The 144,179-nt window shown below is 38.1% G+C and overlaps 2 protein-coding genes and 3 pseudogenes across 2 annotated transcripts; 2 read left to right on the top strand and 3 right to left on the bottom strand.

Annotated features, from left to right (window-relative positions):
• Positions 1 to 25,303: 25,303 nt before the first annotated feature.
• Positions 25,304 to 27,473, bottom strand: LOC147544114 (uncharacterized). Its single transcript, XM_086636158.1, has 2 exons — positions 26,688 to 27,473; positions 25,304 to 26,471 (listed from the first exon to the last, which is right to left on the bottom strand). The coding sequence occupies exons 1-2, from the start codon at positions 27,463 to 27,465 to the stop codon at positions 25,423 to 25,425; spliced, it is 1,827 nt and encodes a 608-aa protein (XP_086492284.1). The 5' UTR covers positions 27,466 to 27,473; the 3' UTR covers positions 25,304 to 25,422.
• Positions 27,474 to 31,581: 4,108 nt separating this feature from the next.
• LOC147544113 (secreted RxLR effector protein 161 pseudogene) lies at positions 31,582 to 32,563 on the bottom strand (annotated as a pseudogene).
• A 47,761-nt stretch (positions 32,564 to 80,324) lies between these two features.
• Positions 80,325 to 88,596, bottom strand: LOC147544112 (uncharacterized; annotated as a pseudogene).
• A 13,277-nt stretch (positions 88,597 to 101,873) lies between these two features.
• LOC147544111 (uncharacterized) lies at positions 101,874 to 103,959 on the top strand (annotated as a pseudogene).
• Positions 103,960 to 107,292: 3,333 nt separating this feature from the next.
• LOC147544110 (uncharacterized) lies at positions 107,293 to 110,828 on the top strand. The gene is made up of 6 exons (XM_086635627.1): positions 107,293 to 107,530; positions 107,621 to 107,916; positions 107,959 to 108,841; positions 109,465 to 109,579; positions 109,766 to 110,146; positions 110,213 to 110,828. Exons 1-6 carry the CDS (start codon positions 107,293 to 107,295, stop codon positions 110,826 to 110,828), a joined length of 2,529 nt encoding a protein of 842 aa, XP_086491753.1.
• The last annotated feature ends 33,351 nt before the right edge of the window (positions 110,829 to 144,179 follow it).

Genomic DNA, 144,179 nt, shown 5'->3' with positions numbered 1-144,179 from the left:
CAGCCCGACTGCCCAATAAACTGAGAGACCCGTGCACCTAAATGTAGGTGAGAATCATATCTATTACTCGGGGCTGAAAGAGTCCAGAAATGTTGATCTTTGATAAGATTATCTATGTCCCCTTATCTCTTTGTGTTAGTTATGGAGGTCTTTAATGTTCTCTTGACCTCTGAGGCTAAAGAAGGCAGGTTTTCACTTCACCCTAGATGCAAGGATCCTTTAATCACCCATTTGAGTTTTGCTGATGACTTGATGGTTTTCATGAAAGGCAATTTGGATTCTGCTAGGTCTTTATCTAGAGTTTTGGACCTCTTTGCTGCCTGCACTGGTTTGAGAGTGAATAGGGCCAAGAGCTCTATCTTTACTGCTGGCCTTAGTGATGCCCAGGTTCATGGGATTAAAGAGTGCCTTGGTTTTGTGTGTGCTTCCCTTCCTGTTAGGTATTTGGGAGTACCCCTTATCTCCTCCAGACTTAGTTGTATTGATTGCCAACCCCTCATTGATAAGGTTTTGAGTAGGATTCATTCTTGGAAGATGAGATTCTTGTCTTATGCTGGTAGATTGACCCTTATTAGAGCGACTCAATGGAATGGTTATATTCTGGTTTAGTGTCTTTATGCTACCCATGAGGGTGATTCATGAATTGGATAGGATCTTTATGAGGTTTCTTTGGGATGGGCCTGATATGTCTGCTAAGGGTGCCCCTATTAGTTGGGTGGTCATTTGCCATCCCTATAGTGAGGGAGGCCTTAATTTGAGAGACTTAGCCACTCTTAATACTGCTTGTACTCTTAGGCACATCTGGGAAATCTTTATCAATAAGAAAACTCTTTGGGTCCAGTGGGTCAAGGTGTACCTAATAAAATCCAAGTGTTTTTGGCTGCTTGATGTGCATTGTGATGCTTTTTGGTGTTGGCGCAGAATTTTGCAGAATAGACAGTATGGTTTGCAATTCTGTTTGGTATTGCTTGGAAATGGTAATGCTACCTGGTTTTGGAAGGACCCTTGGCATCCTTTGGGTGTTCTTGTGCCCTTCTTCTCTGAGCAGCTCAGGTATGATAGTAAGTTTCATTTGGACGCTATGGTGGGTGACTGTTTGATAGCTGGTGAGTGGGAGTTGTCCCATTTGCAGTCCATCTATTTGGGTCCTATTACTAGTTCCTTGCAGGATGTGGCTGTAGCTGAGGGGTATGATGATACCAGAATCTGGTTAGCTAATGATAAGGGTGTTTTCTCTTTGAAAAGTACTTATGAATCTTTTGAGGGGGACTTTATCTTCTGTAGCATGGTTTTCTCTTGTTTGGTTTAGCCATAATATTCCCAGGCATAGTTTCATCTCTTGGGTGGTCCTGCATAGAGCTATCAAGACTAAATTAAAGCTTTATAAATGGGGTCTTCATATTGATGTCACTTGCTGCCTCTGTTCTAGTGGGGAGGAGGATCATGTGCATCTCTTTTTTCAGTGTGCATACTCTAGAGGTATTTGGAGGAAGCTGCTGCAATTGTTGGCTCTTAAACAGACTCCTTGCTCTTCTTGGGCTGATATGATTGATTGGTGTATTAGTTAAATTGACCTTCAATGCCTTCATATACCATATATGGTGTGAAAGGAATAAGAGAACCTTCTCTGGGCAGAATGTGAGTAAGGAGGTACTGTTGAGGAAAATCATTGAGGAGGTTCAGATGAAAATGGTGGGTCTGTCTTGTAGCACCTCTAATAGCCCTAGGTTGGATCATATTGCAAAAAATTGGAATCTTCAGCTGTTTGAGTCTCCTCCCAAGCTCATTCCTTGCATCTGGGTTGGGCCACCTCCTGATTCTATATTAATCAATTCTGATGGCTCTTATAGTGCAGATAAGGCTGGTTTTGGTTTTGTGTTGCGAGACTCTGATGGACAGGTTATCATTGTTGTTCAAGGGGGAGCTTTACCTGTGAGTGTCTTTCACCATGAGTTACAGAGTATTGAGGCAGGTCCGATGACTACTTTGTCACATGGGTTGCTCAATGTGAAGGTGGCTACTGACTCTAAATTTGCTTGTGACATTTTGTCTTTTCCTGATGGTGTTCCTCCTTGGAGATCATTGGCTGTGTGGAGACATATTAAAAGCATTATGTCTCAATTTTATAGTTGCAGCCTGGAGCATGTATTTAGAGAAGTGAACCAGCTTGCAGACCTGCTGTCCAAGGCTAAGCAGTCTGTTGGGATCGACTTCCTTACTGCTAGCACTCTTAGTAAGGAAATGCAATGTGTTGCTCGTGATGACAGGTTGGGCCTTATCAAAATAAGGCAGAGATGATGAAGGTTTTTTTGCTTGTGGTTTTTTCCTTCTTGTACTTGTCTTTATGGTTGTAATTTTCTTATGGGACCATATGTTTTTGTTGGGTTGTTGGGGCTTGTATGGGCTGGGTTTTGATTAGTTGATGTCTGTGTAGCCTCTCCTTTTTTGGTTTCAAGTTTTCCTTAAACCTGCTGATCTATGCAAAAAAAAACTTCTGATGTAGACCCATCACTAGACTGATTCGATGTTTTTATGGCTTTGAATCTTAAACCAACTAAGTCTGAACCTTCGTCTCCTAAGTTCTGTTGCTTCTCTTTGTGAACCAGTTCTCTCTCTTCTTCCATCTCATCTTCACTGCTCGGTTGTAGTCCATGAAACCCGATAATAGTGTCAACTTTAGGTAGACGGATACTCCACCACCCATTCACATACTACTCCCGAGAATGAAGACTTAGAAAGTATAGAAAAAGAATGTGAAACAAAGTGAGAATGAAGAAAAAGTTGTTTGTTGAGAATACTAGTGTTCTTGTTTTGTTGTGAAAAAGGTAAAAAAAAAATGAAAAAAAAAATTTGAAAAGAAAAAAAGATTGAGTTTATTTGTTATTTTGTTTGTGTTGTGAATAATAAAGTGTTCAAAGCAAAAGCTAAGTTCAGAAGTTGTTTGAGCGTTCGTCTTATTGAGGATGTCGACATTCTCGGGTTGTCATCACTTCCATTTCATTACTTGTATCCGTTGACCTTTAGGAAACATTGTTAGAGGGTATAGTGGGTGAGAAGGGTGAGTGAACTTCCCCATTCCATTTTAGTGGTTATTTTCATTCTGTAGAGATCATTTCATTTTAAAACTTGTTATCCTCATTTGTTTTGTATGTGTTGAGTTTCACTTTATTCCATGCTCACACATTAGAGTGAACCAGTATTATATATTCTTGAGTGATTTCATGTTTTTGAGTGTATAACCGTGAGGCTAAAGTCGAGGCAAAATGTACTAAGATAGGAATCGAGGTTTTGTAACTTTGGACTTAGATGATGCTCATTATTATTGGACGCTTACATTTTCGGATGAGACTACCAGTGAGGAGACTTTTAGCATTTATATGCGTTTATCGATTTTGGTTCGCTTGTTTAGCATGCTTGAGTGTGTCATTGGTTGTCATTATCTTATTTACATCGATGTTGAACTCTTTTATCTCTTTAAAACTTGAATTTTGTGGGTATATTTACTGGAAACCCTCACGAGACGACACTCGTCCACTAGGGGTAACCTAGGGGTTTAACGGCTTGTTGCATACGCTAAATGCAACCGGGATTCCTCCGAAAGTGAGTTAGGATTTTACTTTAGTGTTTTGTTTTGTTTATTTGCTCGAGGTCTAGCAAATTCTAAGTTTGGGGATGTTTGATGTGGCGTTAAAATGCCACATTTAGATCACTTAACTTAAATGAGTTAGTTCATTTCGTGTTTTATTTCTAATAATTTATGAGTTTTTCTTGTCAGGTGGCTTATATGAAGATTGACGTTTGATTCGGAATAAAACGAAGTATTTATCACATTTTCGTTTCATGTGGAAGAGACCGGAAGGAAAGAGCACCAGAGGTATTTTGGTAATTTTGTGAAACTCAGAGGTTAAATGGCAAATGGAATCAATGACGAGTAGCGAAGACACAAGTCAAATCGGAGTTCAGATGGAGAAGTTGTGAAGGAACGAAGTCGTGGGACATTTTAGTCTTTTCTGGAGATTAGATGTGTACATAGACATGGTGAAGGCACCCCCTTGTCAAAGCCCAAAACCCAAAGCCCAAGAGTCTAAGGACCAAGTAGAAATTCTGTGAGCACCTCCTCAGGGTCAAAGTCAAAGTCTATGGAGGTGGTCAAGTCAAGGGTTTTAATTTTAGTAAAGGAAGGATAAAAAGAAAAAAAGGCTGAGAGAAGGTCATCTTCTACATTAGGTTTCTAAGGTTTGAAGCTAGAGAGAGGGAAGAGAAGAGAAGCCGCCGACCATAGCTTGGCCGGCCGGGAAAACAACAAGTTCTAGGGTTCTGATTAGCTCGGGTTCTCCATCAGAGGCAACAAGAACAGCAGCTCCACTCGCCATTCTTGGCTGCAACAAAGAACAGCTCGGGTGAAGGAACAAATTGTTAGGGATCAGCTCGGGACAGCCATTGACGGCACGGGACGAAACTCTAGCAGCTCGGACAGAGAAGCAGCAAGACACCATCTCGGGTTTGAGGAGAACTTTCATTGGAGCAGCTCCGGTTGCTTGAAGACAGCCGAGAAGGAACAATCGGCAACAGCAACAGCAACTCGGGTCTAGGGGTTTTCAAGAACAGGAGGCAGCTCGGGATTTCACAATAGCAGCTCGGGTTGAAGCTCCTTCATTGTAGCTCGGGACAGGACCTAATAGCAGCTCGGGACAAGAGTTTTCTTAGCCGGAACTCATCACTTCTTGGCCGGAAGAAGACAACTCTGTTACTAAAGGGAACCCTGGTTTGACTGAGGGGACACCTAATCTGCATTATTAAGGGGAAATCTGGATATTGCTAGGGGAGATCAGCAACACTTAATGAACCATTTATTCCGACGATCCTAGCCTTGCACCTTATCGGAATAGGGAGATTTTCACCTTAACTCATGTCTTTCTTTATTTTCTTCTCGTTTATTACGTGCTCCACCATGTCTAGCTAGCTTTTGTAGTCGGATACTCGTGATACATGTTTTGATGTGACAAGAGTTTTATTGCTTTTAATGATAAAATCTTCCGGATTTTTAGACCGTTCATGGACTGGAATCCGAGTTAAACCAAGAGTTCGTTGACCAATCCAAGTAAATGGGTGAAGTTAACTAACTTTTCATGCTTATAGATCATTAGTACTAGTCACTATCGATTTTGTGGATCGAAGTATCCCCCTCACTTTATTCTTGCTCGACCCTTTTTCCCGACTCTCTCTCACCTCCCCTGTATATAATTTATTTTACTTTTCGTTATTTCCTATAAATCACTCCAAAAACCAAATTATCATCTTTTATTTTAGTCTGAGTTCAGTGACACCTAAACCGGTGGGCTAGACTTTCTCGATATTCGTATTACCTTCCTATCTTCGTGGATCGATCCCGGTCTTACCGGGTTATTACTTGACGCCCGTATACTTGTGGGTTGAGACCTTTTAGGCCCATCATCTATACAGTTTTGTTTACAATTTGAGGGGTTGGAATTGAGGTAAAACCCCAAAAACATCATATGGAATGGATTTTCAGGACATATGAAACATATTGGATGAAAAAAATTACAACTCGTGCAAAAAAATTTGTTACACAGTATGGTGCAGTTTCATTACAGTTTCGTTTACAATTTGAGGGGTCGAAATTGAGGTAAAACCCCAAAACCATCATATGGAATGGATTGTTAGGACATATGAAATATATCTGATAGAAAAATCACAACTCGTGTGATGGCCCTAAAAGGTTACCCTAAAAGGTCTCCACCCGCAAGTATACGGGCGTCAAGTAATAGTTCCGGTAAGACCGGTTCGTTCCTCAGAGACTAAGTCAAACTAAATTCTAACCTTAAAACTATTGAGATTTAAAAATGGTTCGATGGAGGTAAAATAAAAATAAAATATAAAACTCAAAAATAAATAAAGAAATAAGTCGGTATTCAGAAAAAGGGAACCTAGGGTTTTCGAATCCGTCTTCCTAACAATTCTAACGACAATTTAATTTTGATCTAATTAGAGAGTTCTTTATATAACTCAGGTTTTAGTCCATGAACGGTCTAAAAACCCGGAAGATTTTATCGTTAAAATAGTAAAAACTTTAATAAATTTATCGAGAAAATAATTATTATGACTTCATTTAAAACCCTAGATAGAAAAGATTTAGCTACTCATGCTAGAAACGATAAATATTTGAATTAGTATAAGAAAAAGAAGAAAGAAACTTAACTTTTCTGCGATTTTCCCACTAAACAGAGCCTAAGGAAGTGATTTCCTTCTGATTTTCAGAGAATTCTGCCAAACGCACCCCTAGGGAAAACGATTTTCTCGTCTTCCCGGAAATATTTTCCTCTCTGAGAAAATTATTTTCTCACCTTCATCAACTTTCTTTCACTCTCTAACCTCCTGTTTCTCTTTATCTCTTACTTTAATCTCTCTCTCTATGTTATCTCTTTCTCTCTCACTAAACAGGAAACAAAAAGAAAGAGAGATCAAAAACAAAATGGAGTAGATAGTCAAAACCGAGTCTCTGTTCTGTTTCTCTCTCTCCCTCTCTACAATTTCTCTCTTCTTAATCCCTTTGTAATCTCTCTATCTCTCACGAATAAAGAGAGTACAATAAAAAATAAAGAAAAGAAAAACAGAAATAATCAAAACCTCTCTCTCTCTCTACTGTTCTATCTCTCTCTAAAACCGAGAGTCAGCTAAACTTCTCTCTCTGTTCTATCTCCCTAAAACCGTGATCCCTCTTCTCTGTGAATTTTTTCTGTTTTATAGACCCAGCCAAAACAAATCGAATCAAACCGACTCAGAAAATCTCTCTCCTTCCCTCTCTCCTTTCTGTTACGATTTTGACTTTAACTAACATTCTCTCTCCACTATCTTCATTCGGTTATAAGATAACTTTCATCTCTCTCTCGGGTCCCTCTTGATTTCTATTACTTGGTCAACCTTCTTCTTCAATCCTTCTCTCTCGGTTTCCCTCTCTGTTTTCTAAGAGAGAGAAATCCATAAGAAGAGATAAGAGAAGGAAGATATTTGCTTGCTGTGAATCTGACGTGGTGGTTACAGTGGGGTTGGTTCGGTGTAGCGCAGATGAGAAAAGAACAGTGCAACACACGCCTTGATGACCCCACGTGGCGCTGATTAGCTATGGAGCGCTAAATCTTAACGGGAGCACCGAACTATCTTGCGTTGTAGTACACGGGATCAGACCCTGTAGTTGGTCCCGACATAACCATTGTGCCCACCACTAAACCGAGAATTATACCTCTCCAATGGTTTATGGCCACGTGTCTTTGAAGGTCCCAAGTTGACCTGATTTCACCGAACCTTTGACCTCGAATATTTTGCAAAACCGGATTCCGATTCGACTTCCGTCTTCGCCGTTGGATTCGTCTTGGGCTCTACTCCTCATCCGAATACAGACGTGGACAAGTCACCAGACTCAACAAATGACCAAAATGCCCCTCGTGCGTCTTTCTCCCGATTTCGTCTGTTTTTCACACTAAACTCCGTAAAAGACACCTGAGAAAGAAAACGAAGCAGTTTATCAGAGTAACGGCTCGATATGGACTAACTAGCTCCAATTAAGAGATTGAAATGAGGCATTTTCATGACTCATCAAACATCCCCAAATTTGATTTTGCTAGTCCTCGAGCAAAACAGAAAAATAAAACTAAACCCATTTCACCACTTTCGTAGGGACCCACGATTGCACTTAGCACGTGCAAGAAGCCGTTAAACCTCTAGGTTACCCAAGAGGACGAGTTTTGTCTCGTGAGGGTTTGCAGTGAATATACCCACAAAATTCAAAAAACAAAAATGCAAAAGGATCTAAATATGATGTGGACTAAAAATGTTCATCCGGTAGATTTTCGGAAGTTAATAGAAATGAAATCCAAATCAATCGAACCATACAAACGCTAAAAATCATTTCACTAGTAATCAAGACTCGAAGTGCACGTGACCAGCCAATATAAGTATCAGTTCGGTTCTGAAAAGACAAGACCTCGATTACTTTCTCAATACATTTCGCCTCAACTACTGCCTCACGGTCATACACTCAAAAATCAAAGTCACTCAAGAATGGTTCACTTTATGTGTTAGTATGAATATGAAGGAAAACTCAACAAATGAAAAAGACGGACTAAAATTCTGTGGACGACTGATCTCAAAGAAGGAAACAACCACTAATATGGAATGGGGAAGCTAACCAACTCTTCTCACCTGATCTACTATCTAACTAACAATGCTTCCTAGAGGTAGATAGACACTAATGAGGATCTGACTAGAACTCCTGAGAACTGGACGTCTTCAAATCTTCAAGAACTACTTCAAGGGGTAAACACTCAACCAAAACTACATAAACACTTTTTTCTTTCACTTTCATTTTTTTTTTACTACTGAAGAATCACTACGAAGAACCTATAGGAAAGCAGACACAATCAGGCTGACTCCACCAAGCAACCTAAACAAAATCTAGACAATAGACAGGTTTGTCAGATTCACCCTATAAATCTAGACAGCTCCTACTTCGTAACAAAGCTTGAACTATAATGTTTATGAGGGTTACTCCGTCCAAGTACTATGATCAAACAACTCCTGGAGAAGACCAACGATGAACGTTGTGATAGCCGTCCAACCTGGTAAAGTTTCCTCTTCTCGAGGCGACCTTATAAAGAGTTGAATGACCTTTCCCTTTAGGAATGCCCAAATAAATATTAAGTCTCTGAATCGTTTCAAAGATCCTATGAGTTCGAGATCTTAGGGGCTAATGTCTAAATCAGATTTTAGCTTTTTAAGTGAGGTTTAGGATCGTGAATATTGTTACCTATGTGGGCAAGAGAACGGTGATGAAATCCGTCTCCTATCTTGTAACTGGGTTAGTGCCCTTACTAGAATGATTACACTAAACAGTTCGGTCACAGCAATTAAGCACACGGATTCACACAAATACCCACTGACAGGAGATTCGTGGGTGTTCAAGAAATTTACCTCCCGTTCAAGACGGGCGATGACCTTTGTAGATGACCCGCGAGTGTTCCAACCCGAGGCTTCGTTTTGTTTTCGGTTACAATTTAATTAAGCCCTCCAATTTAGGGTCAAAACTTAAAAAAAAAAAAAAAAAAAAAAAAAAAAAAAAGTAGAAAGTCTAAAAGTCTCTCTCTCTCACCAAAAAATAAAAAATAACAAAAAATGTAAATTCTTCTTCTTGAGCTCCTCTCCTTGTTGCGCCTTCTCCTTTGCTCCTTAGTGTTTTTTCTACACCAAAAACGGAAAAACAAGTAAAAGTGTACAAAAATATAAACTTACCAAAAATAGAAATAAAATTAGATCAAATTTAAACTAAGTCCCCGGCAGCGGCGCCAAAAACTTGATGGCCCTAAAAGGTTACCCTAAAAGGTCTCCACCTGCAAGTATACGGGCGTCAAGTAATAGTTCCGGTAAGACCGGTTCGTTCCTCATAGACTAAGTCAAACTAAATTCTAACCTTAAAACTATTGAGATTTAAAAATGGTTCGATGGAGGTAAAATAAAAATAAAATATAAAACTCAAAAATAAATAAAGAAATAAGTCGGTATTCAGAAAAAGGGAACCTAGGGTTTTCGAATCCGTCTTCCTAACAATTCTAACGACAATTTAATTTTGATCTAATTAGAGAGTTCTTTATATAACTCAGGTTTTAGTCCATGAACGGTCTAAAAACCCGGAAGATTTTATCGTTAAAATAGTAAAAACTTTAATAAACTTATCGAGAAAATAATTATTATGACTTCATCTAAAACCCTAGATAGAAAAGATTTAGCTACTCATGCTAGAAACGATAAATATTTGAATTAGTATAAGAAAAAGAAGAAAGAAACTTAACTTTTCGGCGATTTGCCCACCAAACAGAGCCTAAGGAAGTGATTTCCTTCTGATTTTCAGAGAATTCTGCCAAACGCACCCCTAGGGAAAACGATTTTCTCGTCTTCCCGGAAATATTTTCCTCTCTGAGAAAATTATTTTCTCACCTTCTTCAACTTTCTTTCTCTCTCTAACTTCCTGTTTCTCTCTTTATCTCTTACTTTAATCTCTCTCTCTCTCTCTATGTTATCTCTTTCTCTCTCACTAAACAGGAAACAAAAAGAAAGGAAGATAAAAAACAAAATGGAGTAGATAGTCAAAACCGAGTCTCTGTTTTGTTTCTCTCTCTCTCTCTCTACAATATCTCTCTTCTTAATCCCTCTGTAATCTCTCTATATCTCACGAATAAAGAGAGTACAATCAAAAATAAAGAAAAGAAAAACAGAAATAATCAAAACCTCTCTCTCTCTCTCTACTGTTTTATCTTTCTCTAAAATCGAGAGTCGCTAAACTTCTCTCTCTGTTCTATCTCCCTAAAACCGTGATCCCTCTTCTCTGTGAATTCCTTCTGTTCTATAGACCCAGCCAAAACAAATCGAATCAAACCGACTCAGAAAATCTCTCTCCTTCCCTCTCTCCTTTCTGTTACGATTTTGACTTTAACTAACATTCTCTCTCTACTATCTTCATTCGGTTATAAGATAACTTTCATCTTTCTCTCGGGTCCCTCTTGATTTCTATTACTTGGTCAACCTTCTTCTTCAATCCTTCTCTATCGGTTTCCCTCTCTGTTTTCTAAGAGAGAGAAATCCATAAGAAGAGATAAGAGAAGGAAGATATTTGCTTGCTGTGAATCTGACGTGGAGGTTACAGTGGGGTTGATTCGGTGTAGCGCACATGAGAAAAGAACAGGGCAACACACGCCTTGATGACCCCACGTGGCGCTGATTAGCTATGGAGCGCTAAATCCTAACGGGAGCACCGAACTATCTTGCGTTGCAGTACACGGGATCAGACCCTGTAGTTGGTCCCGACATAACCATTGCGCCCACCACTAAACCGAGAATTATACCTCTCCAATGGTTTATGGCCACGTGTCTTTGAAGGTCCTAAGTTGACCTGATTTGACCGAACCTTTGACCTCGAATATTTTGCACAACCGGATTCCGATTCGACTTCCGTCTTCGCCGTTGGATTCGTCTTGGGCTCTACTCCTCATCCGAATACAGACGTGGACAAGTCACCAGACTCAACAAATGACCAAAATGCCCCTCGTGCGTCTTTCTCCCGATTTCGTCTGTTTTTCACACTAAACTCCGTAAAAGACTGAAATGAGGCATTTTCATGACTCATCATCGTAACGGCTCGATATGGACTAACTATCTCCAATTAAGAGATTGAAATGAGGCATTTTCATGACTCATCATCGTGCGAAAAAATTTGTTACCCAATTTGATGCAGTTTCATATTGCTATAGTTTTGTTTACAATTTGAGGTGTCGATACAGTTTTATTTACTATTTGAGGGGTTCTTATTTCCTCCTCCTTATACCATAAATACTACCATAAAGTTTTACAAATATCTTGAAAAGAAATTAACAACCAATTATTTGTTAACTGCATGTAGGTACCATTAGTTGGGTTTGAAATACTTATATATATTTTTTTTATTACAAATTAATTATTTGTTATTTTTTTCTATATTTTTCAAGTATTTGCAAAGCTGAATGCAATTTTATGGGGCAAGAAGAAAAAAATAAGACGCACTACTACATTTGATAACAATAACATTTAACCAGAATGAGTCTGAAAAAGAGGATATGGGATGACCATGATATTGGTTGCCCTAACAAAATAGAATTTACCATATGCTCTTGGGACCAGCCTCAGCCTCTACTAGTCATGTCTATCAAACTTAGTTGTATTCTTATTTCCTCATCCTTAACCCATAAATACTACAAAAAAGTTTTACAAATATCTTGACAAGAAAAGAAAATAATATAGTACATATCAGTGTTGTTTGAAATATTTACTTCTATATTCATGATTAGAAAGAAATTAATCATTTGTTATTTCCGTCTATATTTTCAAGTACCTATAAAACATAATGCAACTTTAGGAGACAATCTATGCAAATAAAAAAAAAAAAACTTTTGGAGACAAAGAGAAAGGAATGCAAAACACTACTAAGATAAGATCAACATCAAAGAAAAAGAATGAGTACAAAAAAGGTGATGATATATAGTGTATATCATCATGATACCCTGCTAATTTTCTTTTTTTATTTTGTTTTGTTTTGTCGAAAACCCCCACTAAATAAGGTATTACCATATTCTCTTGTTATGTTTATCAAACTTAGTTGTGTACTCGTCTCCTGCCCCCTTAAACCATAAAATATTACAACGTTCTCTAATTGAGAACAAAACAGTAACATTGATTAACACAATTTCAACAAAAAAAAACATTGATTAACACAAAACCATAAAAAAAAGTCATACTTTAACAGTTCCGATAACCAGTCAACAACCTTTGGTTGGAGTGGTTACCAAGTTGGTTTCCACCCTGTAGGTCAAGGGTTCGAGACACGGAGTCATACCCCTTAAAGTATGCTGACATTTACAAAAAAAATAAATATAAATACCCGAGATTGATTGATCCAATAATGGAGGGATGGTATGGTGACCTAGAGGGAATACCCGAGACCTAAGAGATAAATAGAAATTTCTCATTGAAACAATAAGTCAAGCTTACATGTATGTATTTATAGACATAGAGTAGGGTCGGTAAATCTAAAACTACTTGGTTGTATCCCAAAGTCATAATACTTTCTAAATTTATCCAAGTGAATCTAAACTAAAAAATTCTAAGTAATAAAAAACAGAAAGTGAATCTAGTTTTAAAATTAGAAACCCTAATTTAATTGGCATCCTTATTACTGGTTAATATTTAGTGATGATAAAAAAACTCAAAGTGGATCTAGTTTTAAAATTAGAAAGTCCAAATTAGGTCGGATGGTATGTATCCTTACTAATAATGATTAGTATTTAGTAATGATAAAAAAAATGGAAAGTTAATCTAATTTTTAAAATTAGAAAGTCTAATTTATTTGAAATGGTATCCTTATTAATGGTTAATATTTCGTACTGATAAAATAGAAAGAAAATTAGATTAATTTCCAAGTGCTTGTATTTAATAGCTACCTATCTATTATTCCTTGAAGTTTAAAATGCACGTTCATTGGGCACCAGCAGCCGTCGGGGGGAGTGGAGGGTGTGACTGGGTGGGAGGGCGGGAAGAGGTGGGTCGTATAATAAGCATTGCATTGCACCTGTTTCACCAATGATTGAAAAAGCGGGATTTCGGTGATAGATCAGACAGGATTTGCAGACCCATCTCTCTTTGGACAACATTGCTTTGATAGTACCACAACGGGTTTCATGTCAAATTAAATAGACATCAATACGGTCAACAAATCCAATATTTGTTTCCCTCCGGAAGTGTTTCCAACATCTAAATGACACATAATCGAGTCTTATTTGTCGCATGCTAACAAATTCCAACAGAGTATGAAGTCAATTGTTGCCAACAATGATGGCGTTCTTTAATTCCAGCAGGGAGAGGGGGTGTGATTTGTTTCCCTCCAAAAGAGTTTCCAGTATGGCATGATTGAGTCTCAACAGCTATTAAATTTCAACACAGTTGTTCCAAACTATGAGATAAAATGATAATGCCTCTCTTTAAACAAAAAAAATGCCACCAGGTGAGTTTCAAGCAGCTCAACGACACATAATTAAGTCTTATATGTTGCATGTTAACTATTTTAAACAAAATGAATACCTTCTCTTTAAGCAAAAAGAATAATCTAGCGAGCCAGGGAGGGGGGATATCGTTTCCCTCCAAACCAGTTTCCAACAGCTCAATGGAACATGATTGAGTCTCACACATGCTAACAAATTTCAACACATCATTTGTCACGTGTTACCACATTTCAACACATCATTTGTCTCATACTAACAAATTTCAACACATCTTTTGTCGCATACTAATAAATTTCAAAACATCATTTGTCGCATACTAACAAATTTCAACACATCATTTGTAATCAAGTAAATTGCTCCATCGCATACTAACAAATTTCAACACATCATTTGTAATCAAGTAAATTGCTCCAAACTACGAAATACACCAACGATAACACTTTCTCTCCATGCAAAAGAAATTTGTGCTTGGTGCAAAGGGCGCATTAGCTAGTACCATGTATTCAACCAAAGTAACTTGTAATTCCACCATTAAGCCCGTCACCCTTTCACTTCATTCAGTTATATACATTTCAAAAGATAAAAATCACCCTAGATTTTTCTTTCGGTTACACTTGGTTCTCCAACAGCCATATACAAAAATGCATGCTTAAACTCCAAAATCGATAGGCTTAAAGACCCAAAATCAAAAAATATATGAATACTAATATCAAGATTTAACAAGCAACCAAAAAATCCACATAAACTATCATATTTCGGCTTCCTAGAGCCTCACATTAATAATTGTTTCGAGAAAAGTGACCTACTGCACAATTGCTGGAAATAAATTGATTGCCTTCATGTAAGTAAAGCAATGCCAACCTTAATTTCGAAAACAAAAAAATAAAAATAAAAATAAATTTAAAATAAAATAAAAAACCAATACACAAATAGAATCTCCATACATCATATGTATATCCATGAAATTAAGCCAACTGCCCGCCAATATTTATAGTCATATCATGATGTATGGAGATACTTGTGTAATAAGACTAAACAAAAATAGAAAAATGAAAAAAATACAAAAAATTGAATCTCCATACATAGTATGTATATCCAACCTTAATCTTGAATAGGACCCACATCTATGGTGTCATACCATTATGTATGGAGATACTTGTGAAATAAGACTAAATAAAAATAAATGAAAGAAAACAAAAGTAGAATCTCCCTACATAATATGTATATCCATTATCTCAAGCCAATTGCCAGGCAATGTGTAACGCCCCAAGCCTTAGCAGTTGCCGATATTGTCCCCGCTTTAACCACCTCACACAGGTACGGGATTTTGTCCTTGGCGAAGGCACCACAAGCCTACCCAAAAGGCCTCGGTACTTACTAAGCTTGAGCTTACACATATAGCCCAGTCTCTGGACACTCTTGTGAGCAATGTGGGACTATTACAATCCCCCACCCTCAGCGAAGAGCTGTCCTCGGCTCTGATACCACTTTGTAACGCCCCAAGCCTTAGCAGTTGCCGATATTGTCCCCGCTTTAACCACCCAGGCCCAAGCCCACACGGGTACGGGGTTTTGTTCTTGGCGAAGGCACCACAAGCCCACCCAAAAGGCCTCGGTACTTACTAAGCTTGAGCTTACACATATAGCCCAGTCTCTGGACACTCTTGTGAGCAATGTGGGACTATTACAATCCCCCACCCTCAGCGAAGAGTCGTCCTCGGCTCTGATACCACTTTGTAACGCCCCAAGCCTTAGCAGTTGCCGATATTGTCCCCGCTTTAACCACCTCACACAGGTACGGGATTTTGTCCTTGGCGAAGGCACCACAAGCCTACCCAAAAGCCCTCGGTACTTACTAAGCTTGAGCTTACACATATAGCCCAGTCTCTGGACACTCTTGTGAGCAATGTGGGACTATTACATTTCAGTACAGCTTTTCACCCTCAGACTGATGGGCAGACAGAGCGAGTTAACAGAGTACTTGAAGATATGTTGAGATGCTCAATACTAGATCTTGGAGGGAGTTGGCAAGATCATTTGCCTTTGGTAGAATTCGCATATAATAATAGTTACCAATCTAGTATTGGCATGGCACCTTTTGAGGCATTATATGGGAGACCTTGTCGGTCACCATTGTGTTGGACAGAGGCAGGTGACGCTAAACTAGAAGGACCAGAGGTGATTCGGGACACTTCTGAGAAAATTGTTTTAATTCGAAGTAGGCTCCAAGCAGCTCAAAGTCGTCAAAAGAGTTATGCCGACAACCGACGAAGGGATTTGGAGTTTATTGTTGGAGATGAGGTTTTGTTGAAGGTGTCACCTATGAAAGGTATTTTGCGATTTGGTAAGAAAGGAAAGTTGGCTCCTAGATATATTGGACCTTTCAGAATAGTTGAGAAGGTGGGAAAAGTAGCCTATCGTCTTGAATTGCCTGCAAGCTTCACAGGAGTCCACAATGTCTTTCATATTTCGATGCTTCGAAAACATGTGAGAGATGGAGATCAACATTCAGTGATAGATTACCATGATTTGGAGCTCCAGCCAAATGTGTCATATGAGGAGGAACCAGTTCGTATCATTGATCGTAGAGAGCATGTTCTTCGCCGAAAGACGATTCCCATGGTCAAGGTTCAGTGGCATCACCACAATGACAAGGAAGTTACTTGGGAGCGTGAGGATGATATGCAACTCCGTTATCCTCATCTTTTCCTCTGATTAGGTACGTTCAATTTCGAGGACGAAATTTCCTTTTAGGAGGGGAGATTGTAACACCCTCACTTTATAGGGGTGCTATTAGCAAAAACGAGGGTGCCAATAGCAACACCCCTATAAAGCTTGAAAGCCCTTAACCCTTCCCGACCCTTTAATTTCTTTCCCCTTTTTTTTATTTCTTTTCTTCTCAATAGCTGGGAATTGAAAGAAGTAATACAACCTAGAGAGAGAAAGTGATTTCTAGAGAGAAGAAGTGTAGGAAAGTGAGGGAGCTTCAAAGGGTTACTAAAGGATTTGGTTTCTTCTTCTTGGTGCTACAAAAATCAAGTAGGTTTCTTCTTCCCTAGGGTTTATATAGCCCTCTTTAATTTTTAACCTAGTTTTGGATAGTAGTACTATAATAGCTTTGAACCATTGTTGTTTGCTAGGTTATCATCAACTTAGAACTAATTAATGATACCATAGATATATATTATGATTAGGAACTAATTACAACAACAACATAGTAACCCTAGATCATTATAGTTATATTAATGGAGTATACATATACCCGGACAGCAACCTAGGTTATTTAGGTTATATAAATATGGTGTATATATACACCCGGACAGCAGCCTAGATATTAAGAATTATTCGTGTTTATGTTATTGTTATTGATAATTGATTGTATGAGACTATTTGTGTGGTATTGGAGCATGAGTGCTACCAATAGTTGTGTGTGATATATTGCTTTAGGTTGTTAACCTAGAAAGCATAGGCTAGTCGGAACCAAGACTGGTTGGCTCGACATGTGAGTCGATTGCAAACACTAGTTATTTATGTGATATTAGATAACTTGGTGGACCATGATCTTGAGTTCCGTTAATGGAATGAACTAAGACTGGTTGGCTCGACATGTGGATCGATTGCAAACACGGGTTTGTCAATGTGATATTGGACAACCCAGTGGACCAGGGGTTTGAGTTCAAATATGGATTGACGATTGTAATCCATAAGTAATCGGTGGTTGGCTCGCTTCCTGCTCATATGTGCTCGTGTTGCACGGATCCCCTTTTTGGGTAGGTATCCATAGTTGATGAAGAGGTCTAAGTCGATGCAAACACAAGATCATTCTTGTGGACCACATACTTCTAGTTTGAGAAGTAATTACCAACTAGAGGTTGGCTCGCCTCCTGCTCATATGTGAAGTGCTCGTGTTGCACTGTGCTCGTGTTGCACGGATCCCCTTTTTGGGTGGTATCCTTTGTCTATTGAGAGGTTTAAGACGATGCAAACATGAATGGTAAGTGACGCCATCTCGTGGACCTCAAAATTGGTTATGCCCCTCCAAAAGGGAAGTTGTATTGTATGAATCTCTTCAACCGTGTAACAGGTTGACTTCAATTGTGTTAGCACGAAAGGTGTAACATAATGGACTGTTATTATTGTTCTGTTGTTCGATACTTGGTTTTGTGTTGAATTGGTCTATTTAGACCTTAGGTAATTAGAAATCTACTAGCTGGGTTCTGACCCAGCCTACTATTTTTCAGGTGATAGAGATCGGGGAGCGCCACCAGCTTGATCCCAGTTCGTCAGCTCAGAGCTTCTTTCTTAGTTTTCGCTTTCGAGATTAGGTAGTTATTTGGAGTTTCACATTCTAGATAGTTATTTGTTTCATTCGTTATTGTCCGACCTACGTGTCGATGATTCAGAACCATTATTTGAGTTAAGACAGTTTAATGGATTTCTTTTAGATGATTTATTGATTCTTATGAGCTTCACATTTGATATTATTTGTCTCTTTTGATGGATATATCGACTATGTTTACTGTTCTGCGGAGAAATGCTTTGAGTTTAGGTTTTCATGGCGGCCGACGTGGAAATCTAGATTTGGGGCGTTACAAAGTGGTATCAGAGCCGAGGACGACTCTTCGCTGAGGGTGGGGGATTGTAATAGTCCCACATTGCTCACAAGAGTGTCCAGAGACTGGGCTATATGTGTAAGCTCAAGCTTAGTAAGTACCGAGGCCTTTTGGGTGGGCTTGTGGTGCCTTCGCCAAGAACAAAACCCCGTACCCGTGTGGGCTTGGGCCTGGGTGGTTAAAGCGGGGACAATATCGGCAACTGCTAAGGCTTGGGGCGTTACAAAGTGGTATCAGAGCCGAGGACAGCTCTTCGCTGAGGGTGGGGGATTGTAATAGTCCCACATTGCTCACAAGAGTGTCCAGAGACTGGGCTATATGTGTAAGCTCAAGCTTAGTAAGTACCGAGGCCTTTTGGGTAGGCTTGTGGTGCCTTCGCCAAGGACAAAATCCCGTACCTGTGTGAGGTGGTTAAAGCGGGGACAATATCGGCAACTGCTAAGGCTTGGGGCGTTACAAAGTGGTATCAGAGCCGAGGACGGCTCTTCGCTGAGGGTGGGGGATTGTAATAGTCCCACATTGCTCACAAGAGTGTCCAGAGACTGGGCTATATGTGTAAGCTCAAGCTTAGTAAGTACCGAGGCCTTTTGGGTAGGCTTGTGGTGCCTTCGCCAAGGACAAAACCCCGTACCTATGTGAGGTGGTTAAAGCGGGGACAATATCGGCAACTGCTAAGGCTTGGGGCGTTACAAAGTGGTATCAGAGCCGAGGACAGCTCTTCGCTGAGGGTGGGGGATTGTAATAGTCCCACATTGCTCACAAGAGTGTCCAGAGACTGGGCTATATGTGTAAGCTCAAGCTTAGTAAGTACCGAGGCCTTTTGGGTAGGCTTGTGGTGCCTTCGCCAAGGACAAAATCCCGTACCTGTGTGAGGTGGTTAAAGCGGGGACAATATCGGCAACTGCTAAGGCTTGGGGCGTTACACAATGTGTGTATTCAAATGTATACCAACCTTAATCTCGAATAGGACCACATCTTTGTAGTCATACCAGTATGGAGATACTTCTGTAATAAGACTAAACAAAAATAAAAGAAAGAAAACAAAAATAAAAGAAAAAATAAATAAATAAATGAAAGAAAACATAAATAGCATCCCATACGTAATATGTACATACAGTACATTCATAAACTTAAGCCCGCTGCCAGCCAAAGTTTGTAACCAATGGATACCACATTTATCTCAAACAGGACCCACATCTCTTGGTACCGTACCATTATGTATGGAGATACTTATGATTATGAAGCTTACGAAATAGTAAATACTCTTACTAAAAAATAAAATAACAATGTATTGAATAAAAAAGAATTCTTTGCACACATTAATAGCCACCAAGATACAAATACTGCCTACTGCAACCTCGATAGAGGCCATTGCCAACCTTAGTCTCGCATAACCCACATCGCAAATGATATTCTCGATAGAAACCCACACTTTTGTTAGTGTTCTCACATTACCTCACATTACTTGGTAACTTACTGCGATGTGTGCAATGACTTGTTAAATTAAAAAGCTTCACAAAAGAAAAAAATTGTCCAAACCATATTCTTAACAAAAATAGGAAAGTCAATTTAGAGAAAAATGTAGAATCCCCATACATCATATGTATAACAATAAACTTAAGAGGTAATAACTATTTAGGTCAAAAAAATATGCAAAATAGTTGGAAAGACACATAACATTTGGAAATTATCAAAGAGGTCAAAAAATCCCGAAAGTGTCCCGAAAACGTGAACAGTCGTAATTGCCCTCAACAAATTTCGAAATGACGCGCATGTCCAACATATATAAAGTGATTTTCAGAAATAAAAAAATCAAATCTCTCTTCTTTCCCTCGCGATTCAGCGACTTTTCAGTTTCCCGTTCGAAAGTCTTCGTTCTTCTTCATCTTCTTCCTCGAATTTTAGGGTTTCTAAAGGTTATAATCTCTCTACAATCGACTAAATCAACACTAAAGTAAGTATATCTTCACTTAATGTTTCGATTTCTTTTGGTTCTATCAAACTTTCTGTTCCGATTTCTTTAGATTTGTAAACCCTATTTGTTTGATTTTGTGTTTATGAATTTTGGTTACAAACAACTTTTAAAGTAGCAGATTTACCTAATGTCTTTGAAACCTAATATATCTTTGACTAGCAAACCCTATTTGCAGTTGTAGATCTGCAAATATGGTTTGTAAAACCGAAAATATTTGATCGTGGTTTTTGAATGATTTTTGAAATCATGATTTGCAAAAATAGATCTGCAACTAGAGTTTACAAAACCTTTGCTAACACTATTTGCATTAATGATTAATGAAGTGTCTGAACATTGTTGCTTAGAACAGTGTTAAAGGATTTATACAAACATTATATGCATTAATGAATAATGAAGTGTCTGAACTTTGTTGATTAGAACTGTGTTAAAGGAGTTATACAAACATTATTTGCATTATTGAATAATGAAGTGTCTGAACTTTGTTGATTAGAACTGTGTTAAAGGAGTTATACAAACATTATTTGCATTATTGAATAATGAAGTGTCTGAACTTTGTTGATTAGAACTGTGTTAAAGGAGTTATACAAACATTATTTGCATTATTGAATAATGAAGTGTCTGAACTTTGTTGGTTAGAACTGTGTTAAAGGAGTTATGCAAACATTATTTGCATTAATGAATAATGAAGTGTCTGAACTTTGTTGGTTAGAACTGTGTTAAAAGAGTTATGCAAACATTATTTGCATTATTGAATAATGAAGTGTCTGAACTTTGTTGCTTGAACTGTGTTAAAAGAGTTATGCAAACATTATTTTCATTATTGAATAATGAAGTGTCTGAACTTTGTTGATTAAAAGAGTTATGCAAAACTGAAGTATTTGAACATTGTTGCTTAGAACTGTGTTAAAGGAGTTATGCAAACACTATTTGCATTAGTAAAAACTGCAAAAATGGTTCTGAAAACAGTTTTGTTTACTGCTGAAAATTGGTTCTCTTGATTGATTATGCAGAAAATGGTGAAAGCTAAAATAGCAGGAAATCAGATGGTTTTATCAGATAGTACCGAGCCTATGCAATCTGATAGTACAGATATTGTGGTATCAGATACTTCAAAAGTGATGAAAACAGTTAGTAAAAAGGTTGTGAAAAAAGAATATCACACTTACAACTACAGGAGCACAATGAAGAAAACAGCAATGTTCATGAAAAAGATAGGTCGTAAAATGAATTTTGAACACTGTAATTCACTTTCGGAAACTCCCTTTGGTTCACTTTTTCAAGCTTTCTATGATGAAGAAATAGAAGCAGCCAACTTAGAGCGACCAATATCAGTTATCTATGAGTTGGTCAAAAGATACAACGTAGAAAAAGGAAAATTTGAATTTGGTGAGTTAGATATAGAGTTCAAGGTAGAAGATGTGGCTATTCTGCTAGGAATGCCAAAAGAAGGTGTACTTGTTTCACCATTTGAAGGGAAAAAGGATGAAGAATTTGTTAGTAGATATTTCGGGAAGGCGTATAAAGTTTCTACAACAACCATAGAATCAGCAATTGAAAGTTTCTTTGTAGAAGAAAACGAGAACACAGAAGATTTTGTGAAGTTGATGATCATGCATATCTCTTCCTCTTTCCTGTTTGCAACACAAGCTGGAACGACTATACAAACATCATTCACAAACTTGTTGAGGTCAATGGAAGGTATAAACTCAATTTCATGGCCTACTGTAATACATAATTACATGATGAAGTCAATTGAAGAGAATGTCAACAGACCAGCAAAAGCTTCAGGATGTCTTCTTCTTTTACCGGTAAATTAATTTTTGTTCATCTTCATTCACATTATGCAAAATTACATAGTTTTCTCGTCCTAATATGTTTGTGTTCAAATTATGCAGTTCTGGTTCTGCGAACATTCTAATCTTTATAGAAGAGTACATCAAAAGAAGGACAGATGTCCTCGCATTATTAGATGGAGTCTTGACCACATGAAGTTAGATTTTCTTGATTCTCTGGAAGATCTGACAGCTAACCAGGTATATTATGTTTACTTTTGCAAATCATTAAGTAGTATACTAGGGTTACATACTGTATTTTTCATAGATTGTTTGCGATGTTGAATGCATTTTGTAATTTGCAAAATACATTGTTTGAATTTCAGCTCTCCGAAGATTTTTTTTGTGCCACTTTCAGAAAGTGAAAAACTTCTAATTTCTGGTGGGATATTGACTATGCCTGATGAAATTGATGTTTCTAATTTGAAACATCTTGAAGATAAAGTTCAAAAATTAGAAGTTCAGTGTGAAGATCAAGAGAAAGAGTTGAAGATAAAAAATGAAGAAATTGAGAAGTTGAAGGAAGATTTGAAGATAAAAAATGAAGAAATCGAAAAGTTGGAGGAGGAAATATGTTGTGTAAGAGAATCAAACATGATTCTAAATAAAGATATTGAAGAACTAAAAACTGCAATAGAAGCTAAGTGCAATGAGGAGGTTGAGGAGAACACATCAAAAATGAAAAGCCCTGAAAAAAAAGTGGCTTCAAAGTCAAATACAATGAGTATGGAGAAGAATGTTACTGTTAGTCATGAAATGACTAAGTTGAACAAAGAAGTTGATACGTCTAAGTATCAAAAAAGAAAGTTCAATGAAACTTCAGACTTCGTGACACCAACCAATCAAGTCAAGATGAAGAAGTTAAAAGTTAAAAACAAATCAAGAGGTTCATCAATTGAGAAAGTTAGTGTTCAAACTAATGAAAGTGCAGAAAAGAAAGCAGCTTCATCAATTGAGAAAATTAGTGCTCAATCAAAGGGAAGTGCAGAAAAGAAAGCAATTGAAGATGGTAAAAAGGGAAGTGAAACTAGTAACAAAGAAATTGAAGCTAGTAAGAAAGGAAGTGGAGATTTTGAAAAATGGGAAAGTTCTGAAATATGGAATTTGTTCACTAGAGAGGAACTCAAAACAATTAAAGGATTCTATGCATTGGCAGACAAGAAGTAAGTACATTTCTTCAAGTGTTTTCCTCATTGTATGCATTTGCAGTTTCAACCATATATCTGCAAACAATTAGTTGCAAACTCTGTATGTGCAAACAGTTGGTTGTATCTTTTTTCCTGCAAACAGTTGTTTGCAACTCATTGGATGCAAAAATATATGGTTGCAGAATAGTGTTGCAAGTGGTTGCAAAATAAGTGATTTTGTTTGAATATTTTTTTGTAGTTCAATTGCTTGGGATAAAAACCAACAGTTGTTGATCTGTGGAGAACAAATCGAGAGTTTGATTATGAATGAATTTGTTGATAGTCAAATTATTGATTGGTATCTAGAATACAGAGTGGGAATAGTGAAGGATATGGCAGTTTTCAGCTCAACAATATGGGTAAGATATTTCAGACTACTATATTTTGTATTTAGTTTTGGATTATTTATCTAATTAGATTAACGTTAATTTACATGCAGACTTTAATGCAATTTGAAGCTTCGCAACGGAACATGTCACAACTACTTGCTAAGAAACTCAAAGAAGCTTTTAAGAAGAGACGTGACTGGTTCCTGTTCCCATTAAACACAACTATTGATGACAAGAGTAAGGTAGGTTGCCATTGGCATCTTGTTGTTTTTGATAGAGTTGATGCAGTATGGTATCATTATGATTCTTTGAAGAAAACTCCAAAGTTAAGTATGAGAAGTGCGAAGGATGCAAAGAAGTTCGCAGTCATGTTGGTTGACATGATCAATGAAGCTGGACTAACTAAAGAACCACTGAAATCAAGTCCAAAGATAACCAAAGTTAACTGCCCAAAACAGAACAACTCGTGAGTATAAAAAATCATTTTGATTTCATTGTTTTAGCATATAAATGATGAGTACTAATTAGTGAATAATATAATGTAGGATTGATTGTGCAATGTATGTGCTTCTGTATGCTGATGTTATAAAAAATGGAGACAGTCCTTTGATTAAGCCAAACTGGCCGGAAGAAATGCCAGAGAAGGCTTCAAGGAAGAGAGCTGAAATTGCAGCTGCAATCTTGAATGATTCAACAAACAAACCCTGGGTTGAAGGAACAGTTAGTGATGAAAATGCTGATTGATGTATGTGAACAGAACAAGTATACAGAAGTATGCAACCAATTGTTTGCATATTTGATAATTTTCTAACTATAGATGTTTGCAGTATTGATTGAATATTTGATAATTTCCAAACTATATTGATGTTTGCATATTGTATGCATATTTGACAATTGAAAACTAGTATTTTACTAAATGTTGGTAGTTTTAAGACCAAAACAATATAGTTATTAACTCTTATAATTCTAAAACAAATCGGGGGCTACGCCCCCGAACCCCCGTCAAAGATATTTTTACTAAATGTTGGCCAAAATAATATAAAATTTGTTAAGACCAAAAGAAATTCTAAAAAAATCGGGGGCTACGCCCCCGAACCCCCGTCAAAAATATTGAACTTATTTTAAAAATAGAAGGCAACAATCACCCATCAAAATTTATGAAAAAAAAACAAAATGATTATGCGAACACCTCAAAAGTAAACGAATCGTTTATATGCTTACAATAGTTGGAACTCTTTTGCTTAGATGGAATGTGCAAACACGTTTGCATAGGTAGAATGTTTGCATATGCTGAACGTGCAAACACATTTGCATAGATGGACGTGCAAACACATTTGCATAGGTGGAATCTACAAGTTTGAATGTTGAATGTGCAAACACGTTTGCATAGGTAGAATGTTTGCATATGCTGAACGTGCAAACACATTTGCATAGATGGACGTGCAAACACATTTGCATAGGTGGAATCTACAAGTTTGAATGTTGAATGTGCAAACACGTTTGCATAGGTAGAATGTTTGCATATGCTGAACGTGCAAACACATTTGCATAGATGGAACGTGCAAACACATTTGCATAGGTGGAATCTACACGTTTGAATGTTTGAATGTGCAAACACGTTTGCATAGGTAGAATGTTTGCATAGGTGGAATGTGCAAACATGTTTGCATAGGTAGAATGTGCAAATAATGGAATGTGCAAACACATTTGCATAGCTACACTTCTAATCAGGTGCCTACATACAATCCTAAAAAAGTGTACCTGCAATAGTTTCAAGCAAATTATCTTCACATTACATTTAACCAGAAAAAAGTTCATATTCAAATGTCAATAATCCTTTACATTAACAATAAAGAAAAACAATAAAGAAATGAATGTCAAAATTAATCTTAATTCAATATTGCTGCACACGTTCTTTTGTTGTGATACGATAACTTGCCACAACGTCCACATTTTCTCTTCTTCTTAAACTTGGCTGCTCCAGCACTCTCAATTCTCACACTCCTTGGCCTACCAGGTTGTCTCTTATTTGATGGTGGATGGATTATCATCTCATTTGCTGAAAACTCCTTGGGTTCATCACTGTTTGGAATGGGGTTAATGGCGTGTTCATAAGTTTTCTTGAAGCTTTCGGTGGTAAAATATTCTTCAACAAATAAATCCATAGGTCGTCCATCATACTTGATAGCTGTTATAGCATGCTCACATGGTATGCATTCAACTTGCCATTTCAAACACGAACAATAGAACGAACTCAAATCAACTAACTGACTTGGTGTTGAAAAGATCTCATATACAAATTTCGATGATTTTACAACCTTCCATGTAGAACCAAACTTTCGCCTTTGTCTTATGATTTTATCTATCTCTGGACACAGCAAACTAGTCCATTTTTCAGCTAGTTCAAGTCTCGTTTGCATCATTTCCATCATTCGTACACGAATGGTTTCTAACATTAGAACAATAGACATGCCCCTTTCCTCCCTAATCCATGAATTATAACTCTCACACAAGGATGAACAAACCTCGCCATACCTTTTACCGACAAAATAAGAGTTTGCCCACTTTTCAAATGGGCAATTCTTAAAGAAATCCGTCAAACGTCTACCACCTACTAACTCCATCTCTTTAAAATGAATGTTAAATTCATCCTTAGTCAACGCACGAGCAGCCCGATACAACAAAGACTCAATGTAATCTGCTCTTTGAGAACCATAACCAATTGCATTAACTAAGTTGTTCCTAATATGCCACACACAATAACTATGGTGTGCATTTGGAAAAAGATCACCAACTCCCTTGATAATACTCGGGTGACGGTCAGACAAGAAAGTATATGTACGACTCCTATCAACAACACGAGCCAAATTCTCCAAAAACCAATTCCAATTTGAATTATTTTCAACACTAACAACAGCTAAAGCAATAGTAAAAAATCCTGAAAAGAAAACGTAGTTAAATAAATAAATTGCAACTAGTTAAACAAAACTATATAAGTTCATCAACTTAAAAAACCATACCAAACATGTTTTCATGACATATATATGCAGATGTTAAATATGCAAACAGGTGTTTGCATACCACACATTGTTCCCAATCAGGTGTGCATACAGAAACCTTGAACTTAGAAATCATACAAACTTAGAAATCATACCTTCATTACCATTCTTCGCAGAAGCAATTAGCAAAGTCCCCTTATATTTGGATTTAAGATGCGTCCCATCAATCCAAATAACAGGCCTGCAGTACTTAAAACCATGAATACAAGCCTCGTATGCTATAAAAACCCTCTCAAACTGATAAGTGTCCATATCAAGTTGTAGCTGCACATAACTACCAGGATTCCACTTCATAATGGACTTCGTATACCAATCAAGTTTAGCATATCCAGATTCCTCATCACCAAATGCAGAATGAAGTGCTTTTTTCTTTGCATTGTAAGCAATATGGTATGGGATTTTAATACCATAATCTGATTGAAAAGTAGTAATAATAGCTTTGTTTTTCTTCTTTGGATCAACCTTTACTTCACTTTCTATCAAATTAGACACAACAGTAGAATGAACTGCTGGCTTGTTTATATCAGTAAAACCTCCACCACAAGTGTGCTCAGGAACATATTTTTTCAAATAAAATAACGATGATATACCAAACCTTGAACAACCATGAACCTTCCACCCACAACCCTGAACCGGACATACTGCTACTACCCGATGAGCATGGTTCCTCTTCATTCTATACCCAAAACCAAATTTGATGGAATACCTATTCAATGCGAACCTAAATTGATCAGCACCTCCTTCAAACTTTTGACCAACTTCCGTAAACACAGATCCCCAAGATTCAGACCGGAGAGGATGTTGGAACAACTTCGATGAAGAACTAGCTTGAGTAAAACAAGATGACACACAAGATGACTCAATTAAATCCATCACCTGACCATGAAAACAAAAAATTTAACAATGATGCAAATTGTGCAAACACCATTTGCAGAACAAAAATCAGATTTAGGTTTGAAGATTCATCAAAAATCTGTTAAGAATGTTGCAAATACAAAAGTAATGTTCTAATACAAATCAAAAAGTATAATCAAAAGCAATTCATATATAGGGTTGAATATTCAACAAGTAGATAGAGGAAAATAAACAACAAACAAATCAAAAAATAATCTATAATCTATTATATAAATAAAACAAACTTACAGTAAAGAAGATGAAGAAGATGAACTTACAGTAAAGAAGATGAAGATGATGAACTTACGAAACGAGTGTGAAGATGAAGATGAAGTAGATAACTTCGGCAAACCCTAATTATTTGTATAAAAAGAAAACTAAAGAGAAGACGAAGACCTAAATAGTTATGAATCAATGAAGGAAGAAATTATATCTTCAAATCATCGTCTTCTCTTCGTCTTCTCGTTCGAAAATTTATGCCCTAGGTTTTCCCCATCGAGTTGCAGCCGTAAGGAGAGAGAGAGAGAGAGAGCAAATTTCGAAAAGGGTAATACGGGAATAAAGAAAATTCTGTTTTAAAATTTCGACCTTAATAATAATTAATGAAATTATTTTAAACCTAACCTCTGATTAGTCTTAATATTATGATAGAAAATAGTTAATATTGAAAGATTAGGGTTTTTTTAGCTAAATTGAAACTATTTACTACCTAAAAAGTCATTTCCTATAAACTTGAATCAACCGCCATCCAATGTTTGTAGTGAAATTGATACCAACATTGTCTTGAATGGGACCCACATCTCTTAGTGTCATACTATGATATATGGAAATACTTATGAAACTTAAAAGACAGTAAATATTGACTCTTAACATACGTCAATAACCACCAAGATATCCTCTTAACAAAAAAAAAAAAAAAAAAAAACCACCAAGATACAAGTTTCTCCTGGGGCAATTAAGATATAGTCCATTTCCACCTTAATCTCGCATCAACCGACATTTCTAGGTAGCTTGTTTCAGTTTGTACACCAACCAACTTATCAAAAAGTAGATGGAAGCATCTGTCTAACCACCAACTTAAACTTACTGCCAATGATATCCTAGGATGAAACTGATGTATATTGGTTTTAACCAATCCCACTAAAATACAGAAAGCACTGGCAAACTGAGACAAAAAACAATACTCAAATCTTACCTATTTGCAACAATAGGGTCAGCAGAGTAATCCAACGCATTTGCGATGATTTGATTAATAAGGTTATCAACCCCATCGACATTTAGGACAGTACGAAGTAGTCAACCCCAAAATAAGGAAGATACCTGACAGAGTATCAAAACGTTACCAACTACATCAACTTTAGATGGGGAAGCCTAAGCTTTGTAATCCAAGAGCTCTAGCAGTTGGTATTGGTCCTCAATGCCGCCTTTAAATCCATTAACAAGAAGGTGGTAAAAAGAGGAATTCCAGTTTCCAAGTATAGGGTAAGAAAAGGAGAAATTGAAAACAACTATGAAATAGAATTACCGACAAATAAACGATAAGGTCTATAACAATGTCAGTATTTATCGGCAAACATCGCCAATGGAAGCAGCCATACTCGTACCCGTACCTTTTTAATACAAATCGCTGAAAATACTAAGGTTGCAGAATTCCCTACAGCAAGGAAGAAAAAAAATCCCAATAGTCTAAATAATAAACGTTATCATAGCAGAATATGAAACCAGTGATGAAGCATTCCAGCTGCAAAATATGTTAAATTTAACACTTCAAGAAATATAGTTGGAATAATCCTGTATTCTGTAGGAAACTATAACGTACCACTACTTTTTGTGAACTTCTGATGGTTAAAGAGTATTTTGTTATTGAAACAACATAGGAACACCCAATTTAGGAACCGACGATCCGTAAGACAAATAGCTTGTAAATAACTTATAGTGCATCTCCCACCTGAATGGCAAATGGTACAAGAAAGAATGGAATATCTGCAACAACAGAGCAAAACTTATTTGACTTGCTATTTGAAAAGTATTCTATAAATATTAGGTAACTCGTATGAAAGTAAACTTCGGTAACAAAAAAACCTCAACTGTGAGGCCCACTCAGGTAAGAAATGCACACCTGGCTCTCTGCAAGCATTATATACTTTGACAGTTCAACACTGGGTTCCTTCGCACTGGATTGGAGTACTTCCAAGTTCTCCGAAAGTGACCAAAAAAATTCGCCATTGTCTAAGGGCACATTAAGGGACCAACGTGTCAAAATGTTGGCTTCCTAAAATGCCGAGGATTGCTCAAGTAAGACTTGCAGACCCAACTCTCTTCCGACAACCAGTGAACACTTCGACAGTTTTATAATGGGTTCCTTCCCATTACAGTACTTCTCTATATCAGTAGAAAGTGAGGGAACAGTTCCCAGAATTTGATACCACATAACTGAGTCTCATATATTACCTCTAGGACAACATAAAAGTATTTCAACCTCTCCAGGAAAAACGATGGCTCCGGTACAATTTGCAGACCGTGACATCTCTGAACAACCAACATGCACTTCGACAGTTCAACAATAGGTTCATTTCCACTCAACTACATCTCAAGATCAGTACTAAGTGACTGAAGAGTTCTAACATCTCCTTTGTAATTCCAAAAGATGAGATACAAGAGCATTGTGTCTCTACTTTGAACAAAATACTGAGCTGAAAGGCAAGAGGACATGCCAGAGCAAATATGCATTACCAAACATTTATAATGAATCAACCAGTCATTGTTAGTATATTATACTCTAGACCAAATCATTAGTTAGGACTGAACAAAAAAGTCCGAAAACAGGAATAAAGGGAGGGAAAAAGGCAAGGAAGTCGTCAATGTGACACTTCATCCTGACATAATTATAAGACATTTAAGAAGGCGAAAAACTCTGATCTTTAAACCAACACAATCTCAATGTACTAAATCAGCCTACGAGATGGAATTTTTTATCGAACTGCAGCAAATAAATCATTTTTAAATCCATAAAGGGTGTAGTTCTTGTTTGTGTAGAACATACATGGTCTAATTGTTAGAAAATTAAATTCTAATAGTGCGGAAGTTACATACCTTCAGCCATTGTTGATTAAGTTAATTGAACTGCAAGATGAAAGCCTGAAAGTCTTCTAACCACAATCCTCTCCGTAAGTTTGTTGTTGTGTTTTGATGGAGAGACACAAGCATTAATATAGGAGGGGTTAGGGATCTTCAGTTATGAAACTACTCCCACTTCTTTTCCATCCAAGAAGGGGGTAGTGGGTTGGTTATTGTAACCAACTTTATCTCCCAAATATTCCTAATACCCATGTAAGCAAGCATTTACTGAATTCAAATCAGTAAATTGGTCAAAGCCAAGATAGAGGGAAATTAGGAATGTGGGCCACCCTTAGTCTCTAGCAAGAGACGTGTCGAACATTTTCCCACTTGGCCCACATGCTATATTTCATAAGTACATGGGTGATGGACTGTATGGCCAAACAAACACTTAGATTGGGATATCACTCATTCTTAATTAAAGAACATATCACACGAATCATAGCGATCACATTTTGATAAGTGAATGCTTCCTTCCATGTATTACAATGCATTATGCTCTCTAACTAAGCACTTGATGAGCATAACTTCCGAATGAGTAATTTCTGACAAAATTACTCAGGTCCTCCTTTAATATCACAATGGATATAAGATGGTTATTCTTTATGTGCACGAATAAAACTATTTATTCAAAATAACCGAACACCTTAAGTAGTCAAAGAAAGTACATGTCAAGCATTACATAAGTTAACAAAGACCCATACGCTCCACATGATCTAAGAACACTTGTGCCGGCAACGCCTTAGTCATGGGATCCGCAATCATTAACTTAGTACTGATATGCTCAATGGCCACCACATGTTCCTTAACTTTATCTCTGACAAGAAGGTACTTTATGTCGATATGCTTACTTCTGCTTCCACTCTTATTGTTTTTAGAGAAGAAAACTGCAGCAGAATTATCACAAAGGATCTTTAATGGTCTCTCTATAGTATCGACAATTTTGAGACCTGAAACAAAGTTTCTCAACCATATTGCTTATGTCGTTGTTTCATAGCAGGCAATGAACTCTGCCTCCATAGTAGATGTTGCGAGGATGGTTTGTTTGGTACTTCTCCAAGATATAGCTCCTCCAGCAAGTAGAAAGATATATCCCGAAGTAGATTTTCTTGAATCCACGCACTCCGCAAAATCTGAATCCGAATATCCAACCAACTCCAGATGGTCAGTATATCCGTAGGTCAGTCTGTAGTCCTTAGTTCCTTGCAGATATCTCATAACTCTTTTCACAGCCTTCCAATGTTCTTTCCCGGGATTGCTTTGGTATCTTCCTAGCAGTCCCACCACGAAAGCAAGATCAGGTCTTGTGCAGACCTGTGCATATAAAAGGCTGCCTACTGCTGATGCATATGGAATGTCTTTCATCTCCCCCTGTTCCAATGCATTCTGTGGACATTAACTTTGAGTCAATTTTTCCCCTTTAGCGATTGGCGCTACAAGTGATGCACAGTTATGCATCCTGAATCTTTCCAAAATTCTTTCGATGTAGGCTTTCTGAGATAATCCTAAGGATGTTTTAGATCTATCTCTGTGAATCTCTATGCCTATGACATAAGAGGCTTCACCTAAATCTTTCATCTCAAAATTCTGAGAAAGAAATTCCTTAATCTCATGTAGCAATCCCAAATCACTAGTTGCAAGTAAAATATCATCTACATACAGGACTAAAAATATGTATTTGCTCCCACTGACCTTAAGGTATATACATTGATCGACAATGTTTTCTGTAAAACCAAAAGAGGTTATAAATAACATTGTGAAACTTTAAATACCATTGGCAGGATGCCTGTTTTAGTCCATAAATAGATTTCCTGAGATTGCAAACTAAATGGTGATCGTTTTCGTCACGAAAACCCTCGGGTTGAACCATGTATACCTCCTCTCCCAGATGACCATTAAGGAATGCTGTCTTAACGTCCATTTGGTGTAGCTCTAGATCGAAATGAGCTACTAAAGCCATAATAATCCGCAATAAATCCTTCTTAGAAACCGGAGATAAGGTTTCATGGTAGTCTATGCCTTCCTTCTGAGTGTAACCTTTAGCTACAAGTCTATCTTTATATCGTTCGACGTTTCCGGAAGAGTCTCTTTTGGTTTTATAAACCCATTTGCAGCCAATGGCCTTAGACCCTTTCGGTAACTCAACGAGATCCCAGACTTGATTTTAGCCATAGATTCCATCTCTTCCATCATGGCATCATACCAAAGTGCAGATTTTTCTCCATTTATGGCTTCTGAAAATGAATTTGGGTCACGTTGAGGCCCAATTTCAAAATCAGACTCTTGGAGATATACCAGATAATCGCTAGAAATGGCTGGTTTTCTTGTTCTTGAGGATCTCCTTAGAACCACATCTTCATGCTCAATTTGTGGAACAGGTTCTTGTGGGATTTGTTCTTCATGAACCGGTTGCTCTAAAGTTGGTTGTTGTGCAATTATGTCAGGTTGACTTCTTTGCACAATGACCAAATCTCTAGTATCCACAGGCAACTCAGGTTCCTCTCGTGTTTCCTCAAATTCTATCCGACGAGGAAAATCACTCCCACTTGAATCAAAATCCTCAAAGAACTTAGCATTTATAGCCTCAACTATTCTTTGTGAATGTGAAGGACAATAAAACCTAAATCCCTTAGAGTTAACTGCATAGCCAATGAAATACCCACTAGTTGTCCTTGAATCTAACTTCTTTATGTGAGGATTGTAAATTCTCACTTCTGCAGGACAACCCCATATGTGTAAATGACTTAAACTCGGTTTCCATCGGTTCCATAATTCAAATGGTGTCTTAGGAACGGCCTTAGATGGAACTCTGTTTAAGATGTACACTGCGGTTTTCAAGGCTTCACTCCATAAGGATAAAGGAAGATTAATGTTACTAATCATGCTCCTCACCATGTCCATAAGAGTTCGGTTTCTCCTTTTGGCTACACCATTTTGTTGAGGTGTGCCAGGCATTGTATATTGAGCAACAATGCCTTCTTCCTCAAGGAACTTAGCAAATGGACCAGGCATCTGACCCTTTTCTGTGTACCTTCCATAGTAGTCCCCGCCTCTATCAGACCTTACAATCTTTATTTTCATGTCCTTTTGTTTCTCTATTTCTGCTTTAAAGCTTTTGAAGGCATCAAAAGCTTCAGCCTTATCAAACAGAAGATAAAGGTACATAAATCTTGTATGATCGTCAATGAAGGAGATAAAATATCTCTGACCGTTGAGACATGGGGTAGGAAAAGGTCCACATATGTCAGTGTGTATGATCTCTAGGATCTGAGAGCTCCTTTTGGCACCCTTAGAGGTCTTGTTTGTCTGCTTTCCCTTTATGCAGTCCACACAAGTACCAAAATCAGTAAAATCAAGAGTTTTTAAAACTCCATCTTTCACTAATCTCTTTACACGCTCAATGGAGATATGACCTAATCTCCTGTGAAATAAAGTAGAGGAGTTCTCACCGATCCTATTACGTTTAATACCAACATCTGCATGCATATTTAAATAATTATGCTCGAAAGTGGGGTCTAGATCAATTTTGTACAAACCATCAATTAAAGTTCCACCACCAATAAAAAAAATTAATTTTCAAAATACGAAAACATGGTTTCTTGAATAAAAATTCATAATCAACATCCACAAGTTTTGAAACAGAAATTAAGTTTCTAGAAAAAGATGGAACACAGGAAAACATTGTTCAAATCTAAAACAAAGCCAGTTTTCAAAATTAATCTAAAAGTCCCCACAGCTTCGACTTGAGACCGCATCCGATTTTCGGAATAGATGCCAACCTCATTTCCTTTCGGCTTCCTTAGGTCCAGAAAGCCCTGCATGGTATTAACAATATGAATCGTAGAGCCAGAGTCAATCCACCAAGTATTAGTTGGGGCCTCAACAAAAAACGATTCATGACATACACAAGATATGAGATTACCTTTCTTTTCGAGCCAGTTCTTATACTTGAGGCAATCTTTCTTTTCATGTCCAGCCTTTCTGCAGAAGAAACATTTCACCCGTTTGCCATGATTCTTTAATGGCATAGTTTCTTTGTTCTGCACATTCTTGACACGTTTGCCCTTCTTGGTACTTCCTTTAGCATGAGAAACAAAATGGGCACTTTCAGATTTCTCATGTTTCATCCTCTCTTCCTCTTGAACACACATGGTCAGAAGTTCATTGATTGACCAATTTTCCTTATGTGTGTTGTAGGAGATTTTGAAAGGCCCATATTCCTTAGGAAGAGAGTTAAGTACCAAATGAACTAAAAATGACTCAGGAATCTCAACTTTAAGGGGTTTCAGCTGAGTAGCAATGTCCCTCATCCCCATAATGTGCTCACGCACTCCTTTAGAATAGTCAAAAGTTTTTTCTGAAAGTCTCTTCATTAGGGTGGTGGCTTGTGCCTTATCTGAGCGAACAAATTGTTCCTCAACCGCTTTAAGAAAGTCTTTTGCGTGAGGACAATCAGGTATTGAACCCCGAATACTCTTATTCACGCGGGACTTAATGAGCATCAAACTTAGGCGATTAGATCGCTCCCACCGCTCATAGTCCAACTTTGCCTGAGGCGTGTGATAGGCCTAAAAATAGGTCTATTCCCGCAAGTATACGGGGTCAAGTTATAGTATTGAAAATAAGATCGAGTATCGTCCCAAGGGATAGGTAGGTAACTTCGGATATTGACGGCGAGTTTAGCCCAATAATCAAAATGTCAATAGCTAACTTAGACTAACACACACACACACCCCACTTCATAGATTTGATGATTGATATGTAAGAAATAAGAAAACGAATAAAACTAAATAAACTAACTAAGAGAGAGGTAAGAAGATATCTAAGGTTATAAAATCCACCGCATAATTTCACTTTATAAAACAAACACTTAATTACTTAAATCTCTTTTGTATTTACTCGGAATCCAATATAATGAACTATTTGAATTCCGGATGATGTTCTAGATAAAACAATTTTATAATTACTAATTCTAATTGTCTACCTTATAAAGATTCGGATTGCTAAACTATTATTCATCATCTGAAAAGCATACTCCATCTAACAACTTAACGAAAGTATGAAATATCTAATTATGAGGCATGAGTAATGGAAAGAAAATCCAATCCATATAGATAAACAATCAATAGACATTAAAGAACATCAAAGGATTTAATTAATCAAGAACAAGTATTATAAAGATCCAAAATGGGTTTCATTCACAACCTTAGATTGCTAAGTTAACTATACATGGAATCTAGAATAACATTCATTGACATTGTAAAATAAATGAAAATACTAAGAAATTAATAGAAAGAAATCACCAATCAAAATCCATATCCCCATGTATCTCCAATTTGTCTAAGATTTGCTCCATTTGTGCTCAAGAATCTTACTCCAAGAATTCCAAGTAATAGCTATTTTATTGCCACCCAAATAAGAAAAAGAAAGAGAAGGAATAAATTAGATCTAGAAAGAAGTTGGAAAGAAGAGATGAAAGGGGATAAAGATGATGGAAGAATACGGAAGAAAGAAGGAGATGACTATTAATAATAGAAAGAATATTGGTATAGAAGTAGTAGAGAAAGATGGAAAAATAATGGAGAAGATAGATTTAGTAGTAGAGAAGAGAGAAAGAAATAGGTAAGAGGGGATTGAAAGAGGAGAAAGAGATTAGGTAAGAAGAGGTATTGAGAGGGTTTGCAAGTCTCAGTTTTAATGGAGGAGCAAGTGTTATTATATTTGGTTTTGGTTGGGTTAAATGGTGAAAATAATTAAAAGATAGGGTCATTTTGGGAATTAAAGGGTTAAAATCACAAAAAACCCTAAATTGGTCGGCTGGGTGTGAGGGGCCGGTAATTATAAGGCCCAAAATGGGGAAGTTAAAGAGAATCAGGCCCAATACTAAATAATAATGAGGAAAAAACCCAGTAGGTAAAAATACAATTTTACCCTCTAAAATGAAATTTTCCGCCCAAATCAATGTCAAAAATTTTTTTTGAACATTTCTGAACAATTATTGGTTTGCTCTCGACAATTTTGTAAATTTCTGAACAAATCTTAGTTTGTCTCAACAATTTGTAAATTTGTGAACAAATTCGTTTTTGCTTAGACATTGTTTTGCCAAAATATTTCGCATATTTTTCTTTTGCATTTTACATAGACAAACTAACACAAACATTTTGGCAACAACATTTTTCAATTTGTCTTGTGAAAAAATAAATGGTTACCGCATTTTTTGTTTTGCTTTCGACATAAATATAAAGACTAAAGCATTTTTTTATTTGACTTTTACAAAAATTAAATGTTATGCATATTATCCTTTGTATTTAACAAATTCGTTAACGAACAAATAATATTTTGACTAATACATTATATATGTTGTTAAGAACATAATTATATATGACATTTTATAATAAGTCGGGACATTATTATAGATATTGTCAACATTTTATAACAACACAATGATATATGTTGTCAACATATAAGGGTAAAAATGGAATTATGAAAAAAATATGTTGTATTGTTAACAACATAATTACATATCTTGTGAACATTTTGAAAAATGTTCAAAAAATGGGGTTTTTTGACATTATTATTTTTTAGTGGGTTTTTTTTCTTATTAGGGTCTAGATTTTGGGTTTTTCACTCATTTTTTCGGGTGAAAGGGAGGAGGACATGTGGCGGCTGGGTTAGGGTTTGGATTCGGATGCTACTTTGCTTCTCGGCTCACCATATTATCTTGCACTAGACACAGCAGCCGTCGGATGGAAGAGAGCACGGGATCTGGAGGGACGAGAGAGAGACACACGTGTAGGGAGCACGGAGTTTAAGCTGCTTTGGGTGCACGGAATAAGCAATAAAAGACGGGATACACAGGAACCGTCCGATCTAAAAAAACGCGGAAGGCTACGGTCCAGATAATAACGTGGTAGCGGGACTACTAGAGCAAGATGCGACGCGCTACATTGGATCATGCTCTTAGGGTCCTATTTCGCTGCTCAGCGGAAACTCGGGATTTGGATGCGACGACCTTCGGCAAGCGACACGTGTTCCGCAGAATCCCGCACGCCCGAATGTGTACCGAATGTGTCCCACCTAGTCAACAGAATTTGACCCACCTTTGACTTTGATTTATTCCTTCGTCCGGACTCCGATTTGACTTTCGTTTTCTCCTATGGACTCGTCTCGACCTGTACTTTTCAACCACACACTGAACTTGGCCAAATTACCAGAATTTCCTTGACTCCAAATGACCAAAATACCCTTTATGCATCTTTTCCTCGTTTTTAACCGTTTTTCACACCTAACTCTGCAAAAGACACCTAATCAAGAAAATCAACCATTTTATTATAATAAAGACTCGAAACCGACTAACTTGGCTAAATTAAACGACTTAGATGGGACATTTTCATGACCCATCAGCGTGCTTGATTCCGTGGGGACGGGTGGTGCATCCACACGAAGCGCCAAATCCAAGTCCATACACCCCAAAGTGAAGAGAACACTATCTTTCCAATCCGAGAAGTTATCACCACATAAAATAGGAATACGATAAGTATCATTCATAAAAGCAGTAGAAATAGCTGCAAAAGAAACATCCAAGCTATGAAATATTTATCTTTATTCAAAACTAACCAATGTCAATTTAGTAGTAAATTCTAACCTTCCTGTGGGCAGAGGCTACAACCGCATAAGAATTTACTATACTTTATTAATAAGACTAGTAAAAATAAAATATGAAACCCGTAAAATTTTCATACCTGCAGGCATAGAAAATTCACATTTAATATCTTATTTTACTATCTTATTCCAATATAATTACCTCCCTGTAGGGCAAAGCAATTATTTATAAAAATTACATCGCAATCGGAAATGTCATTTTAACTTGATGCGATGAACAATGAAGTTAGATCGCACATCTGCATATTTCTAGATGCTATGGCTACTCCAAAAATATGCAATGTTCAAAACAAGTGACAATGTTTCCTTAACCATCAACAAATATATATGCTCATGTAGTTTGAAAATTGAAATGCATTATATCATGCTACCACATAAACACATTTCATATCAAATGCCACAATTTCATACAACTATAAAACCAACCTATAGACCATTAACTCTAGTTGTATGTTGATCACAATTACTTATCTCTTATTTCTTATACAGTGAGCATGAGATCCTCAATTGTATTGATGGTCTAAAAATTGAAGTATCATCACAGTCAAAACTATACTCAATAATCTCTTAAAGTTGGTAGGTGATGTGTCAAATGGATATCTACAAGTACAGTCAATTGTTTTCCTTAAAAGTACTTTAATCCTCTCAGTGCCACTATGAAATTTATCTCAATATAAGAGATTCACAAGGAGAAGAGACAACTATTACTAATTAAAGTTACTTATAGTTTCTCTCTCTAGATATGTTAGTTAGAGTTTCTCCTTTTGTCCAACCGAGAGATTGAGAAAAAACAGCAATAAATGTTCTCTGTTAGTATTATAAAACAGTGTACATTTCTCAAAATCTCAAAATTAATTTTGTCCGACTAGAAGTTGTTGGAATCGGTACCTAGCTCAAAAGTAGCTGAACCGGTTTTTTGGTTAATTTGATGTACCTATATTCGTTAGAATCTCGAGCAAGACGTCTCGTTGGATTCGTCTCGTCGAGCTCTTGAATTTAGACTCAAATTTTGTCCAAATCCGATTCCGTATGAGTGAGTTATTACAAAATTCGTTTGGTATGGGAACCATTAACTCAAAACCGGGATTTTGAGTTAGTACCACATTTATGAAAGAGGAAATGGTTTATTTCCTTTTATAGAACCTTCCATATATTTATGGTATGTTCTTTAGAATAGAACGGTGACTCACGTGGTTTGCACCACGCAAACCACGCACGCGCACGCGCGGCGTGGGCGAATGGGCGTTTAGGGCGCTTTTGAGGCGCCCGCACGCACTTTGCACTTCGCACATCTGACGGGCAGGATATTTGGCGCTCTTTAAGATAGATCCGTTGATGATCTAACGGTGGGCGTTCAATGCGCGAGATCTTAATAGATCCGTTAAGATCTGACGGTCAACATGGCACCCGAAAACCAACAGACAAATATGACTGTTGGGAAGCATCCATTCTTTTCTAAGGCACCTGTCTGAAGTGTCACCAATACTTCTATCAATACCAAACAGAATCCAGCAAACAAAACACGAAATTTTTTAGCATTCAAAGTTAAGAGCATTTAGAGTTTAAGAAGTCAATTCATCTGTCGTTCTTACTGCTTGTTCTAATCGCACGCTTTCAGAGAAACGAAGTACTCTCGTCGTCATACTGAAAGGTACAGCCGTTGTATCCTGGGAGACAAACATCTCACTGGTTTTAGTACTAATACCAGGGTGTTCACTGTCTTAAGGAAAGAGACAACTCGACTCAGCTTTCTCTCTCTAATCTTTTATTTTATCCTTGTTTTTAAAGAAATATTGTTTTCCTTTTAATCTGTTTAAGATACAATATCAATTAGTGTATCCCTGTTTTAATACTGAAAAAAGGACAGGAAGATCAGATTCTTGGTTTTTCATAATACCAGAAGAACAACAATCTTAAGACAGTGAACGACTTGTTTATATTTTAGTTTTTCTGGTTGAAATAGAAAATTAATTTGTTGTGTTAATTTGATTATCAGAAATGGCCACAACAACTGAATCTGCTGTTAAGCAAGTTGGTCCAAATCACGCTGAAAAACCAGAGAAGTTTTCTGGAGTTGACTTCAAACGTTGGCAACAAAAGATGCTGTTTTATTTGACTACTCTAGGGTTAGTCAAGTACCTGTCTGAACCGAAACCGACTCTTGAAAGGGATGGAGATGTTCAGCATGTATCTGCTATTGAAGCATGGAAGCACTCAGACTTTCTATGTAAGAATTACATTCTTAACTCACTGGAAAATGGTTTATACAATGTCTATTATGGTATAGACACGGCTAAGGAACTCTGGGAGACCTTGGCTAATAAATATAAAACTGAAACAGCAGGAGTTAAGAAATTTATAATGGGTAGATTTCTGGATTTTAAAATAACTGATATTAAACCAGTAATGGTTCAAGTCTAGGAATTTCAACTTCTCTTACAAGAATTGAAGTCTGAGAATATGGTTGCAAACGAATCATTCCAAGTGAGGGCTATGATTGAAAAATTACCTCCATCTTGGAAGGATTTTAAGAACTACTTGAGACATAAGAACAAAGAGATGTCTCTTGAAGAAATTATCCTCAAGTTGAGAATTGAAGAGGATAGTCGTAATGCAGAAAAGAAGATAGAAAAGAATGGGTCTTCTTCTGCAAAAGTCAACATGGTTGAGGGTGAACCAAACTCCAAACAGAAAAGAAAAAGAACGAGACCAGGTAAGCCATCAAAGAAAAATAATGACCGCTTTGATGGTACTTGTCACAATTGTGGCAAAAAGGGTCATTTTGCTAGAGATTGTCGTACTAAAAACGGCAAATTCAATAAGAACAAGAAGGCTAAAAATCAGGCCTCTCTTGTGGAAGATGAAGAACTCCAGAACCTATGTGCTTTGGTTACTGGAATGGAGGAAGAAATAAAAGAAGTAACAGAAGACCTTCAGAACCTTAATATATGTAATGTAGTTTCTAAAGTTAACTTGGTTGGTGGAAATCCAAGTGATTGGTGGGTTGATACAGGAGCCACTAAACATATTTGTGGAGACAAAAACTTGTTCTCTACATACACTAAAATTCCAGAAGGAGAAACCCTCTTTATGGGAAATGCCTCTACTACTCTAGTTGCTGGAAAAGGAAAGGTGGTCCTGAAATTCACATCAGGAAAAGAAGTTACCCTCAACAATGTATTTCATGCACCAGATATTCGTAAGAATTTGGTGTCTGGTTCCTTGCTTTCAAAAAATGGGTTCAAGCTAGTATTTGAGTCTAATAATTTTGTATTAAGCAAGAGTGGTATGTATGTGGGTAAGGGTTATCTATGTGGGGGGTTATTCAAGATGAATGTAATAACTGTATCTCCAAAAATTATTAATAAAGATAATGTTGCTTATATTGTTGTTGATTCTTGTAGTATTTGGCATAAAAGACTTGGCCATGTAAATAACCATTCATTAAAGAAGTTAATGAATATGGATTTAATCCCAAGATTCGAAGTTGACACTAAAGAAAAGTGTCAAACATGTGTCGAGTCTAAATCAACAAAAACTTCATTTCATTCCATAGAAAGAAGTACAGAACCATTAGATTTAATACATAGTGACATATGTGATTTAAAATTGGTTCAAACTAGAGGTGGAAAGAAATACTTTATTACTTTCATTGACGATTCTACTCGTTACTGTCATGTTTACTTACTTAGAAGTAAAGATGAAGCAGTAGAGAAGTTTGAACTTTATAAAAATGAAGTAGAAAATCAACTTAACAAAAAGATAAAAGCACTAAGAAGTGACAGAGGAGGAGAATATGAATCTCCCTTTAAAGAATTATGTGCCAAAAGTGGAATTATTCATCAAACGACAGCTCCATACACACCTCAACAAAATGGTGTAGCCGAGCGTAAAAACAGAACCTTAAAAGAGATGATGAATGCTTTGTTACTAAGTTCTGGTTTACCACAGAACTTGTGGGGGGAGGCTTTACTCACAGCAAACCATCTACTAAATAGATTGCCCCATAGAAAAACAGGAAAAATACCATATGAAATATGGAAAGAAAGGAAACCTTCTTTTAAATTCACAAAAGTGTGGGGGTGCCTTGCAAAGGTATTAGTCCCTCTTCCTAAAAGAGTCAAGATAGGACCAAAGACAATAGATTGTGTATATATAGGACCTGCTATGAATAGTGGTGCTTATAGGTTCTTAGTACACAAATCAGAAATATCAGACATTCATCCAAATATTATTTTAGAATCAAGGGATGCTGAGTTCTTTGAACATATCTTTCCTTATAAACAAAATTTGGATAAATATTCTGAAACCAGAAAACGTGATAGGGAACTAGATACCCAAATTCCAGAAACATCTCAAAGACATAGTACGGATGAAAAAGAAAATGAGGTTGAACCTCGAAAAAGTAAAAGGATAAAGGTAGCTAAGACTTTCGGTCCTGATTTTCTCACCTATATGGTTGAGAATGAGCCTCAGACATTCACGGAAGCAATGGCTACCCCAGAAGCTCCATTCTGGAAAGAAGCTGTAAATAGTGAAATAGATTCCATTATGCAAAATCATACATGGGAAATTGTAGATCTTCCACCTGGATGTAAGCCTTTAGGTTCCAAATGGATTTTTAAAAAGAAATTAAAAACAGATGGATCCATTGACAAATACAAGGCAAGACTTGTGGCAAAAGGTTTTCGACAACGAGAAGGATTGGACTATTTCGATACCTACTCTCCGGTGAGTCGAATAACCTCTATAAGAATGTTAGTATCCTTAGCATCCTTATATAATTTGGAAATTCACCAGATGGATGTGAAAACAACTTTTTTAAATGGGCAATTAGAAGAAGAAATCTATATGAACCAGCCTGAAGGGTTTGTGGTTCCTGGCCAAGAAAAGAAAGTTTGTAGATTAGTTAAATCACTATATGGGTTGAAGCAGGCCCCAAAACAATGGCATGTTAAATTTGATAATACATTATTATCAAATGGATTCCAAATAAATGAATGTGACAAATGTGTCTATATTAAGAACACAAATAAGGGGTGTGTTATTCTGTGTCTATATGTAGATGACATGCTAATTATGGGAAATAACTTAGATGTCATCAACACTACTAAGAAAATGCTTTCTAAGAATTTCGGTATGAAAGATTTAGGAAAAGCAGAAGTAATCTTGGGGATTAAACTTACTAAGACTAGTAAAGGGATAAGTTTATCTCAAACTCACTATGTGGACAAAATATTGGAAAAATTTAGTAAAAATGATCTCAAGACTGTAGTAACTCCATTAGACCCAAGTATTCATCTTATGAAGAATACTGGGAATGGAGTAAGACAATTAGAATACTCAAGGATTATAGGAAGCCTTATGTATTTAATGAATTGTACTAGACCAGACATAGCCCTTTCGGTTAGTAAACTAAGAAGATTTACTAGTAATCCAAGTACTACTCACTGGGACGCCATAACAAGGTTGTTACGGTATTTAAGGTATACAAAGGATTATGAACTCCATTATACCAAGTACCCAGAAGTACTTGAAGGATATTGTGATGCAAATTGGATATCCGATACTGATGATACAAGATCAACCAGTGGTTATGTATTTACACTGGGAGGGTCTGCCATATCTTGGAAATCTTCTAAGCAAACTTGTATTGCTAGATCAACGATGGATTCAGAATTCATTGCTTTGGATAAAGCTGCAGAAGAAGCCGAGTGGTTTAGACTGTTTTTAGAAGATATACCAATATGGCCTAAGCCTGTGCCTGCAATCAAGATTCATTGTGACAATCAAGCTGCGATTGCTCAGGCACATAGTAAAATGTATAATGGTAAGTCTCGACACATCCGTCGAAGACATAATACCGTGAAGCAATTACCCTCTGAAGGAGTTATTACAATAGATTATGTAAAATCTAAAGAAAACCTAGCTGATCCTTTCACTAAGGGACTGCCTAGAGATCTTGTAATTGCTTCATCAAGGGGAATGGGTTTACTGCCTAAAGTAAATGAGTAAAGGCATAATGAAACCCTACCTAGAAGACTGGAGATCCCACGATCTAGGTTCAAAGGGAAACTGAAGTTATATCCTGACTTGAACAAAACACTGGAAGAGAGTTTCTCTCTTTTCCATTCCTAGGATGAAATCAGTGTTGTCTGCAATGCAGAGGTTAAGCTTACAGCTTTTAATGTATCCGAAAAATTTAGAAATTTGTCTATAAGGAAGGTATAGCAGTGTACCTAAGTAGGAAACACCTATATGTGTGGAAATTGGTGTCGGTTCTATGAGAAGGTCGTATTAGGCTGACTTCTCTAATGCACACACGAAACTAGGAACGTTCATGACCGCAAAGAACACAACCGAGAACTTAAAACAAGTAAGGAATTAGCTGTGTGTTAATTATAGTTGGCTTAGAATTACCAGGACTCAGTTCAAGACTACCAGTTCACTGTTGTCCTTGTAAACCTGATAGTTATCACTAGGGAAGGTTCAAAGCTTTAAAGCCACCTTCATCCGATGCAGCGACACTCCGCGTAAGAACTACTGTCTGTCAGCATTATAGCATAGTAAGGTCTGTCAGTTTGCTGTGATTTTCGAACATGTAATAATCATTCATGTGGGGGATTGTTGGAATCGGTACCTAGCTCAAAAGTAGCTGAACCGGTTTTTGGTTAATTTGATGTACCTATATTCGTTAGAATCTCGAGCAAGAAGTCTCGTCGGATTCGTCTCGTCGAGCTCTTGAATTTAGACTCAAATTTTGTCCAAATCCGGTTCCGTATGAGTGAGTTATTACAAAATTCGTTTGGTATGGGAACCATTAACTCAAAACCGGGATTTTGAGTTAGTACCACATTTATGAAAGAGGAAATGGTTTATTTCCTTTTATAGAACCTTCCATATATTTATGGTATGTTCTTTAGAATAGAACGGTGACTCACGTGGTTTGCACCACGCAAACCACGCACGCGCACGCGCGGCGTGGGCGAATGGGCGTTTAGGGCGCTTTTGAGGCGCCTGCACGCACTTTGCACTTCGCACATCTGACGGTCAGGATATTTGGCGCTCTTTAAGATAGATCCATTGATGATCTAACGGTGGGCGTTCAATGCGCGAGATCTTAATAGATCCGTTAAGATCTGACGGTCAACATGGCACCCGAAAACCAACAGACAAATATGACTGTTGGGAAGCATCCATTCTTTTCTAAGGCACCTGTCTGAAGTGTCACCAATACTTCTATAAATACCAAACAGAATCCAGCAAACAAAACACGAAATTTTTTAGCATTCAAAGTTAAGAGCATTTAGAGTTTAAGAAGTCAATTCATCTGTCGTTCTTACTGCTTGTTCTAATCGCACGCTTTCAGAGAAACGAAGTACTCTCGTCGTCATACTGAAAGGTACAGCCGTTGTATCCTGGGAGACAAACATCTCACTGGTTTTAGTACTAATACCAGGGTGTTCACTGTCTTAAGGAAAGAGACAACTCGACTCGGCTTTCTCTCTCTAATCTTTTATTTTATCCTTATTTTTAAAGAAATATTGTTTTCCATTTAATCTGTTTAAGATACAATATCAATTAGTTTATCCCTGTTTTAATACTGAAAAAAGGACAGGAAGATCAGATTCTTGGTTTTTCATAATACCAGAAGAACAACAGAAGTAAACAGTAACCAAATTTTCATAACAATAGAGATAGAATTGTAACTAATTTTGTTTTCCAAAAATTCAAATCCGTTTTCCTTTACTAAGTCAAACTCATTAAGAGATTAAACGAGATAATATATTGAAACTACTTTCAATCCTAAATTATCTCCTTTTATTTTGGTGGCCATTTTTAATTGTGAAAACTCAACTGTAATCTCTTCCACAATATGTAATCGACCATAATAAAACATCAGAGAATCTTTAAGTTTCTAACTGTGAAACAAATTTTCTATTCCAATTTAATCTTAACAGGAATCCATATCTTAAAATGGAATGAAACTGGTTTCCTAGAAAAAACAAATCCGAGTTTAAATCTCAACTGAATTCTGTATAGATTTGGAGATACATAGAATTAAACGAACTTGTTTCAAATAAAAATAATTTAACATTACTATTTCTAATATCTAAACTTAAATGATAAATGAAGATCATAGGTTTAGATATCATAACAAACAGTAAATAATTTTAAACACTAATCAACAAAGCCAAAGGAAGGCTCTGATACCAAATGTTAGAAAATTAAATTCTAATAGTGCGGAAGTTACATACCTTCAGCCATTGTTGATTAATTAATTGAACTGCAAGATAAAAGCCTAAAAGTCTTCTAACCCCAATCCTCTCCGTAAGTTTGTTGTTGTGTTTTGATGGAGAGACACAAGCATTAATATTCCTAATACCCACGTAAGCAAGCATTTACTGAATTCAAATCAGTAAATTGGTCAAAGCCAAGATACTAGAAAATTAGGAATGTGGGCCACCCTTAGTCTCAAACAAGAGACGTGTCCAACACTAATGTGAAATGCAGGTTCATTGCGCACCAGCAGCCGTCGGGGGTGGGGGCGGGGGGAGGCGTATCATAAGCATTGTACCTGTTTCACCAGTGATTGATCAAACCCTCAAACATGGTAAGAAGCACTAGTCCATCTTTAACTCCTTAACTAAAAGTCTATCTTTTACTCCTAAGTTGAAAAATAGATAAACAAGTCTTGGGGAATAGTTTTTATACAGGACAGAGAACCAATTGTCTATAAGAAAACCGCACCCAAGAAAGCTAACTTCCAAGTAGCAAATGTCCTTTTGAAAAGTTTTTATTTGTTCTGCTAGACTGTCTTAGATTGCAAGCTTAAGTTCTCCAACAACCATTACAAAAATCCATGCTTAAACTCCAAACTCGAATGGCTTAAAGACCCAAAATCAGAAATTATATGAATACCAATATCAAGATTTAACAAGCAACCAAAAAATCCAGATAAACTATCATATTTCTGCTTCCTAGAGCCTCACATTAATAACTGTTTCGAGAAAAGTGACCTACTGTAAAGCAATGCCAACCTTAATTTCGAAAACAAAAACAGAAAAGGTAAAATAAAATAAAATAAAAGATAAAAACAACTACAAAAATAGAATCTCCATACATAATATGTATATCCATAAACTCAAGCCAACTGCCAGCCAGTTATTCAAATGTATACCAACCTTAATCTCCAATATGACCCACATCTTTGGAGTCATACCATTATGTATGGAGATACTTCGGTAATAAGACTAAACAAAAATAAAAGAAAAAAAACAAAAATGAATGAAAGAAAACAAAAATAGCATTTCCATACATAATATGTACACACAGTACATTCATAAACTTAAGCCCACTGCCAGCCAACGTTTGTAATCAATAGATACCAACCTTTATCTCAAATAGGACCCACATCTCTTGGTACCCTACCATTATGTATGGAGATACTTATGATTATAAAGCTTACAAAATAGTAAATACTGTTACTAAAAAATAAAATAACTATATATCGAAAAAAAAAGAAGACTTTGCCCACATTAGTAGCCACCAAGATAGAAATACTGCCTACTGCAACCTCGATAGAGTCCATTGCCAACTTAGTCTCGCATAACCCACACTTTTGTTAGTGTTCTCACATTACCCCACATTACTTGGTAACTTACTGCGATGTGTGCAATGACTTGTTAAATTAGAAAGCTTCACCAAAAAAATAATATCGCCCAAACCATGTTTGGTGTCATACTATTATGTATGGAGATACTTCTGTAGTAAGACTAAACAAAAAAAAATAAAAAAAATTAAAGAAACAAAAATAAATGAAAGAAAACAAAAATAGCATCTCCATACATAATATGTACATACAGTACATTCATAAACTTAAGCCCACTGCCAGCCAACATTTGTAATCAATGGATACCAACCTTCATGTCAAATAGGACCCACATCTCTTGGTACCGTACCATTATGTATGGAAATACTTATGATTGTGAAGTTCACGAAATAGTACATACTGTTACTAAAAAATAAAATAACTATATACAGAAAAAAGAAGTCTTTGCACACATTAGTAGCTACCAAGATCCAAATACTGCCTACAACAACCTCGATAGAGGCCATTGCCAACCTTAGCCTCGCATAACCCACATCGCAAATGATATTCTCGATAGAAACCCACACTTTTGTTGTTGTTCTCTCACTACCCCACATTACTTGGTAACTTACTGCCATGTGTGCAATGACTTGTTAAATTAGAAAGATTCACCAAAAGAATAACATCATCCAAACCATTGTCTTAAAATCTTGAAGTTTTAGACTTGAGTAATAAGACTAAAAAAATAAGAAAATCAATTTTAAAGAAGTAGAATCCCCATACATCATATGTATAATCATAAACTTAAACCAACATCCAGCAAATGTTCGTAGTTAAACTGACACCAATGTTATCTCGAATAGGACCTAGGTATCTTGGTGTCCTACCATTAAGTATGGAGATACCTAAGAAGCTTACGAGATGGGTAATATTGTTACTAAAAAATAATGTTGTTACTAAAAAATAACATAACAGAAAAAAGCCATTGCACACAAGTAATCACCAAGATACAAGTACAAAAATATTGCCTAATGCCAGCTGAACGGAGTCCATTGCCAACTTTAATCTCGCATTCGCCACATTATAAGTGACTTGTTGTAATGTGCATACCAACTTATTAAGATTAGATTTCAACATATGTCGAAGTCGAACCACCATTTTTTACATATCGCAAGATGATATTCTCGGACAAAACCCATTATTGTTAGTGATCTCACATTACCCCACATTACTTGGTAACTTACTAACGTTATCTCCATACATCGTATGTATAACAATAAACTTAAACCAACCGCCAGCCAATGTTTGTAGTGAAATTGATACTAACGTTATCTTGAATAGGACCCACATCTCTTGGTGTCATACTATGATGTATGGAGATACTTATGAAACTTAAAACTTAAAAGACAATAAATATTGAGTCTTTACATACATCAGTAACCACCAAAATACAAGTTTCGCTTAGGGCAATTAAGATATAGACCATTTCCAGCTTAATCTCGCATCAACCGACATTTCTAGGTAGCTTGTTTCAGTTTGTATACCAACCAACTTCTCAAAAAATAGATGGCAGCATCTGTCTAGCCGCCAACTTAAACTTATCGCCAATGATATTCTAGGATGAAATGTATATTGGTGGTATACTATGGTGCAAGAAGAGACTGGAACACCTATTTATGTCACATAAAAACTGTACCGTGAATGTAAAATAAGAAACTAACTTATTATACAAACTTTTGTATAAAAACGACAGAAAACAGAATCCTTGAATGATAGAATATTCCCAACTGCTGTTAAAAATAGAGACTACACCGCTCTTAATATTGATAAAGTTCCATAATTCTTGGCGGGACAGAAAGCAAAGCAAGAAAAAATATTCTCATATTGAACCCTAGCCACCAAACTCGTTATACTTACAGCTTAAAACAACGAGATCAGATTAATGAAGAGATGCATAGACCAGATGAGTTCTACTTCCTCATATATATTTTCAAGATTCAATGAATGAAGTGGACTACAATGAATGGCGAAAAGAATTAGCAACAATATCCACCAACAAAGAACCAACAGTCATACATCCCTATAGCGAGTCAACCCAAAGAGATTTCAAGGTTTCCCTCATGTTCTGACTTATTCAAAATTTTCTGATCGAACCACAAGGAAAATAGGGTTTTATAATATCAAGATTTAGCAATCCTTTTGTTGCAATTTCATGAAAAGAATAGCTAGATCCGGTTTCTTTTTAGGGTTTTCAAAAATAAATATCGAGAACAAACATAAACATTCATCAATTAGGGGTTCAACCATGGATACGAGAAGAGCGATAAATGCAAAATTATTAGGGTTACGAATCATACCCTTCTCTCATCAACAAATCAAGATTGCAGTTCTTGGTGTCTCTATCATCCATCGCTCGTCGCCCGTCGCGCGTCACTCGTCGTCCCGTCGCCCGTCCCCCGTCCCCCGTCAACAGACGCTCGTTCTCGAGTCTCTACCCTTCTCTCGCTCGTTTTCGAGTCTCGACCCACTGTATCTTAGAAAATCATTCTATTCAATAGGGTTGACCGAAGGATCCGTTTGGCTCCCTATTTTGTGACCAGCTTCCTTTATGCCCCCTATTTTCCATAAATTCAAATATGATTCCCTTTTTTAATGTAAATGTCATAACTGCCCTTCTTATAACCATTGATATATCAAACTGTTGATGTGTGTGGTGCGGGTAGGATGTCTAGGTATCCTATTGAGCTGACCTTCGGGTTACCTCATTCCTATTTGTTGTTGTTCAGTTGCAGGTATTGGTGACCCGGAGTGACATAGTTACTTCGACGGCTCACATTATGTAAGGATATAATTTCTATTATATTTTTAACTTACGATTTTATCACGACGTTAATATTATATATGTAACATCTAAAATAGTTAGGGATCGTTCTCTCACTCTTCTTTGATTGTACACATATACATAGTATGCATACTATCAATATGAATTTGATATTATTGAGATGTTAAAGTTTATGAAAAATGTATGAATGTGTGACAGGTTTTTTAAGTTTGATATGTTCAATTTATATAGAAGACTCTGTCCAAATCCAGTCCCCTCTGTGAATTGTTCATATAAATGAATTCAAATTGTTTTTATCTTTATGAAAAACTATTTTTGGGTTACATATATTTTCTGAGCATATTTTTAAAAAGTTTAACTATATTTGATTTTTCCGCTGCGTTTGTTCTTGATTTGTAACCCGTGATGAGAGTTTTGGCTTGGGTTTATATTTGAAACTGGTTTGAGTGAGAACTAAACCGAGTTTCTTTTATAAATTGCCGGGCAAACCGTGACTCGGAACACGGGGCGTCATAATTGGTATCCGAGTATGAGTATGTGCATTGGGTCGGCTGGTATCGGAACATAGTTCTGTGCAGAAATGGGCGAGGTAACTAAAAGTACCAAGGCTTGTTAAATCCGTAAAAACTTCGAGATAAAATATGAAAAGATAATATTATTGATTTTATTTTGTTTTATTTGAGATTTTAAGTTTTTTATTTTATATTTGCTGACTTTTATGTGCTCAGCACATCTGAGTCAGGCCTACGTGAAGGTCCCACTCAGATATCATAGTGTGAGTAAGGTTCCTTTAACGGTAGGTAGGTCACTTACATTGTGATTTTGTTTGCCGAGCACATTAGCTGCAGAAGATAGTGATGACGATCAACTGAGCATTATTGAGGTACGAGTTGCATTCATATTAGGCTTACGTTCATCTCATTGACTGGTTGTGGATGGACTTTGGACTTCGAGTTACTCGGAAAAAATGAATACTTGGTGGACGGTTACATTGGTCGTTTGTTTCCTCGATTATTGTGCAAGGTGGTATAAGAGGCCGATCAAGGATTGATAAGAGGGTTTGGTAGAAAGTTTTGGGCAGGGCGGTATGTTGATGTTGTGAAAGTATCAAAGACAAAAGTGCCTGAGGAGGTTAAGTGCAGTTGCCTTTTGACAGTATACAAGTTCCCAAAGATCGACAATCGAGAAATATTAAGAAATTTACAAGATAAACATGGATATATTGGTTCATTTAGGACAAGGATAGCGAAACTAGTAAGGTAATCTCCAGAAAAGAACAATTTGGAAATCTACAACGACTCAGGGAAACCGAAGCAAGAAATGGTGCTAACGACCAGGTGTCCAGCGACACTAACTTAGGGCATCAAAGTCAAGGAATAATATGCGTGGTCAACTTATCTGATATGGATGGACTAGTGGTAAAATTTTATGAGCCTAAGTCACTCGAGCAGGTGATTCTCATATAAAGACATTTCCAGGAGTAATTAACCCAAGTGAATCGGTAGTATGAGAAATGTCATCGAGTAATGAAGAAGCTACAAATTGAACCACTAAAGAAGTATTCTGATCATAATGGTGCAACCACATCCCTATGAAGGATTAGCTAGATGAGAAAATGAGTCGGACCTTGTATGGTGGACCTCAAGATAGTTGTGTACATTCCTTCCTTTATGAGCTTCGATCAGATCATTCAGAGAGAGTTGAGGTTGACTTTGATTGGTTTGTTTCGAGCCTATATCATTTCAGTTTGATTACAGATAAGGTATGGTTTGCTTGAGAGAGAGTTATATGATAGAGTCACGTATCTTTTTATTGACTTTAGTTGTTGGTGCTGAGATTTACGGGCATCAAACACATAACCTATTCAAAAGAGACTACTTCACTGAATGGTAGTTAGCCCAAATTATATATGTGTTGGTCTTCAGATTTATAGATGTGGCACAGATGTCAGATATGTCGAGGTTTCTAGTCAATTGTCAGGTTATTATCAGCGAGAAGGATAGCTGTCTAGGTTCAGTTGTTATCTGGTACATCTTTTCATTCATCTCCATTATACGAGATGGTATTCTCAAGTTATGGGTTGACTGCACGATATTGAGTTGGATTTTTCTGAAAGATATATATTTTTCATATGAGACTACTATGGTTTTCATCAACAACATTCAGTTTGCTTAGAGGTTGAGGAGTTATGGTATAGAAGTTATCATTATACTACAAAGCTAATTTGTATGGTTGAAGTATATGGATTCGACAAGATCTTTTGATATTGAGGTTATATTGATTGAGGCAGTATTTGTTGGTAGAAGTATCCAGAGCTATGAGTTATAACGGAATTTTTTTTAGGGTTGGTTTATCTATGACTTGTATATATTATAGCGGTCTTCTATTTTATTTTATCGTCTTATAGACAACAAGTATATTTTCCTGAGATTATAGTTTCAACGACAATGTTGACTTAAATAGATTATAGATATCTTCATTCTCTATTTTCTTATATTATGGGCAACAAATATTTTCTTATATTATCGAGAATGGTATTTTCTTTGAGGATGTGGGATTAACGACAAATTATTCTTATGTATAGATTATAGAGGTCTTCATTCGTTATTTTCTCATATCGAGGATAGTTATAGAATATTCTTGGGTCTTGTGGTAAGATGAAATTTCAGCTTTATTGCCCAGTTGTTTGATATTTTAGGAATTTCTTCAGAGTGTGAGTTTGATGTGGGGAGAGGAAACATATGTGTCAGCTTATTCTATGGTTGCACATATTAGTGTTTAACCTCATTTTCACTTCATAATATTATAGTTCTATATAAGAATTCAGGATATAAAGGGTGGGATCTAGTTTGTTTATAGAGTTTAGCCAGATTGGTTTTTGTTAGATGCAGTGAGTTTGTGACTTCAGAAATGATATAGTTTTGTCTCAAGATCAGGGTTGGTAGATAGAACTAAGGGGAAGAATAAAAGAGGTTGGTTAGTTGTCTTCTTAGCATATAGTCAGATTTATAACATCGTAGTCGCTGGTTAAATGGGATCGACAGATCACTTATCAAGGGTTCATTGCATTATCTAGTGAATTGTCAGATTCCTCAGATTTCAGTGTTGACTACTTTTGATAAGAATTCTAGAGTTGTTTTGAATGGCGGAGTTATCTATAGAGGTGTCAGATTGGATTTTAGATCCATTTTTCGAAAGGTGTTTTACGAGAATAGGTCATTCAGATATTACAGTATATATATAATCTATCTTTTGTTCAAACAGATAGAGTATTGTGACGCGAGTATTTTCATGTGACGGTGTTTTCTCACAACAAGAACAATACTCAGTTTATTCTCATCATATTGATGTCATTTGAGTTGTGTTTGGTAGCTCGTGTTTGTCATCATTTGTAAGTTTGAGTTATAGATTTTTTTTGGTTCAGAGTGGTAGAAGAGATAAGGGAGTTTTGTTGATCATTGACAAAGTCTCTTCAGTGCTAGGGAGTACTCTCTTCTTATGCAGAGTGTCCTCATTGAATAGTTCAGGAAATTTTGACTTCGATAAATTGCCACTGAGAGTTTGGGAATCCTAAGGAACTTACAGGTTACAGAAATCTGGGTTGGCCTCGAAACAGGTTGTTTTCTTGGTTCGAACTTTGTGGCAGATTGTGTTGACATTGGGAATTGTTGTTTCAATTCTACTCTCGTCGAATTTTGAGGACGAAATTCCAATTAAGGGGGGTAGTAATGTAGCGCCCTGACCTTCGAGTCGGAGAATCAGACGAGTTGGATCGTCGAGCAAGCTAGTGGTTTGTTTTGGGATTTGGTTTTGAATACTTCTTTCAGTTGATTCAGATGACCCATTGAATAGATTTCGAGAAAGCAAGAATTTTGACTGGTCACACGTGAAGATCAGACATAGTTTGCCAATCCTTCTCTGTTCAACAATTTTCGTCGTTATTAAATTTTAAGGGCTAAGATTTTCTTCATGGTTTGTTTTGAGAGGAAAAGGAAAAATTAAGTTGGGGTTCTTAAGATAATTAATAGGGATGAAATAGTGGGCTATACATATGGTGGGATTTGTTTATGAAGTTTATTTAAATTAAGGACCTACAATGAGATAAGTGCATGGCCACTTTATAAGTCGACATGTGGCATCATGTTTGCATTAAAACGAATCCAACCTAGGGGTGGGAAAACGGTCCGGGAACCCGATATCTGGCCCAATCCGCCCGGACCGTTCACACCCGAAACCGATTGCTACCCGAGCCGGGTATACCCGGCCCGATGGCTCGGGCTATATGGGTCGGGACTTGGACAGGAGCTCATATCCGAGTCCCGGCCCGAAATACCCGTCTGAAACCCGTCCGTGAAGATCCGCCCGCTACAACCCGCCCGTTAGCTACCCGAAGGCTGCTACCCAAACACCCTTTTCATACCATATCACCAACACAAGTTTATATGATCCAAAGGTGTGGGACTAAAGAGCTTGAGTTAATTAAAATTTTAGCTTTTACCAAGCCTTGTTTTTGGATGCAAAGGAAGAGGTAGATATAACTTCCCTCTTGCTTCTTTTATCCTTATCCCAACAATGTGGGACTAATAGATGAAGCTTATTTAAAGTTTTTGACTTTAAAGAAACATGTCTTCCAAAGCAAATGAGGAGGTTATATATAACCTATCTCCTTGCTTCTTTTATTTCTAACTCAAAGGTGTGGGACTAAAAGTTGAAGTTTGCTTAAATTTTGTTTTGTGATGTTGGCCTTCTCGTGACCTTGACTAACTATGGGGCATGGTCAATAGTAATTAACTACTATATCAAATGGTCCTAAGACCATGTTTTTTTTCCTCCTAACTTTGATGTATGTTATTTTCGACAAAAAAAAAATACTTGGGTATATTTTGCTAAACAAAATTTTGTAAGACATTATAAATAGTTAATAAACTTTAGTGGTCACGGTCACCATGTCTATTCCGTATTTTAATGTGCCCAACCAAAAACTTCATTAGACGACTTAATGGGTTAAATTATGGTTGAAAATGTCGAATGAGATTAGGATTTGGAAGCGAGAAAGCTCAAGTACCCGAATATTGGGACTAAAGCTCTCTTTATGGGGATCTTGATTGAAGGTCGGTCATTTCCCTATATCTTCTTGGATTTAGTTATCGGCATTGAGATAATGTGTCTCGTGGTGATGTCTTCTTTTATATTAGATAAGGATGACGGGTTAGTTTTCTTTGATATGTGTGTTCATGGAAGAATATCTAGTGAAGAGTTATGTGTTGTTTTTCGTAGAAGGATGCAATTTAAGGAGTTAGGCAAGTTTGGGAGGAGATGCATAATTTAATAATATTCGTTATGGTTGTGATAACGAATTGCTCGCAAGAGAATATGAGGCATGACAAGAAGCTGAAAAGAAGGCTGTACTAGTAGTGACTGTAGTGTGTAGTCGGTCATAGCTTGAAACACACGGCGGCTCTACTTTAAATTCCCCTGAATAGCAAAAATTAAAAAATTGCAAAACATTCATTTTGTTTAGTGATTAATAGGTAAGAATGGTTGGGAACTTGGGATATAGAGTGAGTTGATCTATAGGAGCAGTTCTCTTTACATATGAAGTGTAGAAATTAGAATCCACACATATCTAGCTATCAAACACGGATTGTCCTTTCTAAATATTTATAGTTTGCCGTATGGGTACTTGGATCTCTGTTGGGCTGTTGGGAAGGGGGAAGGGAACCACAACAGTGGCAACAATATCATTCTTTTTTGAAGAACTAATGTGTGATTTTTAGTACGTATTTTTTTTTTTTTTTGTTGAGAGTAGTACGTATTTCTTGTGTCATGAATACTGATTTAGTTTAAATTCATTCCTTTCTAACATAACAAATTGCCACCAAAAGTAGAAAATTGATGACTTAGTGTCCAACGCCTTGCATTTGTAATTCAACCGGGTTTGCTTTCTATCCTACAATCAAACACATTTTACTTCAACATCTATGAAAAAACATAGTCGAAATCAAATAATTCAAATGAAAATATAATCATACCTTCAGTAACGGCACTAGGATCTTCATAAATACGAAAATCATCATACGTCATTTTAGTCAATAAAATTCAGTTTAAATCAAAGAATTTCAGTTCAATCTACTTCGAAATTGTTCATTACAAATCATTAGACGTCGTTTCCTTCGTATTAATTTGTATTAATTTCTTATTATGTGTGTGAAATTGAGAGATGAAAACAAGAGAACTCAGAGAAGATAACATTGAAAAAGATGCAACAAAAAAAATTTACTGGCAGAGAGACTAAAGTTAATGAAGCAACTAAAAGTACAATCTCTAACTAGAGTTGCCGTAAAAATCCACGTGAAAGGGCAACTCTGGTGGACTACTCCAACTCTGCTGAGACTTGTTATGTCAGGATAAAATAGGAGGTGCATGTTTTCTAGACTGTCATACAAATATTTCATATAACTGAAACCTCTTACTCGAATACTTAGCACCTCTAAGTAGACATTAGTTGATAACCTTCCTTTTCCAAATGAACAATAGTGTGTCGAAATTTCGGGCAAAGGAGAGTGCTTGAAAACCATGTCAAGATATCGATCTCAAATTGATTAACTAAAATTGTCACACATTGTTAGAAATTCTTACCTACAAAACAAGTACCCAACCAAACCCAAACGAAGACAAGATTTCTACGCCTTTCGTATCATTTTTGTACTTTCTTCTTCATATAGGTCTCATATCTCTCCCTATACATTCAAGCTTCTAATGGTAATGCTAGTGGGAAGTGTTGCATGTGTTTCTATGCCCGATTAGATCCATTTTCGCCCATATAACCTAGGTATATTTAAGATATATAGTCGAACATTTCGGAAAACAATTGGTTCTTAAGCATAAACAAATAGAAACGAAATCAAAATCACTTGTATGTACATGCATGTCTATAATAATGGAGAAAGAGATGAAGACATTACATCCTATGAGCATTGATATGAATACTACCACGAGATCCACCACCACCTTGAGACCACCATCACCACCTTCAGCCAAAATAGCTCCATTAACCTCAAGAACTTCTATAATATACATAAAAATTCTCCCACCACCATCACCACCAAATTCCTTTTCATTACTAGTTGTTCCACCTTTACTTCCACAACTTTCAGGCTTCCCAAGTGAAGACCAAGCATAAGCATCACCACCCCAAACATCTTTAGGGTTTTTAGATTCATCTGTTACACAACAAACACCTCTTCCACCATGACCACCACCAGCTCCATCAATTCCTTGTGGAGTACCACTAGTTTGTGGTGGAGGTGAACCACCTAAAGCTGTTGTATTAACTGATGACCCATCAAAGAAAATTGCATTAGTTGAATTTAATGGAAACCCACCAGAATTGATCTTAATTAACAATTCAGGCGAACAAAAGAAGTCTATTGTCAAATTGATCTCATTTTCCCTCTCTCTCTCTCTAGATTGTTTACTACTACTACAAGGATTTTAGAAAGTATAAAAAAAATAAAAAAATAAGAGGGTTGTGTGATTTTTTTAGTCCCACATTGAAGAAGGAGAAGGCGGAACAAGGAAGAATGAGATATAAGATAGGAGTTAGGACTTCAGGTCCAAGTACCTTGGTGCTTTGGGCGATGACGCAGCTAGTGGGGTATATGTGCACCCACGTGGTTCTGCTCTAAACGCCCGGGACCCGTCCGTCCGAGCCCGTTAAACCCCGAGCGGGTTCTCGGGCAGAATCTGGCCGCGGGCACTGATATATTCGTATTTGTCCGGCCCCAAGTGTCCGATAACCCGATCGGTCACATGATTATTGAGCCCGATCCGCCCGAGCCCGAGAAATAAAAGTCCGAGCCCGACCGAACCTGTCCGATTCCCACCCCTAATCCAACCCACCCTGCATGCATGTTGGAACGTGTCGCCTGGTTAATTCTCTTAGTAAGCAATGTGGACCCCACTTCTCATATTCTCGTTTAAAGCCAAAATTAAAGTGTTCTTTTGAGTCATTCTCAAACCAAACAGAGAAAGAAACTAATGAAAAATGTTTTTTTGCCGTGAGTTGGTGGTTCGATTTCGTTCTTCAATTTTTTCGCGCTCCGTTGTTGTAATTTAATGGAACTTCTTCCTGATAATTTTATTCGACTCGTTCTACATATCTAGCGGTTTGGAATTTTCTATTCGTTCGAATTTGATGATTATTTGATAGTTATTTCAATAACTGTATAGTTGGGTATAATTTCTTTTGGGTTCATGATTTGGAACAGTTATTCTTTAGTTTCTTTGAATGATTTATGTTCAGGATCAAGTTTAGGGCATTGTGGACTATTTTGGAGTGTCGGTATATAGACGGGTTGCAGCCCAATTATTTTACTGCTCGAATTTCATATTTGGAATAGTTTTGGAAATGAATTGGAATAGAGATGGTTACCCGAACATTGTCTTATTTCACATGAATCGACAGTTTGAGTTATTATCGGGTTTGTTATACGTTTGCCAGTTTGTGGAGATGCTGGAATGTAAAATAGAGTTTATGGGAAGTTGGTTGGTTGGTTTGTATGCATTTAAGTTATTCGGTGGAACGTCTCAGTGAAGTGCATAGTGCCGATAGGACATTCCTATTATAGTTTCATTCATTTTATGCATCTTGCTCTGCAAGAGAACTCTTGACAGTTATGGAACTGTCAAATGACTATTTTGCCCTTATATATTTCAGTACGAGTAGCGCACTGCAGTAGGGAGCTCGAAGAGAGGTGAAGTTAGCCAGGAGCACCATTGGAGGCACGAGAAGAGGTAGGATCCTTTGAATCTTACTTGGTGCACGGGTATTCCCCGTTTCACCATTATATATATAGTCATTTTCTTCTTTTGTAGTTCTCTAGTTCAATTTATGATATGATATGGTATGATATGAATGTATGCGGTGTGCTCTATGTTATGGATGTTTCTCTTTTCAAAACAAATTGGTTTTTCTGAAAAATAATCACATGGAGGCGGAATCGCTTGATCTTTGTGATCGTTTTGTGTGAATTGTAAACTCGTGGTGGCGGAATCGCTTGATCTGTGTTACGTGTAATGGTTGTTTTACGACGGGCATTGGTTGGTCTCCTTGTTTATTTTTATGTTATGGATTAGCCATGAATTATGTCAAGGGTTACACTCGGTGCGTGCGCAGCCGTTTGGTAACGACCATTCTAGTTTACCCGGAATGGGGTCTGGAGAGGATGGGAGTTGTTGGGGTATTCTGACCCTTGGAGTGATTAGGGGATCGACCCAATGCCATGCTTGTTTGTTTATTCTGCTAAGCCACTGGTGTGTGTGGTTTGAATTATGTAGTGATTGATACTTACAGTGTTTTCAACAAAATGAAAGAGGGTGTTTACCCGAATTTTCTTAATAAGAAAATACTAATTCCCTGAAAGTGGACACTTGTAAAAGCTTGGCTTTAAACAGGGTTTACCCTACCTTGAGACATGAGAACGCTGTTCTCTTTTGGGTTGATGAGACCTTTAGAATGACTCTGTTCTTGTAGCTTCGGGAGCATATAAAATCATTTAATATTATTATAGGTTCATGCATATGTTTGGATATTCTTCGAATGGTCAATGAGTTATCTTGCGAGGAAGCGTCAGATCTGGCGGGAGATAGGATGCGCCTCAAGTTGAGATAATTGTATCGCCGTGGGTATATGGCTCTGCTACACGACGATGCTCTTATAGTCATTTGGGTAAGTCATGACATATTCTAAGCGTATCAGTTTGAGTTAGTTTAACCTCTACAAATTTACCACTGTGACGTCGACGTGGTAACCTAATTTCTTTATGGGGTATAAAACTTAGGGTATGTTTGACATTTAAAAAAACAATTTTTCAATATTCTGGAAATGTGATTTTAAATTTGGAAAAAAATAGTTGTTCTTTTGGGAACTGGTCTTAGACAGGTCCTGAGAAGCGTCTCGACCTAGAACTGAGACATGTCATGGGCCAAAGAGCGAATAGTCTTAAGCCTTAGTCTGGGAATGTCTTTGGCCATCCGAGAGGGTCCAAGACCAAAGGCTGACAAGACTCGGGTCTTGACCCGATTTGTAGTTTTTGACCCGAGTTGTAGTTCTTTTTCGTTCTCCAAACTTTTTTTTTGTCATTAATCAGCAGGCATAAGGGAGCCAGGGCCCTAAAACAGAAAACTCACAAGCTCAAAGAGCAACAAAACTAAATACAATCATTTTTTTTGTTCTCTTGTTTCACGTACATACATTTTTTATTTTGACATGGGTCGACTTACGACCCAAAACATAATTTTGTGATAAATTGATTTTAGAAATCAAACAAAGGAAATTGCAACGCGTTTTTCGTCACATTTTCACGTAAATAGACGTAAGGCCCGTTTGACATAGGAATGTCAAAAGTATGTCTCAAAAAGCAACAAATCCACAAATTTGGGAATGTAGCGAATCACGATTCATGCTCTTGGAGACGGATCCAAAGTTACGTATTTAGTTGATATTATAAATGTCATATTATGTGGTTATATGTGGATGTTTGTGAATGTGGAAACTAGTATGGTCATAGATGTTTTTCCATTTATCTTGAACACAGATGGATGTCTTTGAAATTTCCTTCTTGTTTTGAGCACAGATGGGTGTTGCGTTGTAATTTTAATTTCAAGTTTATACAATTTGTGCATCATTGAGTCTCGTAGTTAGAGTTTAGGGTCAAGTGTCCATTGAAGAACATAAGGGCGGGGATCCTAACTCGAGTGGGAAAATTTAATAGAGGTTCAAAGATAGAGATCCAGACTTAGAAAGGCGAATAAACAAGAACCTTTTAGAAGATTAGATGTTTTTATGTTAGGGGTCATACTAGGCTCCTATGTTTGGTTTATTTCTTGAGTATATTTATTTACGTTTTATGTCGTGAATAGTTATATATGAGTTCAAAATAATGCATTTTTGACAAAAACGCAAAAGTCCTTACAAGAATTTTTAGTGAATTCATGCCTACACTAAGACACTTATGAAGTCCTCGATCATTGATGGTGGGTATGCCTCCACAAAATGTTATCTTTTATCTTTGGACAATACGAGTAGACATGTGGCATAGGTCCACAAGTCTAAATGCTTCTACTCAACGAGATTATCGAAAGAGTTCAACCCGATCAACCCACTGAATAAATGATCCGAGACTCCGAGCTTGAGTTTTCAAGTGGTACCTTACGTCCCACCAGATCTGGATCCGTTACTGTTTGTTCGACGATGTCGATTGCTCATTAAAAGAACTATAATACACATTTTTATGCAATTAATGAGAAGAATTAGATTCTAAGTCAAATGTGAGACTGGAATTTCCACGATTTTAACTTAAAAAAGTAAAAAAAAAAAAAAAAAAAATCGTATTGAAAGATATCTTGACTCAAGATAGGCAAAATGGCTTACAAACATATTTGGTCACGATCTCAATGTCTTACGGTGAAAAAGATACACAACTTGTTTTATGTGTTTAGTGAACGGAGCATTGGTTGTTTTATAAATTCTAGACATCCGCAATTCATACTTGTCTTCTGCCTTCTTCAACTTCTGAGTGCCTAATTCGGTTAACATAAGGGTGCACCACTTGGTCCTTCTTGAGTTTTTCCCGAGGTTGGACCTCCTGATTCCTGAATATGAAAAACCCGAAAGGTAGGAGCCTTGGATGGGTTTCAAACACCATCTTTTTATAAGTTATCCGCCTAAGTTCACCCTATTATCTTTGTGGACATAAACTTTCAGAGTCGGACCAGACTGACCCTAGCTTTTCTTCCCAAAGAAGAAGGGGGAGTGGGAATTAGGAGTATTGAGTACCTAAATGAAGCAATGAATTTCAGACATATCTGGGATTTGGTTAGTGGTAAAGAATCTCTTTGGGTAAACTGGGTTGAGCAAAATCTAATTAAAGGGAAGTCTTTTTGGCTCATGAAGGTTCCTCATGACTGCTCCTGGTATTGGAGAAGGATTCTTGGGAGTAGGGAGAAGGCTAGAGCTCTTTTTTTCACCTGGTTGGACAGGGTAATAAAATCCAATTGTGGTTGGATGCTTGGCACCCTCAAGGTATTCTTTATCCTGCTTATGAAGATAGTTTTAGACTGGTTTCTAATTTGCCTCTCAATATGCCTCTTTCTGCTATCATTAAGGATGAGGCTTGGAATGTGCCAGTTCATCTAAGGTTCATTTTGAATCCTATATTAGGAGGCCAGGAAGAGGTTGAGTTGAGATTGGGAAAGTTGAGGAAGACACAGTGATGAGACATGGAAATGTCCCATCTGAGTCTCTTAATTTAGACGAGTTAGTCTCTCTAGAGCAGTTACTCTCACGAATTACTCTCTTTTATGTTCAGGTACCTTTTTACAGAGTTACGCGTACAAAACGGATAAAGTCGGAAAGAATACAGACTAGGGGCATTTTGGTCATTTGTTAATTCTGACTCCTTGGTCAAGATTAATGCTCGGATGAGAAGAGGGGTCCATGACGAGTCCGTAGGCGAAAGCGGAAGTGAAATCGGAGTCCAGACCAGCAAGATGGACTAGGTCAAAGATTCGGTCAAAGAAAGTTGACCAAGTATTGGATAGGAGACACTTGGCACACATCCGAAAGTTACGGTGAAATTTCGGTATACTGGTTGGTACAACGAGCTCACATTCGGGACTTCTTTATGATTTGATTTCCTGGAACCGAGCGCAAGTTAAAACAATAGTCCCAGGTACTCCATGCCTTCATCTCCACACACGCTGAGATCCAACGGATATATTTAGTCTGCGTCATGTGGCTTCAACGGATGGATAGGTACAACATATTAAACTGTACCGAGATGCACCCTAGCTTAGTCATTTTACCAACTTTGAAATCCCAGATTATCTCCTTCTCTCTCTCTCGTCTCTATCTTCTCGAACTCAGATTTAAACAAAGAGACCGAGAGAGGAAGAGATTGAAGATCACTTATAACCGAAGGTGAGTGGAGTTTGAATTTATAACCGAGAGAGAGATATTGAAGAAGATACTCTCGGCATGAAATCAAAACAGAAATAGAGAAGGAAAGATTTCGGCTAGCTGGAGATAAGAAAGAGAGAGGGAAACCGAGAGAGAAAAGAGGGAAGGAGATTGTGGTTAGGATTGGATTTTAGTTGGAGGGTCTATAAAGAAGCAGAGTTAGAACAGAGAAGGAGGACGGATTTTAGAGAGAGAAAGTAGAGAGAGAGAGAGAGATACCGAGAGCTATTAATTCGAATTGTTTTTAACCTTGATTTTTTTGTTTTGTCTTTGTTAAACTCTGGTTCTTAGTGAGAAAGAGAGAGAGTTTACAGAGGAAGAGAGATGTTGTAGAGAGAGACTCGGTTTGAACATCAATTAAATCTTAGTTTTATTTTTTTCTTTCTTTTTTGTTCCTGTTTCTTAGTGAGAGAGAAGTAGATAACATAGAGAGAGAGATTAGAGTAAGAGATAAAGAGAGAAACAGAAAGTTAGAGAGAGAAAGAAAGTTGAAGAAGATGAGAAAATAGTTTTCTCAAGGAGAATCCATTTCCGGGAAGACGAGAAAATCGTTTTCCCAGAGGGTGCGTTTGGCAGAATCCTTGGAAAAACAGAAGGAAATCACTTCCTTAGGCTCTGTTTGGTGGGAAAATCGCAGAAAAGTTAAATTTCTTTCTTCTTTTTCTTATATTAAATCAAATGTTTATCGTTTCTAGCATGAGTAGCTAAATATTTTATATCTAGGGTTTTAGATGAAGTTTTAATAATTATTCTAATGATAAATTTATTACAGTTTTTATTATTTTAACGATAATATCTTCCGGGTTTTTAGACCGTTCATGGACTGAAAATCTGAGTTATACAAAGAACTATCGAATTAGACCAAAATTAATTTGTCCTTAGAATTGTTAGGAAAACGGATTCGAAAACCCTAGGTTCCCTTTTTCTGAATACCGACTTATTTCTTTGTTTATTTATTTTTCTTGAGTTTTATGTTATAATTCTATTTTATCACCATCAAACCAATTTTAAATCTCAATAGTTTTAAGGTTAGAATTTAGTTTAACTTAGTCTCTGAGGAACGAACCGGTCTTACCGGGACTATTACTTGACGCCCAAGGGCGAGCCCACATAGGGGCCCGTGGGGGCGCGTGCCCCCACGACCCTAATGTGACTCGTATGTTTTAAGTTACACTTGTCACTATATTATGTATCTACAGTTCCACGTTTTAAACAGAATTCTTCTCTAACTCAAGTGGTGAAATGTTTGGATTACATTGTGGAGGTCTTAGGTTCGACCCACACACAACACATTTTTTTCTTGAATTTCCACTACTTACATTTTTTTTCGTAGAATGTCTACTATTTACATTAGTTGAAAGTATTGTTTGGTTTAAAATGACTGCTTATTGAAAATACTTTATAAAGTGCATGTTTGGTCTAAAATTGATTCTTATGAATTCAACTAATTCCATTTTGGCCTCCTCAAAGAGACCAACTTAATAACACGACTTCGTAGAGATGATGAATTTTCTAAATAACTCCCTTAATTTTGATTCTGTCTGATTTTCTAGTGACTTGTATTTTGGACTTCAAGATTGTTTTTTTACACGTTTGTTATAGTAAACATGTTATTAGAAAGAAAAGTTTATCTTTATTTTTTTTCCATTACGATCACTTGCTCTTCATCATCTCCACCATCGTTTTCGTAATCTTCACCACTATCTCTTCATCCCTTCCTTTGTTTTTTATTTTAATATTTTTTGGGAATGCAGTTGGGGGAAAGATCCCAAACCATATTGATGAGAAAATTATTTCTTGTTGTACATCAAAATTACTATGGAATATCTAAACTATAAATAAAATTTTGTTGAAATTTTGTTTTTTGATTCTAGCCTGATCGTATACTATGGAATTCTTTCACTAACTATAACAAAAAAAAGTGCCCCCACTCATAAAATTTTCTGGCCTCGCCACTGTTGACGCCCGTATACTTGCGGGTGGAGCCCTTTTTAGGGTAACCTTTTAGGCCCATCAAGTTTTTGGCGCCGCTGCCGGGGACTTAGTTTAAATTTGATCTAATTTTATTTCTATTTTTAGTAAGTTTATATTTTTGGACACTTTTACTTGCTTTTCCGTTTTTGGTGTAGAAAAACACTAAGGAGCAAAGGAGAAGGCGCAACAAGGAGAGGAGCTCAAAAAGAAGAATTTACATTTTTTGTTATTTTTTATTTTTATTTTATTTTTTTGTGAGAGAGAGACTTTTAGACTTTCTATTTTTATTTTTTTTTATTTTATTTTTTTAAGTTTTGACCCTAAATTGGAGGGCTTAATTAAATTGTAACCGAAAACCAAAACGAAGCCTCGGGTCGGAACACTCGCGGGTCATCTACAAAGGTCATCGCCCGTCTTGAACGGGAGGTAAATTTCTTGAACACCCACGAATCTCCTGTCAGTGGGTTTTGGTGTGAATTCGTGTGCCTAATTGCTTTGATCGAACTGTTAGTGTAATCATTCTAGTAAGGGCACTAACCCAGTTACAAGTTAAGAAACGGATTTCATCACCGTTCTCTTGCCCACATAGGTAACAACATTCACGAACCCAAACCTCACTTAAAAAGCTAAAATATTATTTAGACATCAGCCCCTAAGGTATCGAGCTCATAAGACCCTTCAAAAACAACTCGGGAAATTGACTTTTATCTAGGCATTCTCAGAGGAAAGTTTGTAAACAATTCTTGTCAAAAAGGCCGCCTCGAGAAGTGGAAACGTTTCCCGAAGGAAGACGGCTATCACAACGTTCATCGTTGGTTGTCTTCCTGGAGGATTGTCTACCGACTACTCTGATCGAGTAACCTTTATAAACAGTCAAAGTTCAAGTGTTGTGGAGAAGTAGGAGCTGTCTAGATTTGTAGGGTGAATCTGACAAACCTGTCTATTGTCTAGATTTTGTTTAGGTTGGTTGGTGGAGTCAGACTGTTTGTGTTTGCTTTCCTATAGGTTCCTCGTAGTGATTCTTTGGTTCGAATATCCTTGGTCGTTGGGCTCTAGTTTATGCCCAAAAGATATCGTGATAAGAGAGGTCGTTTCATCAGTAGAGAAGCACATTCAAGTAATCTTTTAGCGAGTCTCTCTTTGAGTGACACTATGGGTGAGAATCTAAACCAAGCCAGGGATGGAAATCAGCCTATGACACTCAGGGATTACATGAATCCCACTAGAACGTGTCAACCGTCATGCATACAGTTACCCCAATGCACGACTCAATTCGAGTTGAAACCGAGCACTATTCAAATGCTCCCTGTTTTTCGTGGGGTTGAGAACGAGAATCCCTACTACCATGTTAGGGATTTCGAAGAAATCTGTGGGACTATGAATTTCCCCAATATGCCTGACGAAATATTGAGACTTAGGTTGTTCCCTTTCTCACTGAAGGAGAAAGCAAAATCTTGGTTGTATGCCTTACAACCTCATTCCATTACTACATGGGAAGAATTGAGCAGTGCATTCCTTCTGAAATTCTTCCCGAAACACAAAACTACCTCTTTAAGGCAAAGTCTTAACAGTTTTGTGCAGCAAGAAGGAGAATCTCTCTATAAATATCTTGAGAGATTTAAAGAAATCTTACTACAGTGTCCACACCATGGTTTTGAAAAGATAAGACTAGTCCAGATTCTCTATGATGGACTAAATTACCCAACTACATCCATGGTAGAATCATTCTGCGGTGGCGGTTTTACTTATAAATCCGCCGATGATTGCATGGCTTTTCTAGAAGATCTAGCTGAGAAATCCCATCAATGGGAAACTTCTAGAGGACCTCCTACTAGGGCAAATCCTACTCCAAATACAGGTGGCATCTATAGAGTTGATAAGTCAGAACTTACACTCGCCGCCATGGCTAGAAGAATAGAAGCCCTAGAGCTTGGTCAGCCTAAAGCATTCAGGGAGGATCCCACTCAGGTCATGAGTGTTGGAAATGAATCCACCTCTTATCCGTGCTCCGTCTGTGGAGACCCTTCTCATATAGGGAACAAATGTACCCTATTTCTTAGTTCTGCTGAAAAAGAACAAGCTTATGTTCTTTACCAAAACTCTAGGCAAGACAATCATCAAAAGTATGACCCTTATTCTAACACATATAATCCAGGATGGAGAAATCATCCCAATTTCTCCTGGTCCAAGGGTCAAAATCAGGGACAGCCTAGTAGTTCGATGAACCCTCCTGGGTTTAATGCTCCCAGGAATCCATATGGTCAACCTAGTACCCAATACCCTTCTCAAGAAAATGACTCCTTGAAGGAAACCCTAAATCAACTAGCTAAGACCCAAATTGAATTTATGCAAATGACCGGCCAGTCTATAACTCGTTTGGAAACCAAGCTAGAAGCCCTAAGCCAGAGAGATAAAGGTGATTTTCCTAGTCAAACGGAGCAAAACCCAAAAGGTACTTTCGGTAAACAACAAATGGGTCAAGCCAATGCAGTAACCACCCTTAGAAGTGGTAGGGTAGTTGATAATAAGGTAGGAGTTCCCGAAGATAGTGAAAGAGATCATGAACCCTCTTATATGCCAACCAGAATCTCTAGTGATGAGCCCGAGAAGGCTCCCGAGTCTGAGGAACCACCTGTAGTTACTGAGCCTTACATTCCTATAGCTCCATATCCTCAACGTTTAGTAGAGCAAAAGAAGAAGTCTCAGTTCGACGAGATAATGGAAATATTTAAACAAGTCAATATTAACATTCCATTACTAGATGCAATTAAACAGATCCCAGCTTACGCTAAGTTCCTAAAGGACCTATGTACTAGAAAGCGTAAGATGAATGTGCATAAAAAGGTCTTCTTGACTCGACAAGTGAGTTCTATTATCCAACAAAACCTCCCACCTAAGTACAAAGATCCAGGAAGCCCTACATTACCTTGCACTATAGGGAACCATAAGATTGAACGAGCTCTGTTAGATCTAGGTGCCAGTGTCAATCTTCTTCCTTACTCGGTGTACTTACAATTAGGTTTGGGAGAAATAAAACCCACTTCTGTAGTCCTTCAGTTGGCAGATCGGTTTGTCAGACGACCACGTGGCATAGTAGAGGATGTTTTGATAAAAGTTGGCGAGTTTATCTTTCCTATAGATTTCATCATCTTAGATACTGAACCCATTCATGATACCAAGAGTCAAATCCCTGTCATTTTGGGTCAACCATTTTTAGCTACATTAGATGCTGTCATATACTGTAGAAGTGGTCTTTTGAGATTGTCATTTGGAAATATGACGGTGGAGATGAATATTTTTGATGCGGGACTTCACCCTGATGACATAGATGAGTTCAGTGGGTTGAACTTGGTAGAATTATTAGTTCAAGATGCATTACCAACAACTCAGTCGAGAGATCCTTTAGAAACTCTATTGGAACTTTTATGCTTAGATGAGGAGGGTAGTATTAATGAGATAGGTAACATGTCAGAGTCTACCTCCTTGTTGGTGTCTGAGCCTATTACTTTGCCAACCTTAGAGTCACCACTTCCATCGTATGAGTCAAATGCTCCACCACTGAGCTATGGACACACCATAAAAGATGATGATGAATCTTGGCTGCTCAATTTAGTAAATGAGAATGATGACCCGCTTGACTTAGTCAAGGACCTAGAGTTCTTTAAGGACACTAATGACATCATAATCAAACAGATTATAGAGGGTTTATCTGAACCAACTTTGGTAGAGTTTGAGTCTGATAACCGAGTGATTCCGTTGGAAGAACTCCGTGTACCTGTTTTAGAAACCCCTTGTTTAACTCTGGGTGTCTTTGATAGTCCCCTAGATCCTCTTGTGTCATATCCCTCGGGAGCATGTTTAAAAGATTGTGCAATACCTCACTTGGTTTCTCATCCTTACCTAGATCCTTTCTACCAGGACTATACTCTTTCTGGTCCATGGCCAAACTTAACGACTTTATTGTCGTCTAAGTTTGGGGATTCTTACCCGATCACGATAGTCTCACGGGTACTACAACATATTTACACAAATGTGAGACTATCCTCCACTAAACGCTTCGTGTCTTGGGTAGATCCACAGATGTTTCGCCTATTGGTTTATGGAGTTGTTCTTAAGGTTGGTTGACTCATCTGTTTCGTCTGGCTGAAGACGTTAAACTTAGCGCTTTTTGGGAGGCAACCCATGCATAGGACTTCTGAATCTGGTAACATCTTTCCCTAATCCTGTTATTTTGCATAGTCTTCAGAACATTGAGGACAATGTTCGGTTTAAGTTTGGGGATGGGGATTGAATTTTTAGTCCTTATTTCAAAAATTCAAAAGGGTTCAAAATTTTTAATTTTTGGATTGGAAAAGTGAGTCTAGTTGTTTTTGCTTGTTAATAGTTATAGAGTCTAGTTGGTTGTACTATGCTTTTGCTAAAGGTTTTTTCCACGAATTTCGAGTCTTGAAGTTGTCTGTGCACTAGCCATGTGAGTGTTAGATAGGTGAAGAATAGACTTTTCTAAGAGAACTTAATCGATCATTAGTGGAGACTTAACCCAGGTGAGATTCTGAGCCTTTCTTTTTGTTTTGAGTGATCTCTTCTGAGCTAATTCTGAGTAGAATGAAGAGCTACTCAACCTCGCAGTATTCATTAGAACTCAGTTGATCTCTTGAGTTCAAATTTTACAACCACTAGGGATGTCATCAGGAATGCAAACCTTCTCTTGTAGTTTGAGAAACTTGAAAACAGTGTCAACTAGAGGAAGATAGGAACGCCATCATTATTTAGAACCCTGAGAATAAGTCATGAAGCAAAGTGAATAGAATTTTACCCAAGGAAAGAATAATGTGAAGAAAGTATGTTATGTATCTTGAGTTTTATTACCAGAGTCAGTAGCAAAAAAAAAAAAAAAAAAAAAAATGAAAGAAAAAAGTGTTTGTGTAGTTTGTTTGAGTGTTTATCCCTTGAAGTAGTTCTTGAAGATTTGAAGACGTCGAGTTCTCAGGAGTTCTAGTCAGATCCTCATTAGTGTCTATCTGCCTCTAGGAAGCATTGTTAGATAGTAGATCAGGTGAGAAGAGTTGGTTAGTTTCCCCATTCCATATTAGTGGTTGTTTCCTTCTTTGAGATCAGTCGTCCACAGAATTTTAGTCCGTCTTTTTCATGTGTTGAGTTTTCCTTCATATTCATACCAACACATAGAGTGAACCATTCTTGAGTGACTTTGATTTTTAAGTGTATGACCGTGAGGCAGTAGTCGAGGCGAAATGTATTGAGAAAGTAATCGAGGTCTTGTCCTTTCAGAACCGAAATGATACTTATATTGGCTGGTCACGTGCACTTCGAGTCTTGATTACTAGTGAAAAGATTTTTAGTGTTTGTATGGTTCGATTGATTTGGATTTCATTTCTATTAACTTTCGAAAATCTACCGGATGAACATTTTTAATCCACATCATATTTAGACCCTTTTGCATTTTTGATCTTTGAATTTTGTGGGTATATTCACTGCAAACCCTCACGAGACAAAACTCGTCCTCTTGGGTAACCTAGAGGTTTAACGGCTTGTTGCACGTGCTAAGTGCAATCGTGGGTCCCTACGAAAGTGGTGAAATGGGTTTAGTTTTATTTTTCCAGTTTTGCTCGAGGACTAGCAAAATCTAAGTTTGGGGATGTTTGATGAGACATGGAAATGTCCCATCTGAGTCTCTTAATTTAGACGAGTTAGTCTCTCTAGAGCAGTTACTCTCACGAATTACTCTCTTTTATGTTCAGGTACCTTTTTACAGAGTTACGCGTACAAAACGGATAAAGTCGGAAAGAATACAGACTAGGGGCATTTTGGTCATTTGTTAATTCTGACTCCTTGGTCAAGATTAATGCTCGGATGAGAAGAGGGGTCCATGACGAGTCCGTAGGCGAAAGCGGAAGTGAAATCGGAGTCCGGACCAGCAAGATGGACTAGGTCAAAGATTCGGTCAAAGAAAGTTGACCAAGTATTGGATAGGAGACACTTGGCACACATCCGAAAGTTACGGTGAAATTTCGGTATACTGGTTGGTACAACGAGCTCACATTCGGGACTTCTTTATGATTTGATTTCCTGGAACCGAGCGCAAGTTAAAACAATAGTCCCAGGTACTCCATGCCTTCATCTCCACACACGCTGAGATCCAACGGATATATTTAGTCTGCGTCATGTGGCTTCAACGGATGGATAGGTACACCATATTAAACTGTACCGAGATGCACCCTAGCTTAGTCATTTTACCAACTTTGAAATCCCAGATTATCTCCTTCTCTCTCTCTCGTCTCTATCTTCTCGAACTCAGATTTAAACAGAGAGACCGAGAGAGGAGGAGATTGAAGATCACTTATAACCGAAGGTGAGTGGAGTTTGAATTTATAACCGAGAGAGAGATATTGAAGAAGATACTCTCGGCATGAAATCAAAACAGAAATAGAGAAGGAAAGATTTCGGCTAGCTGGAGATAAGAAAGAGAAAGGGAAACCGAGAGAGAAAAGAGGGAAGGAGATTGTGGTTAGGATTGGATTTTAGTTGGAGGGTCTATAAAGAAGCAGAGTTAGAACAGAGAAGGAGGACGGATTTTAGAGAGAGAGAGAGAGATACCGAGAGCTATTAATTCGAATTGTTTTTAACCTTGATTTTTTTGTTTTGTCTTTGTTAAACTCTGGTTCTTAGTGAGAAAGAGAGAGAGTTTACAGAGGAAGAGAGATATTGTAGAGAGAGACTCGGTTTGAACATCAATTAAATCTTAGTTTTATTTTTTTTCTTTCTTTTTTGTTCCTGTTTCTTAGTGAGAGAGAAGTAGATAACATAGAGAGAGAGATTAGAGTAAGAGATAAAGAGAGAAACAGAAATTAGAGAGAGAAAGAAAGTTGAAGAAGATGAGAAAATAGTTTTCTCAAGGAGAATCCATTTCCGGGAAGACGAGAAAATCGTTTTCCCAGAGGGTGCGTTTGGCAGAATCCTTGGAAAAACAGAAGGAAATCACTTCCTCAGGCTCTGTTTGGTGGGAAAATCGCAGAAAAGTTAAGTTTCTTTCTTCTTTTTCTTATATTAAATCAAATGTTTATCGTTTCTAGCATGAGTAGCTAAATATTTTATATCTAGGGTTTTAGATGAAGTTTATATAATTATTCTAATGATAAATTTATTACAGTTTTTATTATTTTAACGATAATATCTTCCGGGTTTTTAGACCGTTCATGGACTGAAAATCTGAGTTATACAAAGAACTATCGAATTAGACCAAAATTAATTTGTCCTTAGAATTGTTAGGAAAACGGATTCGAAAACCCTAGGTTCCCTTTTTCTGAATACCGACTTATTTCTTTGTTTATTTATTTTTCTTGAGTTTTATGTTATAATTCTATTTTATCACCATCAAACCAATTTTAAATCTCAATAGTTTTAAGGTTAGAATTTAGTTTAACTTAGTCTCTGAGGAACGAACCGGTCTTACCGGGACTATTACTTGACGCCCGTATACTTGCGGGTGGAGCCCTTTTTAGGGTAACCTTTTAGGCCCATCACACAATGGTATGGACTGTTAGCAAGAATGGGGAGTTTACTGTGAAGGATACTTATGAGTTTGTGAGGCAGAAAAGTGGCAAGGTGGATTGACATTATTTGGTGTGGTCTAGCATGGTTGTCCCTAGACACTCATTTATTGCCTGGGTTGCTTTGCAGAGGGGATTGAAGACCACCATGAAACTTAACTCCTGGGGCTTTACTGTGCCTAAAAGTTGTTTTCTCTGTGGTTTGTTTGATGAAACAAATTATCATTTGCTCTTTGAGTGTTCCTTTTCAGGAGGGGTTTGGAAGGGGCTAATGGAGTTGCTGGGGATTAGGCCTAGCTTGTTTCATGATTGGGACACTGCTGTGGGCTGGTGTATAAGACATTTCAGGGGAGATAAGTTTGTGCACAGAGTCAATTGTATGTTGTTTGCCTCTTATGTGTACCATATTTGGAGGGAAAGGAACTTGAGGGCTTTTCAGCAGGTTAGTAGGAATGTTGACACCATCCTGACTTTGATTAAGCGGGAGACTCAGATTAAAGTGAAAGCTTGGTGTGGGAAAATGGAGGCTTCAGGAGAGCACTCTAATCTGTTGTTGAGATTAAACATAGTTAAACCTATGGTGTCTAAGTGTGTAAAGGGGTTAAAGTGGAGTGCTCCTCCTGCAGGTTATGTTCTTATTAACGCAGATGGTGCTTATGAGAAGGACTATGCAGGGTATGGTGCTATTCTCAGAGATGTTTGTGGAGCTGCGATTGCTGCTGGGGCAGGCAGAGCAACTCCTGGTAGTGTTCTGTTGCATGAAATGCAAGGTGCCATGCTAGCTGAGGCTGTGATTCACCCGAAAAGGTTGCACACCCAAGCGGAGGTATCAAGTAGTAATCCGGCAAAGCCGGGATCGATCCAAGGATAGGAAGGTAATTTGGATATCGAAGGGTCTTATCCTTCGGTCTAGATATTAAAAGCTAACTTAGACTAAAAATGAGAGAAACAAGGATAAATGAGGGTTTTTAATGAATAAGCAATAAGAAATTAAAGCAAGTAAAACTAATCAAATAAACAAAGTAAACGGGCGAGAGAGATTCGAGAGAAGAGTCGAAGGAAACAAGAGTCGGGAGACGGTAAGACTCGATTCGAGCAACAAATAAGTGAGAGAGGTGTCGAAGACCGGGAATCCATAATGATAAACCTACGACTATGTATTTTGCAAAAAAAAAAAAACCTACGACTATGTGTAGTCCGATTTAATGTGTCGAGGTACAATCGATATTCGACTCTTAAAGTAGATGTCTCTAAGTACTACGTATATCCGGAGATCATACTTAGTCAAACAAACGTCTAAATCGGTTAATCCCGAGTCATCGAAAGTGTCGTCTAGTCGCCTAACTATGTGAAGTGCATGACAAGACACATGAAATTATGACTTAGACTACGATCGATATCGAATACTTCGTTTCGTCTATTAACTATGCGAAGTGCTTGACAAGACACATGAAAATACGATCAAAACGATAATCGAAATAAATGAACATCAATTATAATCAAAACGTCAAATCATATTAAACATAATCACGAATTCATCACATTTCATCTCATATAATCGACACACTAAAGTTAGCTAAATATGGTGATTGAATAGGAAATGGAAAGGAAATGGTGAGAGAATCCCCCTTTTTCGATGATGGTTCGAGGCTAAGTTCGTCGGAAAATTTTAGTCTTTAATTCCAGCCGATCTCCCCTTAGAAAATTTCTGAGCTCCCCATAGCGACCACCATCATCTTCTCCATTTAGAACTCAACCTCCATTAAAGCTAAATCCTAGCTTACTCTCTCTACAATTTCTAACCCAAAATCAAATCAAACCACATGGGACGCTAGATCAAGACATAGGGAGCAACAGGCCTAAGGTTTCGGACCAAGAAGGTTGCCGGAATACACAAGAAAAACCGGCTAAAGAGATGAAGATTCCGGCCAAAACCCTAGATGTATCCGGCAAGACGCTGCTGTTCCGTGCGCGTCTAAGGTGCTGTCCCGAGCTGGTGCAGATGCTGTCCGTGCGTCCCCTTGGAAAAATGAGCAGCAACTCCATGAGAGCTTCAAAAACCGAGCTGCTGCTGCAGCTCCATGAGAGCTCGGGATGCTGTTGCGTCCCGTGCGTGCTGACCCGTGCTGGAGCAGACGCATCCCGTGCACAATAGCTGTCCCGAGCAGCTTCCTTGCCCGTGCTTGCAGCCGAGCTGCTATTGCTTGCTGCCTCTGGCTGCTTCCGACCAAGACTAGGCCGGCCCTAGTGTTGGCCGTCCTAGCTTGGCCGACCTTCTCCTTCTTCTCTCTTTTTCCCTCTCTTTCAAACTCTTGAACCCTTCAACCCTAGAACTCCTTTAGCCTCTCTCTCTTCTCTCCCTTCTTTTCACCAAGCTAGAAGATGATGAATAGTAAACTCCAACTTGTGTTCACTACTCAAACCCTAGGTCAAGACTTAGTCAATTTCTTTAGACTTTGTTGACTTGGATCCATAAAGAGAGGGTGCCCACACAATTCTTCCTTGTCATTCTTCCTTGGGCTTTTGGACTTTGATTTAGAAACCAAGAGAGTGCCTCCATCCTTGTCTCTACATCTTCAAATTCTCACAAAGGACTCGAATACCATTGGACTTCTTTCTTTCGTATCTTCCCCGTCCGAACTCCGAATTGAATACCGGTTTCACCGTCGGACTCGTCATTGACTATACTTGTCACTTGATTTGCTTGAAGTCTTTTTCTCTCATTTTCGGCACATGAAATGATAGTGATAATTCGCTCCTTTTATTCCGAATCACACGCTTAACTCCAAAATAAGTACCTAACATGAAAAACACATAAAATATTATTGATAACACTCGAAAATGACTAATTAGTCTAAGTTAGGCTCTCCAAATGTGACATCTTCGTGTCACATCAGGCTGGCTAGGGATAGAGGGCTGAAGATGGTGCTCTAACTACTGATTCAACCAATGTAGTTTCTGTTCTGGATGCCAAGGGTGCAAAGCCTCCTTGGACTGTGAGGAGTACTTGGAAGGAAGTCAGATGTTTGATGGAGCAGTTTGATAGTTGAGAAGTTATCCACACGTTTAGGGAACTCAACCAGGCAGCTGATTATCTGTCGTGGTTGAGCAAAATGGGGTTCTCCTATTGGATGTGAAGAAGCTGCCGAGCATGCTGGTAGCATTGTGGAGCAAGATAGGAAGGGAATAGTGCGGATTAGGAGATTTTGGCCAACCGAGAGCTGATTGTTTTGTTTCTTTTGCCTTTGTGGTTTATTATAGCTTCCTATAATATGGGATATTTTGTTTTAGTTATTTTTGGTTCAATAAATGGGTCGGGGTCCCTCTAATCCCCGTTGACTTGTTAAAAAAAACTGCACCAAACTGTGCCAACAACCCTTGGTTGGAGTGGTAAGAGGTGTAATCTTCCACCTAGAGAAAGATTAGAGGTCTCTGGGTCATATTCAGATATGTCAAGTGCATCATGTGGTTAGGGAGCTTAACCAAGCTGCGGATTTCCTTACTGGGATGCGTCCCAATGTGTTAATGGAGCTAGACCCCTCTTGCTTGCCTCGGGACTTAGCTCAAATCATTAAAGATGACAAGAATGGCTGGATTAGACTTAGGAAATGTTGGCCCAAGGGGCTTTGAGTTGTATTTTGCTTGTTTTTTTGTGCCTTCTTAGCTTGTAGTTCTTTTTCAGGTGGGCCCCTTAACCTCAACTCATCTATGCAATTAAAAAAAAATCTTCCACCTAGAGGTCAAGGGTTCGAGGCACCCGCTCAACAATTCAAAAAAAAACTGCACCAAACTGTGACACAAACTTTTTCGCACGAATTGTGAGTTTTCTCATCCAATATGTTTCATGTCCTCAAACTCCATTGCATATGTTTTTTTAGGGGTTCACCTCAATTTTGACCCCTCAGATTGGAAATGAAACACCAGCAACAAGAAACTGCACTAAACTTGTCAACAACCCTTGGTTGGACTCTTTCAGCCCCGAGTAATAGTTCTTGGCGTTGGCGTCGGATTCTGGCCAACAGTCCCACGGCTCAGCAACTCGTGTGTACTTCTTCAGGGGATGGTCAGGATACTACATTCTGGACTGACTTATGGCATCCTCGGGGTCTACTTTATGATGCTTTCGAGGAGAGGTATAGATATGATTCTCACCTACATTTAGATACACGGGTCTCTCAGTTTATTGAGCAGTCAGGCTGGGTTTTTCCTCCTCATATTGCAGCTATGTTAGTATCGCGGTCGAGGCTAGAGAGGTGGTGATAGATAGTACTCTTAGAGATGAGGTGATCTGGATAACCAGCTAGAATGGAGAGTTTACTCTCAAAGAATAGGGTACAGTTATTCCCTGTATGAGATAGGTCTCCACAGATGGAGCACAGATAAGAGATGGATTCATTTCCAACACTCTTGACCTGAGTGGGAACCTCCATGAATGCTTTAGGCTGACCAAGTTCTAGGACTTCTATCCTTCTCGTCATGGCAGCGAGTTTAAGATCTGACTCATCAACTCTATAGATGCCACCTTTATTCGGATTAGAATTTTCCCTAATAGGATGTCCTCTAGAAGTTTCCCACTGGTGGGATTTCTCAGCTAAATCTTCAAGAAAAGCCTTGCAATCATCGACGAATTTATAAGTAAAACCGCCACCACAGAATGATTCTACCATGGATGTAGTGGGATAGTCTAGTCCGTCATAGAGAATCTGGACTAGTCTGCTCTTTTCATAACCACGGTGTGGACACTGCAGTTTCAGTTCTTTAAATCTCTCAAGATATTTGTAGAGAGACTTTCCTTCTTATTGCACAAAATTGTTAAGATTTTGCCTTAAAGAAGTGGTTTTGTGCTCTGGAAAGAATTTCAGAAGGAATAAACTGGTCAATTCTTCCCATGTGGTAATGGAATGAGGTTGTAAGGCATACAACCAAGAGTTTGCTTTCTCTCTCAAAGAGAAAGGGGACAACCTAAGCCTCACTATCTCATCAGGCATATTGGGGAATCTCATAGTCCCAGAGATTTCTTCAAAATCCTTAACATGATGGTAGGGATTCTCGTTCTCAACCCCACGAAAGATTGAGAGCATTTGGATAATGCTCGGCTTCAACTCGAAGTGAGTCGTGGAGTGGGGTAATCGTATGCACGATAGTTGACATGTTCTAGTAGGATTCATGTAATTCCTGGGTGTCATAGGTGGATTTCCATTTCTGGCTTGGTCTGAATTTTCACCCATAGTGTCACTCAAAGAGAGATTGGCTAGAAGATTACTTAGATGAGTTTCTCTACTAATGAAACGACCTCTCTTATCACGAAATCTACCGGGCATAAACTAGAGCCCATTGACCAAGGATATTCTCAACGAATCTTTTTTTTTCGAACCAAAGAATCACTACGAAGACCCTAGAGGAAAGCAAACACAATCAGGCTGACTCCACCAAGCAACCTAAACAATCTAGCTACAAGTTGATTAGACTTAGATTTAGTGAATGGGTTTGTCAGATTCACCCTATTAATCTAAACAGCTCCTACTTCGTTACAAAGCTTGAACTATAATTGTTATGAGGGTTACTCCGTCAAGTACTATGGTCAAACAATTCTTGGAGACAGTCAACGATGAACGTTGTGATAACCGTCCTACCTTCGACAACGTTTCCTCTTCTCGAGGCGGTCTTTTAAAGAATCGAGTGACAGTTTCCTTTTAGGAATGCCCAAATAAAAATTGAGTCCTTGAATTGTTTCGAAGAGCCTATGAGCTTGATACCTTAGAGGCTGATGTCTAAAGCAGATTTTAGTTTTAGGTGAGGTTTAGGATCGTGAATGTTGTTTCCTAATTGGGCAAGAGATCGATGATGAAATCCGACTCCTATCTTGTAATTGGGTTAGTGCCCTTACTAGATAGATTACACTAACAGTCCGGTCAAAGCAATTAAGCACACGAATTCACACAAATACCCACTGACAGGAGATTCGTGGGTGATCAAGAAGTTACCTTCCGTTTAAGACGGGCGATGACCTTTGTAGACGACCCGGGCCACTCTTCCCTCAAGTGTTCCAACCCGAGGCTTCGTTTTGGTTTTCGGTTACAAATTATAAAAGCCCTCCAATTTAGGGTCAAAACTTTAAAACCAAAATAAAAACTAGAATGTCTAAAGTCTCTCTCTCACCAAAAATAAAAATAATTAAGAATAAAATGTAAATTCTTCTTCTTGAGCTCCTCTCCTTGTTGCGCCTTTTCCTTTGCTCCTTAGTGTTCTACACACAAAAAATGGAAAAGCAAATAAAGTCTCCAAAAATAAAAACTTACCAAAAATAGAAATAAGATTAGATTAAATTCAAATTAAGTCCCCGACAGCGGCGCCAAAAACTTGATGGGCCTAGAAAGTTTCCTAAATAGGTCTACACCCGCAAGTGCACGGGTGTCAAGTTGTAATTTCTCGGTAAGACGGGATCGATCCACAAAGACTTGGTCAAATTTAATTTTTAACCTTAAAACTATTAAGATTTCAAAAGAGGATTGATGGTAAGATAATTCAAATAAAAAATTGACAAATACACTTAAATAATTATTAACTTGATGCTCAGAAAATGGGAGAACCTAGGGTTTTCGAATCCATCCTCCGAACAATTCTAAAGACGATTTTCTCTCCTTGCAGCACTTAGCTCTCTGTTTTTCTCTTAATTTCTTTCTTTCTACTCTGTCTTCTCTCTCACACAAAAAGATTAACAAAGGAAGAAGAAGAAGAAGAAATAGATGATGAAGAGGAAATTAATGCTCTCTGTTTTACTTGATTTCTTTCTTTCTCACTCTACAATTTCTCTCCCACTCTTTGTTTTTCTACTAAACTCTCTCACTTTCTCTCTACAATTTCTCTCTTTTCACTCTCACAAGAAAAGAAGAAGATAAGATGATGATTCAAGTCGAGCTACTCTCTCTAATTTTCTGTTGTAGTTGAGCTAGAGAGAAGATCCCCCCAAATGATGAGATAATCCGTACCCTCTCTCTCTTCTTCTTTTATAAGACAAGACCTAAATCAGTAGCAGCTCCTTAATCTCAATAACTTCTGTTTTCAGAAAATATCCAGCACCTTCTTTGTTCTTCTCAAATCAATCATCCTCTGTAATTCTTTCCTTCTTTCTTTTAATTCTCTATCAAATTAGCAATCACCACTGATCTTCCCAGATTTATCAAATATATCCAGTCCCTTTCACTTGAATATTATTTCCAGCCAAGAAGGTAAGAAAAATACTATCAAGAATAATCATATCATCTCTCTCGGTTCTTTCCATTTTCGATGAAGCTCCAGCTATATCACCTCTGTGTCTCCATTCTATTCTTTCCATTAACTCTCTCTCAAATAAATCCCAGAATATTAGATAGAGGTGAGGAAATTGGAAAGAGAATGGGATTTCCCATTAATTTGGAAAAAGAATGAGTGGGACAGGTGGGTCTTTCCAATTGGGTCTCGAATTCCCTAACTAATTCACGTGAAATTTGCATAGTTGGCTGGTGGGGCTTGCAATCTTCTGTAACAAGGATTACCAAGTTGAGCGTGTATCACTAGGGGAGACGGGAGACCGTCGGATAAAAGATGATCATCCCGTGCGGCTCTTGAACCATCAGATCTTCGCGGGCCTTATTTTTATCTTGCGTCACATCACATGGAGCCATTAGCTACGTAAATACCAAAGGGCGCCCGCATTTGCCGAAAACTATACCGACAATTTCATCCTGTCGTTATTGATTCACGCCACTTGTCTCTAGAGAGATCCGTTTTGACCTTTGGTCAACAGATTTGGACCTAAACTTTGACTAGCTATAATTCTCCCATGGAACTCCGACTGGACTCCCGTTTTTGTCGTTGGGTTCGTCTTGGACTCTACTTTCATCCAAGTACCACAATTGACCAAAATATCCAGCCAACTTTTATCTCCAAATGACCAAAATACCCTTAGTATGCATTTTTCCTGTTTTTATCTGTTTATCGTGCACAATTCTTCAGAAGGCACTTGAGAAAGAAAAACAAGCAAATCATCAGAGTAACAGCTCGAAATGGACTAACTAGCCCGAGTTAAGAGATTCAGATGGGACATTTTCATGTCTCATCAAACATCCCCAAACTTAGATTTTGCTAGTCCTCGAGCAAAACATAAAAATAAAACTAAACCCATTTCACCACTTTCGTAGAGAATCACGATTGCACTTAGAACGTGCAACAAGCCGTTAATCCTCTAGGTTGCCCTAGAGGACGAGTTTTGTCTCGTGAGGGTTTGCAGTGAATATACCCACAAAATTCAGATATTTCAAAAATCTAGAAGGGTTCAAAATATGACATGGACTAAAAATGTTTATCCGGTTGATTTTCGAAAGTTAATAGAAATGAAATCCAAGTCAACTAGACCATACGAATGCTAAAGATCCCTTCACTAGTAATCTAGACTCAAAGTGCACGTGACCAACCAATATGAAAATCATCTCGGTTCTGAACAGACAAGACCTCGGTTACCGTCTTGATACATTTCGCCTCGACTGTTGCCTCACGGTCATACACTCAAAAATTTAAGTCACTCAGAAACGGTTCACTCAATGTGCGAGTATGAATATTTAAGAAAACTCAACACATTACAAAAGACAGACTAAATTTTTCGTAAACGACTGATCTCATAGAAAGGAAACAACCACTAATACGGAATGAGGAAGCTAACCAACTCTTCTCACCTGATCAACTATCGAACAATGCAACCTAGAGGTCGATAGACACTAATGATGATGTGACTAGAACTCCTGAGAACTCGACGTCTTTAAATCTTCAAGAACTACTTCAAGGGATAAATACTTAAACAAAACTACACAAACACTTTTTTCCTTTTTTCTTTGATTTTTCTATTTTTTTCTTTTTCTTTTTCAATACTTTTTTTTCATAGGACTCATAATACAAAAACCACTTTCTTGGTACTACTCTTTCCTTGGGTAAAATTCTCTATACTTTGCTTCATGCCTTATTCTCAGAGTTCTAAATGATGGATGAGATTTATATTTTCCTCTAATTGACACTGCTTTCAAGTTTCTCGGACTACAAGAGTAATGTTTACATTCCTAAGGACATCCCTAGTGGTTGTAAAATATGAACTCAAGAGACCAAATGAGTTCTTCTTTCAATATTGCGAGGTTGAGTAGCTCTTCATTCTACTCAGAATTAGCTCAGAAGAGATCACTCAAAACAACAAGAAAGGCTCAGAATCTCACACAGGTTAAGTCTCCGCTAATGATCGATTAAGTTCTCTCAGAAAAGTCAGCTCTTCACCTATCTAACACTCACATGGCTAGTGCACATACAACTCCAGGACTCGAAATTCGTGGAAAAACCTTTAGCAAAAGCATAGTACAACCAACTAGACTCTATGACCATTAACAAACAAAAATAACTAGACTCACTTTTTCAGTCAAAAATTTAAAAATTTTGAAGAATTTTGAACCCTTTTGAATTTTTGAAATAAGGACTTAGCAGAAATTTTTCAATCCCCTATCCCCAAACTTAAACCGAACATTGTCCTCAATGTTATGAAGACTATGCAAAAATCACAGGATGAAGGGAAAGATATTAACTGATTCCAACGTCTTCAGCCAGACGAAACAGATGACTCGAAAAAAATGGAAAGAATTAACCTATTGGATTACGGATATGTGACTAACTGTAAACCAATAATCGATACATCTGTGGGTCCACCCAAAACACAAAGTTTTCAATGAACGATAGTCTCACATTTTTGTAAATTGCTGATAGTGCATGTGAGACTATCAGAGAAGAAGGGGAATCCCCAAACTTAGACAACAATAAGGTCGTTAAGTTTGGTACTGCACCAGAGAGATCACAGACCGGATAAAAGGGGTCATTACATTGATGATAATAAGAGGGACAGAGTGCTTCAAAATCTACACATGGTTTTGAGGGACAAAACGCAAAGTAATCTAGAGGACTATCAATGGCACCCGAACTTAAACCAGGGTTCTCTAAAACAGGTACTTTGGGTTCCTTCAATGGAGAAACCCTACTATCAGACTCACAATCCCTAGAAGTCGGGTTAGATAGTCCTTCTATAATTTCTTTTATCATGTTATCATCTGTGTCCCTAAAGAATTCTAAATTTTTGCCTAAGTCAGGCGACTCAATGCTCTCATTTAGCAAATTGGTCAACCAAGATTCATCATCCTCAGTTAAGTCAAACGACTTCAAATCACCTTCAACTCTAGCAACCTCTTCATTTTGGTCTGAAGGGATTTCAAATTCGGGACACTGAGAGGATATTTCAATATTGGACTCCACCGTTTCTAAGATTTTGGGCTCAATAACGATGTTTTCTGGAGAACTATAGTCCTCTAAAATTGTATCCTCGTCATCATACACAGGGTATTGTGTATTGTACTCTATATTACCCTGGTAATCCTCTTCTATAATACTAGTTCTCCTACTGAGCACTTTTTTTTTGCATAGATAAGCAGACCTACTGAGCACTTTTTTTTTTTGCATAGATAAGCAGACCTACTGAGCACTTCTTGTATAGTTCTGCACATATTGTCAGTCTTTTTTTCTAAAGTCTGACAAAACTCGAAAGTACTCTTTTGAAGATCACTTATAGTTTCGGCAAACGAAGATGATGCTAAAGATGGAGAGTCAAAAGTTTGAACGTGATCCCATTGATGTTGAGACACGTTTAAAGCATAAGACTCTTCGTTAATCCTTCTTGACATACTCATAGTTTCGGCCAATGAAGATGATGCTAAAGATGGAGTGTCAACAATTTCACCGTTATCCCATTGAGGTTGAGATACGTGTGAAGCATAAAACTGTTCATTATAATGCATGTAAGAGTCATTAGTTTCAATGTTATCCCATTGAGGTTGGGACACATTTGGAGCATAAGACTCTCTACTATAATGCATATAAGATGATCTGTCGGGGTATCTATAATATGGTTCATAACCTTCTTGAGGTTGCTAATAATCCCTACGACCATCATTATGCACATTGTCTCTAGGACGACTAACACTATTCTGACCATTTGCTAAGTACCACCATGGTAGATTTGGAGAACTCCCATCCCTTCTGTCATTATGTTGGGACCACGATTTATCCATCTCTCATCAATTTTTTATTTTTTTATTTTTTTTATTTTTTTTAAAATCTAAAACCAAGGAAGCACTACGAAGATCCTAGAAGGAAAACAACCACAATCAAGCTGACTCAACCAAGCAACCTAAACAAAATCTAGACTACTAACAGGTTGGTCAATTTTACTTAAAAGTCTAGACAGCTCCTATATTGTAACAAATCTTGACCTATAATTGTTATGAGGGTTACTCCGCCAAAGTAATACGGTCAAACAATTCTTGGAGACAACCAACGATGAATGTTGTGATAGCCGTCCCTTGGGTAACGTTTCCTCTTCTCGAGGTGACCCGTGAAAGAATTGAGTGACACTTACTTTTTAGGAATGCCCAAATCAAAATTAAGTCCCTGAATTGTTTCAAAGATCCTATGAGCTCGATACCTTAGAGGCTAATGTTTAAAGTAAATTTTAGTTTAAGTGAGGGTTGGGATTCGCAGCGTTGTTTCCTAAATGGGCAAGAGATCGGTGATGAAATCCGACTTCTATCTTGTAATGGGGTTTGTGCCCTTACTAAAGACGATTAAACTAAATAGTTCATCAAATCAATGAGGCACACAAAAACATACAAGTACCCACTTATAGGGGATTCGTGGGTGGTCAGAGAAATTACCTCCCGCTCAAGACGGGCGATGACCTTTGTAGACGACCTGGGCCACTCTTCCCTTGAGTGCCCGAACCCGAGGCTTCGTTTGATTTTCGGTTACAATTTAAAAGCCCTCTAATTTAGGGTCAAAACTTTAATCCAAAAATAAAATTCAGAAAGTCTAAAGTCTCTCTTTCTCACTAAAATAAACACAAAAAATTAAAAAATGTAAATTTCTTCTTTTGAGGTCCTCCTCCTTGTTGCGCCTCCTCTTTAGCTCCTTAGTGCTCTACACACCAAAGTAGAAAAGCAAGTCAAAGTATTCAAAAAGTCAAAACTTACCAAAAATAAAAACTTTCCAAGTTTAGAATGAATTTAAAACACAGTCCCCGGCAGCGGCGCCAAAAACTTGATGGGCCTAAAAGGTTACCCTAAAAGGTTACCCTAAAAGGTCTATACCGCAAGTGCACGGTGGTCAAGTAGTAAAATCCCTGTAAGACCGGGGTCGATCCGCAGGGACTAGTCAAACCCGTTCTAAAACTTAGAACTACCACGATTTTGATTTTGAGATTGGTTTTTTTTGTGAAACTTAAAATACTCCCTCCGTCCCAAAATAAACTATGAAGTTTGAAACACACACAGTTTAAGAAAATAGTCAAAATCAAGTGAGTGTTCCTATTTTTACCCCTATTTAATGTAGGGTTATTTAGTGTATAGACCCCAGTTATTTACCTATATTAGGGATCCACCCCCAAAACGATAATGCTTTAGGGGTTACCCCCCATTCTCTATTTTTCCGTCAAAAGGCTGTTAAGTTGCGAGCGTGCCACTCACATGAGCTTCCTTTGACAAATTTGCCCTCTCCATCAACTTTACTGTTGGGGGTCCTTCCCTAAATAGTTGTTTTATAGTGGGGGTCCTTCACCATTTTAATACTACTTCCTATCTTTTCATAAGAAAGCTGTGATTTTAGTGAAAACAAAGTTCAACTCTCTTCCAATTGAGTAACTAGGTCGAGGTTTAACTTGGGTTTGGGAGCTCAGCTATAATGGAGTTTAGAAAAGAAGGTTTCAGATAAATGCTAGCTAAAATTGGAGATAATTGTTAGGTTTGAGTCATCATGCTCAATTTTAATGGTTCTTTGTAAATTTGTGTTCTTCAATTTAGTACTTGATCTTGAATTTGAAGTAATTAAACAAAAGTTCTTTGCTTTTGAAAAAAATTCAAAAGTTTTTAAATATTTTTCTCTTTTTCTCAAGATCAGATTGTTATTCATGTAATGTAGTTGGTATTTCAATCTTTTTCTCTTGATCTTGATCTTGAACAAATTGAAATACCAACTACATTACACGAATAACAGTCTGATCTTGAGAAAAAGAGAAAAAGATTGAAAAACTTCTGAATTTTAGCTGGCATTTATCTGAAACCTTCTTTTCTAGAACTCCATTATAGCTGAACTCCAAAACCCAGGTTAAACCTCGACCTAGTTACTCACTTGGAAGAGAGTTGAACTTTGTTTTCACTAAAATCACAACTTTCTTATGAAAAATAGGAAGTAGTATTAAAATGGTGAATGACCCCACTGTAAAACAACTATTTAGGGAAAGACCCCCAACAGTAAAGCTGATGGAGAGGGCAAATTTGTCAAAGGAAGCTCACGTGACTGGCACGCTCGCAACTTAACGGGCTTTTGACGGAAAAATAGAGAATGGGGGGTAACCCCTAAAGCATTATCGTTTTGGGGGTGGATCCCTAATATAGGTAAATAATTGGGGTCTATACACTAAATAACCCTTTAATGTAGTTGTACATTTTCTACTTTTCAAAAAGGCACAAAAATAATTGTACAAAGAGTTATTCCTAATGTACATGTTCATCCGTATAGTGCATCCACTATGTAATCTTCTCTTTCTAGAGTCTAGACATGGTTCATATACAACCACCATTTTTAAACAACATGTGGCATAAAAAAATGGAGACAATATTGAACAACTTTTTTTTCTTTTTTTGCTTAAAATTTGAGACATTAGATTAAAGATAAAGCATTACAACCCATTTCATTATATACTTCAAAATGTTTACATCAAAATAGTTGAACATAGCATAGCTCAAAATTTTCTTCACATTCTTCAGCACCTTCAAAAATAGAGAACATCTTTGACAATACGATTCCTCACTTCTTCTTCTTCAAGAATAATCTACCTAACAGTTAGCATAGAAAATCATACATAAAAAAGAAGGTTAGTAACAACATAAATTTTGAGCGTATTCTCACTTTTAAAGAAAAAACAGAGATGAAAAACAAGGTATGAAAAAGTGCTTTGAATAAGTATGTTTACAGTAATGTACAATAACAGTACCTCTACACCTTCGGGTAATTGCAATCGTCGTCGAACCGCAAAAACAAGCTCAAAATCACATTCTAGTTCTTTTGGAAGAATTCCATTTCTTTCTAACGACAACTTTCCCATATGCGGTACTTTGTAACCGATCCCACCATTATTTTTCAATATCTCAACCATACAACTTTGTAAGGTTAGAAAATTATAGTTGGGATTTTCGTTTGGTAATTCATCAAATGCTTTCTCTACGGCACTCACAAGTTCGTCGATAGTTTTTGCTCCTTGTTCTTGTTGTAAATATTGAATCGCACGAAAGAAACCAAGATCTAAAACATTTAAATCTGGACTGTTAGAAGGTTGAAAACATAATTTAATCTCAAAACCATCCTTATAAGCGGCCTGCATAAATTCAAAATCGTCGGGTTGAATGTGAGGTCTCGCGTTGTCTTGTTGAATAAAGATGGGTCTTGACTTATCTTCGGCGGGCCATTTTGATCGAATAGCCGGCAATACTTTGTTAATTAAACAATCTCTTGTTACTTCTTCCGTCACAGACAAGATTGCTTTAGTTTCTTCAGTACCGGCGTCACGATTTTTACTACGTCGTTTTGCATTTTCTTTTGTTATGAATGGAAAAATTCCTATCTTCCCAGAAAATTCATAAATTCCATCATCATTGCATCTCGACCTAGCGATAACAACTAGAAACATAACCTTCGTAATGAATCGTTTACTTTAACACGTACGCAATGGTTCCGGTTTGTCGGGAAGAAGATAATACCTTTGAGATTCCTTGGTAATATAAAACCATTTTTCATCTATATGGATGTGATCGTACATATTCTTAAAGGTAAAACTTCCATTGTTGTTTACATTAACAGTACTTTGTAAATTTGACAAACAAAACAAAAGCCTTTTTTTCATATTTACCTCAGTCAAATACGGCTTGATAGCGTTTGTGTGTCGCCTAATTTCACCATCTTTGATTCGTCTATGAAGAGTAGACTTAGACGTGCTAAAAGCCTTCGCCATTTTCCGGATATTAGTTCGTTTATGAAGAGGAAGATTGCTGAATTGTTCAATATCAAGTTGAACTCTTTTACGACCAACTTTTGCAACCATATTTTTTGATACATCAACTGCTAACATCTCATCAATATTTTGTAATCCTTGATTCCATATTCGACTCACCGTATTCAAACTAGTAGAAAATTTGGCAGCAATTTTTGTTCCCGAACCGTATTTCATTTTTCCGTTCTTACTATCCTTCAAAAATCATTTGTCTTTCTTCATCTGTTAATTTTCTATGTTTATTAGACTGGTTTGAATTAGTTGTTGTTGATATGGAATCCATGTCCATAATATGAATAGACACAGAGATGAAGTGTCCACTTTAGCTATTGTAAAGTGTATAAATAGGATGGTTGAAAGTTTAAAATTTCCCACTAATAAAAAAATTTAGCGCCAAATTTCATTTTAGATTTTAGTTTTGGCGCAATAATCTCCTACCAAAACAAGTTTTGTTTAAAAAATTTACACTTTGGCGCCATAATTTAGTTGATGTGTTGATAAATTTTGAACTACTTTTACTAGAGTACTTGATTTTTATTCCATTTTGTGTTACCAAGAAAACAAAAGCTGTAGAGTTGGTTTTGGGTAATAGGAAAGCATCTAGGAATTAGATAAAGTTAAAACCTTCACTCATTAATAGCTATGGGTATTATTGGAAGAAAATGATAATTTTTCATACTATTTTCAAACTTCCAACTAGTTTTGGCACAAACTACAATAGAAACTTCACCGATTATTTTGGGACGGAGGGAGTAACAAACAAAACACTAAAGTGAGAAAATCGATGGGGGAGAGGTCTAGAGATCAGAATCCACCTCAAACGATCATAAATGATTTAACTCTTTTCTAACATGTATCTATAATTTTTATAACTCAATATCTAGAAAAATAAACTTATCTGAATATCGGAAAATTGAACCTTTTAAACAAAAATATCTAGAATGAACTACACAAACATCAATTCCTAAATAATCATATCCCAACTATCGTCTATCAAATTTCAAGCATAAATCATCAAAGAAACCTAATTCTAAGCATGACATATCAAGCCATAAGCATAAACGATGAAGCTACTATAATTATTCAATGGAATCGACTAAAGTCTAGTTAAACAATAACGCACATCAATGAGAATCATGAAGAGGGAAGAAATAAACTAATTACTCATGCTTGGAGCTTCATCTTCACTCGAAGTAAAAAGTTAGCAATACATAAATAGTTGGATCATTCTTAACAATAAGAAAAACAGGAATTGATATAAGAGTTAAATATTAAATCACCAAAACAAGATGGAAGCTCTTGATTTTCTCTCCTTGCAGCACTTAGCTCTCTGTTTTTCTCTTAATTTCTTTCTTTCTACTCTGTCTTCTCTCTCTCTCGCAAAAAGAATAATAAAGGAAGAAGAAGAAGAAATAGATGATGAAGAGGAAATTAATGCTCTCTGTTTTATTTGATTTCTTTCTTTCTCTCTCACTCTCTGTTTTTCTACTAAACTCTCTCTCACTTTCTCTCTACAATTTCTCTCTTTTCACTCTCACAAGAAAAGAAGAAGATAAAACGATGATTCAAGTCGAGCGACTCTCTCTCTAATTTTCTGTTGTAGTTGAGCTAGAGATAAGACCCCCCCCCCCCCCCCAAAAGATGAGATAATCCGTACCCTTTCTCCCTTGTTCTTTTATAAGACAAGACCTAAATCAGTAGCAGCTCCTAAATCTCAATAACTTCTGTTTTCAATGAAGAAGGATTAGTAAGGCGAAGAGAGAGAAAATTCACTTTTGGGCGATTTTAGGGCTTTTCACATTCTTCTTCTTGTTTGGTCTGTTTAGTCGATTTTCATGGTGATTGTGGGTTTGTTTTTCGGCAACTAGCTCGGTCCTTTCTTTCTGTTTCCTTGTCTAACTGGTTAGGTTATCTTTGTGGGTTGTGCCTTCTTGGTCGGTTTGATTTCTTGTTGGATAAGTGAAGTTTTTTTCCTGTTCTATCATAGGTTTAAGCTCGCCTGGAGCTGGTAATGGAGGGCTTAAGAAGGGGTTTCTTATAGATTCTCCTAGATCTAAGAATACGAGTCTTAATGTTAGTGAAATAAAGGGGTTAGGGGTAAAGTCTCCTGGTTCGTCAATGGAGGGTTTGCTGCTTAGTACAAATCCAGTTACTAATGGTGATTCTAATGTAATCGAAATGGATGCAGCCATTGGTCAGAGTCATTTTCGGTTTCAATCTAACGTGTGTGATGATTCTTCATTGTCGTTTCGTGTTCCGCCTTGTTTTAAGATGAAAGGTGGTGCAGCCATTGATGAACGACAAGTTGGTACAGGGAAGATGAAGAATGGAACCAGTTTGGAGTGTTATGGTTATGCCAAACCCTATTCTAACCCTTTTTGTCCTAGTCCTAGTTCAAATAAATATGGTTCTAGCTCTGGTGGGTCCATTTTGGATTCTGGTTCAATTCCTAATAGTGGGTCCTTTGCTTTTGGTGTTGGGTCAATTAATGTGGGTGCTGGCCAATTGGAAGATCAAAGTGGGTTTACTTCTTTTTCTAACAACGCTCAATGTGGGGTTGGTTCTGGTGGGGTCAATTCAGGGGCTAAACAGCAGCTTGGAAATTCTCCTAGATTGAGTAATGTGCAATCTGGAGCTTTTTCCGGAGTCAATTCAGGGGCTAATGATCAATTTGGGAGTTTTCCTAGAGGTGTTTCAAGGGCTAATTTGCAAGGTAATCCTAATTGGGCTAGTCTTTTTGCTAAAAAAGAAGTGTCGGGTCGAGAAAAACTTAAGTTCATCCCTCCTTCTCAAATTGATGGTAAGTTATGTGCTTCAATTCCTTCTTCTTCTTTAGATACACATATTAAGTTTTGTGAGAGACTTGTGATTGGCAACTTTGTTGGTAGACGTCTCAATACACCTTGCTAAATTATGGAAGCCTAAGGGTGATGTGCAATTTTCACTACATGTCAAGTCTGTTTTTGTTATTGGAATTGCGCTAGAGGAAGATAGAATTGCAATCTTAGATCATGAACCTATCTTTATTGGAGGTAATTTATTCCCTGTTCAACCTTGGCATCCTTTTATTGAAAAAGAGGTTGCAAAGTTGAAGTCTGTTCCAATTTGGGCTAATTTTATGGTGTACCAAATTCATATGTGGAATCGTGATGGTATAGCAGCTATTGCTAGTGTTGTTGGTACGCCTTTGTTTTTTAATGCACATACGGCCTGATGGGACATGAAAATGTCTCATCTGAATCTCTTAACTCGGGTTAGTTAGTCCATTTCGAGCGGTTACTCTGATGATTTGCTTGTTTTTCTTTCTCAGGTCCCAGTTATGGAGTTCAATACGAAAACATCGTGATAAAGACATACTTGAGGGGCATTTTGGTCATTTTAATGTCAAGGGTATTCTGGTCAATATTGTTCTCATGTGAAAGTAGAGTCCAATACGAATCCATCGGCGAAAGCGGAAGTCGAATCGGAGCACGGATGACAAAACTGTAGTCAGTCAAAGTTTGGTTCAAAATCGGTTAACCAAGTCAACTGTAAGACACATGGCTACATCTCAAAACACGTTGCATGCTTTTAAATTGGTCTGCAATGCATGGAATCAAGGCCACAAACAACACGTCAACACCAGCCTCAAGGATTGGATCAATTCCAAATCTTTTCTCTACCCACTTTCTCTCACATCTAACAATCTTAATATATTGTTGACAATAAAAACAAACAGGAGGGCGTGGGATCATCATAGAAAGAGATTTCTTTGTCTTCAAAACAGGAAGAATCAAAACTTGGATATTCTAAGGAGCCGGGATTCGACTAAGTTGGGATTTGGTATATTACTCTTAACTGAAGAGATTGTGAAAGGAAAGATTGGAAGGATTTCATGAGAAATTTAGAAAGAGATAGCTGGAAATCATAATTTTCTTAGAGATGATATTGCCTTCCATTTTTATTCAAAAAAAGAAAATAAGAAATGGAAACTTTGAAGGTGAAGGCCATCTTTCTCTCTTTATCTCCTAACTACTTTGGCAAGTTATTTTCTAAAAGAGAGAAAGAATCATCTCTCTATCTCTCTGACAGTAAGGATATTTGAGAAGTGAAGAAGGGAAGAGATGAGGAGGAATTAATTAAAATTTGTCATTGATGGAAAGATTGAGAAAGCTTATGGAATGATTTTTAGAGAAAGATGGAGAATGGAAAGTTGTTTATAAAGCAGAGAGCAAAGGAGGAGTAGGGGGTATCTCGGTTTTGAGGTCGAAACAAATCACCATCTCGACTGGAGAGTTTTCCTCTGGTAGCTCAACCAAAACCGACTATATTAGAGAGAGAGAGTGATATAAAAAGCTCTCGGCTGGGGATGAAGAAATGGAGTTAGAGAGAGAGACAACCGAGAGCACCATCCATTGATCATCATCATCATCATCTATTTTTCTTCTTCTTCATCTTCTATATATTTTTCTTTTTGTGAGAGACAGAGAGATTCAGTGATTGAGAGAGAAAGAAACAGAGAGTGATTGAGAGAGAAAGAAACAGAGAGCTTTAATGGAGTTTTCTTCTTGATTTTTGATTTTCTTTTTTTGATTATAATTCGTCTACCTTTGTGAGAGAGATAGAAAGAGAGAATTAACAGAGAGATTAAGAAAAGAGAGAGAAAACAGAAAGATTAGAAAGAAAAAAAAAGAGTTGGAGAAGATGAGAAAATATGTGGGAAAATAATTTTCCCACAGAGAATTCAATTCCGAGAAGACGAGAAAATCGTTTTCCCTAAGGGTCTGTTTGGTCTGTTTTCCTGGAAAATCGTAAAAACAAAAGGAAAACTATTCCCTTAGGGTCTGTTTGGTTTGGAAATAGCTACAAAAGTTAAGTTTTCTTCTTCCTCTCTTTATTTTATTTTCCAATTTATCTTATATAATGTCCATGAGTAACTAACCTTTTTATCTAGGGTCTTAGATGAAGTTCTTCATAAATAATTTTATCGATACGATTTATTAATAATTTTTATTGTTTTTTTCACGATAAAATCTTCCGGATTTTTGGACCATTCATGGACCAAAAGTCTGAGATATATAAAGAATTTGTTAATTAATTAAATCATAATGAATCATTGTTAGAATTATTATAAGGACGGATTCGACAACCTTAGGTTTCTCCCCCATTCCTTGTATCATTTGTAATTATTTTCTTTTCGTAAATTTATTTTTAATATTTTATTTATTTCAAAACCAAAACCAAAACCATTTTCAAAACTGTCTTACTTCCAAGTCTTAGAATAGGTTTCACTTAGTCCCTGAGGAACAAACCGGTCTTATCGGAAATTATTACAACTTGACACCCGTGCACTTGCGGGTGTAGACCTATTTAAGGAAACTTTCTAGGCCCATCAAGTTTTTGGCGCCGCTGCCGGGGACTATGTTTTAAATTTGTTCTAATCTTGGAAAGTTTTTATTTTTGGTAAGTTTTTATTTTTGGTAAGTTTTTATTTTTGGCCACTTTGACTTGCTTCTCTATTTTTTGTGTGTAGGGCATTAAGGAGCGAAAGAGAAGGCGCAAACAAGGAGGAGGGGGTCGAAAAGAAGAAATTTACATTTATTTTTTTATTTTATTTTATTTTTGGTGAGAGAGAGACTTTAGACTTTCTAGTTTTTATTTTTGGATTAAAGTTTTGACCCTAAATTAGAGGGCTTATAAATTGTAACCGAAAAACCAAAACGAAGCCTCGGGTTCGAACACTCGCGGGGAGAGTGGCCCGGGTCGTCTGCAAAGGTCGTCGCCCGTCTCGAACGGGAGGTAACTTTCTCTAATCACCCACGAATCCCCTGTTAGTGGGTACTTTTTATAAGATCTTCGTAGTGCTTCCTCGGTTTTCGTGTTAAAAAAAAAAAAAAAAAAAAAAAAAAAAAGACCAAAAGAAAGGAGTCAAGTTTAGTTACATAAGTGTCAATTCTCATCTTGTGATCGTGCCTGACCATCATGGCACATTTTTCCAATGGTTGGACATACCCTGTTGATGATGATGACCTTGATCTAAAGGGACCCGTAATCAACCGAACTGATATAACCTTAAGAGAATACCAACAGTTGCGTAAAGACTGGCTTAACCAATGTGGTACGACTCTAAGAGATTGTCAACGACTTAACGAGGGGAATAGGCTAGTTGAGCCTAACCGAACTGGTATGACCCTAGGAGAGTACCAACAGATGTGTAGAGACGAGCCTAACCGACCGGGTATGACATTTCAGGATTATAAACGAATGTCTAGAAACAGTCCGATTAGTGAGTGGAGTAGACCATATGAGCCTGATCAATCTCATATGACATTAGGAGATTATCAACAAATGTGTAGAGATGGTCCGATTAGCGATGGATATGGTCCGACGCCAAATATATATGAGAGACCTTATTGTCCACACTATTCTGAGACCAATGACTTTAGAGACAGGTATGATCCTAATATGTACGGAGGAAGTTATTATCAAGAGTCTACGTTTAATTACACTAGCGAACCTTATTACGAGGAGACTCTTGAAGATAGATCTCGATCAGAGTCCGAGAGTCGTCTTATTGAGATTATGTCACAATTTGCGACTCAAATGCAGCAGGATACTGAGTCCTTGGCTCAACAGGTAAAAATGTTTAAGTCACAGTTGTTCGCCGACGAGGAAGGGGTTTCACCACCCCAAACTCAGGAAGGTACTAGGTACGATGACGAGGTTAATACGTCTAACCCTAGTACTAAGTTAAATGTCGATGAATTTACTGATAATATCCTAGAGCCTGAAAGGTCTGATGACCTTGTTGTCTTGCTTCCTCCACCTATGTCATCTCACCATGATAGGACTGTATTAGACGTTGATATCCAGAATGACGGCGCTATGAGCAAGTTTGGGAATGACACTATTCTGAACTTTCCGACATTTGAGATTTGTAAGGAGTCAGCCTTAGATGAAATTCTAGGAAGGCATGATATTATGAATGACTGCGAGACTCCAGATGTATTTGAGGACATTGATGACAGTAGAGACATGTTAGATAGTTTGTCAGACTGTTTACCTAAGGAAACCATGGACCTTGACGTGGCCCCCGAGCATATTGCCTTACCCTTAGAGTCTAGTTTGACCTTTCACATGGTCTCAGACTCGGTTGTTGATCCCTTTTGGGACACTTCAGATGTCTCCTCGAGAACGTCTATGGAAATAGTGGATATTCTATCCACTAAACTTGCAGATGACTTTCTGCCTTCGACGGATATATTGGCCCTTCATTGTTATGTCGATCCTTTTGATGACTTTCTAGTCATTGGTCCGAGTATTTATAGTTACTTAGTGGACTGTGCATCCACTAAGTTTGGGGATTGCCCTTCTTATTTGATAGTCTCACATGCACTCTCTGCAATTCACAAAAATGTGAGACTTTCGTTCACTAAAAACTTTGTGTTTTGGGTGGACCCACAGATGTATCGAATATTGGTTTACAGTTAATCACATATCTGTAATCCAGTAGGTTAATTCTTTTTATTTTTTCGAATCATCTGTTTCGTCTGGCTGAAGACGTTAAACTTAGCGCTTTCTGGGAGGCAACCCACGCTTAGGACTTCCGAATCAGGTAATATCTTTCCCTCATCCTATCATTTTTACATAGTCTTCAGAACATTGAGGACAATGTTCGGTTTAAGTTTGGGGATAGGGGAATGAATTTTTTGCTAAGTCCTTATTTCAAAAATTCAAAAGGGTTCAAAAAAATTTTCAAAATTTTAAAAATTTTGGATTGAAAATGTGAGTTTAGTTGTTTTTGCTTGTTAATAGTTATAGAGTCTAGTTTGTCAGACTATCCGTTTGCTAAAGGTTTTTCCATGAATTTCGAGTCTTGAAGTTGTCTGTGCACTAGCTATGTGAGTGTTAGATAGGTGAAGAGTAGACTTTTCTGAGAGAACTTAATTGATCATTAGTGGAGACTTAACCCATGTGAGATTCTGAGCCTTTCTTATTGTTTTGAGTGATCTCTTCTGAGCTAACTCCGAGTAGAGTGAAGACCTACTCAACCTCGCAACATTCATTAGAGCTCAGTTGATCTCTTGAGTTCGAATTTTACAACCACTAGGGATGTCATCAGGAAGTAAACCTTTCTCTTGTAGTCTGAGAAACTTGAAAACAGTGTCAACTAGAGGAAGATAAAAATCCATTTGTTAGAACCCTGAGAATAAGGCATGAAACAAAATGAAGAGAATTATACCCAAGGAAAGAATAATGTCAAGAAAGTTCTTTGTGTATTTGAGTTTGGTTACCGGAAAAGTACTATGAAAAAAAAAAAAAAAAAAAAAAAAAAAAAAATCAAAAAAAAAAAAATGTTTGTTTAGTTGTTTTAAGTGTTTATCCTTTGAAGAAATTCTTGAAGATTTGAAGACGTCGAGTTCTCAGGAGTTCTAGTCACATCATCATTAGTGTCTATCGACCTCTAGGAAGCATTGTTAGATAGTTGATCAGGTGAGAAGAGTTGGTTAGCTTCCCCATTCCGTATTAGTGGTTGTTTCCTTTCTATGAGATCAGTCGTTCACCAAACTTTTAGTCCATCTTTTGTAATGTGTTGAGTTTCTGTCACACTCATACTCGCGCATTGAGTGAGCCATTTCTGAGTGACTTTAATTTTCGAGTGTATGACCGTGAGGCAGTAGTCGAGGCGAAATGTATTGAGAAGGTAATCGAGGTCTTGTCTGTTTGGAACCAAAATGATACTCATATTGGCTGGTCACGTGCACTTTAGGTCTTGATTACTAGTGAAGGGAATTTTAGCTTTTGTATGGTTGGTCGACTTGGATTTTATTTTTATTAACTTTCAAAAAAATCTACCGGATAAACATTTTTAGACCCTATTGGATTTTGAAATTTCTGAATTTTGTGGGTATATTCACTGCAAACCCTCACGAGACAAAACTCGTCCTCTAGGGGAAACCTAGAGGTTTAACGGCTTGTTGCACGTGCTAAGTGTAATCGTGAGTCCCTACGAAAGTGGTGAACTGGGTTTAGTTTTATTTTTGCTCGAGGACTAGCAAAATCTAAGTTTGGGGATGTTTGATGGGACATGAAAATGTCTCATCTGAATCTCTTAACTCGGGTTAGTTAGTCCATTTCGAGCGGTTACTCTGATGATTTGCTTGTTTTTCTTTCTCAGGTCTCAGTTATGGAGTTCAATACGAAAACATCGTGATAAAGACATACTTGAGGGGCATTTTGGTCATTTTAATGTCAAGGGTATTCTGGTCAATATTGTTCTCATGTGAAAGTAGAGTCCAATACGAATCCATCGGCGAAAGCGGAAGTCGAATCGGAGCACGGATGACAAAACTGTAGTCAGTCAAAGTTTGGTTCAAAATTGGTTAACCAAGTCAACTGTAAGACACATGGCTACATCTCAAAACACGTTGCATGCTTTTAAATTGGTCTGCAATGCATGGAATCAAGGCCACAAACAACACGTCAACACCAGCCTCAAGGATTGGATCAATTCCAAATCTTTTCTCTACCCACTTTCTCTCACATCTAACAATCTTAATATATTGTTGACAATAAAAACAAACAGGAGGGCGTGGGATCATCATAGAAAGAGATTTCTTTGTCTTCAAAACAGGAAGAATCAAAACTTGGATATTCTAAGGAGCCGGGATTCGACTAAGTTGGGATTTGGTATATTACTCTTAACTGAAGAGATTGTGAAAGGAAAGATTGGAAGGATTTCATGAGAAATTTAGAAAGAGATAGCTGGAAATCATGATTTTCTTAGAGATGATATTGCCTTCCATTTTTATTCAAAAAAAGAAAATAAGAAATGGAAACTTTGAAGGTGAAGGCCATCTTTCTCTCTTTATCTCCTAACTACTTTGGCAAGTTATTTTCTAAAAGAGAGAAAGAATCATCTCTCTATCTCTCTGACAGTAAGGATATTTGAGAAGTGAAGAAGGGAAGAGATGAGGAGGAATTAATTAAAATTTGTCATTGATGGAAAGATTGAGAAAGCTTATGGAATGATTTTTAGAGAAAGATGGAGAATGGAAAGTTGTTTATAAAGCAGAGAGCAAAGGAGGAGTAGGGGGTATCTCGGTTTTGAGGTCGAAACAAATCACCATCTCGACTAGAGAGTTTTCCTCTGGTAGCTCAACCAAAACCGACTATATTAGAGAGAGAGAGTGATATAAAAAGCTCTCGGCTGGGGATGAAGAAATGGAGTTAGAGAGAGAGACAACCGAGAGCACCATCCATTGATCATCATCATCATCATCTATTTTTCTTCTTCTTCATCTTCTGTATTTTTCTTTTTGTGAGAGACAGAGAGATTCAGTGATTGAGAGAGAAAGAAACAGAGAGTGATTGAGAGAGAAAGAAACAGAGAGCTTTAATGGAGTTTTCTTCTTGATTTTTGATTTTATTTTTTTGATTATAATTCGTCTACCTTTGTGAGAGAGATAGAAAGAGAGAATTAACAGAGAGATTAAGAAAAGAGAGAGAAAACAGAAAGATTAGAAAGAAAAAAAAAGAGTTGGAGAAGATGAGAAAATATGTGGGAAAATAATTTTCCCACAGAGAATTCAATTCCGAGAAGACGAGAAAATCGTTTTCCCTAAGGGTCTGTTTGGTCTGTTTTCCTGGAAAATCGTAAAAACAAAAGGAAAACTATTCCCTTAGGGTCTGTTTGGTTTGGAAATAGCTACAAAAGTTAAGTTTTCTTCTTTCTCTCTTTATTTTATTTTCCAATTTATCTTATATAATGTCCATGAGTAACTAACCTTTTTATCTAGGGTCTTAGATGAAGTTCTTCATAAATAATTTTATCGATACGATTTATTAATAATTTTTATTGTTTTTTTCACGATAAAATCTTCCGGATTTTTGGACCATTCATGGACCAAAAGTCTGAGTTATATAAAGAATTTGTTAATTAATTAAATCATAATGAATCATTGTTAGAATTATTATAAGGACGGATTCGACAACCTTAGGTTTCTCCCCCATTCCTTGTATCATTTGTAATTATTTTCTTTTCGTAAATTTATTTTTAATATTTTATTTATTTCAAAACCAAAACCAAAACCATTTTCAAAACTGTCTTGCTTCCAAGTCTTAGAATAGGTTTCACTTAGTCCCTGAGGAACAAACCGGTCTTACCGGAAATTATTACAACTTGACACCCGTGCACTTGCGGGTGTAGACCTATTTAAGGAAACTTTCTAGGCCCATCACGGCCGCTTGGAGTCGTATGGCTTTTGCGAGGGTTTGTATTGAGGTAGAATTAGGAAAAAAGCTTCCTATCAACTTTCCAGTGGAAATAGGTGGCGTTATTTGTGATTATATTGATGTGGAGTACCCTTGGAAGCCACTTTATTGCAAAAATTGTCATGTTTTGGGATATATTCTCTCTAAGTGTCCTAAGATAGTTACGGAGCCTAAGGTGAAGCAAGTTTGGGTGCCTAAGGGGAAGGGAAATGTTAGTGAGAAGGTTGCTTCTATGGAGTGTGATGATGGAGTGGTTCCTCCAAATCTAAAGGAGGTTCCAGTAGAGGGTGACATGGTTATTGAGACGAGTGCTCCTATGGAGACTACCATACCTGTTGAGTTGACGGCTTTGGTCCAGTCTATGAGTTCTACCGTTGTGGTTGGGTCTGATGAGGGGTGGCAAGATGTCAAGAGCAAGAATGTGGCGAAGCGAAAGGGAAGGTCTAGTGGGCCCTCTTCTCCTGATGATAGGCATAAGAAGGTGAGTACTCATGTTGATACCTCACAGTGGTTAGTCCTTGTTGATAAGGATGAGTTTGGGTGTAAAATGGTTGAAGGTTCCGGTTTAGTAGGTGCAAAGAGGGATGAGGGGGGTCGGCTGGCGCAAGTAGCGGTGCATGATGATAGGCCTTCTATTCTGCCTGCGTATGATGATGGTATTGCTTCTTGTCATCAATTTAAGGCTACTCGTAGTCTTGATTTTGGTAAGATGAAGGCTAGTGATGGTGATATTCTTGCTTCAAATAATGTCTCTATTATAGCTTCGCGACTTGCTTCAGTTGGTTTGAATGTTAAGAAATTTGAAGCTAAGATTTCTCAAACTAAGAGAATGGTCTGCGGGGTTGCCAGTGTTCCGCCTAATGATTAGGTGGATTTGATCTTGATTTTGTTTTTATTATATATGAGATATAGCCTTAGGGTTTAGAGGGCATGACTTGAGCACCTTGTTGGTGTTAGATTTTTACTCTTTATTTTTTTGATGTAGTGGGCGTGAAGCCTATCTTTTCTTTGTTTGGGTTCAGGTTTCCCTTCAGCCTGCTGATTTATGCAAAAAAAAAAAAAACTTCTGTTTTCAGAAAATATCCAGCACCTTCTTTGTTCTTCTCAAATCAATCATCCGCTTTAATTCTTTCCTTCTTTCTTTTATTTCTCTATCAAATTAGCAATCACCACTGATCTTCCCGGATTTATCAAATATATCCAGTCCCTTTCACTTGAATATTATTTCTAGCCAAGAAGGTAAGAAAAATACTATCAAGAATAATCATATCATCTCTCTCGGTTCTTTCCATTTTCAATGAAGCTCCAGCTATATCACCTTTTGTGTCTCCATTCTCTTCTTTCCATTAACTCTCTCGCAAATAAATCCAGAATATTAGATAGAGGTGAGGAAATTGGAAAGAGAATGGGATTTCCCATTAATTTGGGAAAAGAATGAGTGGGACAGGTGGGTCTTTCCAATTGGGTCTCGAATTCCCTAACTAATTCATGTGAAATTTGCATAGTTGGCTAGTGGGGCTTGCAATCTTCTGTAACAAGGATTACCAAGTTGGGCGTGTATCACTAGGGGAGACCGTCGGATAAAAGCTTATCATCCTGTGCGGCTCTTGAACCATCAGATCTTCGCGGGCCTTATTTTTATCTTGTGTCACATCACATGGAGCCATTAGCTACGTAAATACCAAAGGGCGCCCGCGTTTGCCGAAAACTATACCGACAATTTCATCTTGTCGTTATTGATTCACGCCACTTGTCTCTAGAGAGATCCGTTTTGACCTTTGGTCCAGATTTGGATCCAAACTTTGACTAGCTATAATTCTCCCATCCGAAGTCCGACCGGACTTCCGTTTTTGTCGTTGGGTTCGTCTTGGACTCTACTTTCATCCAAGTACCACAATTGACCAAAATATCCAGCCAACTTTTATCTCCAAATGACCAGAATACCCTTAGTATGCATTTTTCCCATTTTTATCTGTTTATCGTGCACAATTCTTCAAAAGGCACCTGAGAAAGAAAAACAAGAAAATCATCAGAGTAACAGCTCGAAATAGACTAACTAGCCCGAGTTAAGAGATTCAGATGGGACATTTTCATGTCTCATCAAATAGCATGTTGGTATATTGGGCAACGGTGTTTGTTATTCCCAAAAGAGTTATGAATGATATCAATGTCTTCAGTAAGTTTCTGTGGTCTAGGAAGATATGGGGTGTAAGAGAGCTCCTATTGGCTGGGAAAGCCTATGTTACCCTACTGGTGAAGGGGGTTTTGGTTTTTATAATATCGAGGTGTTGTTCGAGGCGTCGAATCTTCGACATATATGGGATTTGGTTAGTGGTAAGACGACTCTGTGGCTGATTGGGTGAGAAAAAACCTTATCAAGGATCAGCATTTCTGGACTTTATCAGCTCCGAGTACTAGTTCTTGGTGTTGGCATCGGATTCTAGCCAACTGGTTGTCTGCTCAGCGACTCATTTGCACTTCTTTGAGGGATGGTCATAACACCAAATTCTGGACTGATTTATGGCATCCTCATGGACTTCTTTTTTATGCATTTGATGAGACGCATAGATATGATTCACATCTTCATTTAGGTGCACGGGTTTGAGCATCAAATTGATTTATTCCCTTAGAAGGATCCCATTCCTTCAGACCGAGGGAATATATCTTTCACGGACTACCTCCCAACAGGGGTATTGAGCATCAAATTGATTTATTACCTAGTGCACCTTTCCCAAATCGTCCTTCTTATAGATGCAATCCAAAAGAGGCTAAGGAGTTGCAGAAACAAGTGCAAGAGCTGATTGATCGAGGGTATGTCAGGGAGAGCATGAGTCCATGTTCCGTACCAGCTCTGCTTGTACCAAAGAAAGATGGTTCGATGAGAATGTGTGTAGACAATCGAGCTATTAACGAGATAACTATCAAGTATCGTTATCCTATACCCAGGTTGGATGACATGCTAGATGAGCTGAATGGATCAAAGGTATTCTCAGAAATTGACCTAAGGAGTGGATATCACCAAATCAGAATGAAGGAAGGTGATGAACGGAAGACTTCCTTCAAAACAAAAAGTGGATTGTTTGAATGGCTAGTCATGCCATTTGGATTATCTAGTGCACCCAACACTTTCATGGCTAGTCTACTGCAAAACTGAAGAAGAGCATGTTATACACCTCAGGGAAGTTTTCAAGGTGTTGAGAAGAAACAAGCTATATGCTAAGCCAGAGAAGAGTAAGTTCTTTACTTTTAGCATTGTGTTTCTTGGTTATATTGTTTCAGATAAGGGCATATCAGTTGATGAAAGCAAAGTTGAAGCTATAAGGAATTGGCAGTTCCGGCAACCCAATCTGATGAAAGAAGCTTTCATGGACTTGTATTATTCTATAAACGCTTTGTGAAAAATTTCAGCACTGTCGTGGCGCCAATAACTGAATGCTTGTAGAAAGACAAGTTCGAATTGAGCAGTGCTACCCAAAACGCATTTGAAGTGGTGAAACACAAGTTATGCGAAGCACCTATTTTAGCACTTCCAGATTTTAATCAAGTGTTTGAAGTTGAGTGTGATGATAGTGGAGTTGGTATAGGAGTTGTTCTTATCTAAGGATAACGTCCCATTACTTATTTCAGTGAGAAACTTCCAAGGGCACAGAAAAACTACTCAACCTATGGTAAGGAGTTTTATGCTATTGTGAGAGCTTTGACTCATTCAGAGCATTATTTAAGGCCAGGTCAGTTCGTTTTGCATTCTGACCATGAGGCACTGAAGTTCATAAACAACCACCACAGGTTGAACAACTGACATGCTAAATGGGTAGAATTCTACAATCCTTCTCATTTGTGTCAAAGTACAAGACTGGAAAAACGAATATTGTTGTTGATGCACTCTCAAGAAGGTATGCTTTAATCTCTGTTCTGGATTCTCGGATTATGGGATTCGATTTGTTGAAGACACTATATGATGAAGACTTTGACTTTGTTGAAGTCTATAATGAGTGCAAAAAGGGAGTTACAAATCAGTACCATTTGCAAGATGGATTTCTTTTTAAAGGAAACCAGCTCTGCGTGCCAAGAAGTTTTGTTCGGGAGTTGCTGATTTGTGAAGCACATGACGGAGGTCTTTCTGGTCATTTTGGGATTAACAAAACATTGGACATGCTTCAGGAGCATTTCTATTGGCCCAAGATGGTAAGAGATGTCCATTCAATCATAGAAAGGTGTGCCATGTGTCAAAGGATGAAAAGCCATTTCCAACCAGGTCTGTACACTCCTTTACCTGTTCCAATATAGCCCTGGGATGATGTGAGCATGGACTTCATTATGGGACTACCGAGAACTCAGAGGGGTAAAGATTCTATCATGGTGGTAGTTGATAGATTCAGCAAAATGGCCCATTTTATTCCTTGTCACAAGACTGATGATGCTAGTATGGTTGCTGACTTGTATTTTAAGGAGGTTGTAAGCCTTCCTGGTATTCCTAAGACCATTGTTTCTGGTCGTGATTCGAAGTTTCTGAGCTATTTCTGGAAGACCTTGAGGAGATTACTTGGTACTAAGCTCCTTTTTAGTACTTCTTGTCATCCACAAACTGATGGTCAAACAGAGGTGACAAATAGAACCTTAACTACTCTTTTGAGAGGCTTGATAAAGAAGAACTTGAAGGAATGGGATCTGAATCTAGCTCAGACTGAGTTTGCTTATAGTAGGTCCATAAGCTACACGACAAAACGTTTACCTTTTGAGACTGTGTATGGTCTTAATCCACTTAATCCTATAGATCTGATTTCAATACCTTTGGGGTTTAAGGCAGACTTTGAAGCAAAAGAAAGGGTAACTACAATGAAGAAGCTTCACGAGGATGTTCGAGCAGAAATTGAAAGGTCCAATGAGAAGTACAAGAAAAAGGCCAACAAAAACAGACGTGCTAAGTCCTTTGAACCAGGTAATCTGGTCTGGTTACACCTAAAAAAGGAGAGGTTTCCAAACAAGCGCAAGTTGAAGCTGATGCCAAGGGCAGAGGGTCCTTTTAAGATACTTGAGAAGTTTGGTGATAACGCTTACAAACTAGAGCTTCCAAGTGACTATGGTGTTTCGGGTACTTTCAATGTGGGTGATCTTTCTCCATACATTGAAGACGAAGAGCTATCAGATTTGAGGACAAATCCTTTCCAACCCGGAGAGTCTGATGCGGGAGCACCAGTGCTGAATCAGCCAAAGCTGGAGAAAACAGAGCTAGAATACGCAAACACGCCTATCAATGGGCTGAGCGTTACTTTTTTTTTATAATGATAAGCCGGAGAAGCCCGGACCGAATACAATGGAATCAGAAACCAAAAAAGACAGCAAAGAAATTAAATTACATCGTTTCATTAACCCCACCCTTTCCTCATTCTCACTGTCCCTCTAGAGTCCGCATTAACAATGTTGACTAATTCCACTGGCAGTTGACTAATATTCAAGTGAGTTACTCCCAGTCCGAGCTTCATCTTTGACAAGTAATCAACTGCTTGGTTTGCTTCTCTATAGACATAAAAAAACCCGAAAACTCCGAAATTGGCTCTTAAGCCTCGGAACTCTCTTCCATAAACGCCTCGCCCTCCATGGTAATTTCTGATCTGGTTTTGCAAGAAGTAACTTGATATTCATCGAGTCCAGACCAAGCTCAACTTCCTGCAACCCGGCACTAAGTGCTAACTCCAATCCCAACTCAACACCCTGCAGCTCATGTATAAAGATAGTCTGTCCATCAACCTGACCAGTAGCGGCTCTAACAACAATCCCCTCCGAATCTCGAATAATGGCACCATACCCCGCATCTTACATGAAGTATAGACCGGCTTCTGAAGAGAGATAGTAAGATTCCAACAATCGATGGTCCTACGATTCTCTTCGATATCTTCAAATCATCTGGTAACGGCGTTCAGCTTGATCCGCACTTCATCACAGATAGTATGGATAATCAGCCCCGACGACATGACTTTGCCTCTAAATACCCTGTTATTCCGCTCCTTCCAAATATGATAGACATAGGCATTTAAAAACAACCGACCCACCCGGGCAGCAATGGAAAGCCCACCAAAGTGACTAAGACACCACTGTAACTCCTTTTCCCAATCACCAACACTTACTCTCTGAAATCTCATCTTGCGTAATAGTGATTCCTATATTCTTTGTAACCGAACAGCCAAATAATAGGTGGAAATCTGTTTCTTCATCTCCCCCACAGAAAATACATATAGTGTCTATAACCATACCCCAACTAGCCAGAAGGGCTCTAGTTTTGAGGCGTCTTTGAAAAGAAAGCCGCGTGATGAAATAATGTTTGGGTATTCCACCCGGTGACCATACCAAGGAAGTCCAGCTTAGTCGACTCCCTCCGGGTCGAATTGCTTCACACGTCTCTTTGAGAGTAAACTCTCCATTCTAGTTGGGCATCCATATCACCTCATCTTTGAGAGTACTATCTACCACCACCTCTCTAGGCTCGACCGCGATAGTCCCTAACATGGCTGCAATATGAGTAGGAAAAACCCAGCCCGACTGCCCAATAAACTGAGAGGCCCGTGCATCTAAGTGTAGGTGAGAATCATATCTATACCCCTCGTCGAATACATCATAAAGAAGACCCCGAGGATGCCATAAGTTAGTCCAGAATGTAGTATCCTGGCCATCCCCCAAAGAAGTACACATGAGACGCTGAGCCGTGGGCTTACTGGCTGGAATCCGACGCCAACACCAAGAGTTGTTACTCGGGGCTGAAAGAGTCCAGAAATGCTGATCTTTGATAAGATTATTTCTCACCCAGTCAGCCCACAAGGTCCTCTTTCCACTAACCAAGTCCCATATATGGATGAGCGTTACTTTACTGAAGTTGGACCACTCAAATGGATAAATATAGTCTTTAAAGAAGGTTCTCGAAGATTTGAAGAGTCATTTTCGTATTTAGTAATCTGCATTAAATTTAGTCTCGTCTTTCCACATTCATGCATTTAAACTAGGTTGTTCCCAATGTATCTAGTTCCTATGCATGTAGATTAGCTTTTATAACTCCTTTTAATGTATTCTCCTCTATATAATGAGGCTTATTATCAATGGAAAAATCAGAAAACAAATTTGAGAAATTATAGAGTCTTTTGTGACTTTGGATTTGTTTAGATCATTTTCCTTTATCCTCTGGTTTTTGGAAGAGCCATTGGTGGTGGATTTCGAGCGTCTTTATCATCTGGTGGTGGAAACTTTATCCTGGTGCAGTGTTAGCTCAAACGGTTTCTTTATCACTTTGTGGTGGCAACTTTATCAAAGTGTGGTGATCCGGATCTTCGTAGTTACTTGTTAGTACCTTACCTTCACTCTGTATTCACACTTCCGGCGGAGCGCATCAGCAACTCCCATCTGCCTATTTTGAAGCTTAGCACAAAACCCTAGAGAGGAGATAGAATGAACCCGGTGTTGCGGTTTTGACGGCGGCGGCTATTCTTTTTCCGACACTTGTAGCTGGTGTTATCTTCTTGCCGACAACTTCATTGATCGTTTTCTGTTCCTATTTTCTTGGATTTTGGCTTCTTTTTTTGTGAATTCAAGAATCTCTTCGCCACTGTTGCGCTCCAGCCAGTGGTGGTGGAGATGAAGGGTCCCGTCCTAGTTCCTGGTGATAGTTCCTCTGGTCATTTTAGATCGGAGAAATCATCAGAACAGGTTCGATTTGTTGAGGGGACATTGAATTCAGGGTTTATGAGTAGAGGAGTCAGTGCTCTGTGTGCTCCGACGAGAGTTCCTGTCCAAGCTTCTTTTGCTGATGGATCTGAGAAGGGGGTTGATTCAGAGCTTCCTTCGAATCAATTTGTTGCTACTCCTGAGAGAGGTATGAATTATTCTCTTGATTGGACCAAACTCTTTGCTAAGAATCGACTTGCTGGTAGGAAACCTCTTGATTTTTGAGACCCTGTTCTAGTCAATGATAGGACTGTTATTTCTTCTTCGAATTATTTAGATAGGATTGAGGATTGTAAACGACTCATAATTGGTAATTTTTTTGGGAGTAAGTTGCCATTTATGGTTGTTAAAAGAACTTTGTTGAAGACTTGGAGGCCTAAAGGAGATGTTTCTTTTACTCTCCATGGTGATTCTGTTTATGTCATTAGAGTTGCCCTAGAGGAAGACAAACTTATGATATTAGACCATGAACCTATCTCAGTGGCTAAAAGGATCTTTATAGCTCGACCTTGGGCTCCATTTCTTGAGAAGGAGGTTATGAGGCTGAAGTCTATGCCTATTTAGGTTATTCTCAAGGGGGTTCCAATTCATCTTTGGCATGAAGAGGGGTTAGATGACATTACTAGTACTCTTGGGAAGCCTCTTTTCCTTGATGGTCCTACAACATCTGGTTTGAGGATGCCTTATGCTAGGGTTTGTGTGGAGATTCCTATGGATAGGGAGTTGCCTACTGCATTGGAGTTGTGTATTGATGGTGAGGATTTGGACATTGGCGTTGAGTATGCTTGGAAGCCAAGGTACTGTGTACACTGTTGTGAATTGGGGCATAGTTCTGGTTCTTGTCTTGAGGCTGCTAAGGCAAAGAAGGGGGTAGATGACAAAGTGGAGCATGTTCCCATGGAGAGTGATAAAGTTGTTGAGGTTGAAGTTGTGGTTCCTTCTCAAGCTTTAGAAGGAGAGCCTATGAAGGGTGTCAATGGTTCTACAGAGGGGTGGACTGAGGTGAAATATAAGGGTAGTATGAAGAGAAAGGGTAGAGATACAGAGGGTTATGAGGGGATTCCAGGTGGTATTGGGAAGAAGAATGTGGGGGTTGCTGCTGAAATGAATACTGTTAGGAGACTCTTAATGGGTGATGCTGGTAAATTACCTTTACAGGGTGTTGGGGTGAGTAGCAAAAGCAGGAATTTTGGTGGGAAGGAAGGGCAAATGCTTGTGAGACCTAATATGGTTGTTGAGGAGGCTAGTGACTGTCTTTTTGCTGGAGCAGTGCTTCATGAAGTTTATGTTAGTGGGGGTAATGGTGGTACAAAACCAATCTCAGGGCATTCCATGAGCAGTAAACCTATTATTTTAGGAGGCATGGAGAAGAAGATGTTATTAAGGCCTTTTATGGTTCATGAAGATGGTAGCAGTGTTCAAGGGATAGAGACCAGCTATTCAAGGATTGATGATGGAGGTAAGTTGTCCTTTGCCCAATCCACCATTGTTGAAAGTAATGTTTTGGCTTTTGAGGCTAAAATTTTGGGTAAAGGTTCTGGTCCCATGCCTAGTAAAGGACCTTCCCACAGTTTTAATGATTAATATGGGAGGATGGAATGTTAGAGGGATGAACCATCCTTCTAGAGCTAGGGAGGTTACTAGGTTTGCTAGAAGTAATAACTTGTGTGTTTGTAGTGTATTTGAGACCCATATAGATGTCGGGAAAAGTGTGAATGTTAGGCAGAGATTGCTGCCTACTTGAGATTGGATTCATAATTATGATTTTGATAGCTCTGGTAGAATCTGGGTGTTTTGGGACACAACTTCGGTCAAACTCTGCCTTATTGACAAGAGTGCTCAACATATTACTGTGATGGCCAATTTTGCTGATGGCAAAGCTTCCTTAATAAGCTTTGTTTATGCTAGTAATGATCCCTTGGTTAGGAAGGAGCTCTGGAGTTCTCTTAGCCATCTTGCTAACCTTCATCATTGTCCTTGAGGTGAGGGATAAGATAGGTGGATCTGTTGTGAGGGATGGCAGTATGGTGGATTTCAGGGATTTTGTTCATGAGGCATGTCTTTTTTATTGATCTTATATAGGCTGTGAGTACACTTGGTCCAACAAGCAAGTAGGTAGTGGTGCTGTGGCTGAGAAATTGGACAGAATTCTAGTGAATATTGATTGGGTAGCTATGTGCCCTGATGCTAAGGCTGAGTTTTTTAATCCCTTGATTTCTGATCATTCTCCCTTTGTTCTCTCCTTATTTGAGGGGCTGGCTGCAGGGCCTAGATCTTTCAAATTTTTCAATGCTTAGACTCAAGATGAAGAATTTCAGGGTATTGTTAGTAAGGCTTGGGTCTTACTAGTGTGTGGTAATCCTATGTTTAAGCTTGTGTGCAGGTTGAAGAATGTGAAGAAGGCCTTGGCTAAGTGGAAGAAGGTGAGATTTGCTGGGTGTGGTTCTCAGGTGCAGGAAGCTAGGCATGTTATGGAGCAGCTTCAAACCAGGTTGCAGAAGGAACCTCTTGATATGAATATCAGGGAACAGGAGAAGTCTGTTGTGGCTTCTTACTCTAAACTTGCTGACATGGAGGAATCCATGGTGAGACAGAAATCCAGAGTGCAGAAGATTGATGTGGGTAATCAAAATACCAAATTCTTTCATAACTCCATGAAAGAGATGAGATCAAGGAATAATATTCCTTTCTTATACAATGAAGATGGTGTGAAACTGGTCCAAGTTCATGATGTGGCTTCTGAATGTGTGGATTTTTATAGCAAGTAGTTTGGTACCTCTCAGGCCATTGTTGATGGGTTAAGTTTACTTGACTCTATTACTTTTGATAGGTATGCTACTGATGAGCAAGCTGCTGATCTTAGTGCCATGGTTACTAGGGATGAGGTGGTCTATGCACTTTCCACCATTCGTATTGATAAGGCTCCTGGGCCAGATGGATTTTCTGCTTTGTTCTTCAAGGAATGTTGGAAAATTGTTGGGGATGATGTGGTGGAGGCTATTAATAGATTCTTCAAGACTGGGAAGCTTCTAGGGGAGGTAAATTCCACTCTACTTTCTCTTGTGCCTAAGGTTCCTGGTGCTTCTAAGATGACTGAATTCAGACCTATTTCATGTTGTAATGTCATCTACAAATGTATAACTAAGATCCTGACTATTAGAATGAAGAATACTATTAGCTGCCTTGTTAGCCCTTGTCAATCTGCTTTTATTTCTAGAAGGGCTATCCAGGACAATATTTTATTAGCTCATGAGCTCACTAGGAATTATCACAGAACTAAAGGTCCTCCTAGATGTGCAATTAAGATTGACTTGCAGAAAGCTTATGATACTATTGAATGGAATGCTCTCCTAAAAATCATGGAAAAGTTTGGGTTTCCAGATAAGTTTATTCAATGGGTTAATGTTTGTATTTCTTCTCCTAGGTTTGTCAGATACGTGATCTGATGAATGAAACCCTATTAAGTGAACTTGGAATATTTATTATCAAAAATCCCTGGTCCAGGTCATTGCATGGACAACAATGACTCACGAAGACTAGCACGGGAGTCGATGGGTTAGCGCAGTTTCATGGGCTATAGGAATAGTATATTCTATTCGACTACGTGGGTGTATAAAAGGTTTATACACTGGATAACCCTCAAATGAGAAGTACATCATTCGTGATGAACGTCAATACTTCTCATAAAGACAATTGGAGAGATTCCTCAAAAACATGAGTGCTCCACTCATCTTATGTAAGGAATGCCTGACTTTGGTTCCGTTAAACGCCGCGCCGTAAAAGGAGGTTATAAAGACGGATACTGGGAAGGACAGGATAGACATGAAGTTAAGTGGGAGCGCAAGAATGGATTGTGTCACCCTAATCACATTAGGTACAAAGTGTCTCAAGGCCACTTGATGAGTAGCAACTGAAAATGCGTGGCCGCGCTCAAACGGATTAAAAGTTAATCGTTTGTCTTTTACAGTTGTACTCGGATATCAAGAAAGTCTGAATGATGTGACGTATCAGATGGGATACTAAATTGACACGGGAATCGAGGCATTGCACTTGTTCTAAGTCCAAGTGGGAGTCTGAAGGAGTTGAAGGAGATGTCCTTCGACCAAGGTGACAATGCGAACAATTTGTCGGATAGGACAATTGATGTGGAAGATCATCAAGTCCGATTGATTTAGGGATCGTAGAGTTGTAGCTAGAGACCAACTACGATCGTCGAATTACGAAGTAATTCGCGGCTAACTTCGATCGGATCCTACAACGGGTTACACATAAGAGTGACAAATTGATCTAGGATATGACTAGTGGGAGTGAGATATAATCATGGGAGTGTCCCATAAACATATCTCATAGGCCTAAAAAGGAATTAGGCAAAGATAGTACAAAAAGGCCAAAAACAGGGTTTTTGGGCCTAGACCGGTTCGGGTACTTCTAGGACTCGGATTGGGCTGAATTTTGGAGGGTTAGTTGCTGATATAATAAACATTATATCTGCCAATTTTCGTGGTGTTTGGACACTTCCTCCTTAGGGAATTGAGAAAATACCAATAGTTGCTATTTTCGACTATTTCCCTAAATCTTATTCTAAAGGGTGTTTTAGGAAACCTAAAAGGAGGTGGATTCTTATTAGGGTTCTATATAAACACTCTTAGGGCAGAGAATAAGGTGTGGAGTTTCTCTCTAAGCTTTCTTACTCTACCACATCAAGTAGAGAGGAGAAAGTGAGCTAATTCCCATTAACTATCAATCTAGTCAAAGAAGAAGGTGTTCTTCTTTTCCAACCACCATTGGTGTGCTAGCTATACAACAAGGTGGGAGATCAAATTGATTGCTCGTGTCCCAAGTAGAGGAGCTACAATTGAAGCTCTTGGTCTTCTTCAATCAATTCAACTAGTTCGAGGGAAAAGCGATTAAGGTAATCTACTATCTCCATTAGATTAATTACTAGTTTTGCATGTGATCCTGGGAATACTAGTGTAGACATTAGATGTCATATTTCCGCTATAAACACTAGTAGAAGGGTGTAAATCCCTACAGTGGCGTCAGAGCCTCTTGCTATTAACTAGTTTTTGCTAAGAATCGAACTAATTTATATGCTTGATAGTTTGAAAATTGAGTTTATAAAAGTATTTTAAAAGGTGTTTTAAAAGGTATTTTTAACTCATAATTTGATAGGATTCAATAAATTTTCAAATTGAGAATCACATTGATGATTAAAAGTGTTTTAAAAGTCTCAATTTGATTGAATTTCAAACTAATCCATGCTTGATTAAATTGATAGTTATGTTTAAAAAGATTTTAAAACATAAAATTTGATTAATTTTGAATTGGATTCAAAGATTTTTCAAAATTGATTTCAAAATTGTTCTTTGAAAAATTTCAAAAACCTAGATTTTGATCCAAAATTGGTTTGATTAAGAGTTGTTTTTAAGTTTTAGAAACTTTTGAAAAACAAAATTTTGGAATTTTAGAAGTGTTCTAAAAAGAGTAGTTTTGACTTTAGGAAGCTCTCAAAACAAATTTGGAAAATTTAAAAGTTTCTAAAAGTTTTAAAATTTTTTTAGAAGTGTTCTAAAAGGAATTTCAAAAATTTAAGAAAAGTTTTAAAATTGGAAAATAGCAACTTAGAGTTGCATAAGAAAAAAAAAAAAAAAAATTTTCTTTTTGGAAACTAGGGTTTTGAAAAACCCTAGTGTCCGGCCAGGAAGCCTCCTGGCCGGACCAGAAGCTCCTGGATGCGTCCTCTGGACGCGTCCAGAGCAGCTGCTGAGACGCGTCTTGAAGACGCGACCAGCAGCTGCGACAGAAGCTTCTGGACGCGTCTTTGAGACGCGTCCAGAGCAGCTACTAAGGACGCGTCTTCAAGACGCGACCAACAGCTGCGAAGGAGCTTCCTGGACGCGTCTAGGACGCGTCCAGAGCACTCGACCAGACGCGTCTTGGAGACGCGTCTGGGAGGTTCTGGGTGTCTCGGACTAGTCCGAGATACCTAGTGCTGGTCCGGTCCAGTACCAGACACGTCTAGGACGCGTCTGGTACATGGACTAGCGTCCTGGCTCCGGCCAGGACGAGCCCAGGCCTTGATAGGCCTCGGCCAGGACATGCCGGCCCTATGGGCCGTGCTATGTCCGGACCTTGTCCGAGCCCTTTTTGGGCTTGGGCCGGGACTTGTCTAGGACTTGTCCCGGGCTTTTTCGAGGCTTTTCGGACCACGAAAAGGGACCATCATTCGAGTGGGAGTTTTTGCCAAATTTTTTTTTCCGATTCCAACCAAATAATTCCAAAATCAATCCGGGCCATCCAATAGCCCAAAACGGATTTCTCTTTAAATTGATTTATGAAATCATTAAGAATCGAACCAATATTTTTTCCGAAATTGACCCGGGCTTTCTCGAGCCCAAAACGGAGTTTTTCTTAAAGATGAGTTTAGAAATCATAAAAGATAAAACCGGAAAGCACCATTAGTAGAATTCTTCGAATTTAGACTTAAGGTCCGTAATGTGACATGTGATGTCAACAAAAGTATCTCCCAAGATAATCATGCATATATAATTCTTAGCCTTGATATATTATATGATTGCATGTGATGTGAATGCGGGAAACTAGTATGGCCATAGATTTATTTCTTTATTCTTGTTTTAAGCACGGATGGGTGCATGCTTTGTAATTAATTTTAATTTCAAGTTTATACGATCTGCGAATCGTTAGAGTCTTGTAATTAGAGTTTAGGGTCTATGAGTCCATTGAAGAAACTCGAGGATGAAATCCAAAGGCGAGTGGGAGAAATCAATGGAGGTTCAAAGATGGCGATCTAAGACGAACCAAAAGGCGAAACAAGAAGAAAACCAAGGGTGATTAGATCTTCTAGGTTAGGGGCCATACTAGGATCCATGTCTGCTTGATTTACTTTCTCGCGCGCATTTACTTACTTATTTACGCTTTATGTCGTGGATGTTAGTTAGGCTAAATAGTTCACTATAACAAACGCCAGACTAGTGTAAAAGTCCCCAAAAGTAATCTTGAGTAATCGCCTATCCAGATTAAGACACTCGTTGCGCCCTTGTTCGAGGAAGGTGGGTCGGCCTTCGCAGAGTACCTCCTCTACCTTGGGACAATGCGGGTAGGTCTATAGAAGAAGCCTACACGTCTAAATGGTTCTACTCAACGAGATCAGCAAGAGAGTCTTGGATACTCGAGGCAAAAGGATAGATTAGTCATTCATTAATGAAATCTATCAACCAAGAGTCATAAGGTATGATCAGTGAAGTAGTTCGCTAACCCGGAACGACGGAGTCAAAGGGTAGGGCCTTCGTCCGCTTTACTTCGAAGAACTGGGGTCTTGGAATCACTTATTCAATCGGGGACAACTTTATATTGAATAATGTGGGAAAACTAATGTTTTTCAAAAACGATAACGAGTTTTAAAACTTTGCCATTACTTTATGTAGTTTTAAAGATGACACAAGGAAACAAGTTCGACCTTGGAACATACCTAAGGAAGGTGTTAAACGAAAACATCCATGAAGGAAGGAATCGGGAGATACTTCAAATATTGGATGGAGAGTTTAAAAACAAGCTAAATGTCTCAGACTATCCATTTTTGGATTTTTTGACTGCTAAGGAAATAGAGCATCAAGAGGATGATCAAAAGAGGGCAGAACCAGAATCAATGACTTCTCGATTGTTATCAGCCATGGAGGCTACTCTTAACGAGAAACCTCTGAACATGGAAGTCCCCTCCATCACTCCGAAAACTGAGGATTCAATCCGAAGCAAAGCGAGAGTGGAGAGGTTTGATACAACCAGTAAATTATTGCGTCTGCGCCTCGAGAAAGGAAAACCAGTAGGTCCTCATGTTCGGCAAATGATAGAACTCTTTGCTAAACTAGAAGAGCTGGGTTCTCCTGTTAGCCAATCGGCGGCTAATGACATGATCCTCTATTCACTTCATGAAGGGTTCAATCTATTTAAGATGGAATATGCGATGAATGGATGGAACAAGCCTTTAGAGGAACTTGATGCAATGCTTCAGGCAGCAGAACGACTAACAATGGACTTGGAGCCAAAGAATAAGATTCTTGTGGCTCAAGAGAACAAGAGGCAGAAGAAGAAACCCGCGTTAAAAGGAAAAGGCAAACGTATTGCTAAACCTCAAAACAAAGGTATTCAATCTACGTCAAGATGTTTCTACTGCAGTGGCATAGGCCACTGGAAAAGAAACTGCCCTAAGTTCTTGGAGGACAAAAAGAATGGAACAGTGGCTTCCAATTCAGGTATAAACAGTTAACTTATCAAATACTGAAAAATTCCCAAACCTTGGTATATGATACCTAAAATTGCCCTTTCATTGTGAATGTACAGGCGCAGCTGGGAACTGAGTATTTGGCTAAGGAAGACAAGATCCAAGAGGGAGCAGAAGCCTCGACTGCTAAGGATGCTGAAAGGGATCGAAGTCTACTTTAGGCACTATTCTAGATTAATCGTTTTCTAGTTTTTTAACATCATCTCTGTACTAAGTATTATGGAGAATCAATAAAGAACTTTATTTCTAAATTGAGATGTTAATAAGTGCTAAATTTAACAAACTATACCAAAAGATTCTAAAATTGGTCAAAAACCTATAAGATAGGTTCATCCCAATCGGAAAGGGATGAGGACAACAAGTCCACTATAACCAAAACATGAATCAAACTGACAAGAAAGAAACCCTTGAGTCAAAAACAGAGATTGATCTTCAAACGTACTTCTAACCTATCCATATTTGGAGTGTCCAAAAGGATTAAGATGAAGAACACGAATCAAACTCTATCCTCCAAAATCCATTTAGTCTAGACATAGCTTCTCACAAAACTACCAAAATTCCGTCTAACAGCTAAGCTTGTAAAAGCATTACAAAAACTAGCTAATATCTGACGCAATTTCTTTTGAAAGAAATTTGGGCTTCTTCCATAACCAATCAAGAGAACAAAGTGTTTGTTGCTCATGATAGTATTCTTCTAATAATTAACACTAATTATTACAAGAATAAGTGGGAGAAAAGTACAAGTCGATTTAATTCGATCATGAGAAAAATCATGGAGGGTCATGAAGAACAATCATGAAACTTGTACAAGACGATTAAAGTCGACCAAGAGCAACAAACTGCGGCTCCTCGGAAAAGGAAAGGTTAAAGACATGATCTTATAAACCCACCGCACAAAAGCGAATGTCATTCGCCGGAGAACTCTCAAAACAAGTGAAAGTGTCTCTAAAGGAATATCTTAAAGTAATTGAGAAAATTCCAAATTGTTGTTCAAAAGCCCTAAAAGGTCAAATCTCAAAGACACAGAAAATAAAGGTTATTTCTGAAGAGATAAAAGACCTGCGCAGAAACGGAAACTGACTCTAGATTTTGGCTAGAACCCAAAATCATCGTGGAATCCATATCTCGTCAAGACATGAAGCTTGATAATTTAAGTCAACAAAAGACCTAAATTGGTTTTCCAAAATAGAAAACTGAGAAGGATGGAAACATTCGTGTTTCCCGAAACGAGACAAGAAGAATAAAGATTCTTCCAATCAAGTTATGTCCACAAGCATGCTTCAGAAATCTATCGACGGATTAAAAGCACGCAAGAGTTAGAATCTTCGATTCAAAAGGCAATCAGAGAAATTTGATTCCTGGAGAATGAAGAAAATTTTGAATCACGAGTTTCAAGAAGGTAAGTGGGAGTAAACAAACCTTCCGGGTCCGTATGCAGAGTACATACAAAAGATTGAGTACGACATAAGGTGATGTATAACAGTAACGAACTGACTCAATAAAGGACCACACACAAAAGGATAAAATGTCATTTTGGGCATCTGAAGATCTATAAGCATAGATCAAAAGGATGATAGGATTAGAGAGACTCAGTACGCTGAGATGCTTGAGATCCGAAACAGAAAATCTAAGACTCGGAAAGTCGAAAAGAATTTCGACCCAAAAACTCATGACAGAGGGCGTTGCAAAACTCGGAGTCTAAAAGACACCGATGAGCTAGCACGCATGAGAGAGACATTTATGTTCGAAAACATAAAGTCAATCATGTTGGACATGATTAGCATTTAAACATCCGAATTCGGATTGGAAAACCGAAACACTACTTAATACATCCTAGAAGGCTAAAGGATGAAGTAGTACAAAGTTGAACATGTCATCGTAGCAAACTTCCAGACATGGAAGGAAAGTAGGCTAAAAGTGTTTTAAGCCGGGAACTGTTGCAAATACTACACAAAGAATTAAAGGCCTAACTCTAGTAAAGATTACTAGATATTATCAAGGTTGAAGATAGTAATCTTCAAATTAATTGATAATAAGCAAAGTTTAAAACCGACTACCACGGTAGTCAAACTAAACTGTCACCTAAGACATAGTATGAGATTCATACACAGTCTAAGGCATGAGGTATAAATTTTAAACCTCGACAAGTAAAACTGAGTGGGTAAAAGGAGTTTTACGGAAGAGGCTCAGATTTACAACTCTCGTTATCAGAAATAATAAGAATTATTTCACCAGTCGTCTAAACTTGGTTTAGTGTTTAAACGACAGTCCATCGATAATAAAACGTTCCGAATAGGTTTGTCAGATACGTGATCTGATGAATGAAACCCTATTAAGTGAACTTGGAATATTTATTATCAAAAATCCCTGGTCCAGGTCATTGCATGGACAACAATGACTCACGAAGACTAGCACGGGAGTCGATGGGTTAGCGCAGTTTCATGGGCTATAGGAATAGTATATTCTATTCGACTACGTGGGTGTATAAAAGGTTTATACACTGGATAACCCTCAAATGAGAAGTACATCATTCGTGATGAACGTCAATACTTCTCATAAAGACAATTGGAGAGATTCCTCAAAACATGAGTGCTCCACTCATCTTATGTAAGGAATGCCCGACTTTGGTTCCGTTAAACGCCGCGCCGTAAAAGGAGGTTATAAAGACGGATACTGGGAAGGACAGGATAGACATGAAGTTAAGTGGGAGCGCAAGAATGGATTGTGTCACCCTAATCACATTAGGTACAAAGTGTCTCAAGGCCACTTGATGAGTAGCAACTGAAAATGCGTGGCCGCGCTCAAACGGATTAAAAGTTAATCGTTTGTCTTTTACAGTTGTACTCGGATATCAAGAAAGTCTGAATGATGTGACGTATCAGATGGGATACTAAATTGACACGGGAATCGAGGCATTGCACTTGTTCTAAGTCCAAGTGGGAGTCTGAAGGAGTTGAAGGAGATGTCCTTCGACCAAGGTGACAATGCGAACAATTTGTCGGATAGGACAATTGATGTGGAAGATCATCAAGTCCGATTGATTTAGGGATCGTAGAGTTGTAGCTAGAGACCAACTACGATCGTCGAATTACGAAGTAATTCGCGGCTAACTTCGATCGGATCCTACAACGGGTTACACATAAGAGTGACAAATTGATCTAGGATATGACTAGTGGGAGTGAGATATAATCATGGGAGTGTCCCATAAACATATCTCATAGGCCTAAAAAGGAATTAGGCAAAGATAGTACAAAAAGGCCAAAAACAGGGTTTTTGGGCCTAGACCGGTTCGGGTACTTCTAGGACTCGGATTGGGCTGAATTTTGGAGGGTTAGTTGCTGATATAATAAAAATTATATCTGCCAATTTTCGTGGTGTTTGGACACCTCCTCCTTAGGGAATTGAGAAAATACCAATAGTTGCTATTTTCGACTATTTCCCTAAATCTTATTCTAAAGGGTGTTTTAGGAAACCTAAAAGGAGGTGGATTCTTATTAGGGTTCTATATAAACACTCTTAGGGCAGAGAATAAGGTGTGGAATTTCTCTCTAAGCTTTCTTACTCTACCACATCAAGTAGAGAGGAGAAAGTGAGCTAATTCCCATTAACTATCAATCTAGTCAAAGAAGAAGGTGTTCTTCTTTTCCAACCACCATTGGTGTGCTAGCTATACAACAAGGTGGGAGATCAAATTGATTGCTCGTGTCCCAAGTAGAGGAGCTACAATTGAAGCTCTTGGTCTTCTTCAATCAATTCAACTAGTTCGAGGGAAAAGCGATTAAGGTAATCTACTATCTCCATTAGATTAATTACTAGTTTTGCATGTGATCCTGGGAATACTAGTGTAGACATTAGATGTCATATTTCCGCTATAAACACTAGTAGAAGGGTGTAAATCCCTACACACATATGGTGTGAAAGAAATAGCAGAATTTTCTCCAATAAGAGTGTTGGCCCTGAAGGAGTTTTAAGAAAGATCATTGAGGATGTTCATATGAAAATGGTTGGGTTGCAGTGTAAAACCTCTAACAGCCCCAGGCTGGCAATTGTAGCTAACAACTGGAATATTCAGTTGAACCCTACCCTTCCTAAGATTACTCCTTGCATCTGGACTGCTCCTCAGCCTGGTTCAGTCTTGATTAATATTAATGGCTCTTTTGGTGCTGAGCAGGCTGGGTATGGTTGTGTTTTGAGGGATTTTGCAGGTCAAGTGATTGTTGCTGTCCAAGGTGGTGCTCACCCTGTGAGTGTGATTCATCATGAACTCCAAGGCATTGATGCAGGTCTTGAAATGACTCTGGCCTATGGGTATGACAATGTGAAGGTTGCTACTGATTCCAAGGGAGCTTGTGAGCTGCTGTGTAGTGGTGGAGCCATCCCTCTTTGGCAATCTTTAAGCCTGTGGAGGAAAATTAAATGCAACATTACCAAATTCAAGGTTTGCCTGTTTGAGCATTCCTTTAGAGAGATCAATCAATTAGCAGATTTGCTGTCTAAAGCTAGGAAGGAAGTGGGTAGGGATATCCTTTCAGCAGGGGACCTGACTGAGGAGATGAAGCAAATAGCTTTGGAGGATAGGCTAGAAGTGATCAGAGTCGGCTCAAGTGATTTTTGGGAATTTGTGGTCTTTCCTTCTCTTTGTTTTTGCTTAGATGGTTGTTATTTTTCCTTGGGATCATATGTTTCTCTTGGGTTGCTTTTGTTAGGCTTGGGCCTTTGGGTTTGTTTGTAATCTTCTTTCCTTCCTTGTAAGGATTCAGGATCCTTAAAACCTACTGATCAATTCAAAAAAAAAACTCCCATCTGCCTGATAGACCAAGTATAGAAACAACCTGTATACGAGTAATCGAACAATCCCAAATCGGTAACACAGTCAAACATCTCATTGGAACCTTGAGATGGTGAGTTCTTACCACCTCGCTTCTCATTGGCCAACATCGTGGTGTTAAAGTCACCTAACACCAGCCACGGAGCCTTGAAAACCCCTCATAAGAAATTCAAGGTCCCTCCAAAGCTCCCGGTGACGAAGAGTAGTATTACTTCCGTACACCACTGCCAAATTGAACCCGGAGTTGTCTGTGAACTGAACACTACCTGCAATAAATTGCCCTCCTACATGGGACACAGTAAAATCGACCTTACTAGGGTCCCAGCCAATCCAAATCTGGGCTCTCGAGATAGCTGCATAGTTATCAATAAAGGTCTAGTTGGAATTAAGACTTCGCTGAATACGAGTCTTATTAACCTCTTGAACATGAGTTTCCAACAATTCACACAAACCAATCTTATTCAATCTCATAAAATCACGCACACTTATCGTACGGAGAGCATCATTAAGACCTCTTACATTTCAACAAGCAAGATTAATCATTAAACTATTGGGGTGGTTTTTCAACTTCATCGGAGGTCTCTGGGTTGTTATCCACTCTCGTAATACTCATGCGGGGGTCTGGGTCAGACCGTGGGCTCTGCATCAAGTGGTCTTTATCAACATGAAAGTTATGATCTCTTCTCGAGTCCTCCCCATGTGGTTTTCGGATAAGAGTCTCTGACTCGATACCATCTGAGTTAGATGATGCACCCGAAAAGGTTGCACACCCAAACGAAGGTATCAAGTAGTAATCCGGCAAAGCAGGGATCGATACAAGGATAGGAAGGTAGTTTGGATATCGAAGGGTCTTATTCGTCGGTTTAAGTGTTACTAGCTAACATAGACTAAGACGAAAAGGGAACAAAGGTAAGGTTTAAAGATTGCATGAGCGATAAGAGAATAAAGCAAACAAGTAAACTAAACTAAACAATAAAAGTAAACGGGCGAGAGAGATTCGAGAGCAGAGTCGGGAGACAGTAAGACTCGATTCGGGAAACAAATAAGTGAGAGAGGTCGAAGTCCGGGAATCCATAATGATAAACCTACGACTATGTGTAGTCCGATTTAATGTGTCAAGGTACAATCGATATTCGACTCCTAAACTAGATGTCTCTAAGTACTACGTATATCCGGAGATCATACTTAGTCAAACAAACGTCTAAATCGGTTAATCCCGAGTCATCGAAAGTGTAGTCTAGTCGCCTAACTATGTGAAGTGCATGACAAGACACATGAATTTATGACTTAGACTACGATCGATATCGAATTCTTCGTTTTGTCTATTAACTATGCGAAGTGCTTGACAAGACACATGAAAATACGATCAAAATGATAATCGAAATAAATAAACATCAATATATAATCAAAACATCAAATCATATTAAACATGGTCATGAATCCATCACATTTCATCTCATATAATCGACAAACTAAAGTTAGCTAAGCATGGTGATTGAATAAGAAATGGAAAGGAAATGGTGAGAGAATCCCCCTTTTTCGATGATGGTTCGAGGCTAAAATCGTCGAAAAATATGAGTTTTTAGTTGCAGCCAATCTCCCCTTAACAATTTTCTGGGTTCCCTATAGCGACCACCATCATCTTCTCCATTTAGAACACAACCTCCATTAAAGCTAACCCTAGCTTTCTCTCTCTAGAAATTTCTTGTCCAAAATCAAATCAAACTACATGGGAAGCATGATCAAGACATGGGGAGCAAAAGCCCTAAGGTTTCTGGCCAAGAAAGTGGTCGGAACACCATGAAAATTGCGGCCAAAGAATGATGAAATCCGGGAAAAACATGGAATCCGGCCAAACCAACTTAGATCCAGGCCAAAGGGTGCTGCAGCCGCGTCCCGAGCTTGCTCCCGTGTTGCAGCCACGTCCCAGAGTTGCTGTCCCGAGCAGATCTGCTGTTGTCACGGGCAGATCTTCCCGTGGAAGCTGTTGTCCGCTCCTCTGTCGTGCGGCTCTCGTGCTCCCGTGCAGCTCTCCCGAGCAGCAGCTCGTGCGCAGCCCGAGCTTCTGCTCGGCCGGCCTCCTCCTTCTTTTTGCCCTCTTTTTCTCTAGCTCTTTCAAGCTCTCTTTAGTGATGAAGAACCCTAACCCTTTTTGCCTCTTTCTCTCTCTCTCTCTCTCTCTCTAACTCTCTTGGTTGTTGAATGAAGAAGAAGATGAATAGTCTCTAACTTGATTAAAACCCTAGACTTAGTCAACTTGAATAAGTCTTTAGACTACTTTGACTTGGGCCCAAAAGTGGGTGCTCATAAAATCTCTACACCTTCCTTCTTCTTTGGGTATTCTTGAACTTGGGCTTAGATGTTGGGTTTTGAATTAGAGACCAAGGGAGTGCCTTCATCTAGTCTCTACAATTAGAACCAAAGGGGGGTGCCTTCAAGAAAAGACATTGGCTTCTATCTTTCACATCTTCCCCGTCTGAACTCCGAATTGCATTTCGTTTTCACCGTCGGACTCGTCATTAACTCCACTTGTCATTTGATTTGATTGAAGTCTTTTTCTCTCGTTTTCGGCACATGAAATGATAATGATAATTCGCGATCTTTATTCGAAATTACATGTTTAACTCCAAAAATGATACCTAACAAGAAAAACACATAAAATATTATTGATAACACTCGAAAAAAACTAATTAGTCTAAGTTAGGCTCTCAAATGTGGCATTTTTCGTGTCACATCAAGATCCCCAAACTTAAACTTTGCTAGTCCTCGAGCAAATAAAACAAAATAAAAGCCTAACTCACGTTCGGAGGCATCCCGGTTGCATTTAGCGTATGCAACAAGCCTATAAACCCCTAGGTTGCCCCTAAAGGACGAGTGTCGTCTCGTGAGGGTTTCCATAGATGACACCTACAAACATCGTGGTTTCAAATACACAAGGGTCCAACATCCAAATCATAGATAAGCATGGTTCGTATAATAAAGGGTTTAAGCATGTCAACACATAATGAATCAAGTAAATAAGTTCATATAAAAGCTAAGGACCTCTTCACTAATGATCTTACGCTGAAATGCAAGTGTCATACCATAATGAGCAACATCTATGTTCTGAAGTCACAACGCCTTGATTCCTAGTTTAGTACATTTAGCCTCGACTTCGGCCTCACGGGCATACACTCCAAATATGAAATCACTCAAGAATGGTTCGCTCGTATGTGTGAGTGTGATCACTAACATGGACTCAACACATAAAAAGGGGTGAGGACAACATTTTGGAACGAATGATCTTCGAAAAGGAATTAGCCACTAAATAGAGTGGGGAAGCTCACTCGCCCTTCTCACCCATTCTACCCTCTAAGAATGCGTTCTAAAGTTTAGCGAATACAACAGATAGATGAAATGGTGGATTTCCGAGAATGTCGACCTCTTCATGATAGAACAACCTCTTAAGCACTTTCACATTTGTTTCTTGCTTCGAATACTTATTCACTAACACATATTTACAAACACATTACTCACACAAAGGAGCTAACACATGCTCAACATACTCATAAACTACTTTTACTTCATTCTTGCTTTCTTTTTTTTTTCTTTTCTTTTTCTTTTTTTTTCATTCTTTTTTTTTTTCTTTTTTTTCTCTTTTTCATAACACAATTACAATCAACCAAAACAAAATACAACACACATAACTCTATTCTTGCAATCAACTTTTCATTTCATACTTGCTTTTGACATTCTTCTTTCTTTCTTCTCATGTCTTCATTCTCGGGATATAAGATGATGATGGTAATGGAGTATCCGCCTCCCTCTTGTTGACACTCTTATTGGGTTTCATGGACTACAATGGCAAGGTTAATTCGCTATCCTAACGTCACTCCTAGTGGCTAAGAAAGTAGAACACACGAGATCAAATGAGCTCTTTTAATTGTTACGAGGTTGAGTAGCTCTTCATTCTACTCGGAGTTAGCGCGGAAGAGTACACTCGAAGGACATTTTAGGCTTTGAGCTCTCACATGGGTTAAGTCCCCACTAATGACTATTTTAGGTCTCTTAGAGATCTTTCTTCTTCACTAAGTTGTCACTCCTATGGTAAGAAACGAACACTCAAAGACTCGACTTTCATGCAAAGGCCATTAGCAATCACAAAACTCATCAACTCAACACATATGCATCAACATGCTTTTTTTTATAATGATAAGCAAGAGAAGCCCGAACCGATACAAAGAAATAAGAAACCAAGAAGGAAAACAACAAAGAAATCAAATTACATCATTACATTAGCCCCACCCTTTCCTCATTCTCACTGTCCCTCTAGAGTCCGCATTAACAATGTTGACTAGTTCCACCGGTAGTTGACTAACATTTAAGTAAGTTACTCCCGGTCCGAGCCTCATCTTTGACAAGTCGTCAGCAGCTTGGTTTGCTTCCCTGTAGACATGAAACACCCGAAAACTCCGAAATTGGCTGTTAAGCCTCTGAACTCTCTTCCATAAACGCCTCGCCCCACCATGGTAATTTCTGATTTGGTTTTGAAAGAAGTAACTTGACATTCATCGAATCAAGACCAAGTTCAACTTCCTGCATCCCAGCACTAAGAGCTAACTCTAATCCCAACTCAACACCCTGCAACTCATGTATGAAAATAGTCTGTCCATGAACTTGACCCGTGGCTGCTCTAACAACATTCCCCTCTGAATCTCGAATAAAGTCTCCATAACCCGCATCCACCTCGTTCAGAGCACCATTTGTATTAATCATATGTCTTCCTGTCATCGGCCGAGTCCATTTACATGACCTATAGACTGGCTTTTGAAGAGAGGTAGTAAGATTCCATCGGTCAAGTGTCCTCCGATTCTCCTCAGTATCTTCAAACCGTTTGGTAATAGTATTCAGCTTGATCCGCACTTCATCGCAAATAGTATGAATAATCAGCCCCGGTGACATAACATAGCCTCTAAATACCCTGTTATTCCGCTCCTTCCAAATATGATAGACATAGGCATTTAGAAGCATACGACCCACTCGGGCAGCAATAGAAAGCCCACCAAAGTGATTAATACACCACTGTTGCTCCCCTTCCCAATCAGCAGCACATACTCTCTGAAATCCCATCTTGAGTAATAGCGATTCCCATATAATCTTTGTGACCGAACAACCAAAGAATAAGTGGAAATTCGTTTCTTCATCTCCCCCACAGAATACACATGTAGTGTCTATAATCATACCCCAACTAGCCAAAAGCGATCTAGTTTTGAGGTGTCTTCGAAAAGCAAGCCACGTGATGAAGCAATGTTTGGGGATACCACCCGGTGACCATACTAATGAAGTCCAGCTCAATCGAGTTTTTTTTTATAATGATAAGCGGGAGAAGCCCGAACCGAATACAAGGAAATAAAAATAGCAAAGAAATCAAATTACATCATTTCATGTCGAATTGCTTCATACGTCTCTTTAAGATTAAACTCTCCATTCTGGCTAGGCATCCAGATCACCTCATCTTTAAGAGTACTATCTACGACCACCTCTCTGGCCTCAACCTCGATAGTTCCTAACATGGCTGCTACATGAGTAGGAAAGACCCAGCCTGACTGCCCTATAAACTGAGAAACCCGGGCATCTAGATGAAGGTGAGAATCATATCTATACCCCTCCGCGAAAGCATCATAAAGAAGACCCCGAGGATGTCATAGATCAGTCCAAAAATTGGTATCATGACCATCCCCCAGAGAAGTGTAAATGAGTCGCTGAGTCGTCAGCCTGCTGGCTAGAATCCGACGCCAACACCAAGAACTTCTACTCGAAGCCGATAAAGTCCAAAAGTGTTGATATTTGATCAGATTATTTCTCACCCACTCAGCCCACAAAGTCGTCTTACCACTAACCAGGTCCCATATATGACGAAGATTTGACGCCTCGAACAACACCTCGATATTACGAAAACCAAGTCAGCCTTCATCAGTCGGTAACAAAGGCTTTCCCAGCCAATGGGAGCTCTCTTATACCCCATATCCACGCCAGACCACAAGAACTTACTAAATATGGAGTTGATGTCATTCATTACTCTCTTGGGAATAACGAACACTGCTGCCCAATATAGTAGCATACTATTCAAAACCACCTTTACGAGGAGAACTCGGCCCGCGAACGATAAAAATCGACTCTTACAAGATTGGATTCGTCCCTTGATTTTATCAATCAGCGGAATACAATGACTATAGGTGAGACGAGACGATATAAGAGGTAAACCCAAATAACGGATAGGCAGAGTACCAGTACCGAATTCCAGAAAACTAGTAATATCACTCTAACCTTGGACCGAAAGACCTGCAAAGAAAACCGTGCTCTTAGTCACATTGGCCTGGTGAGTAACTTTCGGAACTCGACACTTAGGGTGTAGCAAGAACCGACCTACTCTTTCCTCTCAATCAATAAGAACCGCGAACCTCCATCATTAGGACAAACAGATACGGAGAAATCGGGCAGCCTTGCCGTAGACCTCGCTTCCCATCAAAATAACCACGGGCTTCACCATTAACCATAATCGAGAACTTAGACGTGGTGACACAGGCCCGTATCCATTCTATGAATATCCTTGGAAAGTTAAACTTACCAAGGACTGAGAATAGTGAAGACCAACGAACTGTGTCATACGCCTTCTTAAGGTCAATCTTAACCGTACACCTAGCCGAGGTATCTGGTCGGTGGTAATTCCTAACAATCTCATGGGCTAGCATGATATTGTCCTGAATAGTACGGCCAGAAATATAGGCTGATTGGTTCGAACTGATCATCGAATAAATAACTCCCTTCAGCCGTATAGTAAGAATCTTGGTAATGTATTTATACAACACATTACAACAAGATATCAGTCTGAAATCTGACACTGAAGAAGCATTATCTATTTTAGGAATAAGAGTCACAAAAGTAGAGTTTACCTCTTTGAGAAGTTTTCCGGAGCTGAAGAACCTCTGGATAGCTTCCACGAAATCATCTCCCACGATGTCCCAACACGCCTAAAAAAAATGGGAAGAGAACCCATCCGGCCCCGGCGATCGATCAGAACCAATAGTCTGTAAAGCAGCAAAAATCTCATCTCTAGTCACCATCGTAATGAGAAAAACTCCTTCGGCTTCCGTAAGCGGGCGTGAGAACTCCACGTTAGGTATGGGATCTAATGCTTCATTATCCTCGTCCTCTTGACCAAATAAGTCTCGATAGAAGTCCACACACATATTAGCTATCTCCGCTGGATCCTCGGCCACAGAACAATCCTCCCTGGTGAGTCTCGTAATAGCATTCCTAGACTTCCGCTCTCTGATAGAGTTGTGAAAGTAAGCTGTATTGCTGTCATCAAGAGTAAGCCATTCAACTTTAGCACGTTGTCGGAGCATTGCCGTTTCAGCTCGAACAACGTTACTATAGTTTTCGGTAGCTTATCTCTCTTGCCTTCGTAAAACCGGGTTTGCTGGATCACCCTGCACTGAATGTAAAAAATTCCGGTTGATGGTTACCTGATTCGTCACCCCATTGAAATGAACTTTCTTCCAATCATTTAACCGAGCTTTCAAAGCCTTGAGCTTTGTCACCATTCGAAACATCGGGTTGCCCCTTACTGACTCCTTTCATACATCAGCAACAAGAGCTCTAAACGTGGGAATCTCCGTCCAGGCATTAAAGAACCGAAACGGAGTTCGCCGGTGTATGTTAGGTGCAGCAAGCGGTATAATGATAGGCGAGTGATCTGAGTCCCTAGCCGGTAGAAAGTCTGCTTTAGCTAGAGGAAAACAAGTCAACCACCTACTATTAATAAGAGCCCGATCAATCTTGGAACTGATGTTCGCATCTCCTTTCTGCTTGTTAGACCAAGTATAGAAACAACCAGTATACGAACATTCGAACAGACCCAAATCGGCAACATAATCAAACATCTCATTGGAGCCTTGAGATGGTGAGGTATTACCACCTTTTTTCTCATTGGCCAACATCGTGGTGTTGAAGTCACCTAGCACCAGCCATGGAGCCTCGGAACCCGTCATAAGAAACTCAAGGTCCCTCCAAAGCTCCCGGCGATGAACAGTACTATTACTTCCGTACACCACTGCCAAATGAAAACCCGAGCCATCTGTAAACTGAACACCACCTGCAATAACTTGCCTCCAACATGGGACACAGTAAAATTGACCCTAGTAGGGTCCCAATCAATCCAAATCCGTCCATTCGGAACAACCGCATAATTATCAATGAAGGTCCAGCTAGAATTAAGACTACGCTGAATACAAGTCTTATTCCTTTCCTGGACATGAGTTTCTAAAAAGCCACACAACCCAATACGGTTCAATCTCACAAAATCTCTAACACTCTTCATACGGAGAGCGTCATTAAGACCTCTCACGTTCCAACATGCGAGATTAATCATTAAACAAAGGAGGGGACTGTTTCGACCTCATCAGAGATCTCACGGTTTCCATCTACACACATGGTATTCAAAGAGGGGGTGTGATCTGTCCTGGGCCCTTCATTAACATTTACACCTCTCCCCAGTGTCTCATCATCACATTCCGGGCCAGGAAGGTCAGAACCTAAACCATCGGGACTAGAGAGAGGTGAGAAAGAATTACCTGAAAGTGGTGTATTCTGTCCGGTTCTGTCGTGGCCAGGAATACTCTTTTCTGCCATTTTTCGGCGCGACTGATCTGACTTGTCAAGTTGTCCAGTACCTACATTGAACCTATTAGATTTTGATAGAACCATAGACCACCCCTTGTCATGCTCTTGATCCCCCTCTCGGTTATGTTGAATTGAATCACTAACCATGGCAGGCCCCTTCTTGCCGAGACCATTCACCCGATTAGTTTGGTTGTTAAGTTGCTTCCTTGTATTGTTGCTGCCGACCTTATTCATCTCCACACTTTTCTGACCTAATTTGGGATTTGGAAGGTTATTGATACGCTGGCTGCCATTTTGTCGTGTGACATGGGCTGGTTCCATTTCTCTAGTGACAGTAGGTTTCGGTTTTAGAGGACAATTGGACTTCATTAACATTTACACCTCTCCCCAGTGTCTCATCATCACATTCCGGGCTAGGAAGGTCAGAACCTAAACCATCAGGACTAGAGAGAGGTGAGAAAGAATTACCTGAAAGTGGTGTATTCTGTCCGGTTCTGTCGTGGCCAGGAATACTCTTTTCTGCCATTTTTCGGCGCGACTGATCTGACTTGTCAAGTTGTCCAGTACCTACATTGAACCTATTAGATTTTGATAGAACCATAGACCATTCCTTGTCATGCTCTTGATCCCCCTCTCGGTTATGTTGAATTGAATCACTAACCATGGCAGGCCCCTTCTTGCCGAGACCATTCACCCGATTAGTTTGGTTGTTAAGCTGCTTTCTTGTATTGTTGCTGCCGACCTTATTCATCTCCACACTTTTCTGACCTAATTTGGGATTTGGAAGGTTATTGATGCGTGGCTGCCATTTTGTCGTGTGACATGGGCTGGTTCCATTTCTCTAGTGACAGTAGGTTTCGGTTTTAGAGGACAAATGGACTCATCATGTCCAAACACTTTGCATGCCCCACATTTTGGTGGTTTCCATGAGTACTCAACCTGTACTTTTGCCTTATGTTCCGACATTCCTTCTTTAACTTTAATATCTATTTCATCTGGTAACTCATCATCAGCATTAACTTCCACACACACGTGCAAACGCCATTCGTTCTTTCGATTTCGTTCTGCTATCTTGCCTTAGGGGAACACCAAGTACACTCGCTATTTTGGAAATCCCTATAGAGTTCCAAAGTAGGAGGGGTATGTTCCTAAAGTTAACCCAGATTGGTATTGTTCTCATCTCTGTAATTCACGTTCTACATTCAGTCGCCAAAGTTTAACAACGAGAAGTCGACCAGCAATAAATATAGGATCACTTTCCAGCGCTCGTCGTCTATCCTTGGAGGAAGAAAACTTGATTACATAGGCTGAGTTACCATGTACTCTGAGCTTCATGTCTCCCTTCGACATCCACATTTTTGAAAGAACACCATGCACTAGTCCATATGCTAATCTTTCCCCAATGAAACTACCAATAAGCACTTCTTCGAAAGATTTGATTTCGGTTGCGAAGTCATAAACATCAAATTCTGCTACTCGTCCACCATCTCTTACTCCTGGTTGAACATAATAAAGTTCATCTTGTTTGGTTTCTTGCTGCGAGTGAAAGAGATTAGTCCAATTACCAATTTTAGAAGTACCCACCAAAGGAGGCCCAACTGATGTTTGGACCTGGTTTGACGAACCTCCTGCTCCCATCGAAACACTAATATGTTATGCATGCGATCTCAACATCACCGACGAGTTGAAACTAGCTCGTTGATCGGAGTTTTTCCTCGCATCTGCTGAACCTCGAAGAACTCCAGCAAACAAGTTATTTCGAATAGCATCAGCTGATGGATTAGAACCCAAGACCCTTTTCTTTGCAGCAGCCATTGAAGAACCTCCATTAACCCTAAGCGAACTCGATGTAATTATCTCCTTTGAAACAGAACTTCGTGATGAAGAAACCCCATTCAGTGGTGTTGATTTAGGCATTGCTTTAAAACAAATACCAACCGAATCTGATATTTTTGGATCTGTTCGCTGCTCTTCATCATTAGTCTCCTCTAGGGTTTCCTTTTCCGTCTCATTGTCACTGCTAGGTTGAATTCCAGCCAAGAGAAATCGACCTTCACCTACTTCCCCTTTATCCTTCATGAATGCTTGATCGCCGTAAGTGATCTCCAACCCAACCGGAGATTCCAGCAAGAAACCCTAAAAAAAAAACTTTCCTCACGTCACTTTCTCTTACTTAATCACAGACTTGGTAGAGTTGCAGCCAGATCTCCCGCAGATCCAACGTCCTTCTTGAGGACCATAAACCGAGATCAATCCCCAAACTTGCTGCAGATTCTAGCCAAGAAACCTCTTTGAGAAGTTTTCCTGCGCTGAAGAATCTCCGAAAAGCCTCCACAAAGTCATAGTGATTGGTGATGTGGTAATTGCAGCTTGTGGTGGTTCCAGGCCCATTAGTGTGCTGCACCATGAGTTGGAGGGGGTTGCAGCTGGGTTGGAGCTTGCTAGTTCTCTTGGTCTTAAGAGGGTGGTGGTTGCCACTAATTCTAGCCTGGTTTGTGGGCTGCGGTCTAAGTCAAGGTATGTCCCCCCTTGGAGATCTCTCTTCCTGTGGCAAAAGATTAAGAGTCTTATGGGTTCTTTTGACCGTTGGGCTGTCCAACATGTATTCAGAGAAATCAATCAAGTGGCTGATCCTTTATCTAAGGCTAGAGTGGAGTTGGGAAGGGTGGTTCTTAGTGCTGCCTCTTTGGGTGATTCTGTTGAGAGAGTGGTGAAAGATGATAAGCATGGGGTTGTGAGGAGGAGAGTTAAATGATTGTATTTAGTTTTGTTGCTCTTTGAGCTTGTGAGTTTTCTGTTTTAGGGCCCTGGCTCCCTTATGCCTGTTGATTAATGACAAAAAAAAACAAATATAACGCAGACTTCAAGAAACTAATTTGTCTTCAATCAACGATGGACAAAGGATTTAAAACGATTCAAAACAAAATGGACACAAGTTATTGATTTTTGTTTTGATGATGGTATTACGTTCTAAGGCATTCCAACACCATCTTGCGATTTTAAATCGAGAAATTCCGCCACTAATGGTGATGATTAAGTTTTCTGTTTTTATTTGGTGATTTTATATGATTTTTTTCTCACTTTCTTTTTCTACAATTTTGATTTATCATTTAGACGGAAGGGAGATCGAACCAGGAAGGAATACAAATCTCATTGATTTGTATTTGTTGGATTAACGCGATATCATCATCTTAATGATCCAGAACCGGGAAGGAAAACAAATCTCTTTCTTGTTTCTCAATTTTCGTGTTCTTCTCTTCTACATCTTGTTTAATATTGTTGTTTTCTTTCTCTCTCAAGCTCTTCTTTCTCTTCTTTTAATTTCTTCAACTTCAATTACAGAGACTAGTAGTCATAGTGTATGAAGAGTGTAAACCAAATGATGAATGTAAGAGTTATGTTAATGGAGTGTAAACAGAGTGTTAGTTTTAAGTGTTAAGTTTGGTTGTGTTGTATTAGAATTCAGTATGGCTTATAACACTGAATTCTAATCTCATAACAACCTAACTAACATCTAACAGATTCTCAACAAACTCTTAACCAACTATATATTGGTATTTTGACTTACATGAATAACGAGATCTCAGTTCATCCAATATGGTATCAGAGCTTGTTCCGCTTTCTCTCTCTATCGACATCTTCGTTCTTTCTCTTTCTAATCATCATCTTCAAATCTTCATCAAGTTCATCTTCAAATCTTCATCTGCTACTTTCTCTCACTAAAATTTCGTATTCAGTTCATACTAATTCAAGCGAAAGATAATGGATTATCCTAAGATAACCTCAGTTTCAGTGAATTCCATGGCAAATGCCATTCCAATAAAACTTCAAGGAGACAATTACATTACCTGGAAGTCTTTATTTCTACCAATTTTTCGAAAATATAGAGTTCTTGGTATAATTAATGGAACAAGGCCTTGTCCTCTAAAATTCATTGATGATGATGATCAATCTACTGGTATTATAAATCAATCATATGTTGATTGACAAGAAGAAGATCAATCACTTCTAATATGGCTGAATTCAACTCTTTCAGAGTCAATTATTCTTATGTCATTGGTGTGACTTCTTCTCAAGATTTATGGCTGAGTCGTAAAGAGAATTTCTCAGCTTCTTCCACTGCTCATGTTCTTCAGTTGCAGAATAAACTTCGTGAAGTCACAAAAGGAAATTTGTCTATCACTGATTATCTTGGTTCAATCAAGAAGATCACTGATAGTCTTGCTGTAACAGGTTCACCTGCTTCGAAAAATGAAGTCGTACTTAATATGCTTCGAGGCCTTCCCTCTGAATTCGATGCATTTGCTGCTGCTATCAGAGTTCGAATTCATCCTGTTACAATCAATGAACTTCATAATCTCATGATTAATGAAGAAATTACAATTTCTGATAAGATTAAACAGTCCTCTGATTCTATCAATCAAGCATTTCTTGCTTCTTCAACTTCTAATTTTTTTGGTCATCAATCCTCAAATAGAGGTCGTCGTAACTATGATAACAAAGAGATTTAATGGCGGAGGTGGTGATAGAACTCATCATAAGAACCAATCCTTTACTTCATCTAAACCAAATCATACTAATCATCATGCTAGTTCATCTAATAACTCCGTGGGTTCTTTCTCAGACAAATCACCTCCTAGATGCCAAATCTGTAATAAACTTGGACATGTGGCTTATGAGTGTTATCATCGAATTGCTATTCAAGGCAGAAATCCTCCTCGAAACCTATCAGCTATGCTAGCTTCTGCCAATATCAATAGAGTCAATCCTTGGTATGCTGATACAGGAGCTCCAAACCATATTACTCCTGACTTATCCAACATTGCCTCAACTTCTTCTCATCATGGTAATGATACTGTTAATACAACAAGTGGCCAAGGTATGACTATTTCTCATATGGGAGTATCTAATTTCAAAGTTAATAACCATGAATTTAGTCTCAAAGATATTTTACATGTTCCTAAAGCCTCTCATAACCTGTTATCTATTCACAATTTTACCAAGGATAATCAATGTTCAGTAACATTTGATCCTGATAAATTTCTTGTGAAGGATATTCACTCACAGAGGATGCTTTTCCAAGGACCAGTTGAAGATGGTCCCTACCGAATGCCACTTCAAATTTTCTCACCATCCATTGCTAGAGCATTCCTAACCAATGCTGCATCTTCTTCTATTTGGAACAAAAGTCTTGGTCATCCCTCTTTTCAGTCTGTTCAAAGGCTTATGCACATTTTACCTTTTTCTGATTCATGTAATAAACCTCTCTTTTGTGAAGAGTGTCAGTTGGGTAGAAGCAAAAAAGCTTCCTTTTTTTTTCTACTCAGTCTTCAAGGCCTTTTGAGCTTCTTCACATGGATGTTGTTGGGGCCCCTCCTTATATAAAAAGGATTCCTAATTGGAATAGGATTTCCCTTATTCCTTGTTTGGGGAAAAATAGAAACTTCTATTTTTTTCAAGCCTAAAAAGGAATTCCTATTTCTATTGGTAACCTCCTTATTTGTCATTATAAATAGGGAATGAAAGGGATGGAATTATTCATACTTTCAGGTTAGAGAGTATCATACTTTCAGGTTAGAGAGTATCATACTTTCAGGTTAGAGATTATCATATTTTCAATTCACAAAGTATCCTCCCAGTTGGGAAAGTTACAAGAGAATCCTCTCAGATATATCTTCTCAGGTTAGAGAGAGAGATAAGAGTGATGAAACAACTTCCAGAACAAAGAGAAGTCAGAGAAAGAGAGATTTCCGAAGTGGTTCTTTCAAGAGAGATTGAAAGAGAAGAATATTGGTTTGAAGAAAAGAAGATTATTAATCTTGTGAAGCAATTTAGTTTGTGGTTATCTTCTTCAACCTTCAGGAATCTAGGATTTGTTCAAATCCTAAGGAGTAAGAGATTTCTATTTCTTTGTTTAGTTTATCCACCATAGTTTTGGTGAAGAGTTGTTATTCAAAAGTGTTTCTACACATCTTGAACAATTGGTAAATCCTCTATTAGTTTAGGGAAGAATTGTTATCCAAGAGTGTTTCCACACATCTTGAACAATTGGTAAATCCTCTATTAGTTTAGGGAAGAATTGTTATCCAAGAGTGTTTCCACACATCTTGAACAATTAGTTTATCCACCATAGGTTTGGTGAAGAATTGTGTAACCCATTATTTAATTATAGTGGAAGATTTCTGGACTAGGTCCCGTGGTTTTTTACCTTCTATCTTGGAAGGGTTTTTTGCCACGTTAAATAATCTTGGTGTCTCTACTTTTACTTTCACATCGTTTATCTTCATATTCCTGAACAAGTTAATTAGGTTATTTTCCTAACAGATGTATGGGGTCCAACAGTTGAGCCTGATATTTCTGGTTCTAAATACTATGTCAACATTATTGATGATTAGAGTAAGTATTGTTGGGTATTTCTTCTCTCTACACAATCTGAATTTCGACTTGTGTTTAATCAGTTTCTTGCTAGAATTCAAAATCATTTCAAGTGTCAAATTGATACAATTAGGATTGATAATGGGGGTGAATTTCTTCACAAAGAACTTCAACACTTGTTGGCTTCTCATGGTATTAGACATCAGACTACATGTCCTCATACACCAGAACAAAATGGTGTAGCTGAGTCTAGGGGTGGGAATCGGTCCGGACCGGTCGGTATCGGACTCTAACTTCATCGAACCGGTCGACTCGGACATAAACTGTTGGCGACCACCTATTTACTCGGGCGGATTCGGACGGTCATTCTCAAGAAGTCTTTGTCCATTGACCGTCCAAGACCGTTTCTTTTACCGGTCCAGTCGGACACCGGACGGTCTCGGTCCGGACTTTCCAACAAATTTACTTAATTCAGAACTTTATTTTTATTACCACAAACAAAATTACTTACAAATGAAGATGTTTAGCCCAAGAAATCAAAAGTAAATATAAAAAAGAAAAAACACAGTTGATCATCATTTGACAAGATATAATTAAGCCATGAACTAATGTTTGGTCTTCCAGAGGACTATATGACTATAGCCAACGATCATCATATGTTCATATGTCTATAAAATTCAACGGTCAACTTCTAAAAATGAGGACAGTTTAGTCGGTCAACCTATTCGGTCACTCGTACCGGTCGGTCAGCGGTCGGTCCTTCGACATAGAATTTTGACCGTGACCGTCCGCCAATTCTTTCGGGCCAGTCGGACACTGACCGTTATGACCATCGGGTGTCCATGGATACTTTTTATCTCGTTCGAACGGGTCGGATAGCGGTCTTCCGGATCTTTTTCCCACCCCTAGCTGAGTCTAAACATAAGCATTTAATTGACATCACTCGAACACTTCTCATTCAGGCATCTCTTCCAACTTCTTTTTGGAGTGAGGTACTTCTCATTGACAATTTTCTCATTAGTCGACTTCCCCCCAAGTCTCTTGACTTTCTTAGTCCTCTTGAGAAGCTTTATAAGACAGCACCTGATTGCAATATGCTCAGATCATTTGGATGTGCATGTTATCCTTGGTTAAGACCTTACACAACTCACAAATTAGAAGCTAGAAGTGTTCAGTGTATCTTCCTAGGTTACTGCCTAACTTAAAAAGGATATAAATGTCTTGATCCAAAACAAACAAAATTTATACTTTTAGACATGTTTTTAATGAAAGTGTTTATCCCTATTTGTTGTTCTTTTGAACCCTTTGCCTAAGTCATCTTCTGTGATTCAACTTCTTTCCATTTCTTTGCTTACACCATTTGTGCCTACTCCACCAAGTGTTCCTATTGTCCCTACTTCACCAGATGCTCCTACTACACCAGATGCTCCTTCTACACCAAATGTTGTCGTTGATACAACTGTTTCAGTTGTTTCAATCCCTTTTTCTGCACCTATTGCCCCTACTATTTCAAATGAATCAATTATTCTTGTGCCTAACTCTCATCCCATGGTTACAAGGTCTAAAGTAGGCACATTTAAACCCAAAGTTCTTCAGGCTACTAAACATCCTGTCTCTCAAACTCTTCTAGACAACTCACTTCCTCTGACTCCAACTTGTTTTACTCAAGCCAACAAATTCCCTCACTGGAAGAATGCTATGCAAGAAGAGTTTGATGCATTATAGAAGGCTGGTACTTGGTCCTTGGTTCCTTCTCATCCTTCTCAGAATCTTGTTGGTAGTAAATAAGTGTTTAAGATCAAACAAAACTCTGATGGGTCTATAGAGAGATATAAAGCCAGGTTAGTGGCAAAGGGGTTTCATCAGAAAGAGGGTGTGAATTTCTCAGAGACATTTCGTCATGTGGCTAAACCAACCACCACTAGAGTGGTTCTTTCACTTGCAGTTCAACATAATCGGTCTGTTAGACAACTGGATGTAAGCAATGCATTCCTTCATGGAAATTTGAAGGAGGAGGTTTATATGGTTCAGCCATCTGGTTTTCAAGACCCTCAGTTTCCTACCCATGTGCGTAAGCTCCACAAATCTCTTTATGGACTTAAACAAGCTCCACTAACATGGTATGAAGCTCTAATAGATGCTCTACTAGGTCTGGGCTTTACTATATGATTATCTGATTCCTCATTGTTTATAAGTTACTCAAATGGGGTGCTCACTTTAGAGATGAAACTGAAGGTAAAGATGAAGGAGAAAAGTTGAACATAATAAAACGTAAGTAAGGAAATGGGTAGCTCTGGAAAATAATTTGTAGGTGTAACAGAATTTGGATGAAAAATATAACGAAAACGGTCAATTGTGAATGTATGAAAAGTAGTGGGTCATAATGGAAGTTGGTTATAGATAGGGGCCAAAATACACCAATTTCCTAATATGAAGGGAGCCACTAGATAACTTAAATTCCCAAATCAAGAACCGATTTGATTTGACTTTGGAACGTAGACGACATCGAAAGTAAGGGCACCACTGCATTGTGAAATACGAGTTTCTCTCTCAAGTCTTAACTCCTACAACTCTCTTCCCATTTTCTTTTCAGTAAATTTTTCTAGGATTTCATAAGGATCAGACATGTACAGACCTACAGCATCGCGACTTAAGGCCTTAAATGTTAGCCTTAATTTCATCATCATCTTCTTCTTTTTCTCCTGTCTGAACCAAATGCATCTGATTTCTTTCACGGTTTATTAATCGACTCTCCAAAATAAACCCTAACTGTGATATATCCACCGTGGAGATCATGTGAGAACACCATTTGCTCTCTTTCACAGATGCTAATCGGAGAGAGATTGTCAGATCCGTAGGGTTTTCAATGTTTTGTTATCTCCGTTTCTTGCCTTTATGGGTTATTTACCCTAAAATAAAACCCTAATTGATGATTAGACGGATATCATGAAAGAGAGATATCAAGAATGTCGAAGACGCCGGTGGCCATGAATGTTTATGCTAATTCTCCCAATATTGCTCTAAAAGATGTCGGGCAGTGACCTCTAAATCTTGATATCAGGAAACTCTAATTTCTCTACGGCTCAAACGTAAGATCCTTAATTTGTGTTCGTCTTCGCAGTGAGATCTCTGTAAGTATATTTTCTGGCTTCCCTAATTCCGCTATAGCCTAATCTTTAAGTCTCGATCCTTAAATTTTTAATTGAAACGGTAAAGAGATTCAGTGCCTTTATGTATTATGACTTAGTATTAACTAATTGCGTTAAATATTGTTGTTGGATCATCTTCTGTGTTTACTGTGATCATAAAATAAAACCCTAATTGTGCCGAAAGAGGGATAGACGGATATTTTGAAAGAGAGATATCAAGACGACTATCTTGATCATAAAGACGTCACTGATAATGAATGCTTATGCTTACCTTCTCTTTTGTCCCGCTAAAAAACAGAGATCTTGTCCAGAACGACGCCGGTGATCGAGGAAATAATGAATTTTTATGCTTATTCACCCAATCTTGCTCGGAAAGACGTCCGCCAGTGATCTCTAAATCTTGACATCAGGAAACCCTTACATCTTTACAGTTTAAACTTAAGATCCTTAATAAAATGTTTTGATATAGCGTGATGTAGATTGTTGCGGAAGCGAAATAACATTAGAATCCATTATTAGAATTAAGAAGAGAGAGAAGAAATAACTAGAATTAAGAAGAGAGAGAAAAAATAACTTAAGATAAACTAAAATAACTATAAAGAAAGAAGATGCAATCAAGGGATTTGTTTATAACTCAATTCAATATGAATAATAAATCAGCCTGGACCTCCTTTTATAGACTACAAAACTTTCCTAGATAGACACAAACTAGACTTTCCTAAATAATAGAGCTATTGAAAATAAAGAAACTTCCTAAACCTAGATTCATTATGAATCATACTAAAATTAGGACTCCTACTAAACTACTAAACTCTGGCCGACTAGGCCATGACCGTGTGGCCTTGTGGGCCCGTCTTGGATGCGCCTGCATCAGCTCCCCTTTCCCCAGAAGGTTCGTCCCGGACCGTTTCGATGAAGAAAAGAATTTGATGCACCCACGTACGATGAACTACGTCATGGCGATCCGTATTTCCCACTTTGCACGAAAGGTACATGAAAACCAAAAGACACCATTATGGCTTATAGCATTAGCTGCAATCTCATATTGCAAGGAATTTCGAAATATCGATCGTGAGAAATAATCTTCCAACAAATTTCTACATCTCCCGTCATCTAGTAGATCGAGGAAGAAATCGCCAACCTCGTACTCAATCTCATATGACAACGATTGTCGCAAAATTAACTTCAGTGAACGAAGAACATCCATCTTGCCCTCTGAAAAACTTTCGTCATCAAGAGCCAAAGTATAAACGTAACCAAATTCAATTAAGTGGAGACGATTAGTGTGGATATTACAGTCAAAATCTGCCTTCCCACGTTCATCGTCATGAAGTTTATAGAATAAAAATATACCATAATAAGTCAACTTATGAAATCCCCGAGTTAATACTTTGCACCTCTTGACAAGAGTCTTCCTAATTACGTTGAGAATCTTGTTCTGCTGACGTATTTCCCTCGAGATGTTGAGTGGGAGATCATCTGAATCAACAACATCCGTCATAAACCCTACAGGTTCAGGAATCAGTTCGTCAAAGTTGCCCATGATGTAGATTCTTCGGAGCAACGTGGACATCTCAGTTGTGATTGTAGGCAATTTGTCACCAACAAGACTCTGCACTGAAAGTGGATATTCGCCAAAATAAAATGGAACAAAGAACCATCGAAGCACGAAAACCAACGCTCTGTATGCGACATCTTTATCTTTATCAGCATCAGTTACCAATTCATACCATTTGCAAAGAGCTATTCCAATTTTGCCTTTCTGACTTTTCTCGAAATAGGGTTGGTAAGTATGGTATGCTTTAGCATGAAATAACAATATAATGTGAGCAGCAATATATGGTTCAGTTGACGATTTTCCTTTTTTATATAACAAATAACGGACAATGGAGCACCTCCCCAGAGCTTTAATTCCATTGTTATAACCTTGAATTGCAAACTCATGAGGCTCATTGAAGGTGATCACATACTTAATAGTATCGCCACAAGCTTCGAAGCAAGTATAAGCATAATTACTGAAGTCCTCTAACTCAATTATCTTATTGCTCAACCACCCATCATATTTATCTTCAAGTGCTTGTCTGTGATAAAGAGATGGGTATGGTTCAATTCCTTTTTCCAGTAGAGTATCAATGGGATGGTCGTAGTAATCTATTCCTTCCTGATTCAGTTCTGCAGTCCCATCTATGTCAATGATCGTTGTCCAACGTGATTGTTGTTGTAGGGATTGTAACGTATTAGAAGAGAGTATGTTGTCCAACGTGTCAAACGCCGTTAAATCTCGTTCTATTAATTCTGTAATCGAATAATTCATCAACATAACACCCTCTTTCTTCGTATCATTAATTACGTTTTCGTCGGACAAAGACGCAAATTGCCGCAAAAGTGTTGGTGGTGCGGAATCACAATCCATGTAATCGTCAGATAGTGGTAGAGGTTCCATACAAATTTCTTTTTCTTTCTCTAACAGTGAAAGAGTATTGATGTGAATTTCTTGTTTAATATCAACGAAATCACCCTCTTCTATTACTTCTTTATAGTTGGAATCAACTCCTTCAACTTCTTCTTCTTCGACTTCGACTACTTCGTTGTCATCATCTTCAACTCCTTCTGTAATATCATTGGGTTCATCTTCTTTAGTTAATATGCTAGCATATCGATTTATATCGTCAGTCCTAGTAGTTGTATCAATTGAATAATTGCTCACATCTTCTTCCTGATTGAAGGCTAAAGTAGACGAGGAAGATTGCTGACGTATTACTTCAGTGAACGTATCGTTGGAATGATCAAACCCTAAATCTCTCAAAATAGTTGATTGTAGTTAAAGATAACTGTCAAGAAAATATGGTAGTGGTGGTGAATACGGTGGTGGTTCTGTTGTTGGATAGTAATAAGATGGAGGTGATGGTGTATAACATACTGGAGGTGGTGGTGAAGGTTGGTATTGACAAGGTGACGGTTGTTGTGTATAATTAGAAGATGGTTCCGTGTTGGGAGTTTGAACCGAGAGATCGGTTTTCTCCGTTAACGGTAGTAGTTTAAGGGTACGGTTTGACCAAGAAAACTCGAATATATTTGCCCGACAATAATATGTGGCGTCGACGTCAAAAATCCATGGTCTTCCGAAAATAAGATGACAATTATCCATATCGACGACGTCACAACAAATTGAATCACGATAATAAGAGCCAATGGAGAACGGGAATGTGCATTGGGTTCTTACCGATAATTCTTTTTGATTAAAAATCCAACCAACTTTGTAAGGATTTGGGTGTTCAATTGTAGGTAGTTGAAGGGCATTAACAAGTCGTTGAGAAATCATGTTCTCTTCACTACCATTATCGATGATGAAATCACATACCTTTTTATTGATTGTAAGTCTTGATTTGAACACCTTATTCCTCTCTGGATGATTTGTTGGAAAAAAAAATTCAGGATTTTGAAGGCTCATGATACCAGCTGATGTAGATTGTTGCGGAAGCGAAATAACATTAGAATCCATTATTAGAATTAAGAAGAGAGAGAAGAAATAACTAGAATTAAGAAGAGAGAGAAGAAATAACTTAAGATAAACTAAAATAACTGTAAAGAAAGAAGATGCAATCAAGGGATTTGTTTATAACTCAATTCAATATGAATAATAAAACAGCCTGGACCTCCTTTTATAGACTACTAAACTTTCCTAGATAGACACAAACTAGACTTTCCTAAATAATAGAGATATTGAAAATAAAGAAACTTCCTAAACCTAGATTCATTATGAATCATACTAAAATTAGGACTCCTACTAAACTACTAAACTCTGGCCGACTAGGCCATGACCGTGTGGCCTTGTGGGCCCGTCTTGGATGCGCCTGCATCATAGCGGTTATTTAGTCTATCAGATAGCAAAATGAATCTTGTTTAAGGTTTTCTTCCATAAATTGGATTCTTATAACCTATGAGCAACATATAATGAGGTTTAATTAGATTTGCATTTGAGATTAGTACTATGGGAACTGGGAGATTTATGTGGGATTAAATTTTTGTACGAATTTTAGTACAATAAGTTTTACAAATTATGTAATTTGAGATCACGGTTTGCACTATCTCTAGTACAGTTTCATGTTGGCTTTCGATAGGTTGATTTCACTTCAGTGGCAATATTTTAATTCTATTTTTGGAAGTTTTTATTGTCTATTACAAGTCAGAGTACACCACCAAGATAAGTGGGTATTATCCGAGAATATGCATTTGTATTATGCATCATGTTTGTATTTCGTGTGTTTTATATTTGATGTGAATTATGTTCATTTATTTAGGTACTTATTTTGGTTCGTTACAATATAGTATTTGCCGCTTTAGTTGGTGTTTATATGGGCAGTAAACTGATGTATTATGGATTGTGTTGTCACTATTATGTTTTTATACTTTATATTGTTTTATCTCTACAATAATTAGATTTCGGTGTCAATAGTAACTTCGTGTATATTCTATATTTTAGAATTGTACTTTTTATTGGTATTTTCGAATTTCTTGTAGCATGTAGAGTATTAAGTTTTCGGCACTCTTTTTCTTCTTTTTTTTGTACGGATTAAAGTTTGAAGGAATGGTTTTGTAAATTTTATTTGGATGTACATCAGAATTTAATGCCATGACTTGTGTACTTGTCTATGTCTTGTATAAAATGAACGTGTAATATAAACAAAATAAGTTTTGTGATATTTATGTAAAATTAATATTTAATGTGTCTGTATTGAATGAATGCTTGAATGCTGAACAATAGTCGTAGTTCGGTATTTCAGTGTGTAAATTTTCAATTATTGTTTGATGTGTGAATCTTATTTGTATAAATATGTGATATAGCTACTCTGATGTGTACTTTCAGAAATTAATATTTGATGTGTTCGTATTAAATGAGTGCAGTATCCACAAAATTAGTGTTATGTTTTCTTATCAGAATGATTTTGTTTGGTATTTCTTAAAAGTTGTTTTTAGTATACCGAATTAGTTTTGTTAGAAGTTGTCTGAGTTACGATGTGTAACTTGTCTGGATGGATGAGTATTTGATGTGCTCGTATTGAATGAGTGCAATATACACAAAAATTAATGTTATGTTTTCTTATCATTCTGATTTTGTTTGACATTTCTTAGAAGTTGACTTTAGTATATCGAATTAGTTTTGTTAGAAGCTGAGTTGTGATGTGTAAGTTGTCTGGATGGTTGATTTCAGATACATTTGAGTCGGATATAAATTTAGTCCGAAAGAATCGTTGTTTGAAATAATATAAAATTACTATTTTTTTTTTGGATTGATCAGCATTCTAAGGGAGCCAGACCCAGAACAAACAGAGGCCAACAGCCAACTAACCAATACCAGTAGGGAAAAATCTCCTACTCAAACAAAAACAAAAAAACTTCAACAAAACAACAATAGACCTATACATAAAAGTTCTAAGAGTCAAGAGAAAAGCAAGACCACCTAATATCATTTAGTCCTTAT

This window comes from Eschscholzia californica, unplaced genomic scaffold (genome assembly GCF_041429995.1).
Source record: "Eschscholzia californica isolate CP2 unplaced genomic scaffold, dmEscCali1.0.p SCAF_4, whole genome shotgun sequence".
In the NCBI taxonomy this organism is placed as follows: Eukaryota; Viridiplantae; Streptophyta; class Magnoliopsida; order Ranunculales; family Papaveraceae; genus Eschscholzia; species Eschscholzia californica.
Note: the sequence above shows the minus strand (reverse complement) of the source record. Positions and strands in the feature narration are given on the sequence as shown.

Bases quoted from the DNA above. Each gene is read 5' to 3' on its own strand.
- LOC147544114 (XM_086636158.1), bottom strand. From the start codon at position 27,465: ATGGATTTAATTGAGTCATCTTGTGTGTCATCTTGTTTTACTCAAGCT. The intron at 26,472-26,687 runs GTATGATTTCTA...TTTTCTTTTCAG, and splicing joins TGCGAAGAATGGTAATGAAG to GATTTTTTACTATTGCTTTA.
- LOC147544110 (XM_086635627.1), top strand. From the start codon at position 107,293: ATGAAGGGTCCCGTCCTAGTTCCTGGTGATAGTTCCTCTGGTCATTTT. The intron at 107,531-107,620 runs GTATGAATTATT...ACCCTGTTCTAG, and splicing joins TGTTGCTACTCCTGAGAGAG to TCAATGATAGGACTGTTATT. The intron at 110,147-110,212 runs GTAGTTTGGTAC...TACTTTTGATAG, and splicing joins TGTGTGGATTTTTATAGCAA to GTATGCTACTGATGAGCAAG.